Source organism: Salmo trutta, chromosome 30 (genome assembly GCF_901001165.1).
Source record: "Salmo trutta chromosome 30, fSalTru1.1, whole genome shotgun sequence".
NCBI lineage: Eukaryota > Metazoa > Chordata > Actinopteri > Salmoniformes > Salmonidae > Salmo > Salmo trutta.
The window spans coordinates 7,479,534-7,617,052 of NC_042986.1; the positions used below are offsets into that span (position 1 = coordinate 7,479,534).

Here is a 137,519-nt window from a genome sequence, read left to right on the forward strand (position 1 = left end):
TTGGACAGTTTCAGATTTTTGCAACGTTACGAAGATGGAAAAAAGCTGTCCTTGAAATAGTCTTGATATGTTCATCAAAAGAGAGATCAGGGTCCAGAGTAACGCCGAGGTCCTTCACAGTTTTATTTGAGACGACTGTACAACCATCAAGATTAATTGTCAGATCCAACAGAAGATCTCTTTGTTTCTTGGGACCTAGAACTAGCAAAAGCCTGGAAGGGATGAGCCAAGCTTATGGGTTCATAGCTTCAACCCTGCAGCACACACAAACTTACACACACCAACTGATTAATGGACTGCTGAATGTATATATTTTTTTATCTTGCTTTGTTCGCTCTTTTCAATATTGTCTATATCTGAGAAGCTACCCAGGAAAGGACTGAAAAATAGGCCATATTAATATATGTAGCCTTAGAAAAAAGGTTCATGAAATCAATAACTTGCTAACATCAGATAACAGTAATATATTAGAATTTTCTGAGACTCACTGGATAATTCATTTGATGATACAACAGTAGCAATACAAGGATATAACATCTATAGAAGAAACAGACATGCTTATGGGGGAGGTGTTGTTGTGTATATTCAGAGTCATATCCCTGTAATGCTTAGAGAATATCTTATGTCAAGTGTTATTGAAGTGTCGTGGTTGCACGTTCACCTGGCACATCTAAAGCATTTTTCTTTGATGTGTTGCTATAGGCCACCGAGTGCTAACAGTCAGTATCTAAATAATGTGTGAAATGCTTGATAGTGTATGTGATGTAAACAGAGAGGTCTACTTTCTTGGGGACCTGAATATTGACTTGTTTTCACCAAACTGTCCACTCAAGAGGAAGCTTCTCATTGTAACCAGTGCCTGTAATCTGGTTCAGTTTATTAATCAACCTACCAAGGTGTTTACCAACACTAAGGGAACAAGATCATCCACATGTGTTGATCACATTTTTACTAATACTGTAGTACTTTGTTCTAAAGCTGTATCCGTACCCATTGGATGCAGTGATCACAAAATGGTGGCTATATCCAGGAAAGCCAAAGTTCCAAATGCTGGGCCAAAAATAATGTGTAAGAGATCATACAAAACATTTTGCTGTGAGTCTTATGTTGATGACGTTAAAAAATATTTGTTTGTCTGATGTGTTTATTAAGGAACACCCAGACGCTGCACTTGATACATTTATGAAATTGCTTCTTCCAGTTATTGATAAACATGTACCTGTTAAAAAACTGACTGTTAGATCTGTTAAGGCTCCATGGATTGATGAGGAAATGTATGGCTGAAGGAGATAGGGCAAAAGGAATGGCTAATATGTCTGGCTGCACATCTGACTGGCTGACTTACGGCAAATTGAGAAATGATGTGACTAAATGAACAGTATTCTAGAGAGCCATGAGTGCATGGAACTCCCTTACATCTCATATAGTGCAAGTGAACAGCAAACCTGGTTTCAAAAAACAAATAAAGCAACGCTTTGACCTACTTGTTGTGTGTATGTATTGACATGTATGTGTAATTGATCGATACACACACACACTACATGTTAACGTTTTTAAAAGTATGTAAACTGTAAAGTCTTTTTTTGTTTGTAATGTCTTTTTTGTTATGTGTCGGGGTCCAGTAAGACTAACTGTCGCTAAAGGGGTTCCTAATAAATAAAAAATCAGGAGGCTGAAGGAATTCTCCTGGGTCCCTAAGACCCTCACAAACTTCTAGAGATGCACCATTGAGAGCATCCTGTCGGGTTGTATTACCACCTGATACAGCAATTGCACCGTCCGCAACCGCAGGGCTCTCCAGAGGGTGTTGCGGTCATCCAAACGCATCACTGGGGGCACACTGCTAGCCATCCAGGACATCTAAAGCACCCGGTGTCACAGGAAGGCCAAGAAGATTATCAAGGACCTCAGCCACCCGAGTCATGTCCTGTTCACCCCGCTTCCATCTAGAAGGCGGAGCAGTACAGGTGCATCAAAGCTGGGATCGGTAGACTGAAAAACAGCATCTATCTACAGAGCATCAGTCTGTTAAATTCTGTTAAATAGCCATCACTAGCAGAATGAGACCGATCATACTCATGAGTATTACATTTTTGCCTTTCTTTGGCACTTAGGACACTTGAGACGTGTCGGCAGTGAATACAAACTTAAAAGAATTGGTAGGCTTGTTCTGTGTAGTTTGGTCCATCTCCTTCCATCTCTCTCCAAAAACACACCTTCCCTCCAAATTAGTGCAGTCCAGAATGATTTTCTGGATGGTGTCTGCGATGAACAGTTCAAAAGAACTGAACCGCCATCCGCGTCGGCCCTGGTTGCATCCTTATCACATTGGCAGCCATGCGGGGTGGCTCATTCCTTGGGCAAGAAGACCATTCAAATTCACTTTTTTTTTTACATCAATATTTCTCCTCCTGCAGGCTGCTGATGAGCTGGCTGCTGACGGGCTGGTCCTGGGGCTGGCTGAGGGTCAATCTCATCCTCTTCTTCCAACTCACTGTAAGAGACATGATACTCATATTCTGAAAATTCTTAATCTTCCAAATTGCAAGACACTGACAAAATTATTTCTAAGGCCCTCTGAGCAGAGATTACTTTTGCCATACTTATTGATTGTGGTAAGGAGCCACACATGCAAAGCTATTTATTTGTTGTGTCCCTTGACCAATTTGCATCTGGCTGGTGTAGAGTGTGGGAAAATACAGAATTTTTGTACAACGTATCCAAAAAATGTATTGTAATAACATTGTGCAGGTTCCCGCAAGACATTTTGTAGTTTCACACACTACAAAGGGTAAAGAGTGGGAGAAAAGCAGGAGACAGGCAGACAGACAGGTTCTTGGTGCTATGTTGAAACAGCAGGCCCAGGGAGGAGGAAGACAAGAGTGAAGGCACACAGTAAACCTTTTTGTTAAATTGTTTTCTTGTTTTCCCCTACAGTGGACCCGGACACTACATATGTAATATAAATGTGTAGGGGGGTGCACAGTGTGCACTCAATGAAAATGTGTTATTTTACATGTTCTTCACAGAAAATGCGCCAATGCCAATGAGTCTCAGGTTGAAAAAGAATTCAATGTATCATTTTTCTTTTGGTAAACATCGAAAATGGGTCCCACAGACCCGAACCAGACAAGAGTTAATGCCTGTGAGGCTGTGTCCCAAAACACAGTGGAGAGCCTGAGCAGAGGAGATAACCCACTGGGGAACAACTGGTTGAATTAACATTGTTTCCATTTAATGTCAACAACAAAACATGTACGTGATGACGTTGAATCAATGTGGAAAACCAATTGGGTTTGCAAAAAGTCATCAAAGTAACGTTTTTTTAACCTAACTTTTTACCTAAATCCTATGGTATTGTGAAATGTTTCGTTGATTTCATGTTGAATCCACATTAGTTGACAACTCAACGAAATTTAAATCAAAACTAGACGTTGAACTGACGTCTGTGCCCAGTGGGAAGAGTACAAACCATGACCCAGCAAGGTCAAAAGTTCTCCACTGTCTACTCAAATCCCCCCGTTGAAAATCACTTAGTTGTCTTTTACCAAAATTAAATCTTATTGGGATATAATCAGATAACACCATCCAAATTTGCAAACTCTATTTTCTAAACTAGAAACCTGACTAATTATATTTCCATCTACTGTTCCTACATTCCTATCACTCAGTCCAGGCTTGGTCTAGGTGTTAGTTGCTCCGCTGTGATTGGCTGATGGCTGACACTATTTTCTGTTCCTCTCTCTACAGGTATATGGCCCAGCTCTGAGTATTCCTTACTCTACAGCCCACACACACACACACACACACACACACACACACACACACACACACACACACACACACACACAAATAATACTGCTCCAGTCATTTCACCGATAAACAGACACAGACAGACTGACTGACTGACTTCTGGGGCTGGAAGCGCCAGAGGAAGGAGAAGGACTGAAAGACCCCAAATGTATGTTACTGCCTTAACAATGACAATAGCTGATTCATCAAGCTGCATTGAATGGAATGTTTGTTTGCTGGTTCATCTGCCCTGCTTCTCTGCTACTTAGATCACCACTGTGCTTCAAGGAGATGATCTTAAGGTTCAAGAAAAACAGGTTTGTCCTATTGTATACATACAAAGCCACAAATGCCTCAGGTAAATGTCATTGTTAAGCCAGAGGGATGTCAGTTCTACCATAAACAATAAACAATAGTGGAAGCTCAACATTCTGCGTAGTAAAAAGGTGTGTACATTTATTAGGTTTTCAGTTGTTGTGTGTACAACATTTTCATAACTGCTCAAGTGAACATAACACATTTACAGAATGTCATAGAAGATGTCATAGGCTACTGGCATCAAGTCATTTTATGTAGAAAAATGTATTCCTTGAACTGCCTTCAAATTCAAACCTCCATCTTAAGACTTAGGTATTGAAATATTCACACTGGAAACAGAAAGGAAGCCATTTCATTGGTCGTACCCGGCAAAATCATTGATTCCAATCATTAATGTCGTCATCTCTGGCATAGTGTTTTTCTCTGCAAGTAGTGTGAACGGACCCTAACACAGCCTTCCTCAGTTGTTGAGGACACATCTCCCTTTGCAGTTCCTATGTCCGTCTTGGCACTTCCTGGTGGGCCTGGCTGATCCGTCCTCAATGCCCCGGGCATACAGACGCACCAGCTGACCATGAACCCTGAGAGGGAGGGAAGGAGGGCGAGAGGGAGGGAAGGAAGGAACGGGACAACAAGAAAAATGAGGACAGGGTCAGAGTTGGAAAACGTGGCATTGACACTTCAAACTATCGTGCTGATCCTAACAATACTGTGCTGGCTCAAAGTCTTTTTTTTCACAAAGTCCTTTCCAGCACGATTTCAGCTACTATGGTGTATGTATTACCAGGCCAGAGCAATACAACTCTGCTCAGCTCAGTAGTGCCCTCAATAGTGTCCTGACGTAATAATGTTTTATTACATAAAACTAGAAGGGGAGAGGCGATTCTGGAATATGTTCCTGGATTCATCCGATGGCATTAAGGAGTTTACCACATCAGTCACCGGAATTAATAAGTGCATCAACAACATAGTCCCCACAGTGACTATACATACATAGCCCAACCAGAAGTCATGGATTGGCAACATCCGCACTGAGCTAAAGGCTAGTGGGGTTGGGTTAAATATGGAAGACACATTTCGGTTTAATGCATTCAGTTGTGCAACTGACTAGGTATATCCCTTCCCTAGAGCTGCTGCTTTCAAGGAGCGAGACACTAATCTGGACGCTTATAAGAAATCCTGCTATGACCTCTGATGAGCCAATAAAACTGGCAAAGCATCAATACAGGACTAAAATTGAATCCTACAACGCCGTCTATCACGGATTACAAAGGGAACCCATCCGCGAGCTGCCCAGTGATGTGAACCTACCAGACAAGCTAAATGCCTTCTGTCGCTTCGAGGCAAGCAACACTGCATTGTAGGATTCGATTTTAGTCCTGTATTGATGCTTTGCCAGTTTTATTGGCTCATCAGAGGTCATAGCAGGATTTCTTAGAAGCGTCCAGATTAGTGTCTCGCTCCTTGAAAGCACCAGCTGTTCCGGAGGACTGTGTGATCACGCTCTCCGTAGCCGATGTGAGTAAGACCTTTAAACAGGTTAACATTCACAGGGCTGCAGGGCCAGATGGATTATCAGGATGCGTACTCAGAGCAAGAACTTACCAGCTGGCAAGTGTCTTCACTGACATTTTCAACCTCTCCCTGACCCAGTCTGTAATAACTACATGTTTGAAGCAGACCGCCATTGTCCCTGTGCCCAGGAACGCCAAGATAACCTGTCTAAATGACTTTTGCCCTGCAGCACTCACATCTGTAGCCATGAAATGCTTTGAAAGGCTGGTCATGGCTGACATCCACACCATCATCCCAGACACCCTCGACCCACTCCAATTCGCATACCGCCCCAACAGATCCACAGATGATGCAATCTCTATTGCATTCCACACTGCCCTCTCCCACTTAGACAAGAGGAACAGCTGTGTGAGAATGCTGTTCATTGACTACAACAGCGTTCAATACTATAGTGCCCTCTAAGCTCATCATATGCTAAGGATCCCGGGACTGAACACCTCCCTCTGCAACTGGATCCTGGACTTCCAGATGGGCCGCCCTCAGGTGGTGAGGGTAGGCAACAATACATCCGCCACCCTGACCATTAACATGGGGGCCCCTCAGAGGTGCGTGCTTAGTCCCCTCCTGTACACCCTGTTCAACCATGACTGGGTGGGTTAACAGGGAGTACCATCATTAAGTTTGCTGACAACACAATGGGGGTAGGCCTTATCACTGACGACGATGAGACAGCCTATAGGGAGGAGGTCAGAGAACAACAACCTCTCCCTCAACGTCAGCAAGACAAAGGAGCTGATGGTGGAGTGAGTCGAGAGATTCACTATCACGGTCCACACACGCCAACACAGTCGTGAAGAGGGCACGACAACTCCTCTACAACCTCAGGAGGCTGACCAAATTCTGCATGGGCCCTCAGATCCTCAAAGTTCTACAGCTGCACCATTGAGAGCATCTTGACTGGCTGCATCACCGCTTGTTATGGCAACTGCTTGGAATCCGACTGCAAGGCACTACAGAGGGTAATGTGTATGGCCCATTACATTGCCTAGTCACTTTATTTCTAATTTTATGTACATATCTACCTCAAGTTACATCGTACCCTTGCACGTCAACTCGGTACTAGTACCCCGTGTATATAGCCAATTTATCGTTACTCGTGTATTTATTATTACGTGTTATTACTTTTCTATTATTTCTCTATTTTCTTTCTATGCATTGTTAGAAAGGGCCTGTAAATAAGCATTTCACTGTTTAGTCTACACCTGTTGTTTATGAAGCAAGAGCCAAATCAAATTTGATTTGATTTTAAGCAAGGGGTCAAGTCCGAGTTTTAGGCCAATGAGAGACTGTCGAATTTGGTCAAGATAAAAGTGAATTACTATTTTGATAGGTTAGGCTCATTTTATTGAATAGAAGTTTTATAATGCTTCGTTTGTTACAAGTGTACTGATATGACATTCTCGCAACTTTTAGAAAAACAATTTTATATTGGAGTTGTACCTGTTGTTCACACGTGTATCTGCCCTCTCATTGGCTAGAATGTTCCCACCTGATCTGGCCTCCTCCTGCCTGCCTTTTGCCTTTGTGGACATACATTTCCATTTTTAGAGCGGTCAGTCTACCATCTTGTTAATATAATAGATCACATTTTATAAAACCCTGTGTGTTTCCTCTAGAGACTTCACAGTCCACTGAAAACTCCTTTATCGGTCGTTCACATATGCGGTAGATAGGCTATTGTCAGCCCCAGTGTTTGTCAGACATGAGAGGATGCCAAAATAGTTACTTTTCACGTAATTGTCTGTCTAGTCTGAACAGTTTGAGCTAGACTTTGAGTCAAGAGGGTTAAAGGGGTAGCAGAGTCTCCAGATAATGCCTAAAGCAGACCTACTAAATGTACTCTGAATCTTTAATGTCAGGTAAGCCAATAAGTTGTGATTTACATGATCTGATGAGTCATCCCTTACCTGCAGGAGATCTCAGTGTGAGGCAGTATCTCTCCGTCGCAGTTCCACACGGACACTGTAGGAGCCTTACTGCAGCACAAACCACACAGGAAGTCTTTCTGCCCTCGCTCCTCTCCTCTTTCTATCAGGTGCTTGTGGGAACCGCTTCGGCTTGGTCTCTTTCCTTCCTCCATCATCCCTCCATCATTCACTCTCTCCCTCTCTTCATCCTTGTCCTCCTCTTCTCCGGTAGGGAGAGAAAAGCGTACTGCCTTCACTCGGTGGACGTCCACGAACGGCAAGTCAAACTAAAATACAGCAGATAGGAAAGATAATTTATGCATCTATTGAAATATTTCTGTCTCAGATAACTGATATTTCCATACTGCTGTGCAGTACTTGAAGCCTGGCAAGCCAGTCCACGTACGATAGAAATTTAGCTAGCAATCATGGCTGCAGGGTTTGGATTTTTAGTCTGGCTACATTTCTTGTGGCCTCGCTGAGGTGGTCTTCACCTGGTCCTGTGTGCTGGTGTGTCTGTGTAGGAAGGTGAGGAACCCTAAGGGGTGTGTGTCCCGTACGATGATCAGGTCACCTGTCCCATCGGCCAGGTGTGCGGAGGGGGACAGGCCCAGGGGACTGCGAGGACAGGAGCTGGACATACAGGTGAGGGACACAGCCCTGAACCGGCCCTCCACACTCACCCACTCACCTGCAGCACGGGGCAGAGAGAGCAGAGGAAGTTCTGTGACACACCAGGGTTTGAACCCTGCTCTCCTACATGCCACAAGACTGTTAGCCCACTAAGCTAAAGCCTAGGCATTAACTCTGAGAGCTAACATAAGACTTCCGGTCTCAGGCAAAGTTACTCACCACCACAGTGTGGTTCATTGAACCACCTCCATGCATTACATCGGATGTGTGTAGACTGGGTGTACACTGTGTGTAGACTTTTAGAGTCGTCTGTGTAGACTTTTTATAGATTGTTTGTAAGGGCCTTACCCTCAGTGTCGCTGCTGAATTGACTGAAGTGGGAGCTGTAGAGGGAACTAGCACCTGGAGAGTGGGGGAACAGTCTCTCTGTGCCTTTAGAACACACACTGCAACTGGAACACAGAGATGACCAACTATTACTTGTTTTACACGTGACATAGGTATCGTGTAATATACTCAGTGATGTAACAACAGCACATGTTCCTGACAGCCATACATTCCATTCATGTGTGTATCATCAACTCGCACTCCCTCGTAGACCCTTGGGGGTAGCTATCCATCACATACAAAAGATAGGTACAGTCTGTCAAAGACACCAGCGTCCTGTACTGTAGCATCTCACAGTCCCTTACACTCCCTCACCGACTGTGGTGCAGTTATTTCAGACAAAAGACATTGGGTATAGTCTTTCACAGAGGTAGGCTACACTCTTCTTTCACAGACACCAGCGTCTCTATCCTCTCCCAAGGAGGTGCTGTCTCTCCTTTCTTCCGGATCAGCTTGCTCTACGTTGGCATGGGAACTACCCTCCTTAAGGTACAGATGTACACCCAACACCTGGGTCTCTGTTGCAGGTGGAAGTGACTGTAACTGAGGGAATTGAGGCTGTGTCACTTTCGCCTTCTGATGATGTAATCTAGCTCCCAGAGCAGTTTCTCTCCACTGGACTGGGATGGTTGAGGTACCATGAAATCGAGGGCAATTATTTTCTTTCAGGACCGTATATTTGAGATGGGTAGCGATATCAGAACCCCCTCTGTTACCATCAGCGAGTCGTTAATGCTAAGCTTATCAATATGCGGTCAAGAACGCACTCTCTCAATCAGAGGAGCGTGTGCTACATCTTTAAACAGGTAAAGAGGACCATCCTTTCTTTCGTCCCTTGATCAGCCTCATCTGCTGTAACTACCAGTTTGTTGTTTTGGATCTTTGTACCAGGCAGTGAGTGTCTTTATTCTCTAAGAAATATAGATAGTTGTTACCCAGAGAGGCAGCGTGTATTGTCCCTGGGGCTGGAGAGCTGGGAGTCTGCTGGTAGGTACTGAATTACTCCTGCATAGCTCCTGTTACTTAGGTACACCATAGCACCTGGGGGAAGAGTGGGGTTAGCAGCCATCATATGTCTCGAACTCATACTGTAAACACATGGAGACCTAAACACACAGAGGGAGAGAGGATGGATTTTCTCTAATAATTATTATGTAATATATATATATATATATATATATATATATATATATATATATATATATATATATATATATATACAGTACCAGTCAAAGGTTTGGACACACCTACTCATTCCATGATTTTTCCTTATTCTTTTTACTATTTTTTACATTTTTGACTAATAGTGAAGTAAAACATATAGAATCATGTAGTAACCCAAAAAGTGTTAAACAAATCAAAATATACACTCTTGGCATTCTCTCAACCAGCTTCATGAGTTAGTCAAAAAGGTAATTTGTGGAATTTCTTTCCTTCTTAATGCGTTTGAGCCGATCAGTTGTGTTGTGACAAGGTAGGGGTGGTATACAGAAGATAGCCCTATTTGGTAAAAGTACATATTATGGCAAGAATAGCTCAAATAAGCAAAGAGAAATGACAGTCCATTGTTACTTTAAGACAAGAAGGTCAGTCAATGTGGAAAATTTGTGCTGTTGCAAAAACCATCAAGCGCTATGATGAAACTGGCTCTCATGAGGACCACCACAGGAAAGGAAGACCCAGAGTTACCTCTGCTGCAGAGGATACGTTCATTAGAGTTAACTGCACCTCAGATTGCAGCCCAAATAAATGCTTCACAGAGTTCAAGTAACAAACAAAACATCAAGTGTTCAGAGGAGACTGCGGGAATCAGGCCTTTATGGTCAAATTGCTGCACAGAAACCACTACTAAAGGACACCAATAATAAGAAGAGACTTGATTGGACCAAGAAACATGGGCAATGGATATTAGACCTGTGGAAATCTGTCCTTTGGTCTGATGAGTCCAAATTTGAGATTTTTTGTTGCCATGTCTTTGTGAGATGTAGAGTAGGTGAATGGATGATCTCCGCATGTGTGGTTCCTACGGTGAAGCATGGAGGAGGAGGTGTGATGGTTTATTTCGATTTCAAGGCACATTTAACCAGCATGGATACCACAGCATTTTGCAGCGATACGCCATCCCATCTGGTGTGCGCTTAGTGGGGCTATCATTTGTTTTTCAACATAACAATGACCCAACGCACCTCCAGGCTGTGTAAAGGTTATTTGATCAAGAAGGAGAGTGAGGGAGTGCTGCATCAGATGACCTGGCCTCCACAATCACCTGACCTCACCCAATTGAGATGGTTTGGGATGAGTTATACCGCAGAGTGAAGGAAAAGCAGCCAACAAGTGCTCAGCATATGTGGGAACTCCTTCAAGACTGTTGGAAAAGCATTCCTCATGAAGCTGGTTGAGAGAATGCCAAGAGGGTGCAAAGCTGTCATCAAGGCAAAGGGTGGCTACTTTGAAGAATCTAAAATCTAAAATACGTTTTGATTTGTTTAACACTTTTTGGTTATTTCATAGTTTTGATTTCTTCATTATTATTCTACAATGTAGAAAATAGTCAAAATAAAGAAAAACCCTGGAATGAGTAGGTGTGTTAACTTTTGACTGGTACTGTATATATTTGAATATTATGTCTTGATACAGCTTGACATAATAGACATGACTTACTTCTTAGCGCTTGATAGTAGTGATACATATAAAGACATTTCAGGTTTATGTGGGACACAGGTGATGTGAGATATTTCTTTCTGACTGAACATTGATTTAAGGTGTAATTAGTTTGTAGGTTGTGGTCAGGTAAGAGAGTTATTATCCTCTGACCTCCACCTTGGTCTAGCAGAGAGTGTTTAAAGGGATACTTAGGGATTTTGGCAATGGGTCCCTTTATCTACTTCCCCAGAGTCAGATGAACTCATGGATTCTATTAATGTCTCTGTGTCCAGTATGAAGGACGTTAGAAGCAGTTTCGTGAGCCAATTCAAAAAAATCCCGAATTACCAATCCCTTTAAGAAGTATTGCAGTAACAATTCAATATAATGACATGTCTCTGCTTTAGGTTCCATTCCATATACTTGAGTCACATTCCATATACAGTTTAACTTAGTAGTCCTGTCTGTGAGGCACCATCTATGATATGTCTGCAATATTAGACCACTCAGCTTCGCCTCATACATAGTGACCGCATCACATCGTGCCAATAATCACATGAATGCAAACCTTCTCGGGTATTATTGCTTTCATTTTCCATGACATATGTACCTGAGTAGTCATATCTGAGAGGCCCCATCCAGCGGTGTCTCTCGCTCTCAGCCAGCACGTCACCATAGAACCCGTACCCCACCAGAGACACGGAGTAACGCACCAGAGACGAGCGATGGTGGACAGAACACACATCCAGAGGCTGAGAGTCTCCTGCAATGGTTTGTGGGAAGGTGAAGGACAAGGAGGGTTCAGAGGGGCGTCAAACTCATTTTGCCCCGGGGGCCGCATTCGTTCTTCAACGAGGTCCAGAGGCCCGCACTGAAAATGCGCTATATTTCCTCAGAGTCAATCAAATAAAACTAGTCCTCTATCCATAATTGTGAGAGTTTTCTATATTCCCTGACTCTCTAGCTTTCCTTTCAGATATTATTAGAGAGCTGGACAGTCAAACTGTAAGGTCAATTAGAATTTCTGCACAGATTCGATTTGGTTTTAGTCATTTTAAGGATATTGAGTTTGTTTCCCCTCCCCTAAAAAACATTTCATTTAAAAAATATGTTTTACTCAAACGACCGCGGGCTAGTTTGGACCCCCTCGTGGCCGAATCCAGCCAGCGAGCCTTATGTTTGACACCCCTGGTTTAGATCATGATTTTGAATATTGGCATGAACATCACAACTCTGCCTTTGTAAAATGATGCTGCTGCTTATGACTGCCAAAGTGGTTGCATATGGCTCCAGTAAAGCAATTCTGTTAAGTTGGCTAAAATGAGTTTAAGCAACACCAGAGCTATAGATTATACTGTCATCTAAAATGTGTTATTATGTTTTAATAAATGTGTTCATTTATGATCATATCTCACCAATGATAATGTGCAGAGCAGAGGTCACTGGGTCGTTGACTCCCACAGTGGCGAAACACACACAGTCTGTAGAGCCTGAGGAGAGAATGCACAGACTCATGTTAGTCTCATATCGGACACAACTCTATAGTCAGGGTGAATCTTAAGTCTTTCACGATTCCTTGTGTCCTCCCTCCTCGCCGCCTCCTCAAAACTTCAGAAGAACACGAAGAGAACATACACTTCCTTCTGAAATTTTGAGAAGGAGGTGGGAGAAGATGTGAGGAAAGATGTAAGAAATTGAGTCAGAAATGTTTATATCAACCAAATGCCTTTAATATTTAACCAATAATGTCTATCTCACCTGCAGGAATGATGCCAATGTGAAGATCACATGACTGTAGCGTTAGGGAGGGGTCATGCTCCGATAACCCTGCCTCCTGCTGTGTTCGGCCAATCACACCGTGCAGCAGCTCACTGAAAATTCCGTCCCCGCCCACACACACCACACTGAGGTAGAGACAAACATAAACAGTCAGTGATGTGATTAAATCCAATCCCAGGTATGTGCGAAATGGCCTCCTATTGCTTACACAGTGCACTACTTTTGACCAGAGCCCACCAAATAGTAGACTTTTGGGACATACCCCTAGTTTGATATTATTAACAGATTGTTTTGTGTGGGTCTGACTGGTTGCCATAGTGTTACTGTTTACATGACAACATTGTAATGTCTGACATACCCATCGAAACCAGTCAGATCTTTCTTCAGTATGTGGTCTCTCGCCTGGTTGGCCCGTTCTGTCACTAAATGACAAAAACAAATTTAAAAAAATGTTACTACTAGAAATACAGCAATAGACCATGTTAGTATGAGCTTAATCATGCCAATATCACGCCAATATCAACACACAATGCACTTTCAATGCGCCTTCTGTAGACAAAACACAAAACACACTTAACTACCAGTTATATCAGTTTAAGTAAGTCCCAGGATTTTCGGCATTACTATTGTCTCACTTGGGTCTCACCTACAACATGAGAGCTGATACCTGCCAGCTCAAACAGTGGGGCCACTAGAGAGTGATAGATCTGCCTCCCTTGTTTCTTTCCTCCAAACGGGTTGATGAACACCAACAACCTGTGAGGACGAGAGGGGCCTGGGAGAGGAGATGAGAGGATGGACAGATCGGTAGAAAGAGAGCAAATGAAAGGAAAAGTAGAGGCAGAGAGGAGGAAACATGAGAAACGACAGAAGGCAGATATTCTCACTACATAAGCATGCGTAAATATAAGTATGCCTGTGTTTATGAGCCATAAAGTCAGGCTGTATAGTGTATTATATGTTGTGGATAAGTACGAATGCCCACAAGGGACATCCTACTACAATGTTAATACTGGAGGACATGATCTTGCATTGCCTTTGAACCTAAGGGAGTAAATACAGTTGAATTGTTACATTTAATTGAATTGGTGTCTTATCTCAGGACAAGTGAAGTTATCCTTACTGTGTGTTTTGAGGGCAATCCTCAGCTGGGTCATCCACTGGTCTCTGAGGTCCCTGCTGGGACAGCAGAACTGGGTCCTGCCCAGGCGCCATAACAACCCATAGGAACTACCGCTGCTGCTGCGTTTCACATAGAACACTGCAGAACAGGACACACAGTCAGGAGGGGAGAGAGGGGGAGAAAGAGAGAGAGATTTTCCTCAGATTACACAGACCCACAATGAATTTAAAAACAAATCCAATATTGATAAACTCCCATGTCTATTAGGTGAAATAACACAGTGTGACATCACAGCAGCAAGATTTGTGACCTGTTGCCACAAGAAAAGGGCAACCAGTGAAGAGCAAATAAAACCCATATTTATGTTTATTTTCCCTTCTTTACTTTAACAATTTGCACATTGTTACAACACTGTACATAGCCATAATATTTTGTGGGTTGTCATGTTTACTGTTAATTTCTGATTGTTTATTTAACTTTTGCTTATTATCTATTTCACTTGCTTTGGCAATGTAAACGTACAGTATGTGTCGCATGCCAATAAAGCCCTTTGAATTGAGAGAGTCAGCGAGAAGAGAGCGAGAGAGATCAATCAAAATAAACCAAATTACAACACAGTCAAAATAAAAGTACCTTACCGATTGGAAGACACAAGCACAAAGCAAAATGCTGTGCTATCTGGCCCTAAATCGACAGTACACCATGGCAAACCATTTGACCGTGGTTACTGATCAGAACCTTTAGAAAAACCTTGACAAAGTACAGGCTCAGTGAGCATAACCTTGCCATTGAGAAGGATAGACACAGGAAAACATGTCTCCCTGTAGAAGAAAGGCTGTGCAACCACTGCACCACAGTAGAACCTGAGACGGAGCTGCATTTCCTGACAAAACAATTAGTGTCATTTCCCCAAATGTGAAAGCTTTATTCAAGGTTTCAAAGACCTCTCTGATGAGAATAGGTTACCTGTCCTGTTGGGGGAAGACGCAGAGAGCTGTGCATTGGCAGCGCCCTACATTGCTGCCTGCCATAACATGAGGGACAGTGTCTGACAGACCAACCTGCACATGTCCTCTATGCCATTATTATTGTTATTGTCCATTGTCTGTTTATTTTTACCCTTGATTATTGTTGTTACTGATTATCCCGTTGACTCTTTATATGCACACTTCACTGACTTTTCCCCCCACAAAGAACTTGTTTTAGTTGGATTTTGTATTGTGTTTAATATTGGCCCCACTCATGTCTCTGACCTGGGGTAGTAACATAACTCACCTGTGAATTCTCTGTCTGTGTCTTCAGCTACTGACCTCTGGGGTAGAACCTGCACACGCCCCTCCTCCACACCAATAACCTCAGATACTGGTACTGAAACTGTGATCACAGACAGACAGACAGACAGACACCATTATGATATTTTGCCTTTAAAGGTGCAATATGCAGAAATCGCCTGGTTCGCCTCATTTTAATTTGTGACAAAACAAGCAGTAATTGTGTAGAGAATCATTGTACCATCTAACCCGCTGTGAAATGACTTTTCCATAACCAAAAATATTGTATTTCCGGCTGTTTGAAGCTGGTGTACAAAACCGAAAGTAAAAGAGCAAAAAACAAACCATACTGCACTAGGGAACTTTTTGAGCGACCCTACCAAATTCATGTGCTTATTAAAAATATATTTCACAACGGTTTAGATGGTACAATGAACTGAAATTAGGCAAACTATTAGTATATTAGCAACCAGGAAATGGCAGAGCAATTTCTGCATAATGCACCTTTAAGAATGGGAAGCACAGAAATATCGCACATAGAACATACTTCTTAGACTTGCTTTCAATAAAAATGCCAGATCTACAGCTCATATTTTTATGTGAATTTGGTCAGGTCGCCCAAAAAGCTTTAACCTAATAAGGCTCATGTGACTTGATTTGTGTGTGTGTACTGTGCCTGTGCGTGCACTGTGCGTGCATGTGCATGTGTTTTCTTTGTTTTGACTGTAAGTTGTGTTTCGTGTTGGTGCTGTATAACTTGTTATTCACCTTTACTGGAAAAGGAACATTCTTCATGAGTGAAGTACAGTGACTAATAATGTCTGTTTATACAATTTTTGTATGCAAAAATGTGGGTATAAACACGCACTACTTACTAACCTACTAACTATAACTTGTTATTCACCTTTACTGGAAAAGGAACATTCTTCATGAGTGAAGTACAGTGACTAATAATGTCTGTTTATACAATTTTTGTATGCAAAAATGTGGGTATAAACACGCACTACTTACTAACCTACTAACTTACATACAAAATGGATTTAATTACATTTTTTTGTTTAAATAAGTATTTACATTTTACCACTAACATGTAGCCTGTCTACATCAGTCATTGCCTGTTGTCTCCAAGACAGGTTTGGTGACTTTCTGTTAGTAGCGCATAGAACACATTCGCTCTACTTATAAGCACTGGTAACGCTGGTGTGATGGAATCATACCATATGAGGCTACTCAAGTGTTCCTTTTATTTCCTTTCATCTCAGAGTGATAGAGATTGTTATGCAGTTATTACCAGGCAATTTAAGATGAAATCCTATATAAATCTTATATAAGCCTAGCCTATATACAATTGTATTTTAAATAAATGTATATAATGAAATGTGCGCATTTAAAAAAGTGGGCGAGTCACATAGATGCCGCGCATGATGAAAGTGATTGATAAAAGGATAAAAGGCACTCACCGGTCTTCTTATCGCGGTTCTTCTTATCAAGCTCAGTCCAGTTGAGGTGCCAGCCAGTAAGTGCTGCCCGGTAACGTTTCTTACCGACCCATAGACTGGACTCCAACCGTACTGGATCTACGTCCATACTACATGTATCTCTATAAACATATAGAGAGAACTACAATCCTGTCTATCTCACTATCGCAGAAGAATGTCGGCAAGGGTAAAACAACGTATTCTACACATTACTCCAATAATCCCATGCAAATGATGAACTCCCAAGATAACAGCTCCATTCTGAGAACAATGTCTCGTTATCTTTTTTATTTAAATGTAACCTCTACTGAACTAGGCAAGTCAGTTAAGAACAAATTCTTATTTACAATGACGGCCTACATGTTAAGTGTTGTTCAGATACCATAACGCTCTGATAAGACCAATAAGATAGGGAACTAGACCCGCCAGCAAAACTGTTCAGTATCTGTAAAGTCCCTCCGTTTACAGTAACATGATTGTCAGTGACAGGTAGGCTGCTGTTCTAAAAAATATGTTGTTTTCCTTCTATCCCTCCCTCCATCTCTCACCTGTCTGCAACATTTGCATGCTGCTCTCTGATTGGATGTTGAAACCTGCGCTGCAGGTTAATGAATTGTCATGTCAAAATATTGGATTCCTTTGACTCTTTAGCCACTTTTAAATGCTCTGTATGAATTAATACATTTCATAAGCCTATTTTCTTTCTAAAGCCAGGTCTAGTCTTTATTGCCTCAACTGTCTGAACTTGAATGCACATTGAATTGAGAAGTTGCCTATGATGTTGATTTAATAAGGCTATTTACATGTTTTAATCAACATAATACTTTGGTATTGCACTGATTATTGCCAATGCTAGCAACATTTTTGAATGAGCATTGTGCATAGATTGCGGAGAGTTTTGATTTTGATTTGCACTTGATTTATGGTAGCTCATCCTGCTTGCGCCAGGTAACACAGTTTTCCCTGTTACATTCAATAGCTATATTTCCATTACATTAACCACTGTACATGAAAACTTAAGCTAAAAATTACATTTTGTGTGTATTACTTCATCACACATGGATTTTTTGTTGTTGGTGGAAACATCACTGGCAGGAACATGCATATTTTCTTTATCCCTCCCAAAAAAGTATAATTCATTTGTTTGTACTTTCTCTTGTTTACTGTGTCATTTTTCTCACCTGTGGAATGTTGTAGGTGCCTACAGGGTAAAAAGAGCAATTCAATCAGTTTTGATATGAGAAAACAGAACATTTGGCTCCATTGCACTCCATTAGAAAAGGGCCACGGTACCAATCACGGCCTGCTCTAGCCTTCAGTGCACCCCCTCTTGACAACGGAGAGAAAAATGTTCCTTTTAAAGTACATTTTCTGCAATTCTACACATTTTGCTATTGGGCGGAGAGAACATTTAGCAATTTTATAACAAATTTCATGCAATTTTACTCATTTTGCAATGGGACAGAGAGACATTTGCGCAGGCTTAGAGCAAATGTCCTGCAATTCTACCCATTTTGCCATGACTTATGCCATGCTACCTGAGCGAGAGTGACTAACAAAATCAATGGGGGGCCCCTGGAGGGTCAGTATTTGGCCATGATTACTACAAGTTTAGATAACAGGCTAGACTAATTTACCAATCTAAATATTGTTAACTTCTTAGCTGATCGAGTGACTATCAGTGACTGACGAAACAAGATTAAAACTGCTGATGCACAACCAAATTTCCAACTTGCACCTGGTGTATTCTACTATTCAAACTCTCAATGGTAAATTGAGACCCTGACGGAGTTCATCCCAAAATGATAATAATAATAACAAAACAAAAAATTGGGGGTTGGGGCCGGTTATGTTTCTTATGCCTGGAGTCGGCCCTGATGCCATTATATTTGACCGTCTGTACTCCCACAGACTACCATGGAAATGTGAATTCTGTAGTTCCTCTTACTGTTCCTATTCAGTTCTCAAGTAGTGTGTGGCGACAGTTGCTACCATATGCGCCAGCCGCTGCAACACCTATGAGTAAGTGAGTCTTAGGAAAGGACTGTATAGAATGAGGGTTCAGATGAATATATTTATATCATATAGCATTTCCAGAAAGCATGGACTATTGAGTCATTATTAGTTTTACACTTAAGACATGACTCTGCCTTTGTGCTGGAGAATTTGTGAATTTTGTCTCTTGCATTATAAATTCTATACATTAGTTTATACTGGATTAAGCGTACATTTTCGTTAACTGTAATTTCGTTAGTTATAATAGGTCCCCAATCCTATTATTTGGTATTGCACTGGTAGTGCCCAATCCTGTATTGAAATTAACTGAATTAAGTGTTGAACATCTTCTGTCCCCTTTCTCTGTCTTAGCTAGCCAATGACTACACTTTAGCTAGCTAGTTAGCAGAGCGGTAGATACATTTTTATTTTGTATTACTTAGCCTAGGTAATTGTTTGTACAATATGTCGACTTTGGTATCTATTTCAGACCTTATGACATTTTTTTCTTCATGGATGAGCATAAGAGCATTAAAAGGGGAGAAGACCACTACAAGTTTGGCCATGTGGAGAAGAGCAGCTATGTTGGGACACGGGTTTCCTTGCCAGCCGTGTCCCAACATAGCGTTCTCTCCAATCTCCTGCTGCCTCCGCTCTCCTGGCTTCCTCCATCTGTTCCCATGGGAGGCGATCCCTTCCAGCCTGGATCTCCTCCCATGTGTAGGATCCCTTTCTGTCCAATATCTCCTCCCATGTCCATGAATCCAAAGAGCTCCTCTGCTGCGCCTTCCTCCGCTGCTTGGTCCATTGTTGGTGGGTAGTTCTGTCACGTTCGTCGTATGGAGTGGACCAAAACGCAGCGGGAATGTGTATTCTCATCTTCTTATTTATTAAAGAAACAAAACAAAACACTTGAACAAAAACAACGACGAAAAACAGTCCCGTAAGGACAAATGACTATACGGAGAAACAACTACCCACAAATCCCAATGAACAAACACCCCTATTAAATAGGACCTTCAATTAGAGGCAGCGAGGAACAGCTGCCTCCAATTGAAGGTCAACCCAATAAACTAAGCATAGAAATAGAATAAATAGACACAGGCATAGAAATAGATTAACATAGAACATTGCCCCCCCAAAAAAGAAAACCACTAAACAAACACCCCCTGACACGCCCTGACCAAACTATAATAACAAACAACCCCTTTTACTGGTCAGGACGTGACACCTGCAGCAAATCACACCCACAACATGATGCTGCCACCCCCGTGCTTCACGGTTGGGATGGTGTTCTTTGCCTTGCAAGCCTCCCCCTTTTTCCTCCAAACATAACGATGGTCATTATGGCCAAACAGTTCTAATTTTGTTTCATCAGACCAGAGGACATTTCTCCAAAAAGTATGATCTTTGTCCCCATGTGCAGTTGCAAGCCGTAGTCTGGCTTTTTTATGGCGGTTTTGGTGCAGTGGCTTCTTCCTTGCTGAGCGGCCTTTCAGGTTATGGCGATATAGGACTCGTTTTACTGTGGATATAGATACTTTTATACCTGTTTCCTCCAGCATCTTCACAAGGTCCTTTGCTGTTTTTCTGGGATTGATTTGCACATTTCGCACCAAAGTACGTTCATCTCTAGGAGACAGAATGCGTCTCCTTCCTGAGTGGTATGACGTGGTCCCATGGTGTTTATACTTGCGTACTATTGTTTTTACAGATGAACGTGGTACCTTCAGGCATTTGGAAATTGCTCCCAAGGATGAACCAGACTTGTGGAGGTCTATGTTTTTTTTCTGAGGTCTTGGCTGATTTCTTTTGATTTCCCCATGATGTCAAGCAAAGAGGCACTGAGTTTGAAGGTAGGCCTTGAAATACATCCACAGGTATACCTCCAATTGACTCAAATTATGTCAATTAGCCTATCAGAAGCTTCTAAAGCCATTACATAATTTTCTGGAATTTTCCAAGCTGTTTAAAGGCACAGTCAACTTAGTGTATGTAAACTTCTGACCCACTGGAATTGTGATACAGTGAAATAATCTGTCTGTAAACAATTGTTGGAAAAATGACTTGTGTCATGCACAAAGTAGATGTCCAAACTGGCTTGCCAAAAATATAGTTTGTTAACAAGAAATTTGTGGAGTTGTTGAAAAACAAGTTTTAATGACTCCAACCTAAGTGTATGTAAACTTCCGACTTCAAGTGTAGTTAACATAAGTTCAATCACAAAGGCTGGTCACAGTTTCATTCAGTAGTACAACACAATTCACAATGTATTTTATCATGGGCACAGTGGGAATTTATATCTGTGATGTTTAAATGACGTCTTACCCCCAGAGTAAAAGAGAGAGAGAGAGAGAGAGAGAGAGAGAGTACATCACTTCCAGCAGATCTCCTTACTGATAGTGGCGTTGATCATGCACTGCTTCTCGTGGGGTGAGCCTGACGTTCCGCATGTCACGCCTCATGTCTAAAACATAGAGAAAACGGGACATAAAGTAAACATTTCGATGCATCTACAAATTCAATGTTTTACACAATATTGTATCATATTTGATGAGTTACTGACCTGTCCGTCCACACGCTCGATGTGCTGTAGTCTCCACAACTGGACGCTCGAGCTCAGATCACACTGGCACAGGATGTCCATGCACCGGATGGCCTGAGGGATGCACTCCTGTTGGACTGGAAAACAAAGAGACATTTGGTCAGTGGTGGGTATTTTTCAATGCCGTATCAACATCTTTATCTGGAAAGAAAATGCATTGATTATCATTGCACAAACCCATTTTGGACAATGTGACAAGTGGTCCCTCAACACTAAATCCTCATGCTTCATTGTTTGTTCTTGTTTCCCAATCAACAGTCTGGATCTTCATCTTCTGCATTGGTGGATGAGCTACTTTCTCTGGTAAATACAGGGCCATATCACTTTCCCACCGAAAAAGGCAGCTGCAGACCCAAGTGTTGTCACTGCTCCGCCCATCTGAAAGACAAAAGAAAAGTTATATTTACTAGCTAGCTAAGTTGATTACTAAAATGGTTACATCTATATTAAAATACCATAACCCACAGACTTGACTATAGTAATGATAAAAAAGACTGAGCTTTGGTCTAGCTGCACATCTAAAATCGTACTATGTGGATCAGTGGCCTTCGGCGACGTTTAAAATGAGGGAGGACCATTTTTTATTTATGAGCATGGCCTTATTTGAATTACAGCATATTGGATGACTGTCATTCATATTCCATTCACCCAGCTTAATGCAACAAAAATGTTCCCTACACCTATCATGAGGTTGCTACAACCTAGCCTATGAATGAAAGTTACAACGTAGGTGCACAGGTCAAGAGAAAAATTAAGATTAATCAAGGTGACAGAGAGTGACACATTCAATACTGCCTGCATCTCGCTGATCTAGGGTGTAATCAACAGTTACAAACAAAAGTTTCTATTGGACAAATTCAGGTATGTTTATGCCCGTTTTGTGCGGTTTGCTTCCGTTTAAGAAAAGTTTTTCAACAGAATTGTTAGAATGAATACAGCCCTGATCACATGCAAACAGTTCACTTTCATAGCAGCCACATACAAACAGCATGATCATTTTGGTCATTGTAGAATTGCTTCTTGCATCTACGTGCTCTCCTCCTCTCACCTTTTACCTTTGCTTGTGGACTTCACTGCACAACACATCAGCTGCCTGTGACCAGGCGAAAAAACCTTTCCAAGCCAAAACTTCATATCATAAACACTAACCACTACACACAGCTTACATTGTTAATGTCACCATGTTAGCTAACGTCATAGCTAGTCAACATAGCTACGATAACTAACGCGTTAGTAAACATGCTACAATCATGCAATACCGTGTACAGTCAGCAAGTAGTTTAGCAGTTACAGCGTCGGGCCCACGTGGCAACATATTAATAAAACCAAAAGCTTACCATGTCTAGCTAACATAGAATCCCTCTAGCAGCGAATGCAGCTAGCTAATATAGCATACCTCTCTGTTTGAGCAGGGTGTTTGAGTAGGCTAAACTGGCTAGCTGCATTCACTAGCTAAGTGAAAGTGAAAAAAATACAACAAAATATAGCTAGCTCTCTCTCTTGCTTCTCCTTCATTTTTAAATAAATACATTTGTTCAAAACTGTTAATCTATTGTCTTTCTCTCTCTGAGTCAACTACTAGCTGCACTGTATCTTATGCTTTCGGTACTAGATTCATTCTCTGATCCTTTGATTGGGTGGACAACATGTCAGTTCATGCTGCAAGAGCTTTGATAGACATCCTCCAGAAGGGGGTGAGGTTTTGCAATGAAGGTTTTGAACCCAGAGTCAATGTACCCAGAGGACGACGGAAACGATCTATCCTCCAGCTACACCATGGTGCCACCATAGAGAGTGCTGTTGAGGCTACTGTAGACCTTCATTGCAAAACAGTATGTTTTCAATTATTTGGTGACGTGAATATATTTAGTATAGTTTTATCTGAGAAGGATCACTTTTTTAATTTTCCACTATTTCAATTTGTATGAACTTCACTAAGGATGGTCCTCCCCTTCCTCCTATGAGGGTCCTCCACAGCTGTGAATGAGACATTTCTGCTGGGATGGAGGAATTATCTGGAATGCTCAACTAGATGATCAGGACAGTCTAAGGTACTATTTGCCCGAAGAGGTGAAGTATTGAAATTAGCTATACGATTGTACTTCTGATTCTAATTCTCAAGAGGAAAGTAAAAACGGTCAGACTTCAGGTCACTGAGAACCAACACTGATAAGGGGATCGTTTGAAAGGGACCGACATGCAGGGATGGAGCATAAGGATTTTGTGCACAGCAGACCACTATTTCTACTAGCCCAGGGAACATTCAGGTCCTAAATCTGTGGCATGCAATGTTGGTAAAGGCAAAATTTTACTGCTGTGTCAGGCTAGTTTGGCACATTGTCTACTAGCCCAGTCTGAAAAGTACTAGCCTTGAGATAGCTTCATTTCCATCCCTGCTGACATGTAGAACTAACTTCACAGGTCATTTGATTAGTCATGTGCAACAGATGCACTCGTGAAACAAAACCTTGTTTTGTATGGGAAAACATTGAGCCCACAAGTCAGGTTGCTGAATCGAATCCTCGAACTGATAAGGTAAAAATCTCTCGTTCCGCCCCTGAGCAAGGCAGTTAACCCACTGTTCCCCGGGCGCCGAAGACGTGGATGTCAATTATCGCCTGTCGGGAAAGTCTGACTACACCACGGTGAGATACGGTGCAATGTTAGCTAGCTACCGTTAACTAATCTAGCCAACTAGCCAAACAAGGTGGCTAACCAGCTAGCCCACCAGGTGAAATTTAGGTAGCTATATCCCTGCCCTGGTAGGCTAATGTTAGCTAGCATGTCACCACGTGAAAAAGTATGACTACAAACCGTGAGCTAACGTTAACTAGCTGGCTAGGTCACAAAGGTCACAAGTCATTATGCTAGCCTATGGTGGTTTTCCTTTACTTGTAAGAAAGGTAGCATGCATTGTACATGTAACTACTGTCGGTGGTTATCTAGCTAATTTTTAAAAGCATCTAGCTAACCACAGATCTTTGGCCTAACCAAAATAGCTTGTTAGCAACTAGCAAAGGGCTTATCTTATCACACAGCTCCAGCAACGCCTGTCACTTACAGAGGCCAGAAAATGATCAAATGCATGTGTGCTTATCGGAATACTGATTACAAATCGGTACATAGCACAGAACCATCCTTGCTTCTGATCGATGGCGAGACCTGAAGTTAGCTTGTTAGCGACAAAGGCCAGTGTAATTTAAAAAAATAGAATAATAAAAAAATGCTACGGTAACTAGCTAGATAATTTGAAAAATGCTAAACAAGAATACACACAAGAAATAAAAGATATAAATTATTTACACGATAAAATAAAAAGGCTATAATATCTACTTGTCGATGAGAGTTTGCATGGAGAAATGTGGAGATTTTTCCCACCCTCTGCCTTGAGTGATTACGTCAAAGCTTGCGAGTATCACAGCCACATGAGTGGCTAATTAGCATGTCATTTTTGTGGGGTAATTACAGGTGAATATATTGATAAAAGTTACCTCGTCCGTGTAACGCCCTGATCTATTTCACCTGTCCTTGTGCTTGTCTCCACCCCCTCCAGGTGTTGCCCATCTTCCCCTGGGTACTTATACCTGTGTTCTATGTTTGTCTGTTGCAAGATCGTCTTGTTTGTCAAGTCAACCAGTGGTTTGTCTCAGCTCCTGCTTTTCCCACTGTCTCTCTTTTTCTCAACCTCCTGGTTTTGAACCTTGCCTGTCCTGACTCTGAACCCGCCTGCCTTGACTCTGAACCCGCCTGCCTTGACCCTGCCTGACCTCTCTGCCTGCCTGACCTCTCTGCCTGCCTGACCTCTCTGCCTGCCCCTGACCCTGCCTGATGTCCTGTACCTTTGCCCCTACTCTGGATTTCCGACCTCTGCCTGAGCCTGCCTGCCGTCCTGTACCTTTGCCCCACTATCTCTGGATTTTCAACCTCTGCCTGCCTTGACCTGTCGTTTGCCTGCCCCTGTTGCTGTAATAAGCATTGTTACTTCAACACCGTCTGCATTTTGGTCTTACCTGCAACGTGATAGTCCGAGAGAGATTTGCACGCCAAGCCAGGGTAAGACTACACAACACAGGCCTTAAGAAGTAGTTCTAAAATCCCCTATGGAAAAATTAATGATGGAAAAATTATTGGAACCATTTCTGGGTTTTACCGCTAGGTTTAATGAGTATTATGACTCATACTGTGGTACTTAATACCTGAGCCAACAAGGTAGAAAAAAAGGGTCACTGTGTCCATGAGCAAGACACTTAACCCAAATTATAAACTGGTTGGTTCGAGTGCTGTTTGGCCAACAGCCGTGATATATCAGACTGTACACCACGGGTATGACAAAACGTATTTTTACTGCTCTAATTACGTTGGTAAGGCACCTTGGGGATTTGTGGTATATGGCCAATATACAGTACCACGGCTAAGGGCTGTGTCCAGGCACTCCGCGATGCGTCGTGCATAAGAACATCCCTTAGCCATGGTATATTGGCTATATACCACACCCCCTCGTGCCTTATTGCTTAATTGTTCCAGTGGCGCTGTACTTAACCCTAATTGCTGTAGGGGCTCTGTACAATGGGGAAGTGGGATATGCAAAACAAATTTCCAGTACACACTTTTGCGTAACAGGAAAAATACAAGCATACCCCAAATTATTATTATTATTATTATTATTATTATTATTATTCCAGCTGTAGCTACTCCAATCCCACATGGCTAGGAGGAATCCTATTCTTGTCTAATTAACGTCAGACTTTAATTTTCATAGCAGGTTAGGATAATCAGTTTAAGGTTAGAAAAAGCGTTAGGGTTAGCTAAAATGCAAAATGTTTCTACTTTTAATGTTAATTTGACAAAAGCTGGATTCCTGCTCGGTTGGCGCAGTGCAGGCTTCGCGTCTGAGCTTGAGGGAGAGGGTGAAAGCTGTTGCTAGCGATCAATCTTTGATAAACAATCAAACTTCACTTTGTGTGGCGGCGTTTCGGCACGGCTGGGATGAGACTGGGTCAGAGATGGTAGGGGATAGTGATGGAGAAAAAAAGTGAAGCAATTATGGAGCATAGTGGTACAAATAAAGGAGGGAGTAAGAAAAATAAAGCGGGAGAGTAGGGGTTTGAAGGGGAGCGAGAGGTCTATGGAGGCAGAAAAGGACGTTTGAAGATAGCAACAGTTTCCAACGCTAGCAGAAGTTCGGAGGTGGAAAGTGCCGAGGAAGGGCAAGATAAGACGCGAGGGGAGCATTCTTCTTCGATGGGTTTTAACGGCGATTGGCATCCAATGTTAATGGTGCATTACCGCCACCAGCTGTATAGGAAAACGACGATAGAAAATAAAGCACATCAACTAACAAAATAAAACATTCATTCACAGTCCACTCCAAAAGACATCCCTACACAGGCTCAGGGTCCTGTGATGGGGGTACATTCACTGACAGAATTTCTTTCACCGCCTCCGCCAAGACCCAAAAAAGGTTCAGCGGCATTCACAAAGATTCCAATTTCTCTTAGACTTCTTCTCCGCTTGTGCTGTACTTCTAGACTTGTTTACGTGCTGCTGTGCGGTTTGTTGCTAACCTTACTTTGCTACATGCCAACTTTACGGTTTTTACTTTTTAATTACCGTTTATATTTTTATTTTTTCCCTCGCTCAACTTTTTTCATTCATTTTTTTTTCGCCCCGGACGCTTTATCTGGATGTGGTTCGTCAGGACCTCCATCAGCCGAAGCTAAGTAGTAACATTAACATGATGCCTTCTAATTGCAGTCGTTGTGCTCATAATATACAGGAGAACGATCGCCTTATGGCGAGGATAGCTGTGCTGCAAGCCCAGCTTCAGGCGCAATCGTTAGGCAAGGGTAATTTAAGTGTAGGAAAGTATGAAACAGCGCCTGTGCCACCAGTGAGTACAGATAGTAGTATAAATCCCCTCGCACAGTCCCCGCAACCGGACAACTTTCTCATGGCTTCTGGAGGGAAACGCTGTAGGAATGCTCAACCGGTGTCGCTCATTCAGCAGACAAAAACTTTCAACCGGTTCTCCCCATTAAGCAGCGAGTCGGAGTCACAGGCCGAGCCTTCTCTGGACTCTACTCCTCCCCGTTACGGGGTCTGAGACGAAGCCTCCCACCATTAGCTCTGACAAATTGAAAACCCAAGTCATTGGCGACTCCATTACCCGCAGTATTAGACTTAAAACAAATCATCCAGCGATCATACACTGTTTACCAGCGGGCAGGGCTACCAACGTTAAGGCTAATCTGAAGATGGTGCTGGCTAAAGCTAAAAGTGTCGAGTGTAGAGAGTACAGGGATATTGTTATCCACGTCGGCACCAACGATGTTAGGATGAAAGAGTCAAAGGTCACCAAGCGCAACATAGCTTCAGCGTGTAAATCAGCTAGAAAGATGTCGGCACTGAGAAATTGTTTCTGGCCTCCTCCCAGTTAGGGGGAGTGATGAGCTCTACAGCAGAATCTCACAACTCAATCACTGGTTGAAAACTGTTTTCTGCCCCTCCAAAAAATATAGAATTTGTAGATAATTGTCCCTTTTTCTGGGACTCATCCACAAACAGGACCAAGCCTGGCCTGTTGAGGAGTGACGGACTCCATCCTAGCTGGAGGGGTGCTCTCATCTTATCTACGAACATAGACAGGGCTCTAACTCCCCTAGCTCCACAATGAGATAGGGTGCAGGCCAGGCAGCAGGCTGTTAGCCAGCCTGCCAGCTTAGTGGAGTCTGCCACTAGCATAGTCAGTGTAGTCAGCTCAGTTTTCCCCATTGAGACCGTGTCTGTGCCTTGACCTAGGTTGGGCAAAACTAAACATGGCGGTGTTTGCCTTAGCAATCTCACTGGAATAAAGACCTCCTCCATTTCTGCCATTATTGAAAGAGATTGTGATACCTCACATCTCAAAATAGGGATACTTAATGTTAGATCCCTCACTTCCAAGGCAGTTATAGTCAATGAACTGATCATAATCTTGATCTTGATGTGATTGGCCTGACTGAAACATGGCTTAAGCCTGATGAATTTACTGTGTTAAATGAGGCCTCACCTCCAGGTTACACTAGTGACCATATCCCCTGCGCATATGGTCACTAGACTTGGCGGAGGTGTTCATAACATTTATGATAGCAAATTTCAATTTAACAGAAAAAAAAAACGTTTTCATCTTTTGAGCTTCTAGTCATGAAATTTATGCAGCCTACTCAATCACTTTTTATAGCTACTGTTTACAGGACTCCTGGGCCATATACAGCGTTCCTCACTGAGTTCCCTGAATTCCTATTGGACTTTGTAGTCATGGCAGATAATATTCAAATTTTTGGTGACTTTAATATTCACATGGAAAAGTCCACAGACTCCCTCCAAAAGGCTTTCGGAGCCATCATCGACTCAGTGGGTTTTGTCCAACATGTCTCCGGACCTATTCCCTGCCACAGTCATACTCTGGACCTAGTTTTGTCCCGTGGAATAAATGTTGTGGATCTTAATGTTTTTCCTTATAATCCTGGACTATCGGACCACCATTTTATTACATTTGCAATCGCAACAAATAATCTACTCAGACCCCAACCAACGATCATCAAAAGTTGTGCTATAAATTCTCGGACAATCCAAAGATTCCTAGATGCCCTTCCAGACTCCCTCCACCTACCCAAGGACGTCAGAGTACAAAAATCAGTTAATCACCTAACTGAGGAACTCAATTTAACCTTGCGCAATATCCTAGATGCAGTCGCACCCCTAAAAACAATAAACATTTGTCATAAGAAACTAGCTCCCTGGTATACAGAAAATCCCAGAGCTCTGAAGCAAGCTTCCAGAGAATTAGAACGGAAATGGCGCTACACCAAACTGGAAGTCTTCCGACTAGCTTGGAAAGACAGTACCGTGCAGTATCGAAGAGCCCTCACTGCTGCTCGATCATCCTATTTTTCCAACTTAATTGGGGAAAATAAGAACAATCCAAAATGTATTTTTATACTGTCGCAAAGCTAACTTAAAAGCAGCATTTCACAAGAGAGGATGGCTTTCACTTCAGCAGGGATACATTCATGATATTCTTTGAGGAAAAGATAATGGTCATTAGAAAGCAAATTACGGACTCCTCTTTAAATCCGTGTATTCCTCCAAAGCTCAGTTTTCCTGAATCTGCACAACTCTGCCAGGACCTAGGATCAAGGGAGACGCTCAAGTTTTTTAGTACTATATCTCTTGACACATTGATGAAAATAACCATGGCCTCAAACTTTAAGCTGTATACTGTACGCTATTCCAACTAAACTACTGAAAGAGCTGCTTCCTGTGGTTGGCCCTCCTATGTTGAACATAATAAACGTCTCTATCCACCGGATGTGTACGAAACTCACTAAAAGTGGCAGTAATAAAGCCTCTCTTGAAAAAGCCAAACCTTGACCCAGACAATATAAAAAAACTATCGGCCAATATCGAATCTCCCATTCCTCTCAACATGTTTTGAAAAAGCTGTTGTGCAGCAACTCACTGCCTTCCTGAAGACCAACAATGTATAAGAAACGCTTCAGTCTGGTTTTAGACCCCATCATAGCACTGAGACTGCACTTGTGAACGTGGTAAATGACCTTTTAATGAAGTCAGACCGAGGCTCTGCATCTGTCCTCGTGCTCCTAGACCTTAGTGTTGCTTTTGATACCATCGATCACCACATTCTTTTGGAGAGATTGGAAACCCAAATTGGTCTACACGGACAAGTTCTGGCCTGGTTTAGATCTTATCTGTCGGAAAGATATCAGTTTGTCTCTGTGGATGTTTTGTCCTCTGACAAATCAACTGTAGATTTCGGTGTTCCTCAAGGCTCCATTTTAGGACCACTATTGTTTTCACTATATATTTTGCCTCTTGGTGATGTCATTCGGAAACATAATGTTAACTTTCACTGCTATGCGGATGACACACAGCTGTACATTTCGGTGAAGCCCCAAAATTGCCCTCCCTGCAAGTCTGTATTTCAGACATAAGGAAGTGGATGGCGGCAAATTGTCTATTTTTAAACTCGGACAAAACAGAGATGCTTGTTCTAGGTCCCGAGAAACAAAGAGATCTTCTGTTGAATCGGACAATTCATCTTGATGGTTGTACAGTCATCTCAAATAAAACTGTGAAGGACCTCAGCGTTACTCTGGACCCTGATCTCTCTTTTGACGAACATATCAAGACTATTTCAAGGACAGCTTTTTTCCCATCTACGTAACATTGTAAAAATCAGAAACGTTGTCTAAAAATGATGCAGAAAATGAATCCATGCTTTTGTCACTTCTAGGTTAGACTACTGCCATGCTCTACTTTCCGGCTACCCGGATAAAGCACTAAGTAAACTTCAGTTAGTGCTAAACATGGCTGCTAGAATCTTGACTAGAACCAAAACATTTGATCATATTACTCCAGTGCTAGGCTCTCTACACTGGCTTCCTGTTAAGGCAAGGGCTGATTTCAAGGTTTTACTGCTAATCTGCAGAGCATTACATGGGCTTGCTCCTACCTATCTTTCCGATTTGGTCCTGCCGTACATACCTACACGTACGCTACGGTCACAAGACGCAGACCTCCTTACTGTCCCTAGAATTTCTAAGCAAACAGCTGGAGGCAGGGCTTTCTCCTATAGAGCTCCATTTTTATGGAATGGTCTGCCTATCCATGTGAGAGACACAGACTCGGTCTTGACCTTTAAGTCTTCACTGAAGACTCATCTCCTCAGTAGGTCCTATGATTGAGTGTAGTCTGGCCCAGGAGTGTAAAGGTGAACGGAAAGGCACTGGAGCAAGGAACCGCCCTTGCTGCCTCTGACTGGCCGGTTCCCCTCTCTCCACTGGTATTCTCTGCCTCAAACCCTATTACAGGGGCTGAGTCACTGGCTTACTGGTGCTCTTCCATGCCGTCCCTAGGAGGGGTGTGTCACTTGAGTGGGTTGAGTCACTGACGTGATCTTCCTGTCCGGGTTGGCGCCCCCGCTTGGGTTGTGCCATGGGGGAGATCTTCGTCGGCTATACTCGGTCTTGTCTCAGGACTGTAAGTTGGTTGTTGAAGATATCCCTCTAGTGGTGTGGGGACTGTGCTTTGGCAAAGTGGGTGGGGTTATATCCTGCCTGTTTGGTCCTGTCCGGGGGTATTGTCGGACGGGGTCACAGTCTATCCCGACCCCTCCTGTCTCAGCCTCCAGTATTTATGCTGCAATTGTTTGTGTCCGGGGGCTAGGGTCAGTCTGTTATATCTGGAGTACTTCTCCTGTCTTATCCGGTGTCATGTGTGAATTTAAGTATGCTTTTTCTAATTCTGTCCCTCTTTTTCTCTCTCTCTTTCTCTCTTTCTTTCTCTCACTCGGAGGACCTGAGCCCTAGGACCATGCCTAAGGACTACCTGGCCTGATGACTCCTTGCTGTCCCCAGTCCATCTGGTTGTGCTGCTGCTCCAGTTTCAACTGTTCTGCCTGCGGCTATGGAATCCTGACCTGTTCACCGGACATGCTACCTGTCCCAGACCAGCTGTTTTCAACTCTAGAGATACTCTGAATGATCGGCTATGAAAAGCCAACTGACATTTAATCCTGAGGTTCTGACCTGTTGCACCCTCGACAACCACTGTTATTATTATTTGACCCTGCAGGTCATCTATGAACATTTGAACATATTGGCCATGTTCTGTTGTAATCTCCACCCGGCACAGCCTGAAGAGGGCTGGCCACCTCTCATAGCCTGGTTCCCCTCTAGGTTTCTTCCTAGGTTCTGGCCTTTCTAGGGAGTTTTTCCTAGCCACCGTGCTTCTACACCTGCTTTGCTTACTGTTTGGGGTTTTAGGCTGGGTTTCTGTACAGCACTTTATGACATCAGCTGATGTAAGAAGGGCTTTATAAATACATTTGATTGACTTGTGCGCAAAATCTCTTACAGGGTATCTCATGAATCTTAACTTTATATGAGACGGGAGAGACTCTTCATCCAATAATTGTAGCATGGATGAAGTGAACTTCTTTTCTCTGTCCACCATACAAGTCAATTGACGTGAACCAACCACTCCATCGATGTCTTCAGTTATATCCTCTGCCTTTTTCTTGCACCACCCGAGAAATAACCCCCTTGATAGGCGCCCTGCTACGAAAATCCATGCAGGAAACATTCCACTCTGTTATCTTTTGAGCCTTAACACAAGCTTCTTCAGCTCTGCAGACACATTTAAAAAAAAAAATGTTAAGCCACTTCTTGTGACTCTCCACACTTTCTTCCAACACTTTCCAGATTTTCCTGGAGACGTTAAATGGATTTCCCAAGTATCATTGATCCAAAACCCTTACTACGAACAAAAACAAGTCTAGGTGTATTGTAACATGTGCGCTGGGAGTCGGGAAGCAAGTTCAGGAGTGAATCATTTAATAAATAAATGAAAACATAATACAAAACAAGAAAAACGAACAATGCACAGACATGAAACAGAAACAATGACGCCTGGGGAAGGAACCAAAGGGAGTGACATATATAGGGCAGGTAATCAAGGAGGTGATGGAGTCCAGGTGAGTGTCATTATGCGCAGATGTGTGTAACGATGGTGACAGTCACCTGGCACCATAACAAGCAGCCTGGTGACCTAGAGGCCGGAGAGGGAGCACACATGACAGGTTTCCTATTTTCCAACATATCTTTACTTCTCGTTTCCCTTTTTATTCGCCACTGTAACCCACTCATTCTCACTTTCTGTACTGTTAGCTTCCCTCGACACATTAGCAGTTTTAAACAAAACCTCAGTTTCCGCCATCTTCCATCCCACTCCTTCCAGCTGATGTAATCTGGCTCCGGTCACTGATTTCATCCGTGAAAAGAGCATGAAGGTGAGGAGGAGCATAAAGTGATTCTGAAGTTTAGGGAGGATGGAGCAGTTGGGGTGATGAGTCCGTTAAGGTTGAGTGCTGTGATAAAAGAGTTGATTGGGGTAGTTGCCAATGCTAAAGTGTTAAGAGATGGGAGCTTGTTGGTGTTCTGTAAGGACATGGCGCAGAGGGAAAAAGCTCTCAGAGTGAAGCAAATAGGGAAGTGTAAGGTGGTGTGGAGCAGCTGGACTGATCAAGCCCTGAAATGTCCATCCCTAACTATAACATTTTCCGACAAGATAGAACTGCCAAAGGGGGAGGAGTGGCAATCTACTGCAGAGATTGACAGAACTCTGCAGGCTCACTATCCATATCTGTGCCCAAACAATTCGAGCTTCTACTTCTAAAAATCCACCTTTCCAGAAACAAGTCTCTCACCGTTGCCACTTGCTATAGGCCACCCTCTGCCCCCAGCTGTGCCCTGGACACCATATGTGAATTGATTGCCCCCATCTATCTTCAGAGCTCGTGCTGCTAGGAGACCTAAACTGGGACATGCTTAACAACCCGGCCATCCTACAATCTAAGCTTGATGTCCTCAATCTCACACAAATTATCAATGAACCTACCAGGTACAACCCCAAATCTGTAAACACGGGCACACTCATAGATATCATCCTAACCAACCTGCCCTCCAAATACACCTCTGCTGTCTTCAACCAAGATCTCAGCGATCACTGCCTCATTGCCTGCATCCACTATGGGGCTGTGGTCAAACAACCACCCTCATCACTGTTAAACGCTCCCTAAAACACTTCAGCGAGCAGGCCTTTCTAATCGACCTGGCCCGGGTATCCTGGAAGGATATTGACCTCATCCCGTCAGTAGAGGATGCCTGGTTATTCTTTAAAAGTGCCTTCCTCACCATCTTAAATAAGAACTTTTCAGGGAAGTTAGGAACCAATATACACAGGCAGTTAGGAAAGCAAAGGCTAGCTTTTTCAAACAGAAATTTGCATCCAGTAGCACAAACTCCAAAAAGTTCTGGGACACTGTAAAGTCCATGGAGAATAAGAGCACCTCCTCCCAGCTGCCCACTGCACTGAGGCCAGGAACACTGTCACCACCGATAAATCCACGATAATTGAGAATTTCAATAAGCATTTTTCTATGGCTGGCCATGCTTTCCACCTGGCTACCCCTACCACGGTCAACTGCCCTGCACCCCCCACAGCAACTCGCCCAAGCATCCCCCATTTCTCCTTCACCCAAATCCAGATAGCTGATGTTCTGAAAGAGCTGCAAAATCTGGACCCCCTACAAATCAGCTGGGCTAGACAATCTGGACCCTCTCTTTCTAAAATGATCTGCCAAAATTGTTGCAACCCCTATTACTAGCCTGTTCAATCTCTCTTTAGTATCGTCTGAGATCCCCAAAGATTGGAAAGCCCTCTTCAAAGGGGGAGGCACTCTAGACCCAAACTGCTACAGGCCTATATCTATCCTACCCTGCCTTTCTAAAGTCTTTGAAAGCCAAGTTAGCAAACAGATCACCGACCATTTCGAATCCCACCGTACCTTCTCCGCTATGCAATCTGGTTTCCGAGCTGGTCATGGGTGTACTTCAGCCACGCTCAAGGTCCTAAACGATATCATAACTACCATCGATAAGAGACAATACTGTGCAGCCGTATTCATCGACCTGGCCAAGGCTTTCAACTCTGTCAATCACCGCATTCTTATCGACAGACTCAACAGCCTTGGTTTCTCAAATGATTGCCTCGCCTGGTTCACCAACTACTTCTCTGATAGAGTTCAGTGTGTCAAATTGGAGGGCCTGTTGTCCGGACCTCTCTGGCAGTCTATATGGGGGTGCCACAGGGATAAATGCAAGTAAAACTAAATGCATGCTCTTCAACCGATCGCTGCCCGCACCTGCCCGACTGTCCAGCATCATTACTCTGGACGGTTCTGACTTAGAATATGTGGATAACTACAAATACCTAGGTGTCTGGTTAGACTGTAAACTCTCCTTCCAGACCCACATTAAGCATCTCCAATCCAAAATTAAATCTAGAATTGGCTTCCTATTTCGCAACAAAGCATCCTTCACTCATGCTGCCAAACATACCCTCGTAAAAGTGACTATTCTACCGATCCTCGACTTCGGCGATGTCATTTACAAAATAGCCTCTAACAATCTACTCAACGAATTGGATGCAGTCTATCACAGTGCCATCCGTTTTGTCACCAAAGCCCCATACACTACCCACCACTGCGACCTGTACGCTCTCGTTGGCTGGCCCTCACTTCATAGTCGTCGCCAAACCCACTGGCTCCAGGTCATCTACAAGTCTTTGCTAAGTAAAGCCCTGCCTTATCTCAGTTCACTGGTCACCATAGCAGCACCCACCCGCAGAACGCACTCCAGCAGGTATATTTCACTGGTCACCCCCAAAGCCAATTCCTGCTTAGGTTGCCTTTCCTTCCAGTTCTCTGCTGCCAATGACTGGAACGAACTGCAAAAATCACTGAAGCTGGGGGCTCATATCTCTATCACTAATTTCAAGCACAGATCATTGCACCTGTACATAGCCCATCTGCAAATAGCCCATCCAACTACCTCATCCCCATACTGTATTTATTTATTTATTTTGCTCCTTTGCACCCCAGTATCTCTACTTGCACATTCATCTTCTGCACATCTATCACTCCAGTGTTTAATTGCTATATCGTAATTACCTCGCCACTATGGCCTATTTATTGTCTTACCTCATTTGCACACTCTGTATATAGACTTTTTTTCTCTACTGTATGTTTGTTTATTCCATGTGTAACTCTGTGTTGTTGTATGTGTCAAACTGCTTTGCTTTATCTTGGCCAGGTCGCAGTTGTAAATGAGAACTTGTTCTCAGCTAGCCTACCTGATTAAATAAAGGTGAAATAAAATACATTTTAAAAAAGCAGGGAAGCAGTGGATTAAAGGGGTGATAACAGGAGGGCCTGTGAGTGTCAGCCGTAAAGAGGTAAGCAACAATTTGAGAGGAGGTGTTCTAGTGGATGTTCAAAGATTGCAAGCAACAAGGGGTGGAGTTAGGGTAGATAGCACGTCTATTCTGTTACACTTCAAGGACCGGGTACTGACAAATAAAGTAACCATAGGATATATGAGTTATTATGTGAGGACTTATGTACCAACGCCTTTAAGATGTTATAACTGCCAGAGGTTTTGGCATGTGGCAACAGCCTGTAAACAGAAAAAGAGGTGTGCAAGATGTGGAGGGGAGCATGAGTATGGGAAATGTGGGGATGGTGTACAACCAAAGTGCTGCAGCTGTGGGGGTGCTCATAGTGTGGCATATAGTGGGTGTGAGGCAATGAAGCAGGCAGTGGAGGTGCAACAAGTAAGAGTGGAGAGAAGGGTGTCATATGCTGAGGCAGTGAGGCTGGTCCAGGTAGATAGAGGTTCAAGGGAGAGATGTGTAGGAGCATCTAGACCGAGGGATTGCGGGGCAGGTGGGCGGCGATATGGTATACATTGATAAGAGAAAGCTGGAGCTATCAATAGCACTGCTAAAGTAGAGTCTGAAACGGAGAGGATTCAGCTAATAGTGAAAGCTGCTGGGAGACATCTGAATATGACAGGGTTGACATGGGAAGAGGTTTGAGATGACCTCAATCAGCCGAGGGTGGAGTCATGTATTACTGGATCTTAGTTATGATGGTAGTACTACAATGGAATGTTTGAAGCCTGTTGGCTAATGGGCAGGAATTCAAGCAGTTCATTGTAGATATGCCAGCTAAGGCTGAAGTGATTTGTGTGTAGGAAACAGGACTCAAACCGACTGTGGAGTTTATCATACAGGAATATGTGGGGAGGTGGGGTGCGACCTTCATAATGCAAGAACTTCCCTATAGGGTGCTAGGCAAAGGTATTGAACAGGAATATGTGGAGGTGTGGTTGAGAGGAGGGATTCTAGTGGTAGTGAACTACTATAATCCCTGTCAGATATTGGACCTGGAAGTGCTGGAGAGGGTGGAGGGCCAGGATAGAAGTACGGTAATGTGATGTGGAGATTTCAATGCCCACAATATGCTCTGGGGGGGGGAAACAAATGGATGGTATTGGCCAAGTGATGGACAATCTGATATTAATGAAAGATATGGTGTGCCTGAATGATGGCCAAGGGACCAGGATTGATGTAGACACAGGGAAAGATTCTGCCTCGGAACTCACTCTGGTATCTAGTGCGATGGCAGGAATCTATGAGTGGGAGGTATGGGAGGAGTCGACAGTAGGGAGTGATCATTACCCCATAGTATGCACAGTAGGCCAGAGGGAGGAGGAGGTGTCAATGGGTCAAGGAGGCAGGTAGGTGTTTGGAAGGGCAAAGTGGGATCGGTTTCAGGATCTGAGTGAGCAGGTGATGGCTTGGGTGGATATGAGAGAGGATGTGGATAGTATGAATAACTGGGTGAGAACAGCGTTGGTGGGGGCAGCTACTGAGACTATACCTAAGAGTTCAGGGAGGAGGGAAGCAGTCCCATGGTGGACGGATGTGTGTGGGGCAATGGTGAGGAGTAGGAACACGGCATTTAGAGTACTGACAAGGACGCGTAACTTCCAACATCTGATTCGGTATAAACAGGCCCTGGTGAGGAGAACTATTCGTCAGGCAAAGAGGTCAAAGTTGGCATCGGGTCTATGACAACATTGAAGGGCGACACCTGTAGGAGAAGTATGGGGGATGATTAAGAGGATGGGTGGGGTCAGAAGGGAGTGGGATTATCCAGTGTTGACGAGTGGGAAGGATGTGGTAGTAACAGATGAGGAGAAGGCAGAGATGATGGCCTAAGCATTTGTCCAAGTGCATAGCTCGGGCAAATTTGTCAGAGGAGGGGCAGAGGGGGAGAAGGAGAACGAGAGAGGATTATCCTGGAGAGCTGGATAGGAGGGAGGAAGTAAATTATTCATTGAATACACCATTTACCATGGCAGAGGTGAAAAGGGAAATAGGTAAGGCTGGGTTAACTTCACCTTGGAAAGATGAGGTGTGTTATGTTATGTTGGCCTCATCTTAATGATGAGGCACTGGATAAAGTATTGGTGTTGTACAACAGTGTGGGAGGAGGGGAGACTACCAGGCATTTGGAAGGAGGCAGTAGTGGTACCAATCCAGAAGCCAGTAAAGGACCCAACGAGGACAACAAGCTATCGGCCAATTGCTTTAACATCACTTATATGTAAGATTATGGAACGTATGATTACGGAGAGGATAACTTACTTTCTGGAGAGCAGAGGGCTAGTATCACCACATCAGAGTGGGTTCAGGAAGGGTAGGGGAACTATGGACCCAGTGCTCTGCTTAGAAGCAGAGGTCAGGAAGGCTCAGGTGAACAAGGAGACTTGTAGCTGTCTTTTTTTATGTGGAGAAGGCGTATGATATGATGTGGAAGGAGGGGTTGTTGATCAAGCTTGATATTATGGGGGTAGGAGGAAGAACGTTCAACTGGATAAAGGATTTCTGGTTTGGAAGGTCTATCCAGGTGAGGGTGGGGAGGTACAGTGGCAAGAAAAATAATGTGAATCCTTTGGAAATACCTGGATTTCTGCATAAATTGGTCATAAAATTTGATCTGATCATCGAGGTCACAACAATAGACAAACACAGTCTGCTTAAACTAATAACACACAACCAATCATACGTTTTCATGTCTTTATTGAACACACCGTGTAAACACTCACAGTGCAGGGTGGGAAAAGTATGTGAACCCTTGCATTTAATAACTGGTTGACCCCTCCTTTGGCAGCAATAACCTCAACCAAACATTTTCTGTAGTTGCGGATCAGACCTACACGATGGTCAGGAGGAATTTTGGACCATTCCTCTTTACAAAACTGTTTCATTTCAGCAATATTCTTGGGATGTCTGGTGTGAACTGCTCTCTTGAGGAGCCTTCCCTGTGGCCTTCACTGTGGCTCAGTTGGTAGAGCATGGTGTTTGCAACGCCAGCATGGTGTGTGCAACACCAGGGTTGTGGGTTTGATTCCCACGGGGGGCCAGTACAAAAAAAAATGCATGAAAGGAAATGTATGCATTCACTACTGTAAGTTACTCTGGATAAGAGAACTCTGATTGGGTCACTCCAGAATGCATATTTTCTTCTGTTGAAGCCATTCTGTTGTTGATTTACTTCTGTTTTGGGTCGTTGTCCTGTTGCATCACCCAACTTCAGTTGAGCTTCAATTGGCGGACAGATAGCCTAACATTCTCCTGCAAAATGTCTTGATAAACTTCAGAATTCATTTTTCCGTCGATGATAGCAAGCTGTCCAGGCCCTGAGGCAGCTTGCCCTGAGGCAGCCCCAAACCATGATGCTCCCTCCACCTCTACTTTACAGTTGGGATGAGGTTTTGATGTTGGTGTGCTGTGGCTTTTTTTCTCCTCACTTAGTGTTGTGTGTTCCTTCCAAACAACTCAACTGTAGTTTCATCTATCCACGGAATATTTTGCCAATAGCGCTATGGAACATCCAGGTGCACTTTTGAAAACTTCAGACGTGCAGCAATGTTTTTTGGGACAGCAGTGGCTTCTTCTGTGGTGTCCTCCCATGAACACCATTCTTGTCTAGTGTTTTACGTATCGTTAACTCGTCAACACAGATGTTAGCATGTTCCAGAGATTTCTCTAAGTCTTAAACGTTCTCCATTTATAGACAATTTGTCTTACTGTGGACTGATGTACATCAAGACTTTTAGAGATACTTTTGTAACCCTTTCCAGCTTTATGCGAGTCAACAATTCTTAATCTTAGGTCTTCTGCGATCTCTTTTGTTTGAGGCATGGTTCACATTAGGCAATGCTTCTTGTGACTAGCAAACTCACAAATTTGTGAGTGCTTTTTATAGGGCAAGGCAGCTCTAACCAACATCTCCAATCATTGATTGAACTCCAGGTCAGCTGATTCATGACTCCAATTAGCTTTTGGAGAAGTCATTAACCTAGGGGTTCACATAGTTTTTCCAACCTACACTGTGAATGTTTAAATTATGTATTCAATATAGACAAGAAAAATACAATAATACAATACTTTTTGTGTTATTAGTTTAAGCACACAATGTTTGTCTATTGTTGTGACTTAGACGAAGAACAAATGAAATTAAGACCAATTTTAGCAAAAATCCAGGTAATTCCAAAGGGTTCACATACCTTTTCAGGCAGCTAGCTGGTGGATAACGGTATAACACAAGGGAGTGTGATTAGTCCTCTGTTCTCTATCATGATCAATGATGTTTACTCTCTGGTACAGCCAGATATTGGGAAGTCATTATTTGCAGATGATGGGGCCTTATGGAAGAGGGGGAGAAATGTGCCATACATAGTCAGGAAGGTACAGAAAGCAATTGATGAGGTAGAGCAGTTGGCATTAATGTGGGTGTAGTGGCTTCCTTTCCTCTTTACCATAGCCACTGCCCAAGCCTGAAGCGGGGTTGTTTGGTATGCATACAGTCCACACTCAAGGTTTCCAAAAAGCCAAACATTCAATGTGATCCAGGGATATGGTGCAACAAAAATGTTTATTCTTCTTATATCTAACAGGAAAATGAATATCCAATCAACTTAAAACATAGGTTACTTGATATGGAAAATACACAATATGACCTGTCTGTATGTATGTATGTCTGTCTGTATGGTCAAAAAACTATACCGCTCCCGCGTCTAGCAAGGACTCCTCCCCCCAAAGGCCCAACTTCCTGCTTTTATCCTAACACACTTACTGCAGTACAATGAATGGGCAAGAGGGGGGGGGGGAAAACTAAGTTACACTAACAACAAATGAATACATCTCAATCAGGTAAATATAAATCATAAAGGTACGTACCTAATATTTCATCATATACATTCATATTTACACAAATATACATGGAGCTCTGAATGTTCTGTCTTTTATGCAAATATGTCCAAATCGGCTCTAACAGTGGGGATTCCGGTTATCTGTAGAGAAAACTCTGTGTTCTTTACCAGGAGAAAGGTGGGAGATGAGGTATCCTTGAAGTTGGGAAAAGGACAGGGTGGGGGTCTTTAGGTTCCTTGGGGTATACTTTGACTACACTGACCTTGGCAGAACACACTGAGAGAGTGGTGGGAAAGTGTAAGAAGGTGCTAAATGTGATGCGCTGTCTGACAGGGAAGGAGTGGGGGGCTGGGCGTTCCTCATTGAGGACCATGTATGTTGCATTGATCATAATTTATGTAATAGACTATGGCAGTGTAGTGTATGGTTTGGCAGCCCGGACGTCATTGGAAAGGCTAGATGTCATACAGGGACAAGGACTCAGAATATGTAGTGGGGCGTTTCGGACATCCCCAGTGGCTGCACTACAGGTGGAGATGGGGGATATGCCATTGCAGATTAGGAGACAGCAGCTGGCAATTAATTATTGGGTCAACCTACTGGGACATGAGGTGCCAGGTGAGGGAGATGGGACTGTATGGAAGTATCAGACCTCAGGATAAGACCAGGTGCAGACAGTTCGAAGTAACAAGAGTTTATTACAACAACAGGGGGCAGGCAAGCAACAGGTCAAGGGCAGGCAGAGATCAGTAATCCAGAACAGAGTCCAAAAGGTACAGAACGGCAGGCAGGGTCAGGCAGAGATCAGTAATCCAGGGCAGTGTCACATGGGACAGACAGACAGACAGACAGACAGACAGACAGACAGACAGACAGACAGACAGACAGACAGACAGACAGACAGACAGACAGACAGACAGACAGACAGACAGACAGACAGACAGACAGACAGACAGACAAAAACCTGGATACCAGGGGTACAGGAAAACCGCTGGTAGGCTTGGCAAGATAAGACAAACTGGCAACAGACAAACAGAAAACACAGGTATAAATGCACGGGGGATAATGAGGAAAATGACGACACCTGGAGGGGGGTGGAGACAAGCACAGGACAGGTGAAACAAATCAGGGTGTGACAGGAAGGGAGTTTTGTCCTACGGTAGCTATTCCTGTAAATCCACCATGGCTACTCCTGCCTCTAGTAGTAGATCTAGAGAGACTGTAGTCTCTCCTTTCTGTAGGAGAGACTACAGAAAGATAGGGAGGGTGTTGATCCATCTGATGTGTTTAATAGACGTCTGGATACTGTGTATCAGGATTTTGTTGCCATTTACACAGATGGTTCAAAAGATCCAAGGACAGGACATACTGGGTCAGCATTTGTAGTGCAGGAATGTGGGGTGGAAGTCAGGAAACGTATAACAGATCATCTGGCTGCATATACGGCAGAGCTGATGGCCATACTGTTGGCCTTGCAGTGGGTGGAGGAAGTCAGGAAACGTATAACAGATCATCTGGCTGCATATACGGCAGAGCTGATGGCCATACTGTTGGCCTTGCAGTGGGTGGAGGAAGTCAGGAAACGTATTACAGATCATCTGGCTGCATATACGGCAGAGCTGATGGCCATACTGTTGGCCTTGCAGTGGGTAGAGGAAGTCAAGCCAGAAAGAGTAGTTATTTGCTCTCATTCATGTGCAGTGTTGATGAGTCTCCAGTCCTTTAGCTCACGTAGCAGACAAGACCTGCTATGTGAGGTGCTACAAACCCATGGCAGGATTAAACAGATGGGTATATAGATAAGATTTACTTGGGACACAGCCATGTGGGGGTGGAGGGGAATGAGGCAGTTGATGTACTGGCTAAACAAGCACTTAGTAGTGGGTATGTTGTAGTTTCAATGAGCAATGCAGAGGCAAAAAGCCTGATATGGACAGTGATGGTGCAGAGGTGGCAGGAGCAGTGGAATATAAATATTAATACTAATTTATTTAAAGTACAGAGGCAAGTCGGGGAGGGGAGAACGGCAGGAAGGGACAGAAGAGGGGATGCTATTTTCACAAGATTAATGGTGGGACACAGCCGGTTAAATAAGTGCTTAAATGTAATAGGAAAGCATCCAACAGAAAAGTGAGATTATTGCCAGGAAACAGAGACCGTGGAGCATGTATTGCTACAGCGTGGGCAGTATCATAGGGAACGAGAGGGGCTGGGGACTGATATGAGGGAGAAGGGCATACAGGAAATTAGTTTAAACAGTATATCGAGTAGAACGTCATTAGATATTGATCCAAATATTTTATATTTTTTAAGCGTAAAAATGGGCTGGCAGGTAGGATGTAGTTTCTCCTTGTATCTGGCTCACACTCCAGTACAGTAGGTGGCGATAATGCACCATAATACTAGATGCCAACCGCCGATAAACCCCATCGAAGATGAAGCTGGATTCCTTCTGGCCATGACCCTAGAGGCGGGACTTACCTTTCATCCACTTCCGGTTGAGCGCATGCCTCCTCTTCGGCTTAACTAGCTGACTAACACTCCTGAAACAGAATCTAAGACAGCGTTAGGAGTTCATAGCTTGAACACTTTGCTTCCATTATTTATATTTTTCATCATCTGAACGTGTGACGGTCGAAGAAAACATGAATATTCGCAACGCAAGGGTAAGTGAGAAGCACTGTCGACCATGCAACACTGTGCTAGTTTACCACCTTAGCTAGATAGCCACCCATCGCTAATAATAACAATCCAAGGGTTTCTGATAGCTCCACGTTTGTTTGTCAAGTCAAACTGTGAGCCTACTAGCCTATTTAGCTAGCGACTATTTAAATAGATTGCTTATATGGTAACTAGCAACAAAGTAAACAAGAGAAGTGCCACTTGAAGTGTAGTTAACGTTAGCTTACTATAGTCAACAGTGCTATTTTGACTGACTCAGTGTCCCCACTCCAGACATGACATCTCTTCGTGTCCCTTTTCTGAAGTGTACTAGCTAACTAACGTTAATGTAATTGTTTCAGTCAGTATCCATACCATTGACATGACATTCCTTGTTCTTTTTTCCTCAGCCGGAGGACCTTATGAACATGCAGCACTGCAACCTGCTGTGTCTCCCAGAGAACTACCAGATGAAATACTACTTCTACCACGGACTGTCCTGGCCGCAGGTTAACATGGCTTCCTCTTCAGCAGACATCTGTCACCACTTGACTCAAGTCTTTGTTCTGGCATTCAATCAGTCACAAATTGAATCTAACTCATCAAAAGGAAGGACGAGTTCGATTTAGGCCTAGTTGTTACTAGATGTCTGTGTAACTCAGTGTATCTATCGCTAACATCACCACCTCTTTGTTCATCTTTCAGCTCTCCTACATCGCAGAGGATGAGAATGGCAAAATAGTGGGATATGTTTTAGCCAAGATGTGAGTATACCTGAACTACAGATCTCATCTCATGCCATTGTTTGTCGGTCTCTATCAAGCCCTCACTCTTTATGTGGTATGCAGGGAGGAGGATCCAGATGATGTCCCCCATGGTCACATCACATCCCTGGTGAGTCTTGGTTCTGTATTGTTCATTGTAGTACTTAATTGAATCAATATAGGGGGGGGGGGGGGGGGGGGGGGGGGGCGGGCGCGCGCGCTATCATCTGCAGCACTTGTCCGGTTGTTTAGTTGCGGTTGAGTAACAGGAAGGATTATTAACAACTGTTTGGATTGTCTCTGTCGCTCAGGCTGTCAAGCGCTCTCACAGACGTTTGGGACTAGCTCAGAAGCTGATGGACCAAGCCAGTCGAGCTATGATTGAAAACTTCAATGCCAAATATGTCTCACTTCATGTCCGGAAAAGGTAGTGCAGTGTGCTGGATGTCTGTGTTGAACTTCAATCAGATGGTTCTATTTCGAGTAATTTTTATATGACTCTTAGATGAGAATTTCCACGTTAGTTGTTGTAATGGAATGCTGAATACCTATCACCCTTCTGTTCTCTAGAAGTGTAGCCAGAAGATAATTTAAAAACAGAGAGACATTGTTCGTTTCAGATCATTCTTAAATGGTATATTGAATGGTATTTGTTTGTTCACAAATAACTTGAATTGCATCCATCTCATTTTCTCCTACTGCAGTAACCGAGCGGCCTTGCACCTGTACTCAAACACACTGAAATTCCAGTAAGATCTCCTACTATCCTTGTGAAAACAAACCCTCTTAAAGCAAATGCATATGTAAATATAGATGTTTATTCAGGAACTGTGGATCATATTCCCTAATGATTCTCTTTGCATTCAAATTAATTTATTTTTGCCCTTATTTAACGAGGTATTGTTTGCGGTGATAAAATGTACATGTATAATATGTTGTTGGTCCTATTCTCACTCACTCACTGATCATTTCCTTTATCTTTCATAGGATTAGCGAAATAGAGCCCAAGTACTATGCAGATGGGGAGGATGCCTATGCCATGAAGAGAGACCTAGCCCACATGGCTGATGAGGTGAATATTTTTTTTAACTCTTTCCCTTTATCCAGCAGCATGGCTTTTATGGGCGTGATCCAGCCACCTTCGACTCGCCCAGTGTTTTGCATACAGTCGCTTTGATCCGATTCTTTACGCTTTTCCCAAAGGGTGCGTCCTACATTCTATTCTCACTCATGGATTTAAAAGTAATAGACTGGTGTGGGCAGTATGGTGCAAACTCCCTCCCGCCGTGCTTGCTATTAAATGCATGAACTGGAGTGAACAAGTGCACACTTCTGGATGAAGGGCAGAGAATCGTAACGCAGTCATAAGACACTCTCTTTACCTGAGGGTTAAGGTCAACCTTTCCATTTTGTCAACTGAGTTTTGACCGCTTTGTCTGTTGTTTCTGTCTATGGGTCCCACAGTTGAGGAAGTCAGGAATGAAGGCACTGGGTCAGGAGGCACCTACCGCTACGACCACACCTGGTGACCAGGAGAAAGAGGGAGAGGGGGACAGCGGAGGAGAGAACAAAGACCTCAGTGAAGTTAGCGAGGCCACAGAGAGCACAGACGTCAAAGATTCATCCTCCGATTCACAATGACTCAGCCATCTTTAGTAGCCATTTTTAAATTCGCCATCAAAGTTACTTACTACACTTTTTATCTCACAGAAAGGGAACAATTATACCCAGTGGCAGTCAGCTTCTCCATTCACTTCTGTTACTTTTACAGCGTAAAGTAAAATCGATTTTTTTTACTAAAATAGAATTTCTCTCTCGACATTAGTGATACAATGTGATTGAAAGAAATGCTTTTGCAACTGGAATGAAAAGTTGATGTTGAGCTCAAATTCACAACTGGTTCTATAAAGGTTGTTTTGGGCTTGATGCTGTCACTACTGTTTTCAACCCCCCACTCACCCATGAAATCAACACATTTTGAAAAAAGAACGTCAGTTTTTGGGTGTGACTTAATGAGATCTGTGAAGTAGTCTTCAAAATGCTGAAAATAAAAGTTTCAAGTAATACTTTTTGTAGTTGCATTTTTTTTCTAGATTTGAAATTGTAACTATTTAAGGTTGAAATTCCAAGAATGGCCACTAGGTGGTACTATTGTGAATAGAATGCATACATAGCTTACAGTACTGAGACTTTACAACTAGTAATAAGACTAGGGGCATATTCAGACCAGGGTTTCAGTTAGCTGGCTAAATTAGGCAGTATGCATTTTGAAAACATACGTAATTGTTTGAAACCTGCATATTTCATGTTATGAGGCATTTCTTCCCTTGCTTCAAAGTAGCCTATAGGCAAAATATGACCACGTAAATGTGGAGGCAATTATTCTATAGACTGCATAGGCAACACGGGTTTTAAGTTTGGGGACGCTTACAATTTATCCTTGTACCATTTATGATTTTCATATGCACATTTTCATAGAAAAGTTTCATTTCAATAATGTTTTTGTTTCTCAATCATTGCCATGAATTAAAATGATTAAAAAAAGACACTCATTACTCACATGGGTTACATGGATCACTCCAAACAAAAGACAATGAAACAAATTGACAAATTTTGTAATTGATAGTTATGAAATAAACCAAAACTTGTTTCTCACATATATAGCAGGTTGTGACCTCTGCAAACAACGTTTCCACTCTGAAAATGAGAACAGTAAATTACTAATTAATACATGCATTAACAGAAGGGTACTGTATGTCACCAAATGATTAATGGTACACTTACTACTGGTGACATATGTAATGGAGAATTGATATAAAATAAAAGGGTAAACAATACACACAAACAATGAATGTGCAAGAATTGGGAGACAGCTAAGCCCTTCTGGAGAGAGACTCCTATGTCTTCGCCACACACTCCTCCCCTTCTTGTCTCAACATTTGTATTCATGCATGCCAAGGGAAGCCAGACTTGCCCAAAGAATTGACCGAGAAAAAAACTCTGCTTCATAATTTTCTTTCAATTCGTAAGAGGCTGAATGCTTCTCACCTGATAAAGCATCCGAGCGAGCAAAACAGCACCCCTCTGTCTCTGTGTGTGTAGCCCACCTGATTGATGCTGTCTGGTCAAACAGAGTATGACATTGTTGCCACCCGTAGCAGACCGTTTGTTTCATCAAGATGAAAGAGAGGAGGATGGCATTGGCATTTCTCTAGAAGTAGACCTAGGGTGAATCAACATGTCTTTTCTGCTTGCACACACACTGACATAAATAAGAAGATAGATAGGAGTGATTATATCATTTGGGAAAATGTATTTCCATTAACTTCCCTATTGGACCCACAGCTATGCCACTTCTCTCCTGTTCTATTGTTTTTCATATCAACTTTCTTTCGTTTTCCAGAAGCCAAATGCACAGTCCTAGTCATATTAGCAACCCATTCTCATTGTGTCATCTTTAGATTCCCCCTCTTCCTAAATTTCGAACAGAGATTTTCAGGTTTGAAAACGGTCTGCTTCCTTACAGGAGTTGCATGTTCTGTTAAGGTGCATTACCATAATCTAAATGTGATTTCTGTCATTCTGAGCACCGCGGGTGGACGCCCTAATGGGATATGCATATGGGTCCGGCAAATTTCTCAAATGGCCAGTAGGCTAAATTAAAATCTGTTGTCCAGGGCCACATTTCCTTAACAAAAACCCAGATTCACACTAGTGCTGTTTTAAATGTTGCAGATGGAAATGTAATATATAGAGCTTACAATTCATTATTCTATCTGACAGTCATTTCTGTTGTACACATTTCTATCTGAATTTTATGTAATGTTGCTCCCTTCCAAATGAGCCCCTGAGCCAGTTCCTGTCTTCATTACAGTTGACAGCACAGACTGATGGATACCATGGTAAGTAATATCATTAGAAGAATTGACCTCCAGGACTGGACTGATGCCATGGTAACATCATTATCATCATTAGAAGAATTAACATCACAGACTGAACTGATACCAAGGTAACACATACCCGAAGCATCTATCACCCTCACACTGTTGTATTTAGCCTGCCTTGTGGTACCATCTCTCTCACATTCTACAAGGTGTTGAAGTACACCAACATGACGTCTTCAACAGGATGTCCTGAGATACATTTAAACTACAGATACAGTACCAGTCAAAAGTTTGGATACACCTATTCATTCAAGGGTTTTTCTACAAAGTAGAATAATAGTGAAGACATCAAAACTATGAAATAACACATGGAATCATGAAGTAACCAAAAAAGTGTTAAACAAATCAAAATATATTTTATCTTTGAGATTCTTCAAAGTAGCCACCCTTTGCCTTGATGACATCTTTGGACACTCTTGGCATTCTCTCAACCAGCTTCACCTGGAATGCTTTCCAACAGTCTTGAATGAGTACCCACATATGCTGAGCACTTGTTGGCTGCTTTATCTTAAGGTTATCTTCTGTATAGCACCCCTACCTTGTCACACACAACTGATTGGCTCAAATGTATTAAGAAGGAAAGAAATTCCACAAATTAACTTTTATCAAGGCACACCTGTTCATTGAAATGCATTCCAGGTGACTACCTCATGAAGCTGGTTGAGAGAAACTCTGGCCAATATAAAACACATTTTGATTTGTTTAACACTCTTTTGGTTACTACATCATTACATATGTGTTATTTTATAGTTTTGATCTCTTCACTGTTATTTTACAATGGAGAAATACTCAAAATAAAGAAAAACCATGGAATGAGTAGGTGTGTCCAAACTTTTGACTGGTACTGTACATTCTCTCAGAAAACTGGAACAAGTACAAGACTCTCTACTCTCTTTCATGGAAATAAAACGCATTTTGAGAAGTTTCATTAATGGAATTGTTGTCACGTCCTGACCAGTATATTATTATAGGATTATTTGTTATTGTAGTTTGGTCAGGACGTGGCAGAGGGTAGTTAGTTTATGTATTCCGGGGTTTTGGGTTTCTTTTCTATGTTTGTGTTTCTATGGGTTTTCTATCTGTTCTGTTTCTATGTTAGTTAATTGGGGTATGGACTCTCAATTGAAGGCAGGTGTTTTCTAGTTGCCTTTGATTGGGAGTCCTATATATTAGGGTGTGTTTGGTCTTGTTGTTTGTGGGTAGTTGTTTTAGCACTGCTATACGTGTGTAGCCTGCTATACTGTTCCTGTCGGTCATTGTTTTTGTTCGTGGTTTTCACATTATAATAAATTATGATGAGCACACAATCCGCTGCATATTGGTCCACTTTTTCCGACAGCGATTTCAACATATCTTCTGACGAAGAGGATCGTGACAATTGTGCACAAAAGGAAAATGTGGTTTAATGTTGCGTAGCTTACAGTTTTAGAATTAAACTCTAAAGAAGGATAGACTTCTTGAGAAAGGGGAAGAAATAAACTTAGCAATGCGTCAACATTTATACCAACATTTATACCATATGACATTTATACCGAAAACTACAGCCAAAACAAAATATAGATCAGTTAGAAGCCACTTTCAGTTAACAGTCAGCTATTTAATGTGTCTTAGTTGGAAGGGAGGGAAGGAAATACACAGGAAGTTAGAAGTGAGAAAGAAGAGTGTTTGACAGTTCTCTGCTTGTACAGCAATATTTTTTAGACATTCAGTAAAACTCTTCCCTTCTCTTAACCACAAGCATACAGTTCTGTTTTCACGCATTATTTGGTATCTTCACACCTTGCAAAGGCATGGCAACACTGTCACTTCACTCTGCACCGTTGTTTCTGGTAAACAATATTAGCTGCAAGAGTAAACAAACTACTGCTCTCTAGTCATGTACAGTATCAGGATTATATCATGTTATATGTGGAGAACATGCTCGTTCAGTGAGATGATATGAATGTGTTTTGTCACAGTGGGTGGATTTGGCACCACCATTTTAGGACGTGTTACACAATTAAGTGCAATGCTCTCATCAAGTATATTAGTAACTCAGAGTAAGAGATCGGTGGTAAGACTTAATACGGTAATTATAGACGACAGCGCTTACTCTTACTCAGCCTATGTGTGTTACTTCTATACACATGAACTCATAGGGGAAAGTGGATGGATGAGGAGGGAGGGGAGAAGAGGGGGATGATGAGGAGGATGGGGTGTGGCTTGAATTAGAAGTTTTCACTCTTCACAACTCTTTCACAAGCTGTCACAGGATGTCTCAGAGAGTGTGTTTAGGGGGCAACAGAACATTGTGTGTGTGTCTGTGACAGAGAGAGAGAGCACCCAGGTTTATTTATTTAACGTAAGGAGGAGGAAGAGACAAGTTATCGTTTGGAGATAAATGTTACTCACTGTGGAAAGAAGAGTATTAAAACTAATTTCAGTCAGGTAAGAATCACATTTTCATGACATTATAACTAGACCATTTATTTCCCATTTTGTGAGGTTACTTTTTCTCTACTTCCTGTGAATGTGGTTTATTTGCTGTTTGATAGTTATGAATACTGTATTTCTCAATTTGTATCTCACCCCACTGTGACCTTTAGGTGTGGTTGTGGTTGGACCATAAACTGGGAAACACCTAATTAGTACATATGGCAATACATGTAACTATACCATTGTAACTATGACATTGTAACTATGACATTGTAACTATACCATTGTAACTATGACATTGTTACTATGACATTGTAGCTATACCAATGTAACTATGTGTAAGGGCTGTCGTCGTAAGAAAACCAAGATGCAACCAAGATTTAATCAAATGAACCACTATAAACAAAATACTCGACAGAAACGACAGCAAACAGACCTGTCTGGTCCTACATGAACAAAAATAGAAAACACTACACAGAAGCAATCACCCACAAAAACCCAAAGGAAAAACAGGCTACTTATGTGTGACTCCCAATCAGCAACAACAAACTACAGCTGTGCCTGATTGGAAGCCACACGGCCAAAATCAACGAAACAAACCAACCTAGAAAAAAGAACATAGAACGCCCACCCAATGTAACACCCTGGCCTAACCAAAATAAAGAACAAAAACCCCTCCCTATGGCCAGGGCGTTACACTACGACATTCATTTCCAAGGAAACGCTGCGTTTGCCTTGCAGCATTGCGTTGCAGTAGGCAGTTGCAGTGTGTTCGGTGTGATGCGTACATTTGATTTATCGATCGTATGCGTCAAACTGTGTGCGTAGACGGCTTGACAGAAATGGTATCAGAAGGTGAATGTTGAACTTCTGTTGCATACATATCCAGATGATGCTGCGTAACATTTTGCGCAAAGAGGCTGTCGGTGTGTTCGAAGCGTGAGCCTTAGATCATATCAAATTTGATCAGATACAGCAACTACAAAAGAGTCTTCCAGTTAAAACTGACCAGTGAATGTCAGTTAAGAATTGGTACCCTGCCTATGTCCTGATGATGATGGCAATAAACTCAAATTCCTGTTGGGGGATTCAATGATGATCACATAGTGGAGGCATGGAGAGAAGGAGAAAGGAAAGGGTGACAAAGCTGTAAAAACAACATGCTGCATGTACAACGTCTGCTTTCTAAAATGCATTTTATTAAGATAGATGAAGTGTGTTACAAATTCCAAATGGAGAAGCAATAGACCTATAGGTAACCTACAGGCTCATACATAGATTAACCTATAGGCATGCCTATCTAGATGGACTGAAGAAATCACAGGCAAAAGTTGTTTTGTTTAAAAGAAATGAAAGGGAGTGAGATTGGGAAGACTGTAAAACAGCTGCGTGACATGTAGAAGTGAATTGTAAGTTAAGAGAATGCTTTTTTGAAAAGAGAAGAGGAAGTTAGTCGCCAGTGAAGAGTGAGAGAGTGATGTGACAGACGGAGAGAGAGAAGTCAAGTGACTAGTTAGGGGAGGCCAAGTGAGTCCTAATTTGCTCCTCAGTGTGTGTGTGTATGTATGTGTGTATGTGTGTGTATGTGTGTGTGTGTGTGTGTGTGTGTGTGTGTGTGTGTGTGTGTGTGTGTGTGTGTGTGTGTGTGTGTGTGTGTGTGTGTGTGTGTGTGTGTGTGTGTGTGTGTGTGTGTGTGTGTGTGTGTGTGTGTGTGTGCGGGTGCCCCTGGCACAGGAAACACCACCCCTGTCTTCCCCTTTCTAAAGATCACTAGAGGTGTCTCTATGTGACAGACAGACAACAGAGAAACAGAGTGGCAGGACAGATGGCAATAATTTGAACTACTAACTTCATGAAGGGTAATTCAAATGCAGTTTATAACCATAAGTCCAGGCAGTGATCATGTTCTGACTGGTTAAGCTCTCAATCAATCATTCCCCTAAAGGTAACCACATTCCCCATGTATTATTTTACTATTTCTCTTTTTTTTCCTCTGCATTGTTGGGAAGGGCTCCTCAGTAAACATTTCACTGTTAGTCTACCAATAATACTAACTTCATAAATGGCGGTTGAAGTGTAGTTAATTGATCCACCTCTCAGGCCTTTAACAGTACCTAACTTAATAAGGAATAACAAACAACACAAATCCATGAAGACTTCTCTTTTCTCTCATCCACTGGACAAGTTAATGACTCTGGATCCAACGTAAAGAAGAAGAAGGGAAAATGATGATTGGATCATCAGATCACTATTATGCCAACAACACCAGGCCTATGCTATTGAACAGAAAAGCAACATTGACTGGCTTGGGCTGACTGTCATGAAATGATGTAGTCGTAAACCAGTAACTGTAGTTAATAGTTTGTAAACTGATATAACCTGCAAATCATGTCAACTAGAACTGAAGGATTGTGTGTGCTGTGTCTTGTCTGTCTGTTCGCGGCAGTAGCCCCGAGACTTAGTCGATCGGCAAACATTTCTGTAAAAAACAACAAACGTAGTTCCATTTTGAACCATGTCATGTGTCTGAAGGTACAAACTGCCTTCGCGGCGGGCCCAGAAAGCAAATCAAGAGCGCTAAAAGACTTCCTCTGGCCGAAGGAGGGCTCAGATGACCTTGTCTGCAGTAACGTAGCAGGCATAAAAGAAAACTACAGCCAAGTTGATGCTGTGAGATGTCAAAGGGGGGATGATGAGAGGTGAACCCTCAGTCTGCTGCTCTCTCCATCAGCTGAGACTGACCCTCTGATTCAGGCACCATTAGCCCAATAAAAATAGAAAGAAGATTATTTAAATGTATGCTCACTATATGATCACACTATTACCGTTGTGATCATATAGTCTACCTCAAAAGTTGAAAAATAATTGAAAAAAATGACCCGAACAGCAATTGGCAGGGCAATTCAAGCAAAGCCAATATGCGGTGATAATGCATTGGGCCTATAGCTTACTTCACAAACCTCATTGCTACAGTACTGTTTTTGATTGGTTAATGTGCATAGGTTTACATTTTTTAAGTCAGGTATAAAACAAAATTTCAGCAGTAGATCTCGGCTTGCATTTTGATTTAAAGTGATCTTGACTCAGAAAAGGTTGGTGACCACTGTTCTGGAGTTTTCCCTGTTAACACTAGCAACGCTTCCCTTTACTGTGGGAATTGTGATCGAATCGATGCAATATTAGCCACTTTCAACTCAACATACCGAAACAAAACAAACTATGCAACAGATTTTGTTGTAGGCAGAACACATCCGAGAAGGATTCTATTACATTGACACACACTACTCAGCCTATAGACCGGTGCGGCCATGTACAGTGCCTTCAGAAAGTATTCAGACCCTTTAACTTTGTGTCGAGGCACAGATCTGGGGAAGCGTACCAAAACATTTCTGCAACATTGAATGTCCCCAAGAACACAGTGGCCTCCATCATTCTTAAATGGAAGAAGTTTAGAACCACCAAGACTCTTCCTAGACCTGGCCCTCTGGCCAAACTGAGCAATTGGGGGAGAAGGGCCTTGGACAGGGAGGTGACCAGTAACCCGATTGTCACTCTGACAGAGCTCTAGAGTTCCTCTGTGTAGATGGGAGAAACTTCCAGAAGGACTGCAGCACTCCACCAATCAGGCCTTTATGGTAGATTGGCCAGACGGAAGCCATTCCTCAGTAAAAGGAACATTACAGCCTGCTTGGAGTTTACCAAAAGGCACATTAAGACACTCAGACCACGAGAAACAAGATTCTCTGGTTTGATGAAACCAAGATTGAACTCTTTGGCCTGAATGCCAAGCGTCACGTCTGGAGAAAACCTCAACCATCCCTATGGTGAAGCATGGTGGTGGCAGCATCATGCTGTGGGGATGGTTTCAGCACAGGGACTGGGAGACTAGTCAGGATCGATGCAAAGATGAACGGAGCAAAGTACAGAGGGGAAAAAATTATTTAATCAATTTTAGAATAAGGTTGTAACGTAACAAAATGTAGAAAAAGTCAAGGGGTCTGAACATTTTCCGAATGCACTGTACATTGAACTGGACTGTGTTTACAGCATGATCAGTCGTGAGTAGATGCGCTTGTTTTGAGATCAAAGTGAGAGCTGCATATAGCCGCGTGTGGACATTTTGTTAATATCCTTTACTTGTTAGTGAGTTATTAGCCCAGTTATAGATCACTTGTAGTCAGCAATAGGGGAGTGATTGCTTCCTACATGAGCACAAACGTGTAAATTACTAGACATCTTTGAAAAGCGAGTCAGATAAAGAGCATTTTTTTGTATTTTGAGACAGACTTGAATAAGCTAAATGGGCCAATAGGCAGAGGGTACAGTAGCACAATGTGTCTGATCCTCTGTAATAATGTTATGGGAATAGTAATTTGTTTAAATTTGTAATGTAGTTTCTTGCATCAAACAACAAAACAACATTCTCAGTCACCTCTTTGTCTGACAGACAAGTGGATAAAGAGGTTAATGTCAAGCCCTGTATGTTTTTTTTTCTTCTCAAAAGTCTCATGGAATGTAAGCTATTGAACACCACACATTTGCTGCTACTGTAAACGGAATGATAAAACAGCTATTTCCATGTTAAAATGTTATGGGATGCATTTTCTCCATTGTTTTTGATGGTAGGCCACTTTGGTAGGCCTACATTATGATCAAATAGCCACAATAGCCTACAAGGCCACTGTTAAAACTGTAACTTAAAGTGGCTACATCCTCAGTGTTCACAGTAAACGCACGCATAGAATTTTCACACCGTTCAAGTTTGAGCTCAGCAGACCTGAAATTTGCTCAGTGCCGAAAATAATTAGAGGGAACATTGGTTACAGTTATTACTAAATCTATTAGTGAAACCACCTGTAGCTTGTAAAACAAACATCCCCTCAGTGACAGTGCTGTGTACCATGTGGCGGTGGCAAAGTACTATATATAGAGCAGCTGAAATGTTTCTGCTGCTATTTTTTGCACAGCATACTACAGTTATGCAGCAGCGTGAGCAGAGCGGTGCGATACATGCCAACTGGCTTTTTACGCAGCTATCGCTTCAGAGGCAGGCTGGCTTGAACTAGGAGATGTGTCACAGTAAGAGAATACTGTTTACAGTCACTCTATTTCAGTCAGTCTATCTCAGTCAGTCTATCTCTAATACGTGGATACTGTGGAGTCTGTCAGTCTGCATTGTAAACAAAGAGTGTCACAGAGCGTTGTTACAAAGTGCTTGGAACAGATTGTATCAAGACGCAGCAGGGTAGTGTACACTACAAGTATAGGCAGAAAGGTTTTCAAGAGTTAGGTCAATAATCAAGTGGACTTTGTCCCGGATGTAGGGTCATTAGCTGCACACATACATATCCTCTCTAAGAAGCGTGGGTACAGTGAGGGTTTTTGCCAGGAACTAGGTAGCAGGTTGGTTGTAACGTTTCAGGTTGAACTATTGCAGAAAACCTTGTGGAATTATTGACATCTCTTTGCAACAGGGTTTCACCTTGTCAGAGCAACAATGACGTCAAATGTGAAGCTGAGAAAAGTGGGTGTTCTAGACTATGACACACAAATCAAAGGTAAGGGAAATCCTTGTTACTGTTTTTACCCTCTAACGTTACTCTACTGTACTGCTCATCTTTAATGTTTCTCTTCTCACCGCCCTCCGGTTGGTACAACATAGTTCTAGTTCCATGCATGTCTGTCTAGTCACAGGCTGAGTCCATATTAAATGCTTATTGACTGTAAACACATTAGACTCAATGGTACAACACGACCGTCACCTTCAGCATTTGGTTGAAGGTCTACATGTACAGGAAGTGGAACTCATTCACTATTCAAAGTCAGTAAACAAAATGGAGGCATCCCTCTGTATATCACTCTCAACTTCCCTCTTTCATTCTCTCTCCCGCTCTCGTGCTCTCTTTCTCCCCTCTCTCTCTCTCTCCTCTCTCTCTCTCTCTCTCTCTCTCTCTCTCTCTCTCTCTCTCTCTCCTCTCTCTCTCTCTCTCTCTCTCTCTCTCTCTCTCTCTCTCTCTCTCTCTCTCTCTCTCTCTCTCTCTCTCTCTCTCTCTCTCTCTCACCTACCTGCCCCCCACTCTCCTGCTCCCACCCCAAGAGGTGCGTTGTCAGTTGTTGGACCAGTTGAAGGTGTTGGACCTGCAATTAGAGCAGAAATCTCAACAGCTTCAGGACCTGACAGACTACCTGCGTAGACGCAGTGAGATAGAAGGGGAGTATGCACGCTCGCTTGACAAATTGTCCGAGAGGTTCACCTCCAAAATCAAAAGGTAAATTGCTCCAAGCTCTGTTCGTGCTATGTCTGTTAGTCCTATGGTCATTGAGTTGGCAAGACGTCGCAAACAGATCTGGGATCAGGCTAGAGTTGAGATGGTCTTTGTGTCTCTGAATCCACTCTACAAATTACATGTTTCCCAGACACAGATTAAACCTATTCCAGAACTAAAAACCAGTGTTTTTTAATTTTCCATTCTAGTATTTTCCATTCTTGTAACCCTATGGTTAAACCATGTCTATGTTTAAACCATGGCCTGTTCCCTGTGCCTCTATCTTTCAGGAAGGAGCCCTGTAATGGCCAGTCAGTGGCCCAGTGTTGGCTGGTTCTCTTGTCTCAGACCAGACAGGAGAGCAGAGACCACAGTGGTCTGAGTGAAATATGTAGGACCACCCTAACCGAGCCCCTTACTCACTGTCTGGACATCACACAGCGCCTGGCCAAGAGGGTACTGCTCCATCTTCATTTGATTCATTCAGCCAGGATAGTCCGCTCAGTAACATTTGCACTATTTTCCAGGGAGTCCTGGGGAGTCATATTCCTATGTCTAATCTGTACATTTCTCAATCTCTAATCATCTCTAATCTGTCTCTATCTCCATCTCTAATCTGTCTCTATCTCCATCTCTAATCTTTATCTGTCACGGGTGTCGTAAGGTTGAGACCAAAACGCAGCGGGTATATGTACACTCAACTTCTTTTATTAGGACAAAGAAGGGAAACCAAAAACGTATACAAAAACACAACGACGATAGACAGTCCTGTAAGGCATAACGCTAAACACGGAAATAACCTCCCACCAAGTGACAGGTGAAAACAGGCTCCCTAAGTATGACTCTCAATCAGCAACAACTATGTACAGCTGTTCCTGATTGAGAGTCATACCAGGCCAACACAGAAATACAAAACTAGAACAACCCCTTAGAAATACAAACACAAGAACATACCCAACACCCCGGAACACATAAATCAAATACTCCTTTACAATACACACACACACCGAACCACCTAAATCAACTACCCCCTCTACATTGACACTTACACCAATAAACCCCAGAAACACTCTACACAAAATATCCCTCTTTCTAAACACATACACAAAACCATGAAAACAAATACCCTCTGCCACGTCCTGACCAAACTACAATAACAAATAGACCCCTTTACTGGTCAGGATGTGACATTATCTCCATCTCTAATCTGTCTTTATCTCTAATCTGTCTTTATCTCCATCTCTAATCTCTCTCTCTCCATCTCTAATCTGTCTCTATCTTTGCCTCGGCCTCTATTTGATTCTTTAGTCATCTAACACATTTATTGGTTGATCTCTTTATTTCCAGAGTAAAGATGTCTGTACCCAGTTACAGGATGGTCTACTGAAAGTCACCACAGAGCTACAGACAGTAAGTCCAACATGTGTGGGAAACAGACACCAGTTAAGAAACAAAGTATGTCATATTTTCTAAAATAGGACACGGTGATATGTAAAGTAGTTGTCTTGGTATTTGCATGATATGACGTGTTGATGAATGTTCTCTGTGTGTGTGTGCGCGTGTGCTTCAATGTTTGTGTGTTTCTCCTGGCTTGCAGGCATGGAAGACCTACTACCAGTACCATTCAGATTATGTGTCTGCAGAGGGAAAGCTGAAGGAAGCAGAGAAACAGAAACAAGGCACTTCTAAGAAGATAGAGAAAGTAAAGAACAGTTCACATCCCTTTTTTCAAAATGAGTGTGTGTGTGTGTGTGTATGTGTGTGTGCGTGTGTGTGTGTGTGTGTGTGTGTGTGTGTGTGTGTGTGTGTGTGTGTGTGTGTGTGTGTGTGTGTGTGTGTGTGTGTGTGTGCGTGTGCGTGTGCGCGTGTGCGTGTGTGTGTGTGTAATGGCTCATTCCGATGTGTGTTTCCAGAGACAGTGTAAAGTGCAGGAGATTCAGCTGAAGTGCACCAAGGCTCGAAACGACTACCTCCTCAACCTAGCTGCAGCCAACGCTTCCATGAACAAGTACTATCTCCAGGACATCTCCTCACTCATAGATGTGAGTGGTGCTTCACAGATGCTGTCTGGCGCCTATAGGGAAGACACTGGATTATACTGAAAAGTACCAGCCATAATACACAATGACTGCAATTGCAATGATGCAAACTCAGCGGCCTTGTGGTAAGAGTGTCTGCCCTGATATTGGAAAGATGGAAGTTCGATCCACGGCCGAGTCATATCAAAGATTGTAAAAATGGGATCCGAGGCGTCTCTGCCTGGCACTAAGCATTAAGGTGATAGATTAAGGGTAAGGCCCTGCGATAGACTAGCGTCCTGTCCAAGGGGTGGACTTGTACACCACACTACAGAAACAAGAGATAGGCTCCTGCTTCTATGAGCCGTTCTGGCTCACACAAGCCAAGGTTTACTACGATACTTTACAATACAATGTGCATCCAACATGTTATCTACAAGCAGGGTTGGGGGTCAAGTCCATTTAATTCAATTATATTCAGGAAGTAAACTGAAATATGCCATGAAAGTGACGCGGCAAGTAGTTTTGAACTTTTGTATGCTTTTTGAATAGCCTTTCATGGGCAAAAATGTAACGCAATGCTCTTCAGCACGAAAATGTCATAAAAGATGTCTGGCAGAAGTAAATTTATCCACAAACACAAATATAATTTTAGATTTACGCTACCGGTCAACGTTTTAGAACACCTACTCATTCAAGGGTTTTTCTTTATTTTTAATATTTTATACATTGTAGAATAATAGTAAAGACAACAAAACTATGAAATAACACATATGGAATCATGTAGTAACCAAAAAAAGTGTTAAACAAAATATATTTTATATTTGAGATTCTTCAAAAATGTCCCCCTTTTCCTTGATGACAGTTTTGCACGCTCTTGGCATTCTCTCAATCAGCTTCATGAGGTAGTCACCTGGAATGCATTTCAATTAACAGGTGTGCCTTATTAAAAGTTAATTTGTGGAATTTCTTTCCTTCTTAATGCGTTTGAGCCAGTCAGTTGTGTTGTGACAAGGTAGGGGGGTATACAGAAGATAGCCCTATTTGATAAAAGACCACGTCCATATTATGGCAAGATCAGCTCAAATATGCAAAGAGAAATGACAGTCCATCTTCACTTTAAGACATGAAGGTCAGTCAATACAGAACATTTCAAGAACTTTGAATGTTTCTTCAAGTGCAGTCGCAGAAACCATCAAGGGCTATGATGAAAATGACTCTCATGAGGACCGCCACAAGAAAGGAAGACCCAGAGTTACCTCTGCTGCAGGATAAGTTCATTAGAGTTACCAGCCTCCAAAATTACTGCCCAAATAAATGCTTCACAGAGTTCAAGTAGCAGACACATCTCAACATCAACTGTTCAGAGGAGACTGTGTGAATCAGGCCTTCATGGTCGAATTGATGCAAAGAAACCACTACTAAAGGACACCAATAAGAAAAAGAGACTTGCTTGGTCCAGGAAACTCGAGCAATGGACATTAGACTAGTGGAGATTTTTGGTTCCAAATGCCGTGTCTTTGTGAGACGTGGTGTGGGTGAACAGATGATCGCATGTGTATTTCCCACTGTGAAGCATGGAGGAGGAGGTGTGATGGTGTGTGGGTGCTTTGCTGGTGACCCTGCCAGTGATTTATTTTGAATTCAAGACACACTTAACCAGCATGGCTACCACAGCCTTCTGCAGCGATACGCCATCCCATCTGGTTTGGGCTTAGTGGGACTATCATTTGTTTTTCTACAGGACAATGACCCAACACACCTCCATGCTGTGTAAGGGCTATTTTACAAAGAAGGAGAGTGATGGAGTGCTGCATCAGATGACCTGGCCTCCACAATCCCCCGACCTCAACCAAATTGAGATGGTATGGGATGATTCGGACCACGAAGTGAAGGAAAAGTAGCCAACAAGTGCTCAGCATATGTGGGAACTCCTTCAAGACTGCATTCCAGGTGAAGCTGGACAAGAGAATGCCAAGAGTGTGCAAAGCTGTCATCAAGGCAAAGGGTGGCTATTTGAAGAATGTCAAATATAAAATATATTTAGATATGTTTAACGCTTTTTTGGTTTCTACATGATTCCATTTGTGTCATTTCATAGTGTTGATGTCGGCGCTATTATTCTACAATGTAGAAAATAGTATAAATAAAGAAAAACCTTTGAAAGCGTAGGTGTTCTCAAAACTTTGACCGGTAGTGTACCTTATTTGACCGCATTTTCACGGATTTCTTGAAATAATCTTGAAGTCCATTCAAAAGACCTGCATGTGTCACGGTTGTCGTCGGTGAAGGAGGACCAAAACGCAGCAGGTACGTGTATGCTCATTTTGATGATTTATTAACTTCAAAAAATTAATACAAAAATAACAAACACGAGAAACGAATGAACGAACGACAACAAACAGTCTGGCAAAGCCTAAGCTCAACACAGAACAATCCCCCACCCTGAACCACATAAAACAAATACCCTCTGCCACGCCCTGACCAAACTACAAAACAATTAACCTTATATACTGGCCAGGACGTGACAGTACCCCCCCTTAAAGGTGCTACCCCGGAAGCACCTTAACAAACAAAATAACCCCAAACAATACCCAAAAGAAAAATTCCCCCTTACTAAAGGGAGGGAAGGGAGGGTGGCTGCCGTCAACGACGGCACTGTGCTACACCCCCCCTCCCCAACCCACCTATTTTTGGAGGTGGCTCCGGCTCAGGCCGTTCCAGGCTGTCTGGGCAGTCTGGCAACTCGGGACAGTCTGGGCAGTCTGGCAACTCGGGACAGTCTAGGCAGTCTGGCAACTCGGGACAGTCTGGGCAGTCTGGCAACTCGGGACAGTCTGGGCAGTCTGGCAACTCGGGACAGTCTGGGCAGTCTGGCAACTCGGGTCAGTCTGGGCAGTCTGGCAACTCGGGACAGTCTGGGCAGTCTGGCAACTCGGGACAGTCTGGGCAGTCTGGCAACTCGGGACAGTCTGGGCAGTCTGGCCACTCCGGCAGTTCAGGGCAGTCTGGCCACTCCGGCAGTTCAGGGCAGTCTGGCCACTCCGGCAGTTCAGGGCAGTCTGGCCACTCCGGCAGTTCAGCGCAGTCTGGCCACTCCGGCAGTTCAGCGCAGTCTGGCCACTCCGGCAGTTCAGCGCAGTCTGACCAATCCGGCGACTGTTGACTGGCGGGCAGCTCCGACGACTGTTGACTGACGGGCAGCTCCGACGACTGTTGACTGGCGGGCAGCTCCGACGACTGTTGACTGGCGGGCAGCTCCGACGACTGTTGACTGGCGGGCAGCTCCGACGACTGTTGACTGGCGGGCAGCTCCGACAACTCTTGACTGGCGGGCAGCTCCGACGACTGTTGACTGGCGAGGCTGGGTTTACGCACTTGCAGTTTAGTGCGGGGAGCGGGAACAGGACGAGTCGGACTGGGTGGACGCACTTCCGGGACCGCACGAGAGACAGGAGCTGGAAACCCAGGGCTATGGAGGCGCACAGCCGGTCTAGATCTTACCTCCTGCACAACCCGCCTTGGCTGGATGGAACTAGTAGCCCTGTACGAGCGGAGTGCTCGTACAGGGCAGACTGGGCTGTGCAGGGGCCTGATGGTAGCCGTGCGTAGAGCGGGAGTTGGGTAGCCTGGTCCTCGGAGGCGTACCGGCAACCAGATGCGCTGCGCAGGCATCCTCCTACCAGGCTGGATGCCCGCTCTAGCACGGCACCTGCGAGGGGCTGGAATAACTCGCACCGGACTGTGCGTGCGTATGGGTGAGATAGTGCGCTTCTCAGCGAAACATAGCGCTCTCCACCCCATACGCTCCTCCATATAACCACGGGTAGCTGGCTTCCGGCTCTTCCTTCGCCTAGCCAAACTACCCGTGTGACCCCCCAAAAAAATTTATTGGGGGTGCCTCTCGTGCTTCAACGCCAGTCTTGTCCCTCGGAAACGTTCCCGGTCCATACCAGCCTTACTCCTTTCCTCTCTCTCGCGTACCACCTGTTTCCAAGGAAGGCGATCTTTCCCTGCTTGGATCTCCTCCCAAGTGTAGGAGCCTTCTCCCTCCAAGATCTCCTCCCAAGTCCATCTCTCTCGTTTGTCCACTTCGAAAACCATCTGCTCCTTCCTCTGCTGCTTGGTCCTTGAGTGGTGGGTGATTCTGTCACGGTTGTCGTCGGTGAAGGAGGACCAAAACGCAGCAGGTACGTGTATGCTCATTTTGATGATTTATTAACTTCAAAAAATGAATACAAAAATAACAAACACGAGAAACGAATGAACGAACGACAACAAACAGTCTGGCAAAGCCTAAGCTCAACACAGAACAATCACCCACCCTGAACCACATAAAACAAATACCCTCTGCCACGCCCTGACCAAACTACAAAACAATTAACCTTATATACTGGCCAGGACGTGACAGCATGACGTATTCCAATTCACATTTTTCAGTTTGCTTCCTGAATTGATTCTATTGAAATGGATATGACCCCAACCCTGCCTACGACATAAACACATCATCTTATCCCAGTGTCATCTTTCTGTGTCTCTCTTAGTGTTCAGATGTGGGCTACCACCTGTCTCTGTCCCGTGTGCTGTGGGCCTACCTGTCCAGCCGGTCCTGGGGTCAGCAGAACCTGAGTGTAGGGCTGCAGCAGCTCCAAAGTGCTGTGTCTGAACTGGACCAGAGTCAGGACAGAGACAACCTGCTACAGACACACACCAACACCTTCTGTCTGCCCCTCCGCTTCCACTACCAGCCACACGACGGAGACCAGGTAGGGTGTATGGGTTGTGGGGGTGCTTTCATTTTCTGTGACTATGTTTGAGAATGTGAGAGTGTGTGGGCTGTGTACCTCGACGTCACATGTCTTTGCTCCCACCTGTCTGATATCCCCTGATTCTTCCCTGTCCCTGTTCCTCTCAGGTGTTTGAGGTGAGTGCAGAGCAGGAGATTAGGGGTGAGATGGTGACCAGGTTCCAACAGCTACAATCTAAACTCACCGGGTTCACCCAGGAAACGGAGGAGGTAAAGTCCAGTCCACCCAATCAATCAAATGTATAAAGCCTTTATCAACTGTTGACACAAAATGCTTTACAGTAACCGGGCCATGACTCCCTCAAAAGCTTAAAATCGACCTTGTAGTGGATAAGATGGATTCCAATATATTCACTACACACTTTCTCCCTCCTAGGCAGATAAGACTCTACGGGCGGCCCGCGTTACCCTGCTGGAAGGTATCAGTGATGATGACTTAGATCCTCCACCCTCCAGCAGCCAGACCCAGGGCTCCCAGGTCTATCTTCAGTCCCTGTCTCAGAGCCAAGGTCAGGGGGGAAGCAATGAAAGCCTGGCCAGCAGCAGTAGCAGACCTAGTCTGGCCAGACGCAGAGCCAACCTGCAGGAGACTGAGATCCTCTACTGTACTGTGAGTCATTATTAAACGGACGTACACATAAGGGTCAGGTCAAAAGTAGTGCACTATAATAGTGGGGGTTACAGTAATGATGAAAATGAAATACAAGGAAATGACGGTGGAGGTGGTGACGATGATGATGACAACGACAATGACGATGACTTTTTTGAATTGTGTTTGATTCTTCTCTCAGAAAGTGAAGGAGTATCTCTGTAAAAGCTCTCTGGTATCCAAACTACAGGCTAAACATGATCTGCTTAAAGTGGCTGTAGAGAAAGGTACAGCACTAACCACTTCTACAATATGAGAGCTTGGGACGATAAGTTTCTATCTGCATTTTTGTCAAAATGTAGTTATTGACATAGCCTTGTTCTGTTCAATGGTCTCTACTTATACAGTACTCTAAATGCCCCAATTTATGTTGTAAAGTTCAAAAGAATACAAGAACAAAAATGGCTGACACCATTTAAACCCAATGAGGGTTCGGAACATTATAGACAGAATCCTATTTTGTCAGATAGAACCTTATAGTTCCAAGCTCTCGAACACAAACCCAACAGTTCGGCATGACTTTGTACTATAGCCTCATATACAGTACACTCATTGTTGTTCCTTAATTGCCCAAGTGTCATTTTGGCTCTTCATTTCCTATAATACAGCTGTTACAGCTATCCTAATTGTTGCATTTTCTTCACTCCCTAGCTGAAGCAACCAATGGTCATCAAGCCAGGTAGAGTTACATTCCTCTGTAAGGCCTTTATAACTGCCTCATAAGAGTAACATAACAGTTTAGGGCACTGTCTTATAGTCAACTGACTAGTGTGTCTTCTCCCCCCTGTAGAGAAATCTCTAGGAAGTCTGTTCGTGTGAGGATGAAGGGTCAACCTAGCATCCAGTTCACTCACAAACTCTTCACTGGAGACATGCTCTCGTTCATACAGGTGCCAGCCTACTGTTGCTGTCTGTCTACATTTCCTTCTCCTCCTTAGTATCCTGATTTCAATAAACTTCTCCCAATTTTGTCAGGCATCGGGCCAAGAGATCCCAGTGGTTGTGGAAAGCTGCATTCGCTTCATCAACCTCAATGGTGAGCCATTATTGTGCATGTTTGGTGCATATTGATACTGTATATTACAAACAGCTAATGGACTGTAGCGTGTATCTATGAAGGCCTTCATGTCTGTCTGTCAATCAATCCTAAACTGTAGGTCTCCACCATGAGGGTATCTTCAGAGTACCAGGGTCTCAGGCTGAGGTCAACAGTCTGAGAGATGCGTTTGAGAGAGGTAGGCCTGTCTGCTGTCCCTGTCTGCAGGTTGGCATTTATTGGAATGAATCTTGTCCGGGAGGCAGCTCTGCAGGGTGGTCACTAGGTGGCCTAGCCACAAAGTAATACAATCAGATTTGAAACCTAACCCTAATCTTAACCACACTGCTAAACTTATGTCTGACCCTAACCTTAATTGTTTGTTTTTATACGGTATAGCCAATTCTGACTTTGCGGCTAGCCCATCTGGCAGAAACCGCTCAGTGCTGCCTCCAGGACAATATTCATCCCAATAAGCATCAATCTGCTCCTTGCCTGCTGCTCTAGCTGCATCTAGTACAGACCTGGGTTCAAAGTATCTGTTTCAGATCATTTGTCTTTACTGGATTAAGCTGGCATGGCGCAATATAACCAATGGTATAGTCCCAAACTGCAAGCTCAGGCAGGCTCAATTGAACAGTCAGAGTATTTAGATAGAAAGTTAATATTATTTTAACCTAGGTCTGGTGTCTATGGAAGCCGTAGTCCAGTGCTGTAGTATTGATCATTAATAATGGTGGGCAATGTGCCCTTGGTGTTCCCTGTAGGAGAGGACCCCCTGGCAGACAGCATGTGTGACATGGACTTAGTAGCAGGAGTACTGAAGCTCTACTTCAGAACCCTGGAGAAACCTCTCTTTCCTCAGGACAGCACCACTCAGCTCCTGGAGTACGCAGGTAAGTGTGTGCGTGGGGGGTTGGGTGTATGTATGTGTGAGGGTGGGTGGGTGGTTGGGGAGTGGGGGTTGTGTGTGTGTGTGTGTGTGTGTATGTCTGCATTGGGTAGCTTTTCATATGCTTTTCCTTAATCTTTCTCCTTGTTGCACCCAACCCTTCCAGAGATTGATAACGAGACAGAGAGAGCAGCTAAACTCAAATCAGTCATCTCCTCCTATCCTCCACCTGTCATCATCGTCATGAGATACCTCTTTGCATTCCTCCATCAGTAAGTATCTTTGTTCTAAAGCGTTGTCCAGGAACAAACACTTATTTGGGATTTTTTACTGTCATTGTCAAGAGGAACTAACCATACACTTACCACAAAGCCCTTGCAAATGTCAGTATTGCAAAGAAAACCCTCTGTTCAAAGAAGAGAGAAGCAGCCATTTGATGAGATAGCTATTTTCTAAAACACACTTAGGTTGCGTCCCAAATGACACCCTATTCCCTATATAGGCTCTGGTCAAAAGTGGTGCACTACACTTGCAAAAAAAAGGGTTCCAAAAGGGTTCTTCGGCTGTCCCCATAGGATAACCCTTTTTGGTTCCAGGTAGAACCCTCTGTGGAAAGGATTTTTCATGGAACCCAAAAGGATTCTACCTGGAACCAAAAAGGGTTCTTCAAAGGGTCAGGGAGCCATTTGGTTCAGCACTAAGAGCTTGAACTTATTCTGTTATTCTTATTCTTCTTGCCCTCTTCTCTCTTTCTCTCTCTCTCTCCCTCTCTCTTTCTCTCTCCTTCCCCCTTTCCCCCTCTTCTTCTCTCTTTCCCTCCCTACCTCTCTTTCTCACTCACTCTCTCCCTCCCCTCACTCCCCCTCTCTCTATCTGTCGCTTTCTCTTTCTCTCTTTTTCCCACCCACTCTCTCGCTCTACCTCCCTCCCTCTCTCCCCTTGCTCCCCCTTCTATCGCCCCCCCCCCCCCTCTTCCCCCAGTGTATCCCAGTACAGCGATGAGAACATGATGCAGCCCTATAACTTAGCCGTGTGCTTCGGCCCCAGTCTGGTGAGAGGGTTACAGGATGAGGACGTTGTTACTCTGCAGCCTCAGATCAACTCTCTGGTGAAGGGCATCATTTTGCAGCATGAGAGCATCTTCCCCAGCCCGACCGAGCTACAGGGACCGGTGTATGAGAAATGCATGACGCTGGAGCAAGACGACTGGTGACAGAAAACACATAGATAAATGGACAGTGACATAGACAAAACACACACACAAGCACATACTCAGGCACATAGACTTGATGTTGATCGTCTGTGTTTATTTTGCAGTGAGGAGGGAGAAGGGGATTCAGAAATCCTCAGTAAAGGTGAGAAGGGGCCGGCTGCTAACTTCATGTGTGTTTGAGAATCAGTCATTTGACACAGGGATATTGTTTTTCCATCTATGCTTTATGAGAAACATTCACAGAAATCTTGATTGATGTGCATTGTCCCAGTCCAAAAACAATTAGAACTCTTTGTGATCCAGAGTCAGAGTCAAAAGGAGAGCGATCTCGATCCAACAGTAGCAGCAGTTCCAGACAATCCCCAGCAGGAGGGAGTGTGTCCCTTGGAGAAAAGTTCACCATACAGATCCCCATGGCTCTACATGGCAGGCCCCGCTCCCCCCGCTACACACGCAAAGAGTAAGTACTGTCGTGCAATCAAACTTGTCTGTATGTGAGTAAAATAGCTACTAACGGTGTATCTTCATGAAGGCACAGTTATTGCTAACGTCAAGTTGCTTCACATTACAAGCCACATGAGAGCGAAAGATGCTTTCCTCATGAACCGCTACATTCCCACAGGCCCTCATTAGCATATGCCCAATCAGGATGCAATATTCAAAACACCACATCTTCCCTTTTCAGAGAACAAAGCTTAGACTTCCTTTGTCTCAATAAGGAATTATTTTGCTCTTACGTCAGTAGGTCTGTTTCTGCCTAGTTATTCTAGAACGTTTCTACATAGTCATGAACGTAAAATATTTTCTGTAAACTTTAACCCAAAATGTCTAATTTCTTTAAACACAAATCTACCCCACAGGTAAGTTAGAACTGTAGCAACTTGACAGCTGTTGTTTTGTCTTATTTATTTGTTTAACTTTGAGCTCAGTCTTTTGTTCTTGTTGCTCTGGCTTATAAATCCAGTCTTTGAGGTTTAACTATTGCTCACCCAGACCTTATTCTGGGTGTAGAAGGTACAATGGAGTGTGTCGGAGTGGTGAAGACACTTGAATCTTCTCCTGCGTAGCGTTGTTGTTCTCAGGTCCTCAGGTCCATCCATAGGGATGAGGGGATGTCTGTTCCTGCGGACATACCCGTGGGGAACTTCCACCATGTAAGATTGTGGTGCTGCATGTTCCCTCAGCACTGTTCCTGGGACTTTTGAGTCAGTCACCCACACCTGTGTTCCAGGTGAGAGTCTGCTGAGGTCGCTGACTCTGTGACTCTTGTTGAAACCTTGCTGTACCGCACTCATTCTCTCCTTTTTCCTTTGAGCTGACCGCAGCTGTGTTTGGGAGTGATGGGTCTAGCAGTGATGGGAGTGTTGGCACTGTGGTTTGAAGCTTTTGTCCCATCAGCAATTTCCATTCTGGAGTGGAGTTGACTGATAGGCCAGCAAAGCAAGGTAAGGGTCAGCTGCTTTCTTGAGAAGGTTCTTCACCATCTGAACGTTCTGCTGCTGGACTGCTGGTGGCATGGCAAAATCCATACTCTGCAGCGAAGTTGGAAAGGGGTCTTCCGGGGAACTGAGGCCCATTGTCCGTAAGCAGGACCTCGGGTACCCCATGGCGGGCAAAGATGAACTTCAGATGAACTACGACATCCGCAGACTTTGTTAGTGACAGGTTTGCGATTTCCGCATACCTTGAGAAGTAGTCCACCACTAGCAGGTAGGTGATGCTTTTCAGAGTGAACAAGTCCGCTCCCAGTCTTTGCCAGGGTCTCTCTGGAAGATGTGACGGTATGAGTGGTTCTGTGTGGTTTGTGCGCTCTTTGATGCATGTCCTGCATTTAAGTACAAGTTCGTTCATTTGCTGGCTGAGTCCAGGCCACCATAGAGCCTGTTGTGTGTGTTCTTTGCACTTGACCACACCTTGATGAACCTCGTGCAGCTTAGTGAGGACATCATTTTGTAAGGCTGATGGAATGACAAGTCTTGTTCCTTTAAACACAAGACAGTCGTGCACTGTGAGAAAAGCGCGTTCTGCCCAGTACAGTTTCAGCGGTCCAGAACTCAGACCATCCTTCCTGACACATTGTCATGATGTTTAAGCATAAGCTGTTCCATGATGGCATCCACATATGTATTTGTGCTCTCCATGTGCTCCTTTTCTGCAGCAGTAGCTTTGGCTTTGACTGGCGCACGTGACTGCGTATCTGCAGTCCACAGACTCTTTCCACTGACATGAGCAATCTTGTAGGAATATCTCATAAATCTCATCCTGCAGCGTTGGATTGGTGGAGGAAGGGTGTCCAAGGGTTGGTTCCCCAGAAAGCTCAGGAGCGGTTTGTGATTAGTTTCCAGCTGAAAGTGTTGACCGATCAAAAAGTCTCTGAAACTTTCACATGCCCATGTCAGCCCCAGAGCTTCTTTTTCCACTTGAGCGTATCTCTGCTCGGTCGTTGTGAGAGACCAGGAAGCGTAGGCAACGGGTCTCCATTCCTCGCTCTTCTTCTGCAGCAGCACTCACTACTCCTAGTCCGTAAGAAGACGCATCGGCTGACACCTTGATCTCTTTGTTTGGGTCGTACAGGGCTAGCAAGGGTGTGGATGTCAGCTCCTCCTTCAGCTCTTTGACGGCTCCCCCAGTACAAGTGTTTTTTCTTTGAGAGTAGGACTCTGAAAGTTTTGTCCTTTTTTGCTACCAGAGGGATGAACTTTCACAGTTGGTTCACAAATCCTAGAAAACTCTGTAGCTTGCTGATGTTGGATGGCTTCACACTTCTTGACAGCCTCTGTCTTTGTTGGGTCGGGCTGTACTCCTTTGTCCGAGATAATGTGGCCCAGGAACTTCACTTCCTCCTTTGCCTGGTCACATTTGCCCATGTTCAGAGTTAAGCCGGCTTTTTCCATCTTCTGCAATGAAGCATGAAGTCTTGCATCATGCGCTTCCTGAGTTTGGCCCCAGACCAACAGATCATCCATGTGACAGACCACACCTTCCTGGCCTTCAGTGACCTCTGTCACCATTCTGTTCTGGAAGTGTTCAGGTGCTGAAGCGATGCCAAAAGGCAGACAGTTGAAATAGTAACGTCCGAAAGGCGTCTGCCAGAATCCCATGTTCGGTTCGAGCTTGTGGAAGATCTTCGCCCCGGCTAGTGAGCCAAAGTTCTGCTCGACAGTGGGAAGTATGTATTTTTCTCTACACACTGACTCATTGAGACTGGTGAAATCAACACATATGCGGACGTCCCTCTTCTTCTTTGGGACAACCACCGTGCCGGCGCACCAGTCCATGGGCTCCTCCACTCTGGTGAAAACCTTTCCTGCGATCTAGCTCATTCTTGAATTTTGGCAGCCGGGTTTCAGCTTGATGGTATTTGGTTATTGTAGTGTGCCAAGACCGCTGCACAGCTTTGGATAGCTTTCTTTCAGTGTGTAAATCAAGGTTGTGGAGTCGAGCAACTAGCTCAAGCTTTGTGATCGCTGGTCTGCCTAGTAAAGCTGTGTAGATCTCTGATGACATACATGTCATCCAGTGTCTCCCTTTCTTAGAACCAGACTTATGACGCTGATCATGTCCAGCGGCGCTCTTCCTGGTCCTTGCAGAGGTTTCGTTGGTTTTTGCAGAGCTGGCTGGCTGGTTCCCGTCAAATGTCATTGAACACATTGTATGGGATAACAGTCACACCGGCACAAGTGTTTATTTTGAATTTCACATTTCTGTTCATCACTTGAATGTCAATCGTCCATGGGTCACCTCCTGCTTTTATTGTTCCTGGGAAAATGCTATCATCTTCTTCTTGAACCTCGTTTAGGGCTCTTGATGACATACACACACGTTGGTAATGCCATTTTTTTCCCACAGGAGTGACACACTACTTTATTAGCTGCACACTGTGCTCTTGGATGTGCAGGGATTTTGCCACAGTTTTGACACTGACTTTTTGTCATTAGCATTTTCATGGCTAGCTTTCTCACGCTGGAATTTCTGTGTCCACTGGCTGCCTTTCTGCATAACTCTATCCACTGAGCATGCCTCTTTTGTTGTTACTGTGTCACCTCGCAGGCAACTGTGATGCTTTTTCACTTCTTCAGTTTGCCTTGCCATCTCAATGGCTCTCTCTAGTGTGAGATCTTTATCTAGCTGCATACTTTCTGACAGACGCACTGACAGACGCAATGACTAGCCTGTCTTTAATTAGTTCATCATGTCTAGTCCATCGTTGCAATATTCTGCTAGGGCATATAAGGCTGTGACAAAATAATCCACTGTTTCATTTTCCCCCGGTCTCCACATGTTAAAGCGATCTCGCTCATAGATCACATTCTTTTTCACAATAAAGAATGCATGAAATCTGTCTCTCATTTGTCCATACTGTTTTTCCTCGAGTTCGTTTAGGTTTAGACCCTTCAAAACGTCCTCTCTCATACAGTACATGAGAGTGTTTACCTGGTTCTCCTCGATAGATTTTTGAAGATTCTCCCGCAATGTCTTCCATGCTGATTAGCCTCCTCGATTCTCTTCCCAAAAGTTTTCAACCAGGTACTGTAAGCTAAACTCTGTCAGTAACTCGTTCTAGTCCACTTCTAACACCATGTCGTGTAATCAAACTTGTCTGTACGTGAGTAAAATAATTACTAACGGTGCATCTTTATGAAGGCACATTTATTGCTAACTTCACGTTGCTTCACATTACGAGCCACATGAGAGAGAGATATGCTTTCCTTATGAACCCCTACATTCCCACTGTATATGGCCAATCAGGATGCAATATGCAAATAACACCACAAGTACCATCAAAGATATTTCACCTGTCACTGTGGTACCTGTACCACTGAGACTTTAAACCACATTGTAGTCCAGTGGCGGTCAGTGCCATTTTTTTCATGAGCATGGCCTTTTTTCTATTACAGCATATTGGATGGCTGTTATTCAAATTCCATTCACTCAGTTCAATGTAACAGTGATACGTTTAGGCTACTACATGATAGAGGTCGACCGATTATGATTTTCCAACGCCGATAACGATACCGATTATTGGAGGACCAAAAAAAGCCGCTTTTTTAAATGTATTTATTTGTAATAATGACAATTACAACAATACTGAATGAACACTTATTTTAACTTAATATAATGCATCAATAAAATCAATTTATCCTCAAATAAATAATGAAACATGTTCAATTTGGTTTAAATAATGCAAAAACAAAGTGTTGGAGAAGAAAGTAAAAGTGCAATATGCGCCATGTAAAAAAGCTAACGTTTAAGTTCCTTGCTCAGAACATGAGAACATATGAAAGCTGGTGGTTTCTTTTAACATGAGTCTTCAATATTCCCAGGTAAGATGGTTTAGGTTGTAGTTATTATAGGACTATTTCTCTCTATCCGATTTGTATTTCATATACCTTTGACTATTGGATGTTCTTATAGGCACTTTAGTATTGCCAGTGTAACAGTATAGCTTCCGTCCCTCTCCTCGCTCCTACCTGGGCTCAAACTAGGAACACATCGACAACAGCCACCCTCAAAGCAGCGTTACCCATGTAGAGCAAGGGGAACAACTACTCCAAGTCTCAGAGCGAGTGACGTTTGAAACGCTATTAGCGCGCACCCGCTAACTAGCTAGCCATTTCACAGGAGCCTTAGGTCATTAATATGGTCGAATCCGGAAACTATTATCTCGAAAACAAAATGCTATTCCTGTTACATTGCACAACCTTCAATGTTATGTCATAATTACGTAAAAGTCTGGCAAATTAGTTCGCAACAAGCCAGGCGGCCCAAACTGTTGCATATACCCTGACTGCATGCAATGAACGCAAAATAACACAATTTCACCTGGTTATATTGCCTGCTAACCTGGATTTCTTTTAGCTAAGTATGCAGGTTTAAAAGTAAATACTTCTGTGTATTGATTTTAAGAAAGGCATTGATGTTTATGGTTAGGTACAGTCGTGCAACGATTGTGCTTTTTTCGCAAATGCGCTTTTGTTAAATCATCCCCCGTTTGGTCAAGTCGACTGTCTTTGTTAGGAAGAAATAGTCTTCACAGTTCGCAACGAGCCAGGCGGCCCAAACTGCTTCATATACCCTGACTCTGTTTGCAAGAGAAGTGACACATTTTCCCTAGTTAAAGAAATTCATGTTAGCAGGCAATATTAAGTAAATATGCAGGTTTAAAAATATATACTTGTGTATTGATTTTAAGAAAAGCATTGATGTTTATGGTTGGAGCAATGTGTACCTAAGCGATTATATGCAACGCAGGACAGACTAGATAAACTAGTAATATCATCAACCATGTGTAGTTAACTAGTGATTATGATTGATTGATTGTTTTTATAAGATAAGTTTAATGCTAGCTAGCAACTTACCTTGGCTTCTTACTGCATTCGCGTAACAAGCAGGCTCCTTGTGGAGTGCAATGTAAAGCAGGTGGTTAGAGTGTTGGACTAGTTAACCGTAAGGTTGCAAGATTGAATCCCTGAGCTGACAAGGTAAAAATCTTTCGTTCTGCCCCTGAAGGCAGTTAACCCACCATTCCTAGGCCGTCATTGAAAATAAGAATGTGTTCTTAACTGACTTGCCTAGTTAAATAAAGGTCTTACATTTTTTTTTTTAATCGGCCCTAATTAATCGGCCATTCCAATCAATCGGTCGACCTCTACTACATGATACTCAAATTTTCCCTATACCATTCATGAGGTTGCTACAACCTAGCCTATGAATGAAGTTTACAACGTATTTGCACACAGGTCGAGAGAAATTTGAGGTGACAGACAGTGACACATTCAATACCGCCTTGCACACTCTTGCCTGCGTCTAGATGATATAGGGTGTAATCATTAATCCAACAGTTATAAACGGGAGTTTCTATTGGACAAATTCAGGTATGTCTATCCTAATTTTGTCCCGTTTGCTTCCGTTTAAGAATTGTTTTTCAACAGAATCAGCGGAATGAAAATCCAGTTCACTTTCATAGCAGCCAGATTGTATTCCTTCTCGCATCTATGTGATCTCCACCTCTCACCTTTTCCCTTTGCTTGTGGACTTCAATGCACAACACATCAGCTGTATGTGACCAGGCGATAAAAGCTTTCCAAGCCAAACTATATCATAACTGCTACACACAGCCTACATCATTGTCACCATGTTAGCTAAAGTAACATCATAGTCAACATAGATAATAGAACTAACGCGTTAATAATGTTACGGCTGTCGTAAAGAGGGGACCAAGGCGCAGCGTGTTGATTGCTCATGATGAATCTTTATTATAACTCAAAACACTAAAGGAAAAATAACAAAGAGAAAAACGAAGCGCACAGTTCTGTCAGGTACAGAAACTAGACAGAAGACAACTACTCACAAACACAGGTGGAAAAAAATCCTACTTAAGTATGATCTCCAATTAGAGACGAGGACCAGCTGCCTCTAATTGGAGATCATCCCCCCAAAAAACAACATAGAGATAGAGAACTAGAACTAAACATAGATATAGAAAAACACAAAACACCCCTGTCACGCCCTGACCTACTCTACCATAGAAAATAACATCTTACTATGGTCAGGACGTGACAAATAAACTCACTACAATCATGCAGTAACGTTACAGTGTACAGTCAGTAAGCAATTTAGCACTTACAATGGGGGCCACAGAGGCAATAAATTAGGAAAACCTTGACTTCAAAGAGACATAGTGTTGTGTTGGATAGTCATAGCCAGCTAGCTTTCTGTAACGCCCTGGCCATAGAGATGGGTTTTTGTTCTTTATTTTGGTTAGGCCAGGGTGTTACATTGGGTGGGTGTTCTATGTTCCTTTTTCTATGTTTTTGTATTTCTTTGTTTTGGGCCGTGTGTGTGGCTCCCAATCAGGCACAGCTGAAGCTCGTTGCTGCTGATTGGGAGTCACACATAAGGAGCATGTTTTTCCTTTGGGTTTGTGGGTAATTGTTTCTGTCAGTGTTTTGTACCAGACAGGACTGTTTGCTGTCGGTTTGCTCTTTTCTTGTTTTGTATAGTGTTCACGTTGTTTATATTAAAGTCTAATAATGAACACTAACTCCGCTGCACCTTGGTCCACTTCTTCAGACGACAGCCGTTACACTTTCATAGCATCCTCTGTTTGAGCAGGGTGTTTGAGTAGGCGAAACTACCTAGCTGCATTTGCTAAGTAAGTGAAACTGAAAGTGAAAAAAATTCACAAAATCTCTCTTTCGCTCTCACTTTTCCTTCATTTAGGAAGAAATGAATTTGTTAACTGTTCAACTATTGTCTTTCTCTCTCTTTGACTCAACTACTCACCACATTTTATGCACTGCAGCTCTAGCTAGCTGTAGCTTATGCTTTCTGTACTAGATTTATTCTCTGATCCTTTGATTGGGTGGACAACGTTTAAGTTCATGTGCAAGAGCTCTGATCGGTTAGAGGATGTCCTTCGGAAGTTGTCATCATAATTACTGTGTAAGTCTATGGCAGGGGGTGTGAACCATGCCTCCTAGGTTTTGTATTGAAGTCAATGTACACAGAGGAGGACGGAAGCTAGCTGTCCTCCGGCTACACAGTGGTGCTACTCTACAGAGTGCTGTTGAGGCTACTGTAGACCTTCATTGCAAAATAGTGTGTTTTAATCAATTATTTGGTGACTATATATGTGATTATATTTAGTATAGTTTTATCTAAAAAGGATAACTGTTTAAATGTTTTATTTTTATGAAATTCACTGAGGAGGATGGTCCTCCCCTTCCTCCTCTTAGGAGCATCCACTGCTGTAGCCATAACTTTGGTAGTAATATGTACCATTTACTCTGATATTCACAGGGTATATTGACTTGTTATTGTTGTATTGTTTTAGCACTCATTGTCATAAATTGTAGTGACCTAAATAAGCTAAAGCGGGGGAACTGAAATTCTCTCTCTCTCTCTCCCCTCTCTCTCTTTCTCTCTGTTTTTCACAGAGCCCAGGACCTGTCATCCAGTGAAGATATAACAGTTCAGGTTGACAAGGTCTGACATGTTTTTCATTAAGCTCATATTTCATATTTTATTTCTGTAATTACCGGCAGCAGCTGTTGCAATTACTGTTGTCATTTTTGAACTCACTAAGCGTGCATAATAAGAGGTATGCGACCACGCTAGAGGGAGTCCACTCCGGTCCAGTGAAGAAAAACATCTCTGTCCTCTATTCTTCCCCCTCCTCTCTCCTCCCGTATTCCCTCTTTTCATCTCACAGGAGATCTGCCACCAGATGAGCTCTGTCTTCAAGGAGCTTATCGCTCGACAATCATTCCCTCCTCCATCCTCCTCCACCCCCTCGGTCACCTCATCCCGCTCTTCCCAACCTCCTCCAGAGCAGAAGAAAGGAGGGGTTGGGCGCAGAAGGGAAAGACCTGTTTAGATCTGACCAACTGGACTGGTAAAAAAGAGAGAGGGGACCAGAATGAACTAATGGCTAGATGGATGAATAAATGAATGAGAGGGAAGGAAAGGAAGGAGAGAGACGAAAGAGACGAGAGACGAGATGACACCGTGTAGGATGACAGGTTGCGACAGCAGCCTTTGACAGTGGGATTACAGATGGCTGGGTTACATGAACCGCAGTCAGTTCACTGTACTGTATGAGTCTGCTCAGACAGCAGTCTTCATTGTGAAGCCTGTGAATGGACAGTCACAGACAAAAGGGTTTGACTCCTACTGTGAAGACTTTTGTTAGTGTGTTTGATACAACACACCCCAATGACCCCCACTCTGATTTTCACTGTAGGGCTGTGTCCCCATTCTCCACACTTTTCCCAAAGTGTGCTCTTGCACATTCCCCGCCATGGATTGGAAAAGCATTGGATTGTAAGCATTAAGGGGATTCTTGCTATTGCAAGTGGACAGACAGGTTTTGATTCCTACTGTGAAGCCTTTTTTGGTTAGCCTGATCCCAGATCTGTATCTGGGACCAGGCTGTGTTTGATTGAACCCCAGTGACCCCAGTGACACACTCCAGTGACCCCAGTGACTTTCACTGTATGCCAATGCTACACAGTCAATGGCAGATTTTGAGTTGCTATATCATAACTTATTTTACCCACAATGACTTGGAATGTGCACTATTATCAGTGTTGTTTGTATTCTATGCTCTTGTGGTTATGGGCCTATGGAGGCCCTCTATGCCCAATGTGTGCAATGCCAACACCAAGACAAGTGCTCGCTATCTGATTTGGTCAGTTCACGGTTCATGTTTGGGTAGGCCTATAATTATGAACATTCAAAGGCCATATGGTCTTTATCATAGAGATCCTATAAGACATATGTTCTATCCCCTTTATCAGATGAAATGTCCATTTTAACCTGTACCAGCAAGATCTCCTGTCTGTGATTGAGTCATTGAGCTACTGGTAACGACAAACTTTTAAATGTCGTATTGCTATTTTTATATAGCTTTCTGGATCTGATGATTGTTTGAATAAATGTTCATGTTCCCATGTTACTGTAGGTCTGTACTTCACATCGTACTGGATACTGAGAAGATATTTGCAGTTAGACATTTGCTCACTAGATGGCAACACCAACTCACAGAGAGGATGCAGTACGTTTGTGTCCTATGTTGTTGGAGTACTGGATGTTCTGGATGGGGAAACCTAATGGGACGTGGCTGATGGGCAACTGATATTTCATTTCTGAATTGGTTAAAATTAGGTTAGGGTTTGGGTTAGGGAAGATTCCATTTTTAGGTTTGGGCTAGTCATGCTGTCAATGGGAAGCTGGACAGAAAAGTCAGCTGTAGTCTGTCCCGTTCTTGAAATGTCCTGCACTGTCTTCAGTACACCGTGCTCCAACAACATATGCATCCCATTATTAGCTGTTTGACAAGGAGAAATTACATGATGTAATCACTGTGACTCTTACACTGTAATTATCTGCGTTTGGGATTAGGAAAGGGCACAGGCGTGAAACACTTTGAGCAGCAGAGAAAGTGTGAAATGTTGCAGGAAGTCTTCGTCAAGACAAGGCATGTGGCAAACCTGCAGAACACTATCTAGCTGAACAAACACATTATTATTATTATTATTATTATATTTTTTAAAGAACCACCAGTCAGGAGGATACAGACAGCTCATTATACCGAAAAATAGACATATATATATATATATTTTTTTTTACATAGAATAATCATAATGTTGATGGCTCTAGATCGCAGAAAAAATCTGGTTCTGGTGAAAGATGCTACATTTTCCAACTCCGGACCCCCCCCCCCCCCCACCCCCAACCATCCTCACATACTTTGTGCCCCCTCAGATTTTCAGGATGCATGACGTCCCTGCTCACTGTCACGAACCCCTCGGGTTAGAAGTCCAGAACAAGAAAGTGTAAGCTATATCGAAATAATTGCTCAAATTGAAAAATCATGAAACAAAATAATGACAATTACTATCGACCTAATCTAGGTGTAGATTACATCTCACATTCCAGTGTTCATAGGATCTCTCATAATGGGACCTTGTGCAGCCAATGCCAAAGTCCGCTTTAGGTATAATACCGGGAACAACTTGTGGATTTGATAGCTCCCCATACCTCCAAAACAACCGCTATGCGAATGTTGGCTAAAGCGGATCGGATTGAATCGAGCCCTTAGTTAAAACTATCCAATCCTCTCAGATCTCCACAAGGATATAGGACGTAAGGTTTAGGAGACGACCCAAGGGCATAAGGCATAGGGGTCTACGGGTGGACCCAAGGGCATAGAGTGTAGGGTCTAGGGGTAAAATTGGGATTGGGAAACAAGTAATGGACATCACACACTGCATCAGGGATTCCAGATTAAAATGATCAGGCTCGATTTACAGTGATGTTGATAAATGTGCATTTGTCCCTGTCAAATAACTGTTATAAATGAAATGAAATCATTGTGACCTCCGGTACAATGTACACAGAGGTACTGTCCCAGCCATCACAGTCACTCCGCCCCTGTGGTTCTTTCGTGCCCTGCAGTCCGGGAGGACAGAGACCCCTGTTCAATTCATCATGGCCCCATACACACTCAGATTGCACAACTGGTGTACAACACATTCGACACAACGGTTGGGATACAACAGCGAGTTTTTCTGCACAAAAATAATCACAAAAGCTTCGCCAAGACACTGCGTAATGGTTGGGTAATCATTTTTGCACAGACGAACTCTCAGTTGTATCGCAACCATTGTTTGAAACATGGTGTACATCAGGTGTACAACGGGGCCAGACGTATTGCCTAAACAATCCGTTTCACTCCGCCCCTTTGGTCCTTCTGTCCCATGCAGTCAGAACGGACAGAAACCCCTGACCCCTATCCACTGTTGGCCAATTCCCCAACTGTTTGGATTCTGTGGGAAAGTTGTTCCCTGCGATTTATTCATCTGCATATTGAATAAAGAAACGTGTTTACGGAGCGATTTCATGTAAGAAGATTTAATGTAAGGTACATAGGGAGCGCTGCGCTGGGGAGCGACTGAAGGACTGGATGAGTGATATATGGTGTGTGAAGTGGGTCGGGAATTACCCTCCAGTATATTTTGGCTCTATCGCCATCTCCATCACTTATTTGGTCCGCAAAGACCTCTTTCTTTCGTTTGTCGTTTATGATTGATGCTGTGAGTACATCCTCTCCAGGCCATTTTGCTCAAACTTACCCCACTCAATTTCCTTGTGTGTGTGTGTGTGTGTGTGTGTACTCAATACTCGCTCTCTCTTGCTCTCTCCTTCGTTTTAGATTGATGTCTCTGCTCAATACTCTCTCTCACCCCCCTCTGACTGTTCACGCCAACACATTCCCCATGTTCTCCCTCAAGCTCTTAATCACTGCATCATGCTCCCTGCGGTCCTTCCCCCATTCCCCCCTCTTCCCCCTCTCTCCTCCATCGCTCTCTCTCCACCATACCTCCCACGTTGTGTTCCCTAATGCTGGTCAGTGCTCCCTGCGCTGAGCTCTATCCCCTGATCCCCCCTAAAACTCCACCTCTCCCCTCAATCTCCCCCATACCTTCTCAACCTCTCCCCTCTATCTCCCCATACCGTCTCAACCTCTCCCCTCTATCTCCCCCATACCTGCTCAACCTCTCCCCTCTATCTCCCCATACTTCTCCACCTCTCCCCTCTATCTCCCCATACTTCTCCACCTCTCCCCTCTATCTCCACATTCTTCTCAACCTCTCCCCTCTATCTCCCCCATACCTTCTCAACCTCTCCCCTCTATCTCCCCCATACCTGCTCAACCTCTCCCCTCTATCTCCCCATACTTCTCCACCTCTCCACTCTATCTCCCCCATACCTGCTCAACCTCTCCCCTCTATCTCCCCATACTTCTCCACCTCTCCCCTCTATCTCCCCATACTTCTCCACCTCTCCCCTCTATCTCCCCATACCTTCTCAACCTCTCCCCTCTATCTCCCCCATACCTTCTCAACCTCTCCCCTCTATCTCCCCCATACCTGCTCAACCTCTCCCCTCTATCTCCCTATACTTCTCCACCTCTCCCCTCTATCTCCCCATACCTTCTCAACCTCTCCCCTCTATCTCCCCCATACCTTCTCAACCTCTCCCCTTTATCTCCCCTAGACCTCCTCAACCTCTCCCCTCTATCTCCCCCATACCTCCTCGACCTCTCACCTCTATCTCCCCCATACCTCCTCGACCTCTCACCTCTATCTCCCCCATACATCCTCGACCTCTCCCCTCTATCTCCCCCATACCTTCTCAACCTCTCCCCTCTATCTCTCCCATACCTTCTCCACTTCTCCCATATACCTCCTCAACCTCTCCCCTCTATCCCCTCATACCCCCTCAACCTCTCCCCTCTATCTCCCCATACCTTCTCAACCTCTCCCCTTTATCTCCCCTAGACCTCCTCAACCTCTCCCCTCTATCTCCCCCATACCTCCTCAACCTCTCACCTCTATCTCCCCCATACCTCTTCGACCTCTCACCTCTATCTCCCCCATACCTTCTCAACCTCTCCTCTCTATCTCCCCCATACCTTCTCAACCTCTCCCCTCTATCTCCCCATACTTCTCCACCTCTCCACTCTATCTCCCCATACCTTCTCAACCTCTCCCCTCTATCTCCCCATACTTCTCCACCTCTCCCCTCTATCTCCCCATACCTTCTCAATCTCTCCCCTCTATCTCCCCATACCTTCTCAACCTCTCCCCTTTATCTCCCCATACTTCTCCATCTCTCCCCTCTATCTCCCCATACCTCCTCAACCTCTCCCCTGTATCTCTCCCATACCTTCTCAACCTCTCCCCTCTATCTCCCCCATACCTTCTCAACCTCTCCCCTCTATCTCCCCATACCTTCTCAACCTCTCCCCTTTATCTCCCCATACTTCTCCATCTCTCCCCTCCATCTCCCCATACCTCCTCAACCTCTCCCCTCTATCTCCGCCATACCTTCTCAACCTCTCCCCTCTATCTCCCCCATACCTCCTCAACCTCTCCCCTCTATCTCCCCCATACCTTCTCCACTTCTCCCCTATACCTCCTCAACCTCTCCCCTTTATCTCCCCCATACCTCCTCAACCTCTTCCCTCTATCTCCCCCATACCTCCTCAACCTCTCACCTCTATCTCTCCCATACCTTCTCCACTTCTCCCCTATACCTCCTCAACCTCTCCCCTCTATCTCCCCCATACCTTCTCAACCTCTCCCCTTTTATCTCCCCTAGACCTCCTCAACCTCTCCCCTCTATCTCCCCCATACCTCCTCGACCTCTCACCTCTATCTCCCCCATACCTTCTCCACCTTTATCTCCCCATGCCTTCTCAACCTCTCCCCTCTATCTCCCCCATATCTTCTAGACCTCTCCCCTCTATCTCCCTATCTCCCTCACCCCCCTCTGACTATTCACCCCAACACATTCCCCATGTTCTCCCTCAAGCTCTTAATCACTGCATCATGCTCCCTGCGGTCCTTCCCCCATTCCCCCCTCTTCCCTTCTCTCTCCTCCATCGCTCTCTCTCCACCATACCTCCCACGTTGTGTTCCCTAATGCTGGTCAGTAATCCCTGCGCTGAGCTCTATCCCCTGATCCCCCCCTAAAACTCCACCTCTCCCCTCTATCTCCCCATACCTTCTCAACCTCTCCCCTCTATCTCCCCATACCTTCTCCACCTCTCCCCTCTATCTCCGCATACTTCTCAACCTCTCCCCTCTATCTCCCCATACTTCTCAACCTCTCCCCTCTATCTCCCCATACCTTCTCAACCTCTCCCCTCTATCTCCCCATACCTTCTCAACCTCTCCCTCTATCTCCCCATACTTTCTCAACCTCTCCCCTCTATCTCCCCATACCTTCTCCACTTCTCCCCTCTATCTCACCATACCTCCTCAACCTCTCCCCTCTATCTTCCCATACTTTCTCAACCTCTCCCCTCTATATCCCCCATACCTCCTCAACTTCTCCCCTCGATCTCCCCCAAACCTTCTCCACTTCTCCCCTCTATCTCCCCATACCTTCTCAACCTCTCCCCTCTATCTCCCCATACTTCTCAACCTCTCCCCTCTATCTCCCCCATACCTCCTCAACCTCTCCCCTCTATCTCCCCCATACCTTCTCCACTTCTCCCCTATACCTCCTCAACCTCTCCCTTCTATCTCCCCATACTTTCTCAACCTCTCTCCTCTATCTCCCCCATACCTCCTCAACCTCTCGCCTCTATCTCCCCCATACCTCCTCAACCTCTCCCCTCTATCCCCCATACCTCCTCAACCTCTCCCCTCTATCTCCCCATACTTCTCAACCTCTCCCCTCTATCTCCCTATGCCTTCTCAACCTCTCCCCTCTATCTCTCCATACCTTCTCAACCTCTCCCCTCTATCTCTCCATACTTTCTCAACCTCTCTCCTCTATCTCCCCCATACCTCCTCAACCTCTCCCCTCTATCTCTCCCATACCTTCTCCACTTCTCCCCTATACCTCCTCAACCTCTCCCCTCTATCTCCCCATACCTTCTCAACCTCTCCCCTCTATCTCTCCATACTTTCTCAACCTCTCTCCTCTATCTCCCCCATACCTCCTCAACCTCTCCCCTCTATCTCCCCCATACCTTCTCCACTTCTCCCCTATACCTCCTCAACCTCTCCCCTCTATCTCCCCATACTTTCTCCACTTCTCCCCTATATCTCCCCATACCTTCTCAACCTCTCCCCTCTATCTCCCCATACCTTCTCAACCTCTCCCCTCTATCTCCCCCATACCTCCTCAACCTCTCCCCTCTATCTCCCCCATACCTCCTCAACCTCTCCCCTCTATCTCCCCATACCTTCTCACCCTCTCCCCTCTATCTCCCCATACCTTCTCAACCTCTCCCCTCTATCTCCCCCATACCTTCTCAACCTCTCCCCTATACCTCCTCAACCTCTCCCCTCTATCTCCCCCATACCTTCTCCACCTCTCCCCTATACCTCCTCAACCTCTCCCTTCTATCTCCCCATACTTTCTCAACCTCTCTCCTCTATCTCCCCCATACCTCCTCAACCTCTCCCCTCTATCCCCCCATACATCCTCAACCTCTCCCCTCTATCTCCCCATACTTCTCAACCTCTCCCCTCTATCTCCCCATACCTTCTCAACCTCTCCCCTCTATCTCTCCATACTTTCTCAACCTCTCTCCTCTATCTCCCCCATACCTCCTCAACCTCTCCCCTCTATCTCCCCCATACCTTCTCCACTTCTCCCCTATACCTCCTCAACCTCTCCCCTCTATCTCCCCATACTTTCTCCACTTCTCCCCTCTATCTCCCCATACTTTCTCAACCTCTCCCCTCTATCTCCCCATACCTTCTCCACTTCTCCCCTATACCTCCTCAACCTCTCCCCTCTATCTTCCCCATACCTTCTCCACTTCTCCCCTCTATCTCCCCATACCTTCTCAACCTCTCCCCTCTATCTCCCCATACCTTCTCCACTTCTCCCCTATACCTCCTCAACCTCTCCCCTCGATCTCCCCCATACCTTCTCCACTTCTCCCCTCTATCTCCCCATACCTTCTCAACCTCTCCCCTCTATCTCCCCATACTTTCTCAACCTCTCCCCTCTATCTCCCCCATACCTCCTCAACCTCTCCCCTCTATCTCCCCCATACCTTCTCCACTTCTCCCCTATACCTCCCCATACCTTCTCAACCTCTCCCCTCTATCTCCCCATACTTTCTCAACCTCTCCCCTCTATCTCCCCCATACCTCCTCAACCTCTCCCCTCTATCTCCCCCATACCTTCTCCACTTCTCCCCTATACCTCCTCAACCTCTCCCTTCTATCTCCCCATACTTTCTCAACCTCTCTCCTCTATCTCCCCCATACCTCCTCAACCTCTCGCCTCTATCTCCCCCATACCTCCTCAACCTCTCCCCTCTATCCCCCCATACCTCCTCAACCTCTCCCCTCTATCTCCCCCATACCTTCTCCACCTCTCACCTCTATCTCCCCATACCTTCTCAACCTCTACCCCATACCTCATCCATTTCTCTCCTCTCTCTCCCCCAATAAGTCCTCCACCACTCTCCCCTATGGATCCAGTCATACCTCCCTGTCCCCTAATGCTGGTTTGTCCTCCCGCACTCTTTCCCTCTTTCTCCTCCCTCACTCCCACTCCCTCTTTCCCCTATACCACCCTCTCTCCCCATACCTTCTTCTCTCTCCCCATACCTTCCTATCTCCCCATACCTCCCTCTCTCTTAATGCTGGTCCGTGCTCCCGCACTCTTACCCTCTTTCTCCTCCCTCATTCCCATCTCTTTCCCCTAAACCACCCTCTCTCCCCAATGTCTTCCTCTCTCTACCCCATAAATCCCCCCCCCCCCCCCCCCAATGTTCCTGTGGTTGAGCCGGAGCTAGCATGTGATTGATGTGGTGGGAACTCATACTTGATGATCTGTGGAGAGAAAGAGCTTTAAAAGAGAGCAGACAGCTGATGGAAAGGTTGAGAGCTCTCTCCGTGTGTTATCATCCAATAGACCAACAGGGATCGAGCCCATCACCCCATCAGCAGAGCCACTCGAGTTTCCTGGGAAACAAATCAAGCAGGTTCGTGTGGATTTCATTTCAGCCATTTTATTAATTACAGACAGACTTCCCTACTCTTTCCCTCCCCTCTGTTGCTCTCTCTCGTTATCTCTCTCTCTCTGCCTTCCATCGCTTCTCTCCTGTCGCTTTCCTTTCTCTCTCTCCTCTGTAGCTCTCTCAATTTACTAATCTCTTTCTGGCCATCTCCTTGGTCTGACCAGAGGCCCAAATACCCTTCGTTGTCCTCTCCCACCCTTGTGGCAAATTTAGATCTTGTCTCTCTCAATCTCTCTCTCTCTCAGTCCTCTCTCCTCACATCTCTCTCCTGTCTCTGTCATCCTCTTGTATTTGAAAACCGACTCCTTTCTTCCATGACAAACTAAGTGTTGGTTTTAGAGGTTGACCCTAACAGTGAGATATGGAAATTATATTCAACATGATGTTAGTTGACATAACTCTTGCTCTCTTGTGACTCCCTCCGGCTATATCTCCTCATTTCTCCCTCTGTTTATCTATCGTAATCCAAGTTCGTACAGGTCATTTCACTTATATTCAGGCCATAAATTACTGTGCGTGAATGTGTGAGTCTGTTTGTGCACATGGCTGTGTGTGATTGCGTTCCAGTTTTTCCCTTCGTGTGTGTGTGTGTGTGCCTTCGTTCTAATTTTGATCTTCTCTCATTACTCAAAGAACTCGGCTCAGCGCTGCTCTCCAGGTGATAGTAATAAATCGGGCTGTCTGATCAGGCCTTTGCCCACCACAGCTGGTTCCAGTCATCTGCTGCTCTGTTAGTAGGCCTGTTCAGAGCCACATAGCTTAAGTACATTACAATACGTCAGGGGTCAGCTATTCCCTCCATCACTTAACTACTAGTGTCTGCTGCAGTACAGTTTTTCTTTTTGGCCCGACAGATGTAGGATTTTAATTTGATCACACTATTGCAGGATAACCTTTCTGCAATGCCGTCAAATGAATTATGTACTTGCTGTACTGTAAGTTGCTTATGAAAAGTGTCTGTTAAGTGGCATATATATATATATATATATATACACTGCTCAAAAAATAAAGGGAACACTTAAACAACACAATGTAACTCCAAGTCAATCACACTTCTGTGAAATCAAACTGTCCACTTAGGAAGCAACACTGATTGACAATAAATTTCACTTGCTGTTGTGCAAATGGAATAGACAACAGGTGGAAATTATGGGCAATTAGCAAGACACCCCCAATAAAGGAGTGGTTCTGCAGGTGGGGACCACAGACCACTTCTCAGTTCCTATGCTTCCTGGCTGATGTTTTGGTCACTTTTGAATGCTGGCGGTGCTTTCACTGTAGTGGTAGCATGAGACAGTGTCTACAACCCACACAAGTGGCTCAGGTAGTGCAGCTCATCCAGGATGGCACATCAATGCGAGCTGTGGCAAGAAGGTTTGCTGTGTCTGTCAGCGTAGTGTCCAGAGCATGGAGGCACTACCAGGAGACAGGCCAGTACATCAGGAGACGTGGAGGAGGCCGTAGGAGGGCAACAACCCAGCAGCAGGACCGCTACCTCCGCCTTTGTGCAAGGAGGAGCAGGAGAAGCACTGCCAGAGCCCTGCAAAATGACCTCCAGCAGGCCACAAATGTGCATGTGTCTGCTCAAACGGTCAGAAACAGACTCCATGAGGGTGGTATGAGGGCCCGACGTCCACAGGTGGGGGTTGTGCTTACAGCCCAACACCGTGCAGGACGTTTGGCATTTGCCAGAGAACACCAAGATTGGTAAATTCGCCACTGGCGCCCTGTGCTCTTCACAGATGAAAGCAGGTTCACACTGAGCACATGTGACAGACGTGACAGAGTCTGGAGACGCCGTGGAGAACGTTCTGCTGCCTGCAACATCCTCCAGCATGACCGGTTTGGCGGTGGGTCAGTCATGGTGTGGGGTGGCATTTATTTGGGGGGCCGCACAGCCCTCCATGTGCTCGCCAGAGGTAGCCTGACTGCCAGTAGGTACCGAGATGAGATCCTCAGACCCCTTGTGAGACCATATGCTGGTGCGGTTGGCCCTGGGTTCCTCCTAATGCAAGACAATGCTAGACCTCATGTGGCTGGAGTGTGTCAGCAGTTCCTGCAAGAGGAAGGCATTGATGCTATGGACTGGCCCGCCCGTTCCCCAGACCTGAATCCAATTGAGCACATCTGGGACATCATGTCTCGCTCCATCCACCAACGCCACGTTGCACCACAGACTGTCCAGGAGTTGGCGGATGCTTTAGTCCAGGTCTGGGAGGAGATCCCTCAGGAGACCATCCGCCACCTCATCAGGAGCATGCCCAGGCGTTGTAGGGAGGTCATACAGGCACGTGGAGGCCACACACACTACTGAGCCTCATTTTGACTTGTTTTAAGGACATTACATCAAAGTTGGATCAGCCTGTAGTGTGGTTTTCCACTTTAATTTTGAGTGTGACTCCAAATCCAGACCTCCATGGGTTGATAAATTGGATTTCCAATTATTATTTTTTGTGTGATTTTGTTGTCAGCACATTCAACTATGTAAAGAAAAAAGTATTTAATAAGATTATTTCTTTCATTCAGATCTAGGATGTGTTGTTTAAGTGTTCCCTTTATTTTTTTTAGCAGTATATATCACTTTTTACTACTGTTCCACTCCAGATCAACTGTACAGTAATGGGATTAGGAAACAGCTGACTGAAGTTTGATTCTTTATCTGTTGCTGTTGTCATCGGGGGGGGGGGGCTCTGGGTTTGTTCTCTACTGTGTGTGTGTGTGTGTGTGTGTGTCAGCAGGAATACCACTAGGGCTAACCACCTAGGGAGACTCTTTCCACTGGCTGTAGATAGATCTCTCCTCTTATCTCCTGAGCTCCATGGAAGCCCCCATGGGACAGGAGCAAGAGGGTTTCCCCCTATAGAGATCCTATATATTCCCTCACTGATATTACACACAGTCATAACTTGGTAATTAGCTACATACTATACATTACATGCCTATTGCATCTATGTGCCACACACAGTGTAATTTGATATCATCATGTCAGTGTTGTGATGACACACACACACACGCACACCCCTACCCACACACACACGCACTCACACAGGGAAATGTATCCCACATGTGTATATCCTACACTGGGCCGTGCTCTCTGGCCTCTTGTGCCCCGGCGCTGGTAACCAGAGCTGTCAGAGGACTTAGGTGATCATTGTTCTTTTAGGGGAACAGATGAGGCTAGCTGGGGAGGTGGCTTGGACCAGCTGGGGCGTTATTGGATCACGTCCATAGGGTGAGCGGGCCACCCCCTCGTTCCCCAGTCAGCTCTCTCTGGGCTTTTATGTCTGGCTGAAAGCCTCCTTGGCTGGGCCGGTTAAGAGGGTTGCGAGCCGGTGGGAGAGCGGCATTAGACTAACTACGTGCTATTTCTGTTTGGTTTAATGTCAAATTGGTGGAGTTGTTTTCCTTTAGAAGGGACAGACCTCTGCGGACCACGGAGAAATGCAGCTGCTATCATCAGGGGTTAAACTTCAGTGATCATTAGCAGGATGTATAGACAGACTAAAAAGAAAGAGAAGGGTAGAGAGAGGGGGAAGAGAGAGGGGGGAGAGAGAGAATAAGAGAGAGAAAAAGAGAAAGCGAAGGAGGGAGAGAGAGAGAGACAGAGAGAGAAAAAGAGAAAGCGAAGGAGGGAGGAAGGGGGGGCGAAAGGAAGCATGGGGGTGATTGATTAGATATTGATGGGATGCTTGTTCTATTTGGACCCATTGTGCCTTCTTTCAAATGATCCCTCCCTCTTCCTCCTCCTCCATCCCTCACAAGTGTTCTACCTCCTGGGTTCTTGGCTTGATTCAGGGGAAAATGCCAAAGCTGCATTACATCAAGAAATGCACACAGATGACCTACATAACATGACTGTGATGTCATCGTGGCTTCCATCCCAACATAATTACCCCATGGCATGGTGCCAGCTCCGCGCCTCCCATCAGTCCCCCACTTATTCAGTCAACCCCCCAGCTTTTTATTTTTATTTTACTCTTTTACTGCCAGGTGTTACTAAAACAACAGACCACATTCCTTGGGGACGTTGATGAAATGTCTTGTGATAAATGATCTTGTCTCCCATCTACTACCTCGTGCAGACCCAAGTTCGAATGCTATGTGAAATCATTTCAAATACTCTAACTGGGCTTGCTTGAACGAAGGGCTCTATTCAATCAGATCTGCTTTAGCCGACATCCACATAGCGGTTGTTTTGGCGGTTCGGAGGTGGAACTGTGTTAGAGCTGTCAAATCCACAAGCGTCTCCTGTCATTATACCTAAACCCGACATTGCCATTGGCTGCATGGAGTCCATTAAGAGAAATCCCATGCAGCCTTGTTGATAAATTCAAACACCGGAATGTGAAACGTAATCTACACCTCGATTAGGATGACAGTAATCATCGTTATTTTGTTTAATGATTTTCTATTTGAGCGTAACTATTTCTATATAGCCTACACTTTCTCATTCTGAACTTCTAATGCAAGTAGGACGGGTGTGGCTTTGTGACAATGATCAAGAGCAGCTGCTCACCGATTTGACAGCGCAAACAGAGTTACACCTATGACACATCAGCTATGCGGGTGTCGGCTATCGCCGGTTAACGCTTGATCTGATTGAATATAGGCCTATAGCCTGATGCAATGGAACCAATAGAAAAGTTCAAACTGCAAACCCCGCCCACCTGGCACTCAAGGCAGGCTAAAGCAAACGTTAAAGTAATTATAAAGATTTTGAATAGTATTTGAACCCAGGTCTGCTACCTTCTCCGTATGTGAGGTCTACATCCCGGTCTTGGGAGTAGCCTACCTCAGTCTCCTCGCATTGTCAGGGGCTTGTCTAGACTGCTATTAGGGAAGAAAATATTGTTACATTAAAAGACCCATGCAATCCTTCTAATCCTCCCGAAATGAGAGGTTGGACATTTATAGATCAGATTTTCAAAAAATGTTCTCAACCAAGTCCTAAATCTAGACATATTTCCACCTCTCCTCCTTTCTTCCTCTCCTCCTGTCTTTCTTCCCATGGTAGCTGTCTGCCACACCACCTGTCTTTCTTCCCATGGTAGCTGTCTGCCACACCACCTGTCTTTCTTCCCATGGTAGCTGTCTGCCACACCACCTGTCTTTCTTCCCATGGTAGCTGTCTGCCACACAGACCATTCCTCTCACATCACATTCCCCTCTTCTTTTGGATATTTTCCGCTCTCATACTATCCTCCTGGGACTCTCTGTCTTTCTCTCTCGCATGTCTGCCCTCCCTCCTCCCTCCCTCATTCTCTCCAGGTGCACCGTTTCTCAAGTGCTTTTGAAGAAAACTGATTTTTCTGTAAATCTACCAGAAAACACAGCTTTGATTATTTTTCTCCTCTTGCTATGACTACAGCTTAAAGTTTTTATCTCAGTAAGAGAATCTTCATAGCATCTCTCTAATATACAGTGCATTCGGAAAGTATTCAGACTCCTCGACTTCTTCCACATTTTGTTGAGTTACAGCCTTATTCTAAAATTGATTAAATTAATTGTTTTCCTCATCAATCTACACACAATACACCATAATGATTTTTTGATCAATTAGAATAAAAAAAGAGAAATACCTTATTTACATAATGAAAAAGCAAAAAAAAAATTGGCATGGCTTGTTTTTTGCTCTGACGTGCACTGTCAACTGTGGGACCTTATTTACATAAGTATTCATACCCTTTGCTATGAGAATCGAAATTTAGCTCAGGTGCATCCTGTTTCCATTGATCATCTTGAGATGTTTCTACAACTTGATTTGGAAAGGCACACAGCTGTTTATATAAGGTCCCACAGTTGACAGTGCACGTCAGAGCAAAAAACAAGCCATGCCAAAACATTTTTTTTGCTTTTTCATTATGGGATATTGGGTGTAGATGGATGAGAAAAAAAAAAAAGTAATACATTTTAGAATAAGGCTGTTGGTTGTCGTAGGATGAAGCGGACCAAAGTGCAGCGTGATTATCATTCCACATATTTTATTGAACTGTGAAACTATGCAATACATACAAATAAACTAAAGAACAAAAAACAACAAACCGTGATGCAGAGGTGAAACATACACTCACTCAAAAACAATCTCCCACAAACCCAGGTGGGAAAAACACCTACTTAAGTATGATCTCCAATTAGAGACAACGATGACCAGCTGCCTCTAATTGGAGATCATCCCAAACAAAACCAACATAGAAATACAAAACTAGAACAACAACATAGAAAATCTAAACTAGAAAAAAAAAACTGTCACGCCCTGACCTACTCTAACATAGAAAATAACAGCTTTCTTTGGTCAGGACGTGACAGCTGTAACGTAACAAAATGTGGAATGTCTGAATACTTTCCGAAGGCACTGTAAATAAGTCCATAACACATAATAAACAAATATATACAGCATAACACATTGCACTGTTTTGGCTTCACTATAGGCAAGGATGGACCAAATCCCTGCAAGAAAAAAGATACAAATAAAACAGTTGTGGGTATAACTTGAACACTGCAATATGAATTAGTTTCAACACGTGGACTAACGGTTCTGGAGGGAGAGTTGGTTGAACACTCCATATATACTTTACAGGTGCTATACACAGTGCATTCTGAAAGTATTCAGACCCCTTGATATTTTCCACATTTTGTTACGTTACAGCCTTATTCTGAAATTGGACTGTGGGCCTATTTTTTTTATACATTTGAAAAAAATCTAGAAATCGGATTTCGCTTTGTCATTGTTGGGTATTGTGTGTAGATTGATGAGGGGAAAAAATATTAAAATCAATTTTAGAATGAGGTCTGAATACTTTCCAAATGCACACTATCAAGTATGGTAACAAACAAAGCTTTCTTGTGACAGGCTATCTGTCTTACTACAGCACATACCTGCTGTGACCCAGCACCAAAGAGGACCAGGCCAAGCCAGGCCAGTACATGGTTAAATGAATAGCAGTGTACAGTAGTAATTGTAGTAGAGAGTCACTTCAAAAGGGGAGTTCTGGTCCACACCTGCTGTGATCTGGTGCTAAGATGATTCAGAACACTTATTATATTAACATTACCTGCTGTGAAGGCTATCCATCTTACCTATCAGTCTTACTACAGTACATACCTGATGTTGAGGCTATCTGTCTTACTACAGTACATACCTGATGTTGAGGCTATCTGTCTTACTACAGTACATACCTGATGTTGAGGCTATCTGTCTTACTACAGTACATACCTGATGTTGAGGCTATCTGTCTTACTACAGTACATACCTACTGTGACCCAGCACTAAAAGGGGCCAGGTCAGGTCAGTACACTTGTGAGTATTTAGTACAGAGTGTACGCTAGTGAGTGGCTATCTGTCTTTACCTGCTCTGACCGAGCACCTAGACAAACCAGGCCAAGTCAGGCCACTTTTTTTTAAATTCATTTTTCTTGTGGGGGCTACATGCACTATACACAAATTCATATCATTTAATAGCTAGCTCGCATCACAGATCCAAAAGTAACAATACATCTAGTATGTAATGAGAGAAAAAAAAGAAGTGAGCCTCCACCCCATTCCCCCAACCCCACCCATCCAAAACGTCGCCCTCCAACCACCCACCAGGAAACCGTGTTTTTCCACCCCTCCCACCCCCCTAGCAACTAGGGTGTTTTTCCACCCCCACCCCTTCCCCATGGGCCTGAAAGCAAAGTAAGTAGAAAATATTAAAATAGGTACATACAGTGCCTTCAGAAAGTATTCACAGCCCTTTACTTTTTCCACATTTTGTTGTGTTACAGCCTGAATTTAACACACAATAAATACCCCATAAGCAGTCACTCTCTTTGTAAGGAGCATTTCAACTGAAGTCTTGCCATTTTGGTTTGGGCTGTGGTGGAACCTGGAGTGAGGAGTTATAATTCATTTTATTTTCTTGGTGTTGTTGTCTCCCAAAATCCCAGGTGTTTTTCCACTAGTAGATGATGGAACCAATGACTAATGGAGCAGCTGGGAGCCTGGGACATGGCTGTGAAGTTGATATATTAAAGTATATTGAGGCATGCTCCTGCACATCTGTCTGTGTATCTGGCCTTGTTGTCTTTCAGAAGCTTGTTAAGCAGACAGGTAGTACATCCAGCCTCACTGATATTACACAGTCATAACATAGTCATTAGATACATTACATTACATTACATGCCTATTGCATCTATGTGCCTGGCACACAGTGAAATGTAAGCTCATCAATGTCAGTGTTGTGAGCAGAAAAGTCCATTTTTAAGCCACTTCACTAATCAGAACTGATAAAGCGTGAGGGAGAGGAGGTATAGAGAGGTGACGCTCTAGCAGGGGCAGTGCTGTGTGTGTAGGCTACTGTGAGTGTGAGCGAGTGACACGGAACAGGGAGGAAGGAGGGAGAGATAAGAGAGCAACCCACCAAGCCGACTCACGCTATAGTAGACCAATACCTGCCACAGCTACAGTAGGTTATTTATCATCCAATAGGATTACATAGTACCTGTCTTGACTGCATCAAACTGGGAAAAGCTAGTTCAGCGGCTGATTGAGGCTGCATGCGCTTTTTCGTCCTAAACAGTTACAAACAACAACAACAACAACTCCATTCAGAATATAAAGTAGCACCCTACCTGCTGGCTCTTGGTTGCTGTAGCCCAGCTTTCTCCTTTAACTTTTAATTCCATCTTCCATTGATTAGATATCCCATAACTCTTGCCTCACTCTATGACTGTAGCCAATTGCCGCTTTGATGACGATTGGCCAACAACAACAAGCAAAGAGCAGCAGCATAAATTATTAAAAATGCCTCTCTCTCTCTACTGCAGCAGTCGTGTTCAGATCTATATGGCTCCTTCTGGACAAGTCATTTAAAATGACACATACCTGAGACCCATGACAATCATATCAGATCCGACTCAGACCCATGACATTATTTAGAATTCCGGATCAGGTCTCGGGTATTCGGGTACAGGTGGTTCCGTGAAGACCTCTACTGCTGCTGCCTACAGTTATTCATCATTCCCACCACCGCCAGAAAGAGAGAAGACAGGAAAGACTCCACCATTTACTTACCCATAGGCTGGTATAGCCTACATATTTAGTTTGTTTGTCATTTTATCGTTAACATGGAATTTTTGTAGTAATTAACTCATTTATTTCCATGTGCGAGTATGCGTTTCTCGTATCACCACAATGGGAACGAGAAAGCACACGCATGCTCGCCACTAGCGGTTCGGGGGGCCCTAAATATGGAGTTTGAAATAATTTTTACATACATTTTTGCTATTGTTCCTTTTTTACATCCGTTATTAGACAGTGGCAACGATGATGATTATGAACATGGTCTTTTGCCTGCTAATGCCTGCAATGCAGTGAAGAAAACGATATGACAACAATAAAGTCTAATGTAACTGGCCCCTCTAACAGTACAACTGGCCCCAGCTTGGCCCCCCCAGTTGAAATGGTCTAGAACCACCACTGATGCTTGCATATGGAAAAGTATTGCTTGAGTCCAACAAAATTGAACATAACCTTGCAGATAAAGTTCAGAATTACACAATTTCATGTGTAACAATATCTAAAGTCCTGCATCACTATACTGAGAGCTTTGCTGTTTCTAAAATGACTTATTTGGGGTGTTTTCGGAGCCTTTGTTCATGCTTCTCCTTGGCCCACATACTGCCGAACGTGCAATGATGAAGTCTATTGATGGTGAATAAGTTTCTCAAAATGAAGTGAAATCGCAAAAATAGTGTCTGCACACTTCTTTAACATGCCCTTTACATAACTGTTTTTGATTTGGTTAAAAAGTGAACCACTCCTTTAACAGTTCTAGAACAGTGGGCACTGGAAATATATTTGAATAAACTTCTGGAACTTTATTTCACAGTTCTAGAACAGTTCTTGAACCTTTCATGATATTTGACGGAGGTGTTAAGAGTCATGGAGACAGTAGTCTGACAAACACCTCTGTAACTCTGCCGCCTTCCACAACAGATGCAGAAGGCCGACATCAGTGAATGCGTGGGTTGACCAGGCAGATCGCTCAAGAGTGACTTCGAAACTGGACGTCTATCCATGTCATGAGGACTTCGGAAATTCCTTTAAAACCGGCCACTAGGAGTAACAGTGATCGCTATGGCTCTGGATAAGAAGGTTAAGTGTTCGATCACAGCGTTGGACATTTGTTTCATTTTGTTTTGTTTTAACTCTATCCCAAAACTTAACCCTTAACCTTCTAAATTTGACATTTGGAGCAACTTTGATATTTGATGTTTGGAGAAATGGAACAATACTGAGCAGGAGAAGTTAGCTAAGGGTGTCACAATCACTTCAACATTTGACGTTTGGAATAACTTGATGTTTGGAGGAACGTGGATAAACATCTAATTCTGCAGTGGGACTGTGAGAGCTTGTTGCAGAATTGAGACACAGCTCATACAAAAACGAAGAAACCTCTAGTTTAAACAGACATATTTTGATGGGGATTTTGTACTATTATGCTTATTAGATTTGGCTTAATCCCTGTTCAACTAAACCACTAAATGAGCCGTAGCAAAAGACAAGGGCTTTGAAAACACAAAGACCCACTGTCTAATTTCATCCCCTTCCCCTCATTTTTTCCCTGTCTCTTTATTATTTAGGCAAAGCATTTAATACTAGCCTGCCCTACGCTGCTGGGGTGCCTCAAAAACACACACACACACACTGCTGGGATGCCTCATGAAAAGTCAAATTGGTCACATACACAGAGATTTACATTTTAGTCATTTAGCAGACACTCTTATCCAGAGCAACTTACAGTAGTGAATACATACTTTTCTTTCTCCATACTGGTCCCCCGTGGGAATCAAACCCACAACCCTGGCGTTGCAAACACCATGCTCTACCAACTGAGCCACACGGGACAGAAATGTTATTGTGGGCATAGCGAAATGCTTGTGTTCCTAGCGCCAGTGCAGTAATATCCAACAATACACAACAATACACACAAATCTAAAAGTAAAAGAATGGATTTAAGAAATATAGAAATATTAGGACGAATAATGTCCGGAGTATAAATATATATATATATGTCATGTATAGACATTATGGACAGTATGTGGATAGTATATCGGAAGAATATGTAGGACAGAATAGTATATGTACAGCAATAGTTGAATAGCATGGCATTGACTAGAATACAGTATATACATATGAAATGGGTAAAACAGTAAACATTATTAAAGTGACCAGTGTTCCATGTCTATACACATAGGGCAGCAGCCTCTAATGTGCAGGGTTGAGTAAGCCAGGTGCAGGGTTGGGTGTTAGCCAGCTAGTGACAGTGACTAATTTCAGGGCAGGGTACTGGGTTGAGGTCGGCTAATGATGGCTATTTAACAGTCAGATGGCCTTGAGATATAAGCTGTTGTTCAGTCTCTCTGTCCCAGCTTTGAAGCACCTGTACTGACCTTGTCTTGTGGATGATAGCGGGGTGAACAGGCCGTGACTCGGGTGGCTGAGGTCCTCTTCTAGGCCTTCCTGTGACACCGGGTGCTGTAGATGTCCTGGAGGGCAGGCAGTGTGCCCCGGTGATGCGTTGGGCAGACTGCACCACCCTCTGGAGAGCCCTGTGGTTGCAGGCGGTGCAGTTGCCGTACCAGAAGGTGAAGCAGTCCGACAGGATGCTCTCAATGGTGCATCTGTAAAAGTTTGTGAGCGTCTTAGGAGCCAAGCCACATTTCTTCAGCCTCCTCAGGTCAAAGAGGCACTGTTGCACCTTCTTTACCACCCTGTCTGTGTTGGTGGACCATTTTAGATTGTCAGTGATGTTTAACACCAAGGAACTTGAAACTTTTCACATTCTCCACTGCGGCCCCATCGATGTGGATAGGGGCGTGCACCCTCTGCTGTCTCCTGAAGTCCACGATCAGCACCTTCATTTTGTTGACGTTGAGGGAGAGGTTATTTTCCTGGCACCACTCCGCCCGGGCCCTCGCCTCCTCCCTGTAGGCTGTATCGTTGTTGTTGGTAATCAGGCCTACCACTGCGTCATCACTTTGCAGGTTTCCTAACCTCTGGTTCTTCAGTCTGGAACTGTCCAGATACCACAGTGACTGACATTCTATCTTGACTTGTGTTAAGTCAGCCTTACATCTTACATGCCTATCTGAACTCTGTTGTTACATGACTGCAGCATTACAGCATTTGAACACTAACTGCTTACATGCTTGCCTTAGCATGACATAATGTTCTCACTAATAGACTGTTTACTATACTGCATGACTGCGGACATCCTTCCAGTCGCAGATTAGGCCTACAGTATAGCAATACCAATCTTGTTATTGTGTGTGCTGTTTAGTGAGCAAGTTGTCTCACATCTGAAACAACAGATATATCTATCAGGTCTCTGTCTGTCTGTCTGTCTATCTAATAATAATAATATTTCATTTGTAGAGTGCGTTTCCTATGCTCAATGTGCATAAGTAAATAATAATAATCAATAATAATAACAACCACATTTATATTTAGAACAGCCCAGTCCTCCAGACAGTCTGTAGCTTGGGCCATTCAGACAGACAGAATAACTACTTTACAACTGTCAGACACACAGCAGTAGTTCCCATAAAAAATTATTTACTAGAATGGACATCTCCGTTCAAGTCAATATGCCATGATGGCTTTGTCATTTCTCGTAGTTCTATTTCTATTATAGTTCCACTGCTCTGCTCTTTAGATCCACACAGAGAGAACAGCTAATCCAAGGTCACGAACCCACATATTTCAACAAGCTCTCACAGTCTCACTGCAGAATTAGACGTTCACCCACGTTCTCCAAACAGCAAATTTCAAAGTATTTTTTTCCGTATCATTCCATTTCTCCAAACATCAAATTTCGAATTTAAGGGTTAAGTTCAGGCAAACATTTCGAATGGTTAAGGTAAGTGTTTGGGATAGGGGGGGGGGGGGGGAAACAGTGTCTGTGACTGGGATTGAACACTCAAACTTCTGATCCAAAGTCATGGGATTACACCCATCCACCACACCCTAGCAAATCCCAGGCATACTTGATGTAATAGTGCTCACTGTTGCCCCTACTGGCCGGTTTTGAAAGACGTCCAATTTCAAAATCAATCACGTGAAATTTAACATTTGCAAATTTAGTTTTTTAAATGTGATTGTTTTTCACATGTAATCTTGCATTTGAAAGTGAAAATCTAATTTGCAGTTTCATATTTAAGAAAACTCCAACTGTGAAAATCTCACTTTCAGATGTGGAATTTCCATATTCACATGTGGGGTTGAAATGTAAGTAAGCATTTCACTGTAAGGTCTACACCTGTTGCATTCGGCCCACATGGCAAATAAACTTTGATTTATTATTCTCCTCACATGTGAAAAGATGGTGTTAACATGTTGCAGTAGTTTCACGTTTTAATGTCACATGCACAAGTACAGTGAAATGCAGGGGCACAACTTTGGCATTAGAAGTGGGGTATGTATAGGGGTAAGGTGACTAGGCATCAGGATATACAGTGCATTCAGAAAGTATTCAGACCCCTTGACTTTTTCCACATTTTGTTACATTACAGCCTTATTCTAATTGATTCAATTGTTTTTTCCCCCTCATCAATCTACACACAATACCCCATAGTGACAAAGTAAAAACAGGTTTTTAGAAACGTTAGCCCATTTATCACAATTAAAATGATTCAGACCCTTTACTCAGTATTTTGTTGAATCACCTTTGGCAGCGATTACAGCCTCTTCTTGGGTATGACGCTACAAGCTTGGCACACCTGTATTTGGGGAGTTTCTCCCATTCCTCTCTGCAGATCTTCTCAAGCTCTGTTAGGTTGGATGGGGAGCGGGGCTGCACAGCTATTTTCAGGTCTCTCCAGAGATGTTAGATCGGGTTCAATTCTGGGATCTGCCTGGGCCACTCAATGATATTCAGAGACTTGTCCCGAAGCCACTCCTGCGTTGTCTTGACTGTGTGCTTAGGGTCGTTGTCCTGTAGGAAGGTGAACCTTCACCCCAGTCTGAGGTCCTGTGCGCTCTGGAGCAGTTTTTCATCAAGGATTTCTCTGTACTTTGCTCTCTTCATCTTTGCCTAGTCTCCCAGTCCCTGCCGCTGAAAAAACATCCCCACAGCATGATGCTGCCACCACCATGCTTCACCATAGGGATGGTGCCAGATTTCATCCAGACGTGACACTTGCCATTCAGGCCAAACAGTTTAATCTTGGTTTCATCAGACCAGAGAATCTTGTTTCTCAAGGTCTGAGAGTCTTTAGGTGCCTTTTGGCTGAGGGTTGGTTTCCATCTGGCTACTACCATAAAGGCCTGATTGGTGGAGAGCTGCAGAGATGGTTGTCCTTCTGGAAATGTCTCCCATCTCCAAGAGCTCTGGCCGAGTGACCATCGGGTTCTTGGTCACCTCCCTGATCAAGGCCCTTCTCCCCCGATTGCTCAGTTTGGCCGGGGGGCCAGCTTTAGGAAGAGTCTTGGTGGTTCCAAACTTCTTCCATTTAAGAATAATGGAGGCCACTGTGTTCTTGGGGACCTTCAATGCTGCAGAAATGTTTTGGAACCCTTCCCCAGATCTTTTCTATTAAGGTATCTTTACTTTTACTCAAGTATGACAATTGGCTACTTTTTCCACCACAGCCAGGACAGAACAGGATCTGAACTCTATAACCCCAGTTGGTCCTCTCTTTCTTGGGATCAAACATGCTCACACATGCGCATACACATAAGCATGTGTGAGCACACACACATACAAACACCATGGCCTGGGAACTAGGGGGGTCATATTTCACTGAGGGTTTATGGGAAAGTCATCATAAACACATTCATTTACAGATACTGTACACATCCCTCCCTCCTCAGATTGGCATCGCGCTGCTGTTTTCTGAAAGTAGATCTGAATGAGATTGAGAGAGAAAGAGAGAGATAGAGAGAGAGAGAGAGAGAGAAGGAGACGTCAATGGCAAGAGGGATCTGTGACACAGGGTGGATTAATATTGTTCTGTTGTGTACAGACCTGGTTTCAAATAGGATTGGTTTTCTCCCAAATGTTTTGTGCTGTGCTTAATTGAGCTTGGCTGGTGCGATGGAACCAATGGAATAGTCCCAAAAGTGCAAAACCCGCCCATCTCATCTGGCACTCCGGGCAATCACACGCTTGACATGTTTGAAAGGAAAATAAATACTATTTGAACCCATGGCCCAGAGTGAGTGTCAGAGTAGTAGTGCTGATCTAGTATATCAAGTCACCCCTGTCCATGTAATCATATTCATTATTCAGTAACAGGCTAAACTGATCGCAACACTAACACACACTAAACTATGCTGACTGACACACTTAATGTTTCATTGACTGTAATGTGAGATGAACAGAATCTCTCTCCCTCTACCTCTCCCTCATTCACTGCCTCTCTCTTTTACTGTTTCTCTCTATCTCTCTCTCTTTCTCTTCTCCCCCTCTTGCTCCCTCCTTCTCTCTCCCCCTCCCTATCTCTCTGCTGCTACCTCTATTTCTCTTCCTCTGGTTTTCTCAAATATTTTTATTTCACCTTTATTTAACCAGGTAGCTAGTTGAGAACAAGTTCTCATTTACAACTGCGACCTGGCCAAGATAAAGCAAAGCAGTGCGACAGAAACAACAACACTGAGTTACACATGGAGTAAAACAAACATACAGTCAATAACACAATCCCGCTACTTCCGGCACCGACAGAGATGGCCGCCTCGCTTCGCGTTCCTAGGAAACTGTACAGTATTTCGTTTTTTCATGTGTTATTTCTTACATTGTTACCCCAGGTAATCTTAGGTTTTATTACATACAGTCGGGAGGAACTATTGGATATAAGAGCAACGTCAACTCACCAACATTACGACCAGGAATACGACTTTCCCGAAGCGGATTCTCTGTTTTGCCCACCACCCAGGACAATGGATCGGATCCCAGCCGGCGACCCAAAACAACGACGCTGTAGAAGGGGCAGACGGAGCGGTCTTCTGGTCAGGCTCCGTAGACGGGCACATCGCGCACCACTCCCGAGCATACTACTCGCCAATGTCCAGTCTCTTGACAACAAGGTCGATGAAATCCGTGCAAGGGTAGCCTTCCAGAGAGACATCAGAGACTGTAACGTTCTTTGTTTCATGGAAACATGGCTCACTCGAGATACGCTATCGGAGTCAGTACAGCCAGCTGGTTTCTTCACGCATTGCACCGACAGAAACAAGCATCTTTCTGGTAAGAAGAAGGGCGGGGGTGTATGCCTTATGATTAACGAGACGTGGTGTGATCATAACAACATACAGGAATTCAAGTCTTTCTGTTCACCTGACTTAGAATTCCTCACAACCAAATGCCGACCGCATTATCTACCTAGAGAATTCTCTTCGATTATAATCACAGCCGCATATATCCCCCCCAAGCAGACACATCAATGGCCCTGAACGAACTTCATTTGACTCTATGTAAACTGGAAACCACATATCCTGAGGCTGCATTTATTGTAGCTGGGGATTTTAACAAGGCAAATCTGAAAACAAGGATCCCTAAATTCTATCAGCATATCGATTGTGCTACCAGGGCTGGCAAAACACTAGATCATTGCTATTCTAACTTCCATGACGCATATAAGGCCCTCCACCACCCTCCTTTCGGAAAAGCTGACTACGACTCCATTTTATTGCTTCCAGGCTATAGACAGAAACTAAAACAGGAAGCTCCCGCGCTCAGGTCTGTTCAACGCTGGTCCGACCAATCGGATTCCATGCTTCAAGATTGCTTCGATCACGTGGACTGGGATATGTTCCGCATTGCGGCGAACAACAACATTGACGAATATGCTGAGTCGGTGAGCGGTTTATTAGCAAGTGCATCGGTGATGTCGTACCCCCAGCGTCTATTAAAACAATCCCAAACCAGAAACCGCGGATTGATGGCAGCATTCGCGCAAAACTGAAAGCGCGAACCACTGCTTTTAATCAGGGCAAGGTGACGGGAAACATGACCAAATACAAACAGTGTAGCTATTCCCTCTGCAAGGCAATCAAACAAGCTAAGCATCAGTATAGAGACAAAGTAGAGTCGCAATTCAACGGCGCAGACACGAGAGGTATGTGGCAGGGTCTACAGTCAATCACGGACTATAAAAGGAATATCAGCCCCGTCGCGGACCAGGATGTCTTGCTCCCAGACAGACTAAACAACTTCTTTGCTCGCTTTGAGGACAATACAGTGCCACTGACACGGCCCGCTACCAAAACCTGCGGGCTGTCCTTCACTGCAGCCGACGTGAGCAAAACATTTAAACATGTCAACCCACGCAAGGCTGCGGGCCCAGACAGCATCCCCAGCCGCGTCCTCAGAGCATGCGCAGACCAGCTGACTGGTGTGTTTACGGACATATTCAATCAATCCTTATCCCAGTCTGCTGTCCTCACATGCTTCAAGAGGGCCACCATTGTTCCTGTTCCCAAGAAAGCTAAGGTAACTGAGCTAAATGACTCCCGCCCCGTAGCACTCACTTCCATCATCATGAAGTGCTTTGAGAGACTAGTCAAGGACCATATCACCTCCACCCTACCTGACACCCTAGACCTACTCCAATTTGCTTACCGCCACAATAGGTCCACAGACGACGCAATCGCAATCACACTGCACACTGCCCTAACCCATCTGGACAAGAGGAATACCTATGTCAGAATGCTGTTCATCGACTACAGCTCAGCATTTAACACCATAGTACCCTCCAAACTCGTCATCAAGCTCGAGACCCTGGGTCTCGACCCCGCCCTGTGCAACTGGTTCCTGGACTTCCTGACGGGCCGCCCCCAGGTGGTGAGTGTAGGTAACAACATCTCCACCCCGCTGATCCTCAACACTGGGGCCCCACAAGGGTGCGTTCTCAGCCCTCTCTTGTACTCCCTGTTCACCCACGACTGCGTGGCCATGCACGCCTCCAACTCAATCATCAAGTTTGCAGACGACACTGCAGTGGTAGGCTTGATTACCAACAACGACGAAAGTTTTAAGTTCCTCGGCGTACACATCACGGACAAACTGAAATGGTCCAACCACACAGACAGCGTGGTGAAGAAGGCGCAGCAGCACTCACTAACTTTTACAGATGCACAATCGAGAGCATCCTGTCCGGCTGTATCACCGCCTGGTACGGCAACTGCTCCGCCCATAACCGTAAGGCTCTCCAGAGGGTAGTGAGGTCTGCACAACGTATCACCAGGGGCTAACTACCTGCCCTCCAGGACACCTACACCACCCGATGTCACAGGAAGGCCAAAAAGATCATCAAGGACATCAACCACCCGAGCCACTGCCTGTTCATCCCACTATCATCCAGAATGTGAGGTCAGTACAGGTGCATCAAAGCGGGGACCGAGAGACTGAAAAACAGCTTCTATCTCAAGGCCATCAGACTGTTAAACAGCCATCACTAACATTGAGTGGCTGCTGCCAACATACTGACTCATCTCTAGCCACTTTAATAATGGAAAAATGTATGTAATAAATGTATCACTAGCCACTTTAAACAATGCCACTTTTATATGTTTACATACCCTACATTACTCATCTCATATGTATGTACTGTACTCTATACCATCCACTGCATCTTGACTATGCCGTTCTATACCATCACTCATTCATATATTTTTTATTTTTTATGTACATATTCTTATTCATTCCTTTACACTTGTGTGTATAAGGTAATTGTTGTGAAATTGTTAGGTTAGATTACTCGTTGGATATTACTGCATTGTCGGAACTAGAAGCACAAGCATTTCGCTACACTCGCTGTAACATCTGATAACCATGTGTATGTGACAAATAAAATTTGATTTGATTTGACAATAGAAAAAAAGGAAAGTCTATATACAGTGTGTGCAAATGGCATGCGGAGGTAAGGCAATAAATAGGCCATAGTAGCAAAGTAATTACAATTTAGCAGATTAACACTGGAGTGATAGATGAGCAGATGATGATGAGCAGATGATGGTGTGTAAGTAGTGATACTGGTGTGCAAAAGAGCAGCAAAGTAAATAAAAACAATATGGGGATGAGGTAGGTAGATTGGGTGGGCTATTTAAAGATGGACTATGTACAGCTGCAGCCATCGGTTAGCTGCTCAGATAGCTGATGTTTAAAGTTAGTGAGGGAAATGTAAGTCTCCAGCTTCAGCAATTTTTGCAATTCGTTCCAGTCACTGGCAGTAGAGAACTAGAAGGAAAGGCGGCCAAAGCAGGTGTTGGCTTTGGGGATGACCAGTGTGCTGCATGCTCTCTCTCCCTCCCACTCTCTCTCTCCCCTTCCTTATATATCTCCCCCATCTCTCTTCCATTTAACCTTGTATCACTACATACTGTAACCACTACATTTTCCAGATAAAAAACAAACAAAACAGCTCACTGCCCATTCAGTGTTTTTGATGCTCTGTGTAGCACCTTGGTTTCTTTCCATTAGCCTCCCTCCTTCCCTTCCTCCTTCACTCCTCTCCTTCCTTTCATCCCTCCTCTCCTTCCTCCTTCTCTCCCTCCGACCTTCTCCTTCCCCTTTCCTCTCTTCTGTTGAATAATGAGAAACAGCTCTTCCAAGGCCTTAGACACAGGAAACTTTCAAATCTGCTCAACAACATAAATTGTTCCCACATTTTTTAACCTCACTTCAAAGCCAGTATGTGTTTGCCTGAGATGGGCTATTTACTGATAAAAATCTTTATAGCAAAACGGATTATCGGGTTATGGTATATGTATGTAGCCTATGCTTTCTTTGCATGATGGCAGTGCTATGAAAGCATGGTAAATGTAATGTTTGAAAATCACATTGATTTCTCTAAGATAGGGTAATTGCAGAGTAATGTCTGTTCTGTAATTACGTTTAATTTCCTGAAAGTTCATCAGTTGGCCTTTCTCTATTATGACGACACCCCTTGTTGGCTAACCCTGTTGTTTGTGTCTTAAATGGCACCATATTACGTATTCAGTGCGCTACTTTTATCCAGGGCCAATAGGGCTCTGTAGTTACTAGTAGTGCACTCAATAATGAATAGGGTGCCATTTGGGATGCGCCCATAGTCTCTCTATCCAAAACCAGCACTAATGAGCCAAATACAGCTTAGATTTACACTGTCTGTGGGAGAGTGTTAGTATGTACAGGTAACTGCCAAAATAAAGGAAACACCAACATAAAGTATCTTAGTAGGGCGTTGGGGCACCACGAGCCAGAACAGCTTCAATACACCATGGCAGAGATTCTACAACTCTTGGAGTTACCTGTAACTTTGGAGTTACCTGTAACTACCTGTAACTTTGTCCCATAGTAAGTCAAAATAGTGGAAAACGCAGGACTGGGCCTTTAAACGCACCCCGGCTTGTTTTCATAGGCCAGACATTTCTAAGGACGTCCGTTGAATTATGAACTGAGAATTAAGACATAATCAATCATCGGGTGACATTTAGAACATTAGGCGTAACAGTTTGGAATAAATTATACACCAGAGAGCCCAGTAATTCAAGATGTAAACACACGCAGACTCATACAGATGCAGACACAGAGGCACACAGACAGAGACACTGTCAGACAGACGGATGGACAGACACGCACAGGCACAAGCGCACACACATTATCACTCAGTCTTGGAACCACACTGACGTGTAAAAATACCACAAGAGTCCTTCTCTTGTCTCCCTCTCCCCTCCCTAACAGAGCCCTATTCACCCCACTCCCTTTCTCTCCCTCTCCCTCTTTCCTTGTCTCTTCCTGTTCCGCTCAGGGCTCCCACTGACAACACTCTCATTCAACCACAGCCACATTACCCACCTCCAAATCAAATCAAATCAAATTTATTTGTCACATACTGTCACGTCCTGACCAGTAAAAGGGGTTATTTGTCATTATAGTTTGGTCAGGGCGTGGCACGGGGTGTTTGTTTTCGGTGTTTTTTTTTTTGGGTTGATCTATGTTATTCTATTTCTATGTTTAAACATCTAGTTTTTCTGTTTCTATGTTGGAATTGTTTGGGGTTGGTCTCTAATTGGAGGCAGCTGAATCTCATTGCCTCTGATTAGAGCCAATATTTATGTAGGAGTTTTCTCTTTGTGTTTTGTGGGTGGTTACTTTCTGTTTAGTGTTTGTTATACCTGACAGAACTGTTTGGCTGTCGTTTTCTTGTTTTGTTTAAAGTGTTCGATTAAAGTTTATGATGAGCACTCGACACGCTGCGCCTTGGTCTACTCCTTTCGACGGCCGTTACACATACACATGGTTAGCAGGTGTTAATGCAAGTGTAGCGAAATGCTTGTGCTTCTAGTTCTGACCATGCAGTAATATCTAACAAGTAATATAACCTAACAATTCCACAACAACTACCTTATACACACAAGTGTAAAGGAATGAATACGAATATGTACATAAAAATATATGAATGAGTGATGGCCGAACGACATAGGCAAGATGTAGTAGATGGTATAGAGTACAGTATAAACATATGAGATGAGTAATGTAGGGTATGAAAATATTATATAAAGTGGCATTGTTTAAAGTGGCTAGTGATACATTACACCAAAATGGCAAGATGCAGTAGATGGTATAGCGTACAGTATATACATATGAGATGAGTAATGTAGGGTATGAGAACATTATATAAAGTGGCATTGTTTAAAGTAAACATTATATAATATAAAGTGGCTAGTGATAAATTGATTACATCAATTTTCCATTATTAAAGTGGGTGGAGTTGAGTCAGTATGTTGGCAGCAGCCACTCAATGTTAGTGATGGCTTTTAACAGTCTGATGGCCTAGAGATAGGAGCTGTTTTTCAATCTCTCAGTCCCGGCTTTGATGCACCTGTACTGACCTCGCCTTCTGGATGATAGCGGGGTGAACAGGCAGTGGCTCGGGTGGTTGTTGTCCTTGATGATCTTTTTGGTCTTCCTGTGACATCGGGTGGTGTAGGTGTCCTGGAGGGCAGGTAGTTTGCACCCGGTGATGAGTTGTTCAGACCTCACTACCCTCTGGAGAGCCTTATGGTTGTGGGCGGAGCAGCTGCCGTACCAGGTGGTGATACAACCCGACAGGATGCTCTCGATTGTGCATCTGTAAAAGTTTGTGAGTGTTTTTGGTGACAAGCCGAATTCCTTCAGCCTCCTAAGGTTGGTCCACCCACACTGTCTGTGTGGGTGGACCATTTCAGTTTGTCCGTGATGTGTACGCCGAGGAACTTAAAACTCTCCACCCTCTCCACTACTGTCTCGTCAATGTAAATAGGGAGCTGCTCCATCTGCTGTTTCCTGAAGTCCACGATCATCTCCTTTGTTTTGTTGACAATAAGTATGAGGTGATTTTCCTGACACCACACTCAGAGGGCCCTCACCTCCTCCCTGTAGACCGTCTCGTTGTTGTTGGTAATCAAGCCTACCACTGTAGTGTCGTCTGCAAACTTGATCATCGAGTTGGAGGCGTGCATGGCCACGCAGTCATGGGTGAACAGGGAGTACAGGAGAGGGCTGAGAACGCACCCTTGTGGGACCCCAGTGTTGAGGATCAGCGGGGTGGAGATGTTGTTACCTACCCTCACCACCTGGGGCCGGCCCGTCAGGAAGTCCAGGACCCAGTTGCACAGGGCGGGGTCTCGAGCTTAATGACGAGTTTGGAGGGTACTATGGTGTTAAATGCTGAGCTGTAGTCGATGAACAGCATTCTTACAGAGGTATTCCTCTTGTCCAGATGGGTTAGGGCAGTGTGCAGTGTGATTGCGATTGCGTCGTCTGCGGACCTATTGTGGCGGTAAGCAAATTGGAGTGGGTCTAGGGTGTCAGGTAGGGTGGAGGTGATATGGTCCTTGACTAGTCTCTCAAAACACTTCATGATGATGACGGAAAATAGTGCTACAGGGCGGTAATCATTTAGCTCAGTTACCTTAGCTTTCTTGGGAACAGGAACAATGGTGGCCCTTTTGAAGCATGTGGGGACAGCAGACTGGGATAAGGATTGATTGAATATGTCCGTAAACACACCAGCCAGCTGCGCATGCTCTGAGTACGCGGCCGGGGATGCCGTCTGGGCCTGCAGCCTTGCGAGGGTTAACACGTTTAATGTTTTACTCACGTTGGCTACAGTAAAGGAGAGCCCGCAGGTCTTGGTAGCGGGCCGTGTCAGTGGCACTGTATTGTCCTCAAAGCGAGCAAAAAAGTTGTTTAGTCTGTCTGGGAGCAAGGCATCGTGATCCGCGACGGGGCTGGTTTTTCTTTTGTAGTCCGTGATTGACTGTAGACCCTGCCACATACCTCTCGTGTCTGCGCTGTTGAATTGCGACCCTACTTTGTCTCTGTACTGATGCTTAGCTTGTTTGATTGCCTTGCGGAGGGAATAGCTACACTGTTTATATTTGGTCATGTTTCCGGTCACCTTGCCCTGATTAAAAGCAGTGGTTCGCACTTTCAGTTTTGCGCGAATGCTGCCATCAATCCGCGGTTTCTGGTTTGGGATTGTTTTAATAAATGCTGTGGGTACGACATCGCCGATGCACTTGCTAATAAACCCGCTCACCGACTCAGCGTATTCGTCAATGTTGTTGTTCGCCGCAATGCGGAACATATCCCAGTCCACGTGACCGAAGCAATCTTGAAGCGTGGAATCCGATTGGTCGGACCAGCGTTGAACAGACCTGAGCGCGGGAGCTTCCTGTTTTAGTTTCTGTCTATAGGCTGGGATTAACAAAATTAAGTCGTGGTCAGCTTTTCCGAAGGGAGGGCGGGGGGAGGGTCTTATATGCGTCGCGGAAGTTAGAATAACAGTGGTCTAGGGTTTTGCTACCCCTGGTACCACAATCGATATGCTGATAGAATTTGGGGATCCTTGTTTTCAGATTAGCCTTGTAAAAATCCCCGGCTACAATAAATGCAGCCTCAGGATATGTGGTTTCCAGTTTACATAGAGTTCAATGAAGTTTTTTCAGGGCCGTCGATGTGTCTGCTTGGGGGGGATATACACGACTGTGATTATGATTGAAGAGAATTCTCTAGGTAGATAATGCGGTCGGCATTTGATTGTTAGGAATTCTAAGTCAGGTGAACAAAAGGACTTGAGTTCCTGTATGTTGTTATGATCACACCACGTCTCGTTAATCATAAGGCATACACCCCCGCCCTTCTTCTTACCAGAAAGATGCTTGTTTCTGTCGGCACGATGCGTGAAGAAACCAGGTGGCTGTACTGACTGAGATAGCGTGTTTCGAGTGAGCCATGTTTCGGTGAAACAAAGAACGTTACAGTCTCGGAAGTCTCTCTGGAATGCTACCCTTGCTCGGATTTCGTCTACCTTGTTGTCAAGAGACTGGACATTGGCGAGTAGTATGCTCGGGAGTGGTGCGCGATGTGCCCGTCTACGGAGCCTGACCAGAAGACTGCTCTGTCTGCCCCTTCTTCTACAGCGTCGTTGTTTTGGGTCGCCGGCTGGGATCCGATCCATTGTCCTGGGTGGTAGGCAAAACATAGGATCCGCTTCGGGAAAGTCATATTTCTGGTCGTAATGTTGGGGAGTCCACTCATAAACAAACATAATCATCATTATAATTAAGTGAATTCTGTCAGCGCTCATATACATGTACTCTGGACATTAGAAGTAATTGGACTGTATGTGGAACATGTACCGTACACACACACACACACACACACACGGACACACACACACACACCTTGGCACCAGATGGAACATCGGTCTGGAACATTGGTCTGAACATTCTGTCGCCTCCTGTCACTTCTCGTAGCTTACAGACGTGAACATATTTATGATACAAAACATACCACTCACCAATGTAGCAATACAACCTGTGCAAAGATGAATTAGATTGTTCAAAACCTCATAATAGAACGTAAGGAATGGGTAGCTAAAGTGCTTTTTTAAAATTTTGTACTGTCCCCCCGTGGGAATCGAACCCACAACGCTGGCGTTGCACACACCATGCTGGCGTTGCAAACACCATGCTCTACCAACTGAGCCACAAAAAATATATTTTTTAAATGCATCCTGTTTGCAACAAGGCACTAAAGTAATACTGCATAAAACATGGTAAAGCAATAACTTCTTATCCATTACTTCTTCATAACATTACTGAGAACCACTATATTTTCAAGCATTGTGTTGGCTGAATCATGTTATGGGTATGTTTGTAATCGTTAAGGACTGGGAAGTTTTTCAGGATAAAAAATAAACAGACTGGAGCTCTGCTTTACACCAGACACTGGGAGATGTCTAAAAACATGTTTTCACTTTGGCATTATGGGGCATTGAGTGTAGATGGGTGAGATAAAAAAAATGGAATCAATTTTGAATTCAAACTGTAACACAAAAATGGGGAATAAGTCAAAGGGTATGAATACTTTCTGAAGGCACTGTACATGCAGTCTACATAAGCTGACCAGTTCTTGCTTGATGCCAGATGTCACATGCACGCATGTGCAGGTGTCTCTTGCTGCTAACTTGCTGTAACTAGCTGTTACTCACTATGCTTGTTGTTTTCTGAAATCACACCACCACCACCACAACCTCCACCTGTCTGGGTTCTGTGTTTCTTCCTTTCAGGGGATTGGTATAACATATCGTGCTCACTGCCTGTAGTTATTTTAATATGACGCTTCGCTCTGGCAGTGAGCTACCCTGATGGAGCAGAGACCGAACACCAAGACCATGCATTGAAATCTTTCCTAATAAATGGTTAAAGCTGCAATATGTAACTTTTTGGGCAACCTGACTGAATTCACATAGAAATGTGTGTTATAGATCTGTCATTCTCATTGAAAGCAAGTCTAAGAAGCGGTATATCTTTTCTGTGTGCTATTTCAATGCTTCCGGTTCTTAAGTTTTGTTTTTGCGTCCTTTACTTTCGGTTTTGTACACCAGCTTGAAACAGCTGAAAATACAACATTTTTGGTTATGGAAAATATATTTCACAGCGGTTTAGATGGCACAATGATTCTTTACACTATAGCCTACGTGCTTGTTTTGTCACATAAACTGAAATTAGGCAAACTATTAGAATTATAGCAACCAGGAAACAGCAGAGCGATTTCTGCATAGCGCATCTTTAAACATGCACGTGATGTTTCCTTTCTGAAGAACTATATTATACATATAGTCAGTTAGTTTATGTACATCATTATAAACATAATTTGGGCTTACTCTCAGAGCTTTCTAGAGGTTTATTTACAACCTGGTCTATACTTTCAGTTTTTACATTGTCTTTACATTGGCTCCATACTCTAAAATGTCCAGGAGGAAAGTTTGGTCAGTCCATCAATATTGTTGGAGTCTTCCTGTTCGATTATATAGACCAGGGGATGTCAAACTCATTCCATGGAAGGCCTAGTGTTTGCAGGTTTTAGTTTTTTCCTTCCAATTAATACCTAGACAACCAGATGTTGGGAGTTGCTGACTAATTAGTGACCTTAATTCATCAATCGAGTACAAGGGAGCGGTGAAAACCCGTAGACACTCGGTGGAGAGTTTGACATGTGATATAGATCTTTGGGCTTCTATTTGTGTGTCTAGATCCTTTTGTAATGGTGACGTGAGATTGATACACCTTTATCGTATAGTCTCTCTTCCGTGCCATCTGGCCATCCATCTATCTCCACATCTGTCTTTCACTCGCCTGCTCTCCATCTCTCTGGATTTCCCTTTCTGCCTTTTATTCAGCTGTTCTCCCCCGGGTTTACTAATGCTGTAATGGGATTCAGACAGTTACTCTAGATCTAAACAAAGGAGTAAAAGTCATCCCCTGTTCCTCTACCGTCATATCGCCTTTCCTCTCCTCTCTTCGGGCCTCTAATTGGTTGCAGCCAATAATCAGCATAGGAACTCCCTATAAGAAGAGACAGAAGACAGGACACACATGCAGGTGCGGACACATACACGCACACAAACACGCACATGTGCAGACACACACACAAGCTGCTAGTTTCATCAATACAAGTGGTAGGTAGTACAGAGACCCAAAGATTTGGCTCTGTGAAATGACTCCCATTCACCCTCCCACAGCCCCACAGCATCTGTATCTTGTGTCCCAAATGGCATCCTATTTCCTATATAGTGAACTACTTTGACCAGGACCCACAGAGCTTTGATCAAAATAAGTGCAGTATACAGTAGGTTGCAAAAGTATTTCCCCCCTCTGCATTTTTTCTACTTTGTTGCCTTACAACCTGGAATTAAAATGTATACTGCTCAAAAAAATAAAGGGAACACTTAAACAACACATCCTAGATCTGAATGAAAGAAATAATCTTATTAAATACTTTTTCTTTACATAGTTGAATGTGCTGACAACAAAATCACACAAAATTAATCAATGGAAATCCAATTTATCAACCCATGGAGGTCTGGATTTGGAGTCACACTCAAAATTAAAGTGGAAAACCACACTACAGGCTGATCCAACTTTGATGTAATGTCCTTAAAACAAGTCAAAATGAGGCTCAGTAGTGTGTGTGGCCTCCACGTGCCTGTATGACCTCCCTACAACGCCTGGGCATGCTCCTGATGAGGTGGCTGATGGTCTCCTGAGGGATCTCCTCCCAGACCTGGACTAAAGCATCCGCCAACTCCTGGACAGTCTGTGGTGCAACGTGGCGTTGGTGGATGGAGCGAGACATGATGTCCCAGATGTGCTCAATTGGATTCAGGTCTGGGGAATGGGCGGGCCAGTCCATAGCATCAATGCCTTCCTCTTGCAGGAACTGCTGACACACTCCAGCCACATGAAATCTAGCATTGTCTTGCATTAGGAGGAACGCAGGGCCAACCGCACCAGCATATGGTCTCACAAGGGGTCTGAGGATCTCATCTCGGTACCTAATGGCAGTCAGGCTACCTCTGGCGAGCACATGGAGGGCTGTGCGGCCCCCCAAAGAAATGCCACCCCACACCATGACTGACCCACCGCCAAACCGGTCATGCTGGAGGATGTTGCAGGCAGCAGAACGTTCTCCACGGCGTCTCCAGACTCTGTCATGTCTGTCACATGTGCTCAGTGTGAACCTGCTTTCATCTGTGAAGAGCACAGGGCGCCAGTGGCGAATTTGCCAATCTTGGTGTTCTCTGGCAAATGCCAAACGTCCTGCACGGTGTTGGGCTGTAAGCACAACCCCCACCTGTGGACGTCGGGCCCTCATACCACCCTCATGGAGTCTGTTTCTGACCGTTTGAGCAGACACATGCACATTTGTGGCCTGCTGGAGGTCATTTTGCAGGGCTCTGGCAGTGCTTCTCCTGCTCCTCCTTGCACAAAGGCGGAGGTAGCGGTCCTGCTGCTGGGTTGTTGCCCTCCTACGGCCTCCTCCACGTCTCCTGATGTACTGGCCTGTCTCCTGGTAGCACCTCTATGCTCTGGACACTACGCTGACAGACACAGCAAACCTTCTTGCCACAGCTCGCATTGATGTGCCATCCTGGATGAGCTGCACTACCTGAGCCACTTGTGTGGGTTGTAGACTCCGTCTCATGCTACCACTAGAGTGAAAGCACCGCCAGCATTCAAAAGTGACCAAAACATCAGCCAGGAAGCATAGGAACTGAGAAGTGGTCTGTGGTCCCCACCTGCAGAACCACTCCTTTATTGGGGGTGTCTTGCTAATTGCCTATAATTTCCACCTGTTGTCCATTCCATTTGCACAACAGCATGTGAAATTTATTGTCAATCAGTGTTGCTTCCTAAGTGGAAAGTCTGATTTCACAGAAGTGTGATTGACTTGGAGTTACATTGTGTTGTTTAAGTGTTCCCTTTATTTTTTTGAGCAGTGTATTTTTGGGGGGATTGTATCATTTCATTTACACAACATGCCTACCACTTTGAAGATGCTAAATATTTTTTATTGTATAACAAACAAGAAATAAAACAAAAAAACTGAAAACTTGAGCATGCATAACTTTTCACCCCCCCCAAAGTCAATACTTTGTAGAGACACCTATTGCAGCAATAACAGCTGCAAGTCTTTCGGGGTGTGTCTCTATAAGCTTAGCAAAACTGCTCCAGCACCTTCAAGTTGGATGGGTTCCGCTGGTGTACAGCAATCTTTAAGTCATACCACAGATTCTCAATTGGATTGAGGTCTGGGCTTCGACTAGGCCATTCCAAGACATTTGAATGTTTCCCCTTAAACCACTCCAGTGTTGCTTTAGCAGTATGCTTAGGGTCATTGTCCTGCTGGAAGGTGAACCTCCGTCCCAGTCTCAAATCTCTGGAAGACTGAAACAGGTTTCCCTCAAGAATTTCCCTGTATTTTGCGCCATCCATCATTCCTTCAATTCTGACCAGTTTCCCAGTCCCTGCCGATGAAAAACATCCCCACAGCATGATGCTGCCACCACCATGCTTCACTGGGGATGGTGTTCTCGGGATGATGAGAGGTGTTGGGTTTGTGCCAGACATAGCGCTGTCCTTGATGGCCAACAAGCTCAATTTTAGTCTCATCTGACCAGAGTACCTTCTTCCATATGTTTGGGGAGTCTCCCACATGCCTTTTGGCGAACACCAAACGTGTTTGCTTCTTTCTTTCTTTAAGCAATGGCTTTTTTCTGGCCACTATTCTGTAAAGTCCAGCTCTGTTTACGGCTTAAAGTGGTCCTATGGACAGATACTCCAATCTCCGCTGTGGAGCTTTGCAGCTCCTTCATTATTATCTTTGGTCTTGCCTGGTCAGTGAGTTTTGGTGGGCAGCCCTCTCTTGTTGGGTTTGTTGTGGTGCCATATTCTTTCCATTTTTTTATAATGGATTTAACGGTGCTCCGTGGGATGTTCAAAGTTTCTGATATTTTTTTTATAACGCAACCCTGATCTGTACTTTTCCACAACTTTGTCCCTGACCTGTTTGGAGAGCTCCTTGGTCTTCATGGTGACGCTTGCTTGGTGGTACCACTTGCTTAGTGGTGTTGCAGACTCTGGGGCATTTCAGAATAGGTGTATATATACTGAGACCATGTGACAGATCATGTGACACTTAGATTGCACACAGGTGGACTTTATTTAACTAATTATGTGACTTCTGAAGGTAATTGGTTGCGCCATATCAAAATTTAGGGGCTTCATATCAAAGGGGGTGAATACATATGCATGTACCACTTTTCCGTTTTGTGTTTTTTATAATTTTTTGAAACAAGTAATTTTTTTCATTTCACTTCACCAATTTGGACTATTTTGTGTATGTCCATTACATGAAATCCAAATAAAAATAAATTTATATTACAGGTTGTAATGCAACAAAATAGGAAAAACGCCAAGGGGGATGAATACTTTTGTAAGGCACTGTATAGGGAATAGGATGCCATTTGAGGCAGAATGTTTACCCCATCTGCAAATTCAATCCACACACTGTAAATACACTCCCTCCTGAATGCAGCACACTCTACATCACACACTAAACACAGCACACACAGCCAGCCCCTCCCACAACCATCACATTGTAGAAGCTGATTCATGTTGGTCTGATTTATCTTGATCATGTCATGTATAAGACATGTATGCATATGCATACAATGTAGGAGATTATGAAATCATGCATATGCAATCAGAACCATACAGCCAGTACAATGTGAATGTATAGGATTTACAATGACGGCACAGGTATCAGTATCTATCTCTCTCTCTCTCTCTCTCTCTCTCTCGCTCTCCACAACAAAGATATCTATAATATTCTGCTCATCTGTGTTCCATCCATTTTTCATGCTTGAATTACTGTCTCTCTGGTTTTTCCTGTTCTTTCCCCTCCTGTTTACAATGGAATAGTTGCAGAAGGAGACAGATGGGGGGATTGCAAGTGTGGAAAAATAGTGGGAAAAAAGCAAATTGTGGAGGGAGACATTGAAGTTCCAACAATTGAGCTTGAATTTCACACGTAAAACCATATATTCACTGCAATTCATGAATTGCAGTTTCACATGTGAAATTGGTGGTTTCATATGTTAATAACAACTTTTCCATGTGAAAATCAGATATGCAGTTATCCATGTGAAAAACATTGCAAGTTCACATTTCAAAATCAATCACGTGAAATGTAACATTTGCAAATGTAGTTTCATACATGTGATTGTTTTTCACATGTAATCTTGCATTTGAAAGTGAAAATCTAATTTGCAGTTTCATATTTAAGAAAACTCCAACTGTGAAAATCTCACTTTCAGATGTGGAATTTCCATATTCACATGTGGGGTTGAAATGTAAGTAAGCATTTCACATGTGAAACCACCACAGCCAGCCCCTCCCACAACCATCACATTGTAGAAGCTATTATTTTTACCCATGTTATTTTTGTTCTTTGGTTTTGGAGTTTGTTTTTTGTTAATTAAAATACTCCAGTTTAACCAAGTTGGTTTCTCATGCGCCTGACTTCCCTGCCACCTACAAACACAACTATGATACACATGCACAAGTACAGTGAAATGCAGGGGCGCAACTTTGGCTTTAGAAGTGGGGTGTGTATAGGGGTAAGGTGACTAGGCATCAGGATATACAGTGCATTCGGAAAGTATTCAGACCCCTTCCCTGTTTCCACATTTTGTTACATTACAGCCTAAAAAGGATTAAATAAAAACAAATCCTCATCAATCTACACACAATACCAAATTATGACAAAGCGAAAAAAAAAAATTGAAATTCTTGCAAATGTATTCAAAATAAAAAACAGAAATACCTTATTTATATAACTATATTTAGACCCTTTGATATGAGACTCGAAATTGAGCTCAGCTGCATCCTGTTTCCATTGATCATACTTGAGATGTTTCTACAACTTCATTGAAGTCCACCTGTGGTAAATTCAATTGATTGGACATGATTTGGAAAGGCACACACCTTTCTATATAATGTCCCGCAGTTGACAGTGCATGTCAGAGCAAAAACCAAGCCACGAGGTCAAAGGAATTGTCCTTAGAGCTCCGAGACAGGATTGTGTCGAGGCACAGACCTGGGGAAGGGTACTAAACATTTCTGCAACATTGAATGTCCCAAGAACACAGTGGCCTCCATCATTCTTAAATGGAAGAAGTTTGAAACCACCAAGATTCTTCCTAGAGCTGGCCGCCCGGCCAAACTCAGCAATTGGGGAGACGGGCTTGGGTCTGGGAGGTGACCAGAACCCAATAGTCACTCTGACAGAGCTCCAGAGTTCCTCTGTGGAGATGGGAGAACCTTCCATAAGGACAATCATCTTTGCAGCACTCCACCAATCAGGCCTTTATGGAGAGAGGCTAGATGGAAGCCACTCCTCAGTAAAAGGCACATGACAGCCCGCTTGGAGTTGACAAAAGGCACGTAAAGGACTCTCAGACCAGGAGAAACAAGATTCTCTGGTCTGATGAAACCAAGATTGAACTCTTTGGCCTGAACGTCAAGCATCACGTCTGGAGGAAACCTGGCATAATCCCTACGGTCAAGCATGGTGGTGGCAGCATCATGCTGTGAGTCTAACGATTTTCCAGGCCTTCCTTTCACACTGCCTGATATTGAGGTCCTAGATGGCAGGGAGCTCGGCCACAGTGATGTACTGGGCTGTCCATACCACCCTCTGTAGCACCATGCAATTGAAGGTGGTGCTGTTGCCATACCAAGCGGTGATGCAGCCAAAATCAAATCAAATCAAATTTATTTATATAGCCCTTTGTATATCAGCTGAAATCTCAAAGTGCTGTACAGAAACCCAGCCTAAAACCCCAAACAGCAAGCAATGCATGTGAAAGAAGCACGGTGGCTAGGAAAAACTCCCTAGGAAAAACTCCCTAGAAAGGCCAAAAACCTAGGAAGAAACCTAGAGAGAAACCAGGCTATGAGGGGTGGCCAGTCCTCTTCTGGCTGTGCCGGGTGGATATTATAACAGAACATGGTCAAGATGTTAAAATGTTCATAAATGACCAGCATGGTCAAATAATAATAATCATAGTAGTTGTCGAGGGTGCAACAAGCACGTCCGGTGAGCAGGTCAGGGTTCCGTAGCCGCAGGCAGAACAGTGGGAACTGGAGCAGCAGCATGGACAGGTGGACTGGGGACAGCAAGGAGTCATCATGCCAGGTAGTCCCGAGGCATGGTCCTAGGGCTCAGGTCCTCTGAGAGAAAGAAAGAAAGAGAGAAAGAGAGAATTAGAGAGAGCATATTTAAATTCACACAGGACACCGGATAAGACAAGAGAATACTCCAGATGTAACAGACTGACCCTAGCCCCCCGACACATAAACTACTGCAGCATAAATACTGGAGGCTGAGACAGGAGGGATCAGAAGACACTGTGGCCCCATCCGATGATACCCCCGGACAGGGCCAAACAGGCAGGATATAACCCCACCCACTTTGCCAAAGCACAGCCCCCACACCACTAGAGGGATGTCTACAACCACCAACTTACCGTCCGAAGACAAGGCCGAGTATAGCCCACAAAGATCTCCGCCATGGCACAACCCAAGGGGGGGGCGCCAACCCAGACAGGAAGACCACGTCAGTGACTCAACCCACTCAAGTGACGCACCCCTCCCATGGACGGCATGGAAGAACACCAGTAAGTCAGTGACTCAGCCCCTGTAATAGGGTTAGAGGCAGAGAATCCCAGTGGAAAGAGGGGAACCGGCAAGGCAGAGACAGCAAGGGCGGTTCGTTGCTCCAGCCTTTCCGTTCACCTTCACACTCCTGGGCCAGACTATACTTAATCATAGGACCTACTGAAGAGATAAGTCTTCAGTAAAGACTTAAAGGTTGAGACTGAGTCTGCGTCTCTCACATGGGTAGGCAGACCATTCCATAAAAATGGAGCTCTATAGGAGAAAGCCCTACCTCCAGCCGTTTGCTTAGAAATTCTAGGGCGATTAGGAGGCCTGCGTCTTGTGACCGTAGCGTACGTGTAGGTATGTACGACAGGACCAAATCGGAAAGATAGGTAGGAGCAAGCCCATGTAATGCTTTGTATGTTAGCAGTAAAACCTTGAAATCAGCCCTTGCCTTAACAGGAAGCCAGTGTAGGGAGGCTAGCACTGGAGTAATATGATCACATTTTTTGGTTCTAGTCAGGATTCTAGCAGCCGTATTTAGCACTAACTGAAGTTTGTTTAGTGCTTTATCCGCGTAGCCGGAAAGTAGAGCATTGCAGTAGTCCAGCCTAGAAGTAACAAAAGCATGGATGAATTTTTCTGCGTCATTTTTGGACAGAAAGTTTCTGATTTTTGCAATGTTACGTAGATGGAAAAAAGCTGTCCTTGAAACAGTCTTGATATGTTCTTCAAAAGAGAGATCAGGGTCCAGAGTAACGCCGAGGTCCTTCACAGTTTTATTTGAGACGACTGTACAACCATCCAGATGAATTGTCAGATTCAACAGAAGATCTCTTTGTTTCTTGGGACCTAGAACAAGCATCTCTGTTTTGTCCGAGTTTAAAAGTAGAAAGTTTGCAGCCATCCACTTCCTTATGTCTGAAACACAGGCTTCTAGCGAAGGCAATTTTGGGGCTTCACCATGTTTCATTGAAATGTACAGCTGTGTGTCGTCCGCATAGCAGTGAAATTTAACATTATGTTTTCGAATGACATCCCCAAGAGGTAAAATATATAGTGAAAACAATAGTGGTCCTAAAACGGAACCATGAGGAACACCGACATTTACAATTGATTTGTCAGAGGACAAACCATTCACAGAGACAAACTGATATCTTTCCGACAGATAAGATCTAAACCAGGCCAGAACTTGTCCATGTAGACCAATTTGGGTTTCCAATCTCTCCAAAAGAATTTGGTGATCGATGGTATCAAAAGCAGCACTAAGATCTAGGAGCACGAGGACAGATGCAGAGCCTCGGTCTGACGTCATTAAAAGGTCATTTACCACCTTCACAAGTGCAGTCTCAGTGCTATGATGGGGTCTAAAACCAGACTGAAGCGTTTCGTATACATTGTTTGTCTTCAGGAAGGCAGTGAGTTGCTGTGCAACAGCTTTTTCAAAATTTTTTGAGAGGAATGGAAGATTCGATATAGGCCGATAGTTTTTTATAATTTCTGGGTCAAGATTCGGCTTTTTCAAGAGAGGCTTTATTACTGCCACTTTTAGTGAGCTTGGTACACATCTGGTGGATAGAGAGCCGTTTATTATGTTCAACATAGGAGGGCCAAGCACAGGAAGCAGCTCTTTCAGTAGTTTAGTTGGAATAGGGTCCATTATGCAGCTTGAGGGTTTGGAGGCCATGATTATTTTCATCATTGTGTCAAGAGATATAGTACTAAAACACTTTAGTATCTCCCTTGATCCTAGGTTCTGGCAGAGTTGTGCAGACTCAGGACAATGGAGCTTTGGAGGAATACCCAGATTTAAAGAGGAGTCCGTAATTTGCTTTCTGATGATCATGATCTTTCCTCAAAGAAGTTCATAAATGTATTACTGCTGAAGTGAAAGCCATCCTCCATTTGCGAATGCTGCTTTTTAGTTAGCTTTGCGACAGTATCAAAAAGATATTTCGGATTGTTCTTATTTTCCTCAATTAAGTTGGAAAAATAGGATGATCGAGCAGCAGTGAGGGCTCTTCGATACTGCACGGTACTGTCTTTCCAAGCTAGTCGGAAGACTTCCAGTTTGGTGTGGCGCCATTTCCGTTCCAATTTTCTGGAAGCTTGCTTCAGAGCTCGTGTATTTTCTGTATACCAGGGAGCTAGTTTCTTATGACAGATGTTTTTAATTTTTAGGAGTGCAACTGCATCTAGGGTATTGCGCAAGGTTAAATTGAGTTCCTCGGTTAGGTGGTTAACTGATTTTTGTCCTCTGACGTCCTTGGGTAGGCAGAGGGAGTCTGGAAGGGCATCAAGGAATCTTTGGGTTGTCTGAGAATTTATAGCACGACTTTTAATGCTCCTTGGTTGGGGTCTGAGCAGATTATTTGTTGCAATTGTAAACGCAATAAAATGGTGGTCCGATAATCCAGGATTATGAGGAAAAACATTAAGATCCACAACATTTATTCCATGGGACAAAACTAGGTCCAGAGTATGACTGTGGCAGTGAGTAGGTCCAGAGACATGTTGGACAAAACCCACTGAGTCGATGATGGCTCCGAAAGCCTTTTGGAGTGGGTCTGTGGACTTTTCCATGTGAATGTTAAAGTCACCAAAAATGTGAATATTATCTGCTATGACTACAAGATCCGATAGGAATTCAGGGAACTCAGTGAGGAACACTGCATATGGCCCAGGAGGCCTGTAAACAGTAGCTATAAAAAGTGAGTGAGTAGGCTGCATACATTTCATGACTAGAAGCTCAAAAGACGAAAACGTCATTGTTTTTTTTTTTGTAAATTGAAATTTGCTATCGTAGATGTTAGCAGCACCTCCGCCTTTACCGGATGCACGGGGGGTATGGTCACTAGTGTAACCAGGGGGTGAGGCCTCATTTAACACAGTAAATTCATCAGGCTTAAGCCATGTTTCAGTCAGGCCAATCACATCAAGATTATGATCAGTGATTAGTTCATTGACTATAACTGCCTTGGAAGTGAGGGATCTAACATTAAGTAACCCAATTTTGAGATGTGAAGTATCACAATCTCTTTCAATAATGGCAGGAATGGAGGAGGTCTTTATACTAGTGAGATTACTAAAGCGAACACCGCCATTTTTAATTTTGCCCAACCTAGATCGAGGCACAGACACGGTCTCAATGGGGAAAGCCGAGCTGACTACGCTGACTGTGCTAGTGGCAGACTCCACTAAGCTGGCAGGCTGGCTAACAGCCTGCTGCCTGGCCTGCACCCTATTTCATTGTGGAGCTAGAGGAGTTAGAGCCCTGTCTATGTTCGTAGATAAGATGAGAGCACCCCTCCAGCTAGGATGGAGTCCGTCACTCCTCAACAGGCCAGGCTTGGTCCTGTTTGTGGGTGAGTCCCAGAAAGAGGGCCAGTTATCTACAAATTCTATCTTTTGGGAGGGGCAGAACACAGTTTTCAACCAGCGATTGAGTTGTGAGACTCTGCTGTAGAGCTCATCACTCCCCCTAACTGGGAGGGGGCCAGAGACAATTAATCGATGCCGACACATCTTTCTAGCTGATTTACACGCTGAAGCTATGTTGCGCTTGGTGACCTCTGACTGTTTCATCCTAACATCGTTGGTGCCAACGTGGATAACAATATCTCTATACTCTCTACACTCGCAAGTTTTAGCTTTAGCCAGCACCGTCTTTAGATTAGCCTTAACGTCGGTAGCCCTGCCCCCTGGTAAACAGTGTATGATCGCTGGATGATTCGTTTTAAGTCTAATACTGCGGGTAATGGAGTCGCCAATGACTAGGGTTTTCAATTTGTCAGAGCTAATGGTGGGAGCCGTCAGCGTCTCAGACCCCACAGCGGGAGGAGTAGAGACCAGAGAAGTCTCGGCCTCCGACTCCGACTCGCTTAATGGGGAGAACCGGTTGAAAGTTTCTGTCGGCTGAATAAGCGACACCGGTTGAGCATTCCTACAGCGTTTCCCTCCCTACAGCGTTTCCCTCCACTGTGTTCCATCCATTTTTCATGCTTGAATTACTGTCTCTCTGGTTTTCCTGTTCTTTCCCCTCCTGTTTACAATGGAATAGTTGCAGAAGGAGACAGATGGGGGGATTGCAAGTGTGGAAAAATAGTGGGAAAAAAGCAAATTGTGGAGGGAGACATTGAAGTTCCAACAATCAAGCTTGAATTTCACACGTAAAACCATATATTCACATGTATTACATTTAGATTTCACATGTTAACACCACTTTTCACATGTGAGGAGAATAATATGTTTTCACCTCACATGTGAATTGCAGTTTCACATGTGAAATTGGTGGTTTCACATGTTAATAACAACTTTTCCATGTGAAAATCAGATATGCAGTTATCCATGTGAAAAACATTGCAAGTTCACATTTCAAAATCAATCACGTGAAATTTAACATTTGCAAATGTAGTTTCATACATGTGACTGTTTTTCACATGTAATCTTGCATTTGAAAGTGAAAATCTAATTTGCAGTTTCATATTTAAGAAAACTCCAACTGTGAAAATCTCACTTTCAGATGTGGAATTTCCATATTCACATGTGGGGTTGAAATGTAAGTAAGCATTTCACATGTGAAACAACCACAGCCAGCCCCTCCCACAACCATCACATTGTAGAAGCTGATTCATGTTGGTCTGACTTATCTTGCTCATGTCATGTATAAGACACCTGTTGTATTCGGCGCACATGGCAAATAAACTTTGATTTATTATTCTCCTCACATGTGAAAAGATGGTGTTAACATGTTGCAGTAGTTTCACGTTTTAATGTCACATTGTCACGACTTCTGCCGAAGTCGATGCCCCTCCTTGCTCGGGTGGTGCCCGGCGGTCGACGTCACCGGTCTTCTAGCCATCATTGATCAGTTTTTCATTTTCCATTGGTTTTGTCTTGTCTTCCTACACACCTGGTTCCAATCCCATTCATTACATGTTGGGTATTTAACCCTCTGTTTCCCCTCATGTCCTTGTCAGTGATTGTTTGTGTGTTATGTACGCGTGTAATTTTGTATCGGTGTGCGACTGGTTATTTTTACCCATGTTATTTTTGTTCTTTGGTTTTGGAGTTTTTTGTTAATTAAAATACTCCAGTTTAACCAAGTTGGTTTCTCATGCGCCTGACTTCCCTGCCACCTACAAACACGACTATGATACACATGCACAAGTACAGTGAAATGCAGGGGCGAAACTTTGGCTTTAGAAGTGGGGTGTGTATAGGGGTAAGGTGACTAGGCATCAGGATATACAGTGCATTCGGAAAGTATTCAGACCCCTTCCCTGTTTCCACATTTTGTTACATTACAGCCTAAAAAGGATTAAATAAAAACAAATCCTCATCAATCTACACACAATACCAAATGATGACAAAGTGAAAACAGTTTTTTTGAAATTCTTGCAAATGTATTAAAAATAAAAAACAGAAATACCTTATTTATATAACTATATTTAGACCCTTTGCTATGAGACTCGAAATTGAGCTCAGCTGCATCCTGTTTCCATTGATCATCCTTGAGATGTTTCTACAACTTGATTGAAGTCCACCTGTGATAAATTCAATTGATTGGACATGATTTGGAAAGGCACACACCTTTCTATATAATGTCCCGCAGTTGACAGTGCATGTCAGAGCAAAAACCAAGCCACGAGGTCAAAGGAATTGTCCTTAGAGCTCCGAGACAGGATTGTGTCGAGGCACAGACCTGGGGAAGGGTACTAAACATTTCTGCAGCATTGAATGTCCCAAGAACACAGTGGCCTCCATCATTCTTAAATGGAAGTTTGAAACCACCAAGACTCTTCCTAGAGCTGGCCGCCCGGCCAAACTCAGCAATTGGGGAGACGGGCTTGGTTCTGGGAGGTGACCAGAACCCAATAGTCACTCTGACAGAGCTCCAGAGTTCCTCTGTGGAGATGGGAGAACCTTCCATAAGGACAATCATCTCTGCAGCACTCCACCAATCAGGCCTTTATGGAGAGAGGCTAGATGGAAGCCACTCCTCAGTAAAAGGCACATGACAGCCCGCTTGGAGTTGACAAAAGGCACCTAAAGACTCTCAGACCATGAGAAACAAGATTCTCTGGTCTGATGAAACCAAGATTGAACTCTTTGGCCTGAATGTCAAGCATCACGTCTGGAGGAAACCTGGCATAATCCCTACGATCAAGCATGGTGGTGGCAGCATCATGCTGTGAGTCTAACGATTTTCCAGGCCTTCCTTTCACACTGCCTGATATTGAGGTCCTAGATGGCAGGGAGCTCGGCCACAGTGATGTATTGGGCTGTCCATACCACCCTCTGTAGCACCATGCAATTGAAGGTGGTGCTGTTGCCATACCAAGCGGTGATGCAGCCAGTCAAGATGCTCTCAATGGTGCAGCTATATAACCTTTTGAGGATTTGAGGGCCCATGCAAAACCTTTTAAATTCTCCTGAGGGGGAAGAGGCGTTGTCATGCCTTCTTCACGACTGTGCGTGTGTGTGTGGCCCATTTGAAGTCATTAGTGATTTGGACACAAAGGAGCTTGAAGCTCTCGACCCGCTCTACTGCAGCCCAGACGATGTGGATGGGGGCGTGCTCGATCCCTCCATTTCCTGTAGTCCATGATCAGCTCCTTGATCTAACTGACGTTGAGGGAGAGGTTGTTGTCCTGGCACCACACTGCAAGTTCACTGACATCCTCCCTGTAGGCTATCTCATCGTCACCGATGATCAGGCCTGCCACAGTTGGGCCGTCAGCAAACTTAATGATGGTGTTGTGGGTGAACAGGGAGTACAGGAGGGGACTAAGCAGGGTCAGCATGGCAGATGTTTTGTTGCCTACTCTCGCCACCTGGGGGTGGCCCATCAGGAAGTCCAGGATCCAGTTGCAGAGGGAGGTGTTCAGTCCCAGAGTCCTGAGCTTAGTGATGAGCTTGGAGGGCACTATGGTGTTGAATGATGAGCTACAGTAAATTAAAAACAAAAAAGTATGCTTTAAGTGAGAATAGGCATTGGTCTGAAGCTGAAAAATAAAGGAAATTCACTAGCACCACAATGCTTATTCTACCCATGCTCTACCAAGGTTTTCCAGCATACAGCTTTGACCTACTACAGTATGTCACGACTTCCGCCGAAGTCGGCTCCTCTCCTTGTTCGGGACTGCGTTCGGCGGTCGACGTCACCGGCTTTCTAGCCATCGCCGCTCCATTTTTCATGCATCCATTTGTTTTGTCTTGTTCCCTGCACACCTGGTTTTCATTCCCCAATCAATCTACATGTATTTATTCTTCTGTTCCCCCTCATTAATTTGTGTAAGATTGTTTGTGGGATATGTGTTTTTGTACGCACTAGACTTGCGTGCATTTTCTCTTGTGTTATTTCACGAAGTCTGTTTGTATACATTTGATGGTTGTGACTGTTTATGCGCTTTTTACACTTTGCCTTGTTGGTTGGAGGTTTTTTGGACGCAGCTGTGTCCGTCTGTATATTCTCTCCTGCCGAGATAAAGTGTGCGCCTGTTCACAATTCTCTGCTCTCCTGCACCTGACTTCAGCACAAGTACGCACACGCCTGACACAGTAGCTATGTTGGTATTGTACATTTGGATTCTTCACACACCACAGTAAGACATTATCCCACTACGCTACCTTTTAATGCTTTTTTAAAATTAAATGAATGCAAGCTTTTATTTTATACTTATAAGACCATCAGGCTTGATTGATCTGTTTCATATTGTAGTAATGCGGTGCATTCCTGTATTTACTTAAACCTTTATCTTAGCAAAACGTGTAATAGAAAAATGGTGTATCAGTAGATGCCAAACATAACAACATGTTGGACACAGCAGTTCAGATAGATAGAGCCTGTCTGCATTCCTGATTTCTATCACTATTAGTTTACCTATGTAAAATTGACAAATGCTCACAACCACTTCTTTTTCAAACATGGTCCTGTTTTATCAATTGCTGTCCTGATCAATGGACAGTTCTTTATCTCTGTCAAAATAATGTGTAGCTTAAAGTTATGTTTGTCCCTGTATTTCCTTTTGCAATAAATACACATTTACAATAGGCCTATATCTAAAAATACATACAGCCATATTATACATGAGAAACCCAGCAGCATTGCAGTTCTTGACACACTCAAACTGGTGCACCTGGCACCTACTACCATACCCCTTCAAAGGCACTTAAATCTTTTGTCTTGTCCATTCACCCTCTGAATGGCACGTACACACAGTCCATATCTCATATCTCAAAATCCTTATTTAAACTGTCTCCGCCCCTTCATCTACACTGATTGAAGTAGATTTAACAAGTGACATCAATAAGGGATCATAGCTTTCACCTGTATTTACCTGGTCACTATGTCGTGGAAAGAGCAGGTGTTCTTAATGTTTTGTATACTCAGTGTACATACCGTTTACAGGACAACAGGACAATGTATAGTCCATTACCCCTCTGAAGAGCATGAATTAGGTCAAAGCTGTGTGCTGGAAAACCTTGGTGGAGCATGGGTGGAGTAGGTATTGTGGTGATCATGATTTTCCTTTCTTTTTTGGCTTCAGACCAATGACTATTCTCACTTAAAACATATTTTTTTTATTTTAATTTCCATGGTTTTTACACCGGAAGGATGATTATGCAACATGATCATACATTATATTATAATACAGCAACAGCTTTTGAACCCTCACAATGTCGTGCGTTGATTGATAAAATCCCAGCTCATAATCCTACTGATCATTGGCGAGAGCAAGGAAACAAATACTGACGCAAATGCTTACTACGCAGTTATACAATGTAGCTGGCTAGATGACTACAGGAGTGTGAAATATGGATGAGCTGTTCTCAGCGGAAGGGTTCTGAAATATTCTCTCTCGCCAAGGCGAGGTGTGACCGTGATATATCATAGTCATCCACCTCCGTGGAAACAATTTAGGACACACAAAGGGGACAGCCCTGGTCCGTCAGATGAGAGTTAATTTGAAGGTAGTGATCCAAATGTTCCCCTGGACAACGGTGGTCACACAGTGGAGGAGTTGGATGTTCCAGTGGGAGGAGGACGCCAACAAGCGCATTGAGATGGCCCGGCGCTCTGCCAACCAGCTGGCGTTTGCATTTCTCTGTGACAGGCGCATGCCATAAATCTGCTACTCTGCCATAAATCACTGTATTCCTGGGCAGTACAGTAGGGCAGGGTTTCCCTAACTCGGTCCTGGGCCCCCCCCTGGTTGCACGGTAATAAAATAAACGTGCAGCCAGGCAGGGCCCCAGGACATCCACTCAGGCGGGCCCCAGGACATCCACCCAGGCAGGGCCCCAGGACATTCATTGAGTTGGGGCACCAGGACATCCACCCAGGCAGGGCCCCAATACAACAATCGAGGCAGGCCCCAGGACATCCATCGAGCCAGGCTCCAGGACATCCATCGAGGTGGGCCCCAGAACATCCATTGAGGCGCGGCCCCAGGACATCCATCGAGCACAATATGTCCAAATTCCACGTCTTTGCTATTTACGAGACGTGACAGATAAACGCTTCCTCAGATGTTCCATACTGCTGCCAGCTCCTACCTTCAGGTCCAGGTACTGTTCCTTTCTCCATACATCTCACTCCCTACCTCTGTGTGTGTGTGTTAGTGGTGCGCGTGTCAGGTGTTCGTTCACCCGTACCCACCCGCAATTGCTAATAACCCATCTGCAACCGCCAGACTATATGTGATACAGTAAAAATCTGAGGCCCGCACCTGACCCTAACCCACTAATATAGAAAATGCGATTTTCTTTTACTAATTTAGATATGTTTCTGCTTATAATTTCCAACCTTTTGGTAGGCTATTTCAAGAGCTTGGGATGATAAGGTTCTATCTGCATTTTTGTCCAAACGAAGTTACTGACATCAGCCTTGTTCAGTTCAATGGTCTGTACCTATATGGCATTCTAAACACCCCCATTTTGAAAAATTCAAAATAATAAAAGAAAATAGCTAACGCCATTCTAACCATTTCCAAATGACATCATTTGTAAGGAAATAAAAAGCTGTGGAAATTACATGTTTCTGATCATATTTCAGTTCAGCTTGGATGTATATTGTATGTGGTTGATATACTATCAGCTTTTTATTTTGCTGATAAAGATAGCACCTCTACAGATGTTGAAAGAAAGAAATCCTATTTCTGTTCCCTAGTCAGAACTTACATTTAGTGTATCATTTTACTACAAGAAATGCTTAATTCTGCAGGAGTTAATATTAAGGCTATGTGAGAGGTTATAGAACAACAGTCAGTGTCCAGATTTCAGTTTCAAATTAACCCATCTGTTCAGTAAACTACAGTTCCCTTGACGTGCCATAGTCCTATTTGAAGTCCCCATCCTGTGACTGTCGAATTTGTACAGCGATTTGTATAGTGCCTCACAGTCAATCAATCAATCGAATGTATTTATAAAGCCCTTCTTACATCAGCTGATGTCACAAAGTGCTGTAAAGAAACCCAGCCTAAAACCCCAAACGGTAAACAATGCAGGTGTAGAAGCAAGGTGGCTAGGAAAAACTCCCTAGAAAGGCCGGAACCTAGGAAGAAACCTAGAGAGGAACCAGGCTATGAGGGGTGGCCAGTCCTCTTCTGGCTGTGCCAGGTAGAGATCATAACGGAACATGGTCAAGATGTTCAAATGTTCATAGATGACCAGCAGGGTCAGATAATAATAATCACAGTGGTTGTAGAGGGCTTGGTGTAACACCTCAGGAGTAAATGTCAGTTGGCTTTTCATAGCCGATCATTCAGAGTATCTCTACCGCTCCTGCTGTCTCTAGAGAGTTGAAAACAGCAGGTCTGGGACAAGGTAGCACGTCCAGTGAACAGGTCAGGGTTACATAGCCGCAGGCAGATCAGTTGAAACTGGAGCAGCAGCATGACCAGGTGGATTGGGGACAGCAAGGGGTCATCAGACCAGGTAGTCTTGAGGCATGATCCTAGGGCTCAGGTCCTCTGAAAGAAAGAAAGAAAGAAAGAAAGAAAAAAAAAGAGAGAAAAAAAAGAGAGAAAAAAAGAAAGAATTAGAGAGCGCATACTTAAATTCACACAGGACACCGGATAAGACAGGAGAAATACTCCAGATATAACAGACTGACCCCAGCCCCCCGACACATAAACTACTGCAGCATAAATACTGGAGGCTGAGACAGGAGGGGTCAGGAGACACTGTGGCCCGATCCGACGATACCCCCGGACATGGCCAAACAGGCAGGATATAACCCCATCCACTTTGCCAAAGCACAGTCCCCACACCACTAGAGGGATATCTTCAACCACCAACCTACTATCTTGAGTATAGCCCACGAAGATCTCCCCCATGGCACAAACCCAGGGGGGGCGCCAACCCGGACAGGAAGATCACGTCAGTGACTCAACCCACTCAAGTGACGCACCCCTCCTAGGGACGGCATGGAAGAGCACCAGTAAGCCAGTGACCCTGTAATAGGGTTTGAGGCAGAGAATCCCAGAGGAGAGGGGGGAACCAGCCAGGCAGAGACAGCAAGGGCGGTTCGTTGCCCCAGTGCCTTTCCGTTCACCTTCACACTCCTGGGCCAGACTACACTCAATCATAGGACCTACTGAAGAGATGAGTCTTCAATAAAGACTTAAAGGTTGAGGCCGAGTCTGTGGCTCTCACATGGATAGGCAGACCATTCCATAAAAATTGAGCTCTATAGCAGAAAGCCGTGCCTCCAGTGTCTTGTGACCGTAGCGTACGTGTAGGTATGTAGGACCAAATCGGAAAGATAGGTAGGAGCAAGCCCATGTAATGCTTTGTAGGTTAGCAGTAAAACCTAAAAGTAAAGCTGCGATATGGAGAACGGAAAATAATGAAAATAATAATCATCATACATAACACTGCTATCATCCTCTTTTACCACCTCACCAAATCTTTCCCAAACATTACGTTTCTGCCCCCCCCCCTGTCATTATTTTCCATTCTCCATTTCGCAGCTTTTCTTTTATTGAATTCAACTCTGACTTTGTGCTTTTTTCCCCCAGTGGATCGACATTAACTTTTTCTGCCCGTTCCCAAAAGCATTTGGCACGCGTACAGTTAGGCCCTAAACCTTATAGGCTTACGCACTAATGCCAGATAGCCTAAAAAGAATGAAAGAAAAACCTCAATGTAGCCAACAGATATAAATTTCACAAGAATTTTACATTTATGGATGTTTTTATGTATCGTTTCCTCTTTATGCACATCATCATATGCTCATTTATCACTCCAGTGTTAATCTGCTAAATTGTAATTATTCGCTCCTATGGCCTATTTATTGCCTTACCTCCTCATGCCTTTTGTACACACTGTATATAGACTTTCTTTTTTTCTACTGTGTCATTGACTTGTTTATTGTGTTATTGGCTTGTTTATTGTTTACTCCATGTGTAACTCTGTGTTGTTGTCTGTGTCACACTGCTTTGCTTTATCTTGGCCAGGTCGCAGTTGTAAATGAGAACTTGTTCTCAACTAGCCTACCTGGTTAAATAAAGGTGAAATAAAACATTTTAAATAAAAATGATTCAACCACCCACCCACGCGCCCTTCATCCACATAATATTTCATGACCCCAAACACGCCGCCCCGATATGACTGCGAAGACTGCGGATTATGTGTCAACCCACTTATCACTAGTGTGTGTTAGTGTGCTACCTGGCATCCCTCCCCTCCTCAAGGCCTGTGGCCCACTTCTTGCCCCATCTGCTTGGATGAACTTTTCGCCCCTCGGCCCGCGTGGAGAACATAAAGTGTCTCGTAAAACAGTAATCATCTCTATGGACCAATGCTCCGTTCGCCAGGCAGCCATATTGGTTGGAGAACTCAAACGGAACTCGACTCTGTGTGTGTGTGTGTGTTGATGGACTCAAGGCCAAGAGTTCTTAACTTCTTGGAACATCAGGCAGAAAAGCAGACTGACAGACTGGCTTTGGGTCTGGCTCAATGTATTCCACATCCCCCAGGGCGGGGAACGAATGAACTAAGGAACGCCCATCAGTCCAGGATTGACCACATGATTGATTCGTTGACCATTATGCAACGGAGTGTACTGCAGAGCTTTCAACACCGCCATTAGAACGAAGAGGAGGTCTGTGAGAGTAGCTGCTGAAAGGTTTTGCATAGGAGACAAAGGATATGTCCCAAATGGCACCCTATTCCCTACATTGTCCACCAACACACACTTGGGGAATAGGGTGCCATTTGGGATGCGGCCTAACCATCTCAGAGGAAAACCGCTGTCATTTCATTTCTGGCCTCGATACCCTACTCCGATGCTGAGCTGGAAATGAGCCTCAACATGTGGGAGAATGTCCAGCCAGAAACCACAGAGTTCTGATTGAGAACATTGTGATGTTTGCACTTGGGTTTCACCATAGAAATAGAATGAGAAAAACTATGGGGACACTCAAAATGGCCACCAGTCCACCCATCATGGCATAATTGACCTGAATGGGGATATCCATTCTACTAATTCTCAGTGGTGGAAAAAGTACCCAATTGTCATACTTGAGTAAAAGTAAAGATACCTTCATAGAAAATGACTCAAGTAAAAGTGAAAGTCACCCAGTAAAATACTACTTGAGAAAAAGTCTAAAAGTATTTGGTTTTAAATATATTTAAGTATGAAAAGTCAATGTAATTGATCAAATATACATATGCATAAATCATTTCAAATTCCTTATATTATTAAGCAAACCAGATGGCACAATTGTATTGTTTTTTTTCATTCATGGATAGCCAAGGGCATACTTCAACACGCAGACATCATTTACAAACAAAGCATTTGTGTTTAGTAAGTCCGCCAGATCAGAGGCAGTATGGATGACCAGGGATGTTCTCCTGATAAGTGTGTAAATTGGACCATTTTACTGTCCTACTAAGAATTCAAAATGTAACAAGTACTTTTGGGTGTCAGGGAAAATGTATGGAGTAAAAAGTACATTATTTTCTTTAGGAATGTAGTGGAGTAAAAGTAGTAAAATATAAATAGTAAAGTACAGTACAGATACACAAAACAACCATTTAAGTATTTTTACTTAAGTACTTTACACCACTGGTTAATTATAATTCTATGAGTTCCATGTTGGTTGGTTCCTACTCAAGTACAAAGTTGTGGTGAATCTAGAACTGGAACAAGAGCTGCTATATGCTTGGAAAATGGAGCGTCACAGAGACACCTTTCAGTTTTGATGCTTAGCTAGCCAGCTATAGGTTGTTGACAGTTAGTTAGCAAACACTCATTCACTCTTTTGTTAAAGTGCAGCCCTGGCAATTAATTCACTTGAACTCAACTAGTAAACACACAATGTCAGGACGCGACAGTAAGCTGTGGTCCACCCTCCTTATCTTCCACAGTGATCAGCCAACCTAAGCCTTACCATTATGGCTCCCAGCTCTGGACGTTTTGGAAAGTACTGGACCCGGCTGAGATATGTGGGGGAAGGCGAGGCCCCCAGTGGAGAATATGTTGGGGATAACCTTTTGTTTGAGTCTCATTGGATTAATGCCAGTGACATCTATAGTTTCATAGCCTTGCCAAATAGGAAGGAACGTGAACTAGTTTTCAAAGCAGAGACGTCTTTGCACCACTTCCTGGAAGTCTATGCAACCAAGTCACGGGATGAGAAGTGGAAGCACTGGCAGGTGGAATCCTCAATGAACATCGATGAGAAGAACCTTCATCAAAAGATATCACACTGTTCTACAGCCAGCTGTGAAGCCCGTCGATAAGTATGGGATCTGGTACAAAGTGAGAAAACACAGGGTGAAGATGAAGAGGGGAAGGACAGGAGAGCTGTTAAAGGTGCCGAACGCAATCGCTTTGGGCATCTACAGTGGTAGGGTTTTACACCAGACAGGTAGCTGCTTCATCTGTAACATTGCTGACCATCAAGCCAAAGAATGCACAACCATCAAGTGCTGGCTCTGTGGATCCCTTGACCACAAAGCCAGAGAATGTAAAAACACCAGCAAAAATGCACCCTATGTGATAAAAATGGCCACTCCTTCTAAGACAGGCAGCTTCCAGTGAAGAACCAGCAGAACAGGAACGCAAACAGCAGAAGGCCGAAGACAACAAATCTGAGAGAGACCATTCAGTCATCGAGCGAGGAGAGTGAGAGCGCAAAAGAAGAAGACAATTTTCGACTCTTTTCTTCCTGACAGCGAGGTTAATATATGTGAACGGTCCTCCAACGGGGACCCAGAAGGAGCCGGAGACACAAGGACAATGAGAGATCACCCCCTGCCGCCCACCCCTTCTGAGATGGCCAGCACGACTGCTCAACCGGTCACTCCTCACCATCTACAGGTAATGCAAAAAGAAAAGATGTCAAACGTAGCCCTACATAGGATGTCACCCTATATTTGTTTTATGAGGCCACACCAGTTTAACATCCTGAAGCATAATCTGTGTGGCTTTTAATTGAAAGACATTTTTAAAAGAACTCTGCCTGAAAGATCTAACAGACACTTAACAATGTTTAAACGTAGACTCGAGTAAAAGGAATGTCTTTGGTGGAACTTTACCCGTAGGGTATACGGTCATTATAGAATGTTACCTTAATTCCGTAATAGAAGCTAACGACCGGGAGGCAAGTTCGAACAAAACTAAAAAGGGAGAAGAACCATTGAAATGAAATGTGGAAGGGGTGAACAATGGGATATTCTTGTTTTGTGAATTCCTTAAAATCAATTCTCAGTCATTTGTGATGTGATGTATTATATTGATGTTAATCAACTCTTTTGATCCCAAAAACTAGGGAAATATATAAAAAACAAGCCTATTGAATATGAAATAAATACATTTTTTACACAAAAAAAAGTTACAAAATGAGATGGTGCAAAACAACTGTCTGTATCTCAGGAAAGAGAAAATTATCTTAGAACTATGTTTTTAAAGCTGATCTCCAAAAGTGATGCGATGTCTCCAGATGTGTTTATTGTTGTAACGAGGGTCGTATAAAGGGGACCAAGGCGCAGCGTGTAGAGTGCTCATACTTAACCTTAATGAAAAAAAAAAAAAAAACGACAGCCAACAGTTCCGTCAGGTATACTAACAAAACGGAAAACAACTACCCACAAAACCCCATAGACAAACCCCAACAGAAATATGATCTCCAATTAGAGCCAACACGAACCAGCTGCCTCTAATTGGAGATCATCCAAAACTCAACCTAGAAATAGAAAAACAAGAACATAGACTGCCCACCCATATCACACCCTGACCTAACTAACCAGAGAAAAAACAGCTCTCATAGGTCAGAGCGTGACAATTGTTAAGTGCATACATGTGTAACGTGGGTCAGTGTGCTGCTAACAGCTTAGCTTCCTCCACTGTTCGACTGCCCCATACTGGGCTAAAACCAGTGATCCTCTGCTTCGTAACAAACGTGACCGCCCTCCTTGACAACGTTCCAACGGGTTGAGCCGCCAAAAAGGTAACAACTGAAGGGCTCCATCCGCAACATTTCAAGCTAGCTGTGGAGTTTATAGTACATTCCTAACTTCGTTAGACATGCGCATTCACTTTCCATGCGCATAGCCTACACAGATCTGACTGCTGACTGTTGCACAGTGAGTGATAGAGGCGGTGGTTCAATGTGTGTGACTCTGTGTAGTCAAGCGTGGTTAAATGTTAAATGAAACGTGTCTCACTCGTTTTCTGTCAAAGTGTTATTACTATTATGGACAATATATTTGTTTCTAGGGAACATTGGAATGGCGGCGGTGTTCCAATGCAGTGCTTAACTGTCTAGTCAAGTGTGGTTGAATGAAACGTGTGTCTCACGGGTCAAAGTGTTATTATCGTGTCTCAATGGTTTTCTGTCAAAGGGTTATTGTTTTCTTAGACACCAGACTACTCGCACCCTCCATGTCTGAGTGACCAGGCTTAATCAAATGTTTCCCTCCTGCGTAAACTATCATCACAAGATGCCTCTTCCCCTCTCAGGGATTTACGCCAGTGCTTGACCTAAAGACTCATAGCTTTGTTTTTTATGGGCTGCCTGAGGTAATTTCATTAAGTTCTTTGGCCGGAAGCCTTCGTTCGGCCTCCCATACGCTGCTCACGCGCTGCTGTTTAATTTGAATGGATCAGAAGTGGATCAGCGATTGATGCTGCACTGCAGTAATGTGACACATTGGTTACGTCCCAAATGGCACCCTATTTCCTATTTAGTGCACTACTTTTGACCAGGGCCCATAAGGCTTTGGTCAAAAGTAGTACACTGTATAGGGAATTGGGTGCCATTTTGGACAAAGCCAATGTCCAAAGGAGACAGGATAATCATATTACATTAAGTTATGAGAACCATCGGTAGAACAATGGAATAGTTTGAAGGTGAAGGTGGCATGTGAGGAGAATCTGGCACTGTTCTAGTTCCATAGCTCTCTGGGACACTGAGTCTCTACAGATGCGGTGAAAAGGTCAACGGAGCTTGACCCAAACAATGGTAATGCCATGGAAACTTGTGTGGGAAAGATGTCTTGGGGGAAAGATCCTGAATCTCCTCATTGCCCCCCAGAAAAATGTGCCTACATTTAGGCTAGTGTTTATATGTGTATTTCATACTATGATGAGGTAAAAATCGCTTGCATGGATGTCAACCCCAATACATGTTCATGTCATCGACACCCAACAAACTGCATTGCAGTTTAAAAAGACTGACTACTACCAGTGATTGCTCTATGCTAGCTATGCTAACCAGTTTTATGAACAGGCGTTAACATTTAGCAGTCACTTCTTCTTAACCTGAAAAAGAACAACTTCTAAATGTTATGCAGTGAAAACAGCCAAATTTATCCAAAATCGGACTTTAGTAACCACATTATGGGCCTGTTACAACACATCAATCATAACGGATTTGACGATGACCATTTTGTTAGATCAGATTTGTTTAATGTGCGCAAATCCGATTCCGGCGTCCTTCTATCCCCACAGTCTGCGTTCCATGGACCTCTTTACCATATCTTTTGGCTCAGGGCCTTGCTGCTCTGGTATGGTCAGACGGAGAAAGACAACACTCCTGGTAAAACCCTTGTTTGTTTGTTTGCTGG

At 44.0% G+C, this 137,519-nt stretch overlaps 3 protein-coding genes across 5 annotated transcripts; 2 read left to right on the top strand and 1 right to left on the bottom strand.

Annotated features, from left to right (window-relative positions):
• Nucleotides 1-4,221: 4,221 nt before the first annotated feature.
• On the bottom strand, nt 4,222-17,414 carry zgc:158263 (ceramide kinase family protein). The gene is made up of 13 exons (XM_029722444.1): nt 16,889-17,414; nt 15,433-15,531; nt 14,158-14,295; nt 13,681-13,809; nt 13,393-13,456; nt 13,014-13,159; nt 12,671-12,745; nt 11,866-12,018; nt 9,548-9,653; nt 8,574-8,677; nt 8,087-8,283; nt 7,593-7,879; nt 4,222-4,691 (listed from the first exon to the last, which is right to left on the bottom strand). Exons 1-13 carry the CDS (start codon nt 17,013-17,015, stop codon nt 4,571-4,573), a joined length of 1,746 nt encoding a protein of 581 aa, XP_029578304.1. The 5' UTR covers nt 17,016-17,414; the 3' UTR covers nt 4,222-4,570.
• Nucleotides 17,415-43,659: 26,245 nt separating this feature from the next.
• LOC115167812 (N-alpha-acetyltransferase 10) lies at nt 43,660-46,683 on the top strand. 2 transcript variants are annotated; one of them, XM_029722445.1, is made up of 8 exons: nt 43,660-43,858; nt 44,264-44,362; nt 44,559-44,617; nt 44,702-44,747; nt 44,929-45,044; nt 45,319-45,366; nt 45,605-45,689; nt 46,073-46,683. In XM_029722445.1, exons 1-8 carry the CDS (start codon nt 43,838-43,840, stop codon nt 46,256-46,258), a joined length of 660 nt encoding a protein of 219 aa, XP_029578305.1. In that variant the 5' UTR covers nt 43,660-43,837; the 3' UTR covers nt 46,259-46,683. The 2 variants fall into 2 exon arrangements, with proteins under 2 accessions (XP_029578305.1, XP_029578306.1); XM_029722446.1 differs by having other exon boundaries at nt 45,322-45,366.
• A 4,102-nt stretch (nt 46,684-50,785) lies between these two features.
• LOC115167814 (SLIT-ROBO Rho GTPase-activating protein 3) lies at nt 50,786-78,316 on the top strand. 2 transcript variants are annotated; one of them, XM_029722448.1, is made up of 22 exons: nt 50,786-50,988; nt 56,451-56,534; nt 57,074-57,245; nt 57,533-57,698; nt 58,590-58,652; nt 58,840-58,944; nt 59,156-59,284; nt 63,805-64,026; nt 64,176-64,277; nt 64,444-64,677; nt 64,859-64,943; nt 65,368-65,395; nt 65,507-65,606; nt 65,692-65,752; nt 65,874-65,951; nt 66,520-66,648; nt 66,811-66,916; nt 67,626-67,853; nt 67,962-67,999; nt 68,161-68,317; nt 76,797-76,845; nt 77,072-78,316. In XM_029722448.1, exons 2-22 carry the CDS (start codon nt 56,474-56,476, stop codon nt 77,234-77,236), a joined length of 2,478 nt encoding a protein of 825 aa, XP_029578308.1. In that variant the 5' UTR covers nt 50,786-50,988; nt 56,451-56,473; the 3' UTR covers nt 77,237-78,316. The 2 variants fall into 2 exon arrangements, with proteins under 2 accessions (XP_029578308.1, XP_029578307.1); XM_029722447.1 differs by lacking the exon at nt 50,786-50,988 and adding an exon at nt 55,992-56,055.
• Nucleotides 78,317-137,519: the final 59,203 nt, after the last annotated feature.

What these genes read in the sequence shown, in the direction of transcription:
- zgc:158263 (XM_029722444.1), bottom strand. Translation starts at nt 17,015, where the DNA reads ATGGACGTAGATCCAGTACGGTTGGAGTCCAGTCTATGGGTCGGTAAG. An exon ending in AATACACGCTGCCTCTCTGG is followed by an intron (nt 8,678 to 9,547) that starts GTAACAACTATC and finishes TCTGTGTTCCAG; the next exon opens with TTGCAGTGTGTGTTCTAAAG. An exon ending in CACACTGAGATCTCCTGCAG is followed by an intron (nt 4,692 to 7,592) that starts GTAAGGGATGAC and finishes CCTCCCTCTCAG; the next exon opens with GGTTCATGGTCAGCTGGTGC.
- LOC115167812 (XM_029722445.1), top strand. Translation starts at nt 43,838, where the DNA reads ATGAATATTCGCAACGCAAGG. An exon ending in GGATATGTTTTAGCCAAGAT is followed by an intron (nt 44,618 to 44,701) that starts GTGAGTATACCT and finishes TGTGGTATGCAG; the next exon opens with GGAGGAGGATCCAGATGATG. An exon ending in TAGCCCACATGGCTGATGAG is followed by an intron (nt 45,690 to 46,072) that starts GTGAATATTTTT and finishes TTCTGTCTATGG; the next exon opens with GTCCCACAGTTGAGGAAGTC.
- LOC115167814 (XM_029722447.1), top strand. An exon ending in TCACCACAGAGCTACAGACA is followed by an intron (nt 58,653 to 58,839) that starts GTAAGTCCAACA and finishes CCTGGCTTGCAG; the next exon opens with GCATGGAAGACCTACTACCA. An exon ending in CCCCGCTACACACGCAAAGA is followed by an intron (nt 68,318 to 76,796) that starts GTAAGTACTGTC and finishes TGTTTTTCACAG; the next exon opens with AGCCCAGGACCTGTCATCCA.